This window comes from Solanum verrucosum, unplaced genomic scaffold (genome assembly GCF_900185275.1).
Source record: "Solanum verrucosum unplaced genomic scaffold, falcon-dt-bn FXZP01000088.1, whole genome shotgun sequence".
Classification (NCBI taxonomy): Eukaryota; Viridiplantae; Streptophyta; class Magnoliopsida; order Solanales; family Solanaceae; genus Solanum; species Solanum verrucosum.
This window is the reverse complement of record NW_026020077.1, coordinates 1,193,838-1,313,972: the sequence shown is the minus strand read 5'-3', so window position 1 is coordinate 1,313,972 and position 120,135 is coordinate 1,193,838. Positions and strand designations below refer to the sequence as shown.

Here is a 120,135-nt window from a genome sequence, read left to right as displayed (position 1 = left end):
CTGAGGGAATAATTTTTAATTGTTATTTTACCTGAAATATTCTTTAGGTATAAGAATAAACAATCGATAGTTAAATTGTATTTTGATAAATATTTTACATAATTGATAGTTAATAAATGAAATTCAAAAAAATAAGATATTTAGATTATTATTTTCTTAAACACTTCACTCTCTTTTTTTATACTTTCACACTGACTAACGGATTTTAGACGTAAAATTCCTCCCCAACTTTTTTTTTTTTAAAAAAAGAATAGTTAAGGGGAGAAAAACTATATATGGGGAGAGGTGATTAGGAAATCAAATTCGTACTAATAAAATGAAATTTAATATTTTATATTATAATTTTTTTATACACAGAAATTGTAAATTAATTGAAGATAAGCACGCGTCATGGTTGGGTCAACTTAAGTGTACCTATCAATGGGGTTGGCTGCTCCATATTTATATATCTTCATTCTTTAGACCCTACAAAACTATGCTTAGTCACTAAAACAATTATTTTGATTTGGCATTTTATCAGTTTTTTTCATAGTTAATATACTTAATAGAGGATAGGGAACAACTAAAAATAATAATTGAGCACAAACTAACAAATTTTAAACTCATTATTTCGAAGATTTAGGGTGTCTTTAGTACAAAGGACATCTATAAAAGAAAAAGAAATTACTTCTTTTTCAATATTTAGTACATGTGAAAAACATTATATTTTAAAAATATTAGCGGTAAATACAATTTAGATAAATATTATTGAAGGTAAAAGAGTGGTAATGGCCGATGGGTAAGGAAGAGCTAAAGGTGGGTGTGGGTGGTGGGGATTAGTGGTGTGGAGTGTGAGGATGGGCCTACAGAATATTGAAAATATGTTGCGTAGATGAGTTGTGTTGGAGAATAGAAAAAAAAATACAATCAATATAATATATTAGTTGTAGAATTTTTTATTTTTTTTGCTAACAATTAGTATTAACTTTCTTATTTTTAAGATACTTTTTTTATAGATGATATTTTTATATCAATCAAACGTAGAAAAAAATAAAAAGTATCTTCCTTGCTATCGAAAACACCCTTAATTATGACATCTTAACCAACTAAATTGTGTGTGCAATAATATGCTTCCACAACAAATGTGTGTGCAATAATATGCTTCCACAACAAAAGCTCTTCACTCAACAGTCAATACCGTCGTCTAAAATATAAATTCTAGACACTGAAGATATTTCTGATGAGCAGTTCAGCAAAATATACAGAGTATTTGTCTTAAAATTGATACGTGAGATAAGAATAATAATTTTAAAATATTTTAATTTTATATTTAATTTAAAATTTTATTAACTTCAAATTATTTTATTTCACAATAAAAAAATTAATGGATTAGAGTAATAGTTTAATTAGCACGAGTTTAATTACTTCTTCCCCTTTAATAGCCATGACTAAATATTAGTGTAGTATCTTAATATTAAAATGTATTCCAACATATGTTAACCCCACCTCTAGATGCACATGTTATTACTTTTAAAATTAAATTATGTCTATTAATCGATTAACCATTGGTCTATTACTTCTACTAATCATACCATTTTGCATATTGAAATTCTAAAATATTCAGACAAAGATGAAAGCTGAATAATATAAGACTATTTTTGTAATAAAAAAGAAGGAAAACTTACTAACATATCCAGTCGGTCAATTAATTTATCAAAATGAACGAATACAATATATATCAGCGTGTATATATATAATTTGTATTTTGTATATATTTATAAATTAGTTGATTGAAGTATTTAAAATTGTAATTATTCATAAGAAATATCGGATAATTCATTAAGAAATTCAACTTCTTGTCGAAACGGGCCAGCATTAGCTCCCGTTGGAAATTGCTCCAGTAATATCCAATGGGCTTTTGGATTTAAGCCCAATGTCCACCTAAAACTTCATGCTTTTAAAAAGGTGAAAATTTTATAGGGATAATTGTACAGAATGACAAACTTATAATCTAAAATAAATGGAGTACCTATTGTTTGATTTAATTACGCCCCGTAGCAAACGTTTGTCAGTCGCCACTCTCCCTTTCTCGCTCGCTCCCTCTGTGCTCGCCTCTCTCGCTTTATACAACAGAATTGTATAAATTGTGTTTCTGTTTGTATAAAGCGAGAGAAAATTGTATATACACATGCAAATACATATATATTCGTTCTATACACTTATAATTATACAATAAAAATATTCTCCTGCCCAGTTCTCTTTTGCCTTTCTCTCTTTCTCGTTTTATACAAACACAGATTATACAATATAATGTAAAATTTATGTTTGTATAATGTATAATTTATGTTTGTATAAAGCGAAAGAAAATTGTATATACACATGCAAATACATATATATTCATCTTATACACTTATAATTATACAATACAAATATTCCACTGCCCAGTTCTCTTTTGCCTTTCTCTCTTTCTTGTTTTATACAAACACAGATTATACAAATATAATGTATAATTTATGTTTGTATAAAGCGAAAGAGAGAGCGATTTTTGCTTTGCAAATATTTTTGTCAACGATTTATACAAACGAGAGGCTAACAACAATTTATACAAATGGCCTGCCTGCAAAATTATACAAATCTGAAGAGGAGCCAACGAATTATACAATTGCTTCTTTTTGTATATATGTATAGCGAAATAGACATAGCTTTCAATTGTATATGTATAGAGAATTATACATATATATGTTTGCTATGGAGCGCAATTATGCAAACTTTGCTATAACATACAAATATGATTTTTTTGTTTGCTATATATGTAAAGTTGCTCAATTTTATAATTGATATATATATATATAAAACTAAATTAATCGAAATCCCACTACTTTATGAGATAATTACTTAAATACATGCTAGTTTGCAATATATCAATCTTATCAGATTTTGGTGCGTCAAAATTAGGTGTAATTTGTTCTAGATATATTGTATCCAAGTGGATTCGCATGTGTCTAAGATACATAGATAAATCTCGCTCGTGTATCTGGTATCCCAAATACACGTGAATCACACTAGATAATATAATTCACATGTATATGAGATACATAGATAAATCTTTCTCGCCTCCCGGCAGTTCTCACTTGCCGCTCTCCCCTATTTCATTGTATTTGATAGTAAAAAACTTGTATCTAAAATGTATCGAACATGAAATCTGATATGAAAATATTAATTAACGAGATAAAATATAATTATTTCAAACTATAATAACATTAGTAAATACTAGTTTTTCCTTCTAAGAAAGAATCTTTCATTTTTATTTTTGTTAATCTAATAGTGCCAGAGATGAACCAATGGTTTCAAATTAATAGCTGGTCCAACAGTACTATTGTAGTGATAAATAATTAGACATGTGATAGATATATATAATGTGTTCCATCAGAAGAGACAATAATTTTCCGGTTTAAGTCGGTATCAAGATAATTCAGCGCTAGCTGTTCTCTTTTCTAAAGATCATATTCGATATTTAATACTCGTTTTGAAGTCCGATTAATTTAATAAATATCTTCGAAAAAGTTGGGGAAAATTACATATAACGAAAAACATGAGCAAATTGGATATGAGTGAAAAGAAAATTGGGTCGACATGATGAGCTTTGGAATTTTGATTCAATTAGTTGTGTCCACCGTCCAAATTCACATGATTTGGCTTACCTATGTTGCTTTCATCATAAAATCGGTGACTCAATTTTATGATAAGCTTTTCTACGAATTCTTTATTTAATTAATAGGTGGTCCTTTAAATAGCTCTTTAATTAATATTTTCTCAAGCATCATGACACTTCAGAGGTGACGTTTGTGAGATATTTTTGCCTAACTCAAAGTGAAAGTGAAAATTAAGAAAAAAATTCGTATGGCAGTGGACTTCATCAATTTCAACTAACTATTAATTGAAGCACGAAATGATGAGATTCATGAGTGTATATATATATATATATATATATATATATATATATTTAGACCAGAGAGAATGGAAAACACTACAAATTATTAGTTTCGTTTTCTAATTATTGACAGCTTTGAAAATATCCTCTAGCTACTCGACTAACTAAATTTGGTATACCCTCGATTTGTATTAGGAACATGTGTCTCTTAAATAGAGAGAATTGTTGAAAACATCCTAAACTTGACGATAATTTATGGGTGGTATATTTCACTCATGTTGTAAAATCGGGGGTATATTTAGGTTTAGTTAGCCAAATAAATAAGTATTTTTAAGGCTGTCAATAATTTAAGAATAAAACAAATAATTTGCGTTGAATTTAAGAGTATTTTAAATACTTCTTTAAGATTACAAAACTCATGTTTTAATCATGTGATCATATAGGGAAGGAAGCAAAATAATGTGATTTATAAACTACTTCTAAAAGTCTTCCAATCATATATACATACAAAATCGGGAGGATACAATGTAAAGAATTTTTTGACAAGGAGCACGAGCTTAGTTGATTGGATTGCGTTGCTTGATGTTCCGATGTATCGAGAAAATAGTGAATTCATATATTTATGATGGAATATTTATAAACGATGATATACAAAATTTAGAAATATAGAGATAAAGATCGTTCTGTTTCGCTCGCATTAGATACCATGATCAAATTAGACTTGTATGAAATGAGGACTTGCTCATTTTGTGACCCTTGTTGACCAAATAATGTCTCACTAAGATTGAGAATCTCAAGTCCTCAATGGATCTAAAACATTAGATTAGTTCAATATCTATTGCCTAAAGTCCTTAATTCAAAGTTGGAAACGATTTTTTTGTATTTAAGTTCAATGCATCAATATTTTTATTATTCCATCCATTCACATGCATTTTTTGTCACATTTCTACATCTCAAGAGTAAAATTGCTTGGACAACAACCAATATTTTAAAAAATATTTTCCAACATATTAATATAAAAAAGATTGTAATTTATAATTTCCAAAAATTTTAATTAAAAAATAAATTAAATTGACTCTCGTAAAATGAGTTGGGATACGTGTATCAGTGTAGAGCTCGTGGTTTTTGTCTGTCACTTGGTATTGAATATGAAAAGAGACCCTCTTAACTCATTGCATTATAAGTGATGAAACAGTACCCAACACCTTTCACTTTCTCTGATCGACCTACTTATCTTACTCATGAAATAAATTGGCCAGAATTTGTACTTAAATTGTCATTTTTCAAAACTCCGTAATTTAGTTAACCCTATTACTCTTCCTTCTATTCAATTTTATGACTTTGTTTGAATTGACACAAAAATTTAAAAGAAAATGTAATACTTCATAAATTTGTGGTCTAAAATAAATGATTGATATTTATATAACTATAAATCATCATTTCACTAAAAATAAAATGTATATTTTAAAGTTAAGTAATTACTAAAATATACTAACTAAAAAAATAAAAGTAAATCGTATAGATTTAAAGAGATGAAAGAGAAATTAGTTTGATCATTCCGTTATTACTTTAAACAAACTATACACAAGTTATCTTGAAGCTCGCTATACAGTCATATATACTCAATTTTTTATTCCACTCGCTCATAGATTCTCACATTGAATCCACCAACCATATGTGCAGTCAAAAGAGGCAGAAAAACCGGTATTTCAACATTTACCGGTTTAATCTCGAACCGCCTAAGAACCGAAGCCAATACATACTTCATCTGTGTGAATGCCATTTCTTTCCCCAAACACATCCTTGGACCGGCTTGAAATACTGGATACTTATACGGACAAACACTTTTCGATCCTCCGTTTTCATCGATCCAACGGTCCGGTTTAAATTCGAGTCGGTCTTTTCCCCAAATCTCCTCCATTCGACCCATTCCATACTGGAAATAAGTAACTCTATTGCCCTTTTGAACCCTTGTTCCGTCTGGTAATATGTCGTCTTTAGCCGCGTGCTTAGAATCCCAAGCTACTGGTGGATAAAGCCTCATTGATTCATTCAAGCACGCGGTTAAATACTTCATCTCTTTTAATTCGTCAAATTCAAGCGCCTTATCGCCATTGTTGATCGACGTTATTTCATTGATCATTTCGTTTTTGATGTTAGGGTGATTGGTAGTGAGCCAAAAAAGCCACGTCAATGCGGAAGAAGTGGTGTCTCTTCCAGCCATTAGGAAACTTATAACCATATCTCTCACCACTTCATCTTCGTGTCCAGCAATTAATAATCTAGACAGAAGATCCCCTCCATTTTCATTAATGAAGTTTTCTTTCTTTTCCTGTATGATCTCGTCGATACAACAGTGAACGCGTTTCACGTTTTCCTTCAGCTGCTTCTCCGATCCTAAATTGAGCGCTCTTTTACTTTTCCAAATCGCGTAAACTGGAGCCATACCACGCATGGCACACGCTCGAGAGGCGGTATCGAACGAATCAACGAGAACTGACACGTGCGAGAGATCATCCAAGCAGTGCGAGTCAGTACCTAGGGACACCTTGCAAATTGTATCAAAGGCAAAACGCCTAAGCACGTCTTGCAGGTCCAAAACTTTGCCAGATTTAGCTGCCTGAATTAACAACGGAATGAGCCTGTTTTCGACTACTTCTTCCAGAGTTTTAACAACAAACTCCCTCAACGAATTTGTGCTGAACTCATGGCTAGCCAATTTACGCTGCGCGTTCCACAGCTCCCCGTCCACGTTGAATATCCCACGCCCTAGAAAATCGCCTAGAATATCCGTAAACGGTTTACCCTTTGGATAATTAATAAAATTCGTTTTGAGCATGTACTCAACGTTATCCGGATTGGCTGTGATTATAGTCCGAGGAGCGCCGAATCGCTGAACTAGAATGGTTTGTGTTGGGGAGTCAGATAAAAGTTGAGTGTACCAATCCAGTAGTCGATGTCGATTTTTATAAAAGGAAATAAGGCATCCAAGGATTGGGTAAGAGGAAGGGCCATAGATTGGAGTGAATTTGAGATGAAGTTTTAGGGAATGGGTAAGAAACCCTAAAATGAAGAAAAGAAAGAGAGAAAGAAACATGTTGTTAATTAGGTGGTTATGAGTTAACTCTATAGTGCTGTTGCAGTGAGTTTAATTTATAGGGGAAGAGAGAATGAGATTTGATTGTTTTTGAGATAGATAAGTGGCTGTATTTATATTTGTGGAAAGAAAATGACAAAGAGGATTGGAAATTTTGCTCACTTTTTTATTATGCATTTAAATCACGTGTTTCTTGTGCGCGTAAAGTGAAACTTGCAAAAAAAGTTGGCTGCGGTGGAGAACTTTTCATAATCATGCGCAGAGAAAATTTTGTAACGATCGACATGTAACATTGTCTTATCTCTATATTAAAATAAAAAAGTTTCATGACTTCAACTTTTATTTTTTGAGATTGTTATCAAGCACTAGTGTAGTAGCCTCAATTCACATTACTCCTTCCGTTTCAAATTATCTATGGTGATTCAGTTGGCCGATTCGGAGGGAGAGCGGCGGGCAAAGATATAGTTATATATGAATTAAAGGGCAACATAACTTCTAGAAAAATATTACGGGTCTGTCATTAGCCATGATATCTTAATAATATATACATTCTCTCATTTAATCTGGAGCTTGTTTTCATGGTAATGCACCTCATATTATAAAGTATGTTACTATTTCAATACTTTTGACCATCTAATTTTATTTTCTTCCATGTATTATATAGTCAAACTTCAATACTTTTGACTATTCAACTTAATAATATACATGCATGTATTATAGTCAAATTAATCGATATTGAAATTAAGAAATATTACAAAGGTCGTTTTGTACGTCTATAGAATATATATAAATTCTGCATTGAATAATTCAATGTTTGGTTTAGGCCTATAGTTAAGAAACTGTATTTGCCAATTAATTAGGCTTATATATGTACACCATATTTGTATTATTTACTTATGGTACGGCATAAATACAAGGTGCCATTGTTCAAGGGACAATTAATTCTACGGTGCTTAGTGTCATGATCCGCTATTTTTCCATTAAAATAAAACATGAATATAAAGGATGAAGAAACTAGAGTTGTGTAGAGTTTTGTGGAAGACTCTAGAACTCCCTAGATATTTCCTTGGTAGGCTTACATTGGAAGAAGAATAGTCCTTAGTGGAATATTCTAGAGAAGTATATATGGATATTTCCCAAGGAAGGTTAGGGAATCACATGGAAAGTCCTTGAAATATTCTAGAGTTGTAGAGAATTCTAGAATAAGGACTATAGTGTAAATATGTAGGGACTTGTATAGTAATTTTTATTTACACTTTAGCCCCTTAGGAAGTAGTATAAATAAAGGGACTCTCATTTGTAAATCATCAACCAAGTTGTAAAGCATTTTTCAAGCAATACAAAAGTTTTCTTCCAAAATTCTCTAAGTCTTTCTTTACATTGTCTTAGCAATCTAGCTTCAAACGGATTACTTGAGCTTACAAGATCGTGAAAGATTCGTGAGTAAGTTGTCATGGCCGCACGAAACATTAGTTAGAACTCTAAGTCTGTGACATTAGGACTTCCAAAATTAACGGATGCAAAGATTGTCTAAGATAGGACGGATGGGAAAATGGTGAATTATATTAGTTAATTTGATTCTCGTATTTTAAATTTTTTATGATAGTTCGAATGCACACCAAATATTAGTTAGTTTGATTATTGTACTTCGAATCAAACAAAATAATTAAAACAAAAGGAATATTTCATTATTTCTTAAAAGATGTGCAAAATCTTTTTATGAATAAATAAAGTGAAAGGATCAAAATGGGTTGTTAAATAAGTACTTGAGAACAAAGTTGTCACGATCCAACTCACCGGGCGGTGCAGGCACCTACTCTAACCACCTAAGTAGGAGGACCCTCAATTCCCAAACCGTTAAAGACATGCGAAAGATTAAGAAACTGAAGACAAAAGGATATTCATGCAGTTTTTACAACATAAAGAGTTTTCAAACGATTCAAAGATAACTTGTAAAGTAATTTACTCCTCCAGGGATCTAGTCTAAACAGGTACAAGAGTTTCTACGATTACAAGGTATAAACATGATAACAAATGACCCAGCTCCCACCACATGGAAAGAAAAATAGAAGCTGTTGGATATTGTCTTCATCTTCACTTATGAAACATCACTGACCCTGCAACCAGACTATGCCAAAAAGACATATCAAGAGTAGTATCAATACAAACCACACGTATTGGTAGACATTATCGGTCAACCCGATACCCACTGCATAATATAAGAAATCGGCTAGTAGGAAACATGCAATAAGACCGTTCATTCCTCCACCTTTATATCCTCCTGCCCTTACCATTTCTGAATGCTTTAAATAAACTAGTACATTTGACTCTAACCCCTTATTTGCTCCGATCTTGATCATAACTTAACCATTCTACCATTTTACATGAGTTTCCGGATGTAACCACTATCAACCTGGCCCAACCACTCACGACATACCCTTAATTCTTCCACATCACCCTTAACCCTTGATCCCATAGTACATACTATCAAGGCTCGCTAACCGTTTCAATACGACTCACCTTCCCAAGTAAGACCTAACTACCTAACATTTACGACACAAACACCTCTCCACTTCTCAATTTTTAAAAACACAAACAACCTCTCTAAAGTAATACATAGTAACATTTTGAACCTCAGTCCCCACTTACCATACCACATCACAATTGGGCCTGACCATTCATCGTTTCTTCAGTAACGAGATATATAACAAGTAAACACGACATAGAAAACACACATATACCACATGCATAATTCAATTATCATTCAGGAGCACCATATTAATTCCCAACATCATCCATGACAGGTAGATACGAACATAGTAGTCACCAATGGTTCTCTCATGGAACCCAAACCCAAACCCAAACTGTTAGTGTGTCAGAACGTGACACTCGATCCAATATATATGTGTCAGAACGTGACATTCGATCCAATATATGTGTTGGAATGTGACACCTGATCTAATGTATGTGTCGAAACGTGACACTCGATTCAATATATGTGTTAGAACGTGATAGTCGATCCAGTCAGCACAACCACTATCACAATCACATCTATAATTAACAATATTCATAGTCATACAATCAAGTAATGGGTTCATGGGATGTAATAATTCATATATACTCATTTGCATTAGATTTGGTTTACATTCCTTGTTCTCATACATGCATGTATACAACGAAGCAACTACTGACATATATCACACAAACAGGAAATCAAACCATCACCTACCCCTAGTTCACAAAATGGGGATTCCCACTACGGTACACATCTTACGTATCCATTAGGAATATCGATACAACCATTCCTTTTTCGATGCACGAAGGCCTACGCATGAATTCTACCGCCAATTAACAATATACTACGCAGTGAACACGAATTTAAAACTACTCAATTAATAAACCTAACTTACCTGGGCGCCAAGTAGTTGCAGAGGGATTTTAGCTCCAATCCTGGTTTTCGGACCTCGAGACGGTTGATTTGACCGAGAATTCGCAAGCTATCGTCATCCTTGCGCTAAAAATCTCTTCCTCTTTCTTTCCCAAGCCTAGAGCAGCCTTTTGAGGGTTTCTGGGGTGATCCTCACCTCTTTTTGGTGTTTTGGGAAAAAAAGAAATAAGGTTTCACGTCATTTACGTTCTACCCCGACCATCCTGCTCTGGCGCTCCTGTCCCGCTGGAGCGCCGCCGTCCTAGCAATATATGTCCCGCTCTAGAGGGATGATGGGCCCAGTTCTCTCGACGTTTTTCCTTTCCTAAATACGACGGTGCAGATCGTTACAAAAGTTAAATAAATTTACTTTTATTTTTATTAAAATGAACAAATAAATAGAAATTAGGTCCGAACTGCATAACGTTAGTTTTTTTACGAGTCCGGAGCCAAAAGGGTAAGAAATTTTTTCGAAAATTTCAAAAGGGCAACAAAATTAATTATCAAACCAAAAGGGAAACTTTCTTTGACGTTGTTTAAATTAGGGCAGCCGCCGCAAGGCGCGAAACCCCATGCAACTGGTAAGGCGCGGCCGCCTTTTAGCCTTGTAAGGTTCAGTCATCATGCGCCTTATAAGGCGCATTGGTTTCAGCGCCTTGTGCCTCTTTTAAAAAAATAAAATAAATTGGTCTGATTATTATTTTTTGAAAAAAAATAGTTTTTGTTTAATCCAATTATTTGTATTGTTAATAAATTTAATTTATAATTTTGAAATAATTTCATAAATGATAGAAATTGATTGTTTTTTAAAAGTATACTATTTCTTTGGTCCGATTATTAAAAATAAATAAATTGTAAAGTTCCTAAGCCTAATCTTTTGTCATAATCAATAATAATATATAAAATTATCTAAACTATCCATTAATTTATTTTTTGAACTCCTCCGATTATTAAATTTTTTTTTGAAGTCCTCCAATAATTAAACTCTTCTTTTTTTGAAGTCCTCCAATAAAAAAAATATTTTTAAATAGTAAATCTGTAATAGGTCGTCATGATAGTTTAAGTGTGCAACTGACTTTTAGAGACAAATTCAAGGGTGAATTTATGCTTTTTCCTTAGGCAAATAGTGGTTTCTTAATAAGATGGTCTAGTTGGGAGAAAAAAAGAAAGAGACGTGTATCATAAAAATTATGCATATTATAATACAATAAAATTTAGCTAAATTAATATATGTGAGATCATAAAATTTTATTAATTAAAAGAGTGTTTTGATCAGATTCATGTTCAAAGATGGAGAGTTTAGAAGAAACTGTAGATATCAACGGAAAAAACAATGTTGATGATGAAGCTGAAGATAATACAATACCATTGGAATCATTTACGCGTAAGGAATCACTTATCACATTTGAACTTTTTTCATTTTAATGGTGCAGGTCGAAAAAATAATATCAGGACTTGCAGATGCAATAAGAAAAGTTAGAGATGAGCTTTAATTAGGTTGAAATTTTTACAAAAAACAAAAACAATAAAATCATATTTCAGTAAATTGTCTTAAATATATTTGTAATTTTAAAAATTATTAATTAATAATATTAATGAGACTATATATTTATATAGGGGTCTTCTCAAAATATAGATTATGTTATTATCTTATCGAAATGAGTGATTTTTTTCCATTAGCTCAAATCGAAATATGAGAAAAATATTGTTCTAAAGAGATTATTAATTTATCGAATATTAATTTAATAAAATTTTACGATAGTTTTTTTTTCTAAACCGAACCACCCTATGTGGTCCAGCTAGCAGTGTAGTAGTAATAAGAATTAGGCACGTGATATAATTTAGAGCACGTCCTCCTGTCTGTAGCCAAATTAAGAAAAGGATTTAAAATGTCCATACATAACCATATTTATTTATTATTATTTTTCATTGAAGGACCATTTTTTTCCTTTTTAGGTTTACGTCTGCATCAACCTCTCACACAATTATATCGTCCTATTATTTTTTTAGTAAGCAGTATTCATATTTAAAATTTTAATCATATTTATATATATAAAAAATAATTCAAAGATATTAGTTCCTCTATCCTAATTTATATACCTCACTTTCCTTTTTAATTAATTCTAAAAAAAAACGTATTTTATTCTTAATGAAATGATTTATAGTTACAAAAAGGCTATAAACAAAGTACCAAAGTGGTTGCGGGAACGATACGCTTTGGTTACCGGCGAAGGCTTCCAAAGGCGACCAGCTTTCCATACTAGTTGTTACCTTACGCTGCCATTTTTCCAATATTATTGAATAGCATGGCCTGGGGCTAAGATAACTCAAGTGGGAGAGCCGTGTTATGGGTGACCTAATTGCACGGTTCAGAGAGCACTTGTGTATGTGATGCAAGTGAACGTCTACGAAAAAGCTGTCGTAAAGTTTCGTTCTTCGTTCCGTCGTCGACCCTATCTATGTTTCTATGATGGCCCAATCATCTTTCACTTATTTTAGACCAAATATTTCAAAACTATTTCTTTCTTAACCTACGTGTCAAGTATTATATAATATAAAACGGAGAGTACTATAAAAGTTAAAACTGGATATTAAAGGACTTGACCAATAGCATAAAACATGCAAATTGTATATCTTTTTATTTTTTCATATATTTTATATATCTTTGAGATGATTTTTTTTTTATATAAAAAAATCTATAAGAGAAAATTCAAAAGTGTCGAAACTAATTATATTTTAAAAACTGAAGTCATGAATCACGATTAAATGGTCGTTTTAAATAACTACTGATAAAAGTATCATTAGAAAAATATATTTCCTTATCATGGTTTACATCATCAGTAACTCTCACCATAATATACTAATCCACCGCAAATTGAACCTCTAACTTTTGGCCATGCGTTGAGCCGCGTTAGTAGTATTCGTATTAGAATTTAATTAAATTTGAATTTATGCCTCCGTTTATTATGGAATTAATTTAAATTTAATATATCTGATTAAGAGTGAAGTAATTTCAACCATTCTATCATAACCCGTATTAATCATGTTTTGAGCCATTAACCATAACCTTAACCTAATTGGCTTCAAACTGATAATATCACACAATCTTTTGTCAAAAGTATTACTCAATTGGAAGGGAAGCAATTCAACTTGATCAATATTGCCAACTCCAAGCACATGTCCAACTGATCTATTAGCAAATCCACTGAAAACTCATTTAGTTTTTTATTTATAAGAGTTTAAGTTTTATATATTGTTAATTATATTTTTATAATTTTTTGAGATAATAAAGATTAATCAAGAGAAACGTGCATTATCCAATTAGAAGAGGAAATAATACTGCTCAAATTACGGCGCTCGTCACATCTCCGACTAATTAATTATTTGCTACTATATACTTGGTTGCTATCATATTGGCATGGGACTGGTTGTTATTAAAAGTTTGTGATATAATTTTTAAAACGAGTTCATATATTATATAGTTCGAAAATGATGCATCTTTCACACAGCCACAAGTCTAATTAAAAAGTGACTTGATGTTAATTTAGAGTGGAATTTCAACTTCCATTTTCCATTACTTTTAAGAAAAAGACTTGGTGTATATATATATATATATAAACAATCAAATTATTTTTTGAAATAATTGTAAGCGATCTTTGCTATAATCAATGACGTATTAATTATGTGGGGCGTGCGTTTATACCTACAATAAGAATATTTTTTATGAAAATAAATATGCATATTAACAAATGAAAATAAATATGCATATTAATAAAGAAAAAGTGATAAAGTCTTTATTAGTATTAATCAATTGTCATTAGATTTAATATCGCTATAAACTTTAGTGGCATTTACAAAAAGTGTTAAAATGTAATTGTCAATAGTAATTGTCGCTATATATTTTTGATGCAATGTTCTCATATTTGTCTCCCTAAACCATCTATAACAATACAATATGTATTTAGAAGTACTTAAATATATATCTATGTGTACAGCCAATTAAATTTAAAAGTCATATGATACAATAATTACTTGGTACTCCTCTATATATAATAGGTGAGGTTGGGAGTTGAAACCATTTGTTTATTTTTTCTTAATTATTTTTAATAAAGTTTAAGCCATCACGCACCTTTTAGGCAATGTGCGTTTTAGTGTGTTAGACTAGACCCCTATAGGCTATACAATATTTATTCAACATTATTTAAGAGATCAATAAAAGGAAGTAACCTATAATAATTCTACAATTTTCATACTACTAAGCAAAAGAAACTAACTAACAACAAAATAATACTCTAATATTAATTATATTTCTTCTTAATTATTGTAGTCAATTGTCATTTATTCAGTTGAAATAACGTCTTGATAATTGTTATAGAGAGTAGTTGAAGGTGCTATATTTAGTAATTAATGCCAATTTAATTATTTTATATGCCACTTTATTGGCTTCCCTAAAATAAAATATTAGAACCGTTTCATAATTGTCTTGTGTCCCTTCTAGTATTTATATTGTGTTTTTTCCTTTTTGGTTTATTTTTTCATAATTCTCAAGTCAGACATATTAAAACTTCTAATAGTAACGTATGGTTAATATGGTTCAACCAATTATCCTAACATTTTTAACCCAAAGTGTGACTTTAACATATAGTTAATAGTTCCATTTCTCATAAAAGTGTATTCTATCTTTTTAACATGTTGAATTTATCAATGTCTATTATAAAGATTGATTGATAACTTAAATACTAATAATAAATAACATGATATAACTAAATAAATTATCTATATATAGTACGTTTATTAACTATAGCAGACTACAACAAAATTCCAACCCGAATGATATAAACTGTAACAAAGATTATGAATTTTCCTGAAGGTTTTTAAAAATATAATAAAATAAAATAGCGGATCGTTTAAATCCAAACTCTGCAAACTTGCAAAAACAACCCTTAAAGATTTTTTCTAATCTGAATGCAATAGAGGGAACATCACTAAGTTAATTGAATGGTCAAAATTATTGAAAGTTGACTTCAACACATGAATGAATTATCATCATAAAATTGGATGGTCAAAGGTATTGAAATTGTTTGTTGTATTTTATATATATCATAAAAAAGAAACTTAAAAGGGAGATGTCATTGCCAGCGGTGGACACATACTTGTTTTTATTGGTGTCACCTAAATTTTTGTGGAAGACTAATTCAAAATGGTTTACAAATTGGTATTTTATTTTATTAATATGTTATACATTTAAAATTATATGAGGATAAAATTTTAAATTTCTAGATAAATTATATTTTATACTATTATTATTATTATATATAAAGGTGCTTCTATGTCTTCTCGCAATGGGAAATTATTGTGTTAAGTACAAGTAGTAATTACTTGTCTACTATGAAATTCTGACTGATATCATAATTCATGAGATTTTGAATTAAAAAAATTTACTCAAAAATTTGAGATGTGTACTTACTAAATGTGACGTAAGCTGACACCAGAAACTTCAAAATATGATTAAGTGCGAATATAATAGTAAAAATTTGTTGTAATTAAGTTTACAATATCTATTAATTTCAAACATTGAATTCGTTTTGATCTTGATGCTTTTTTTTTTGGTAATTTTTCATTCAGTTTCTAATACCTTCTTTGTGTGCTGACTAGTCCTAATAAAATTTTGCTACTATCATGGTTGAATTATCGAACTAATTAAGGTTTGATGTAGATGAATTTGAAAATATAGTCTAGATATGTACGGATAAAACTCATAATAGAGTGCAATGTTTTTTTTAAGGGGAAGGGGAAATGAGAGAGTAATACAACGTGGATAATTGAACTCATACTAACAAAAGCGAAATTCAAATACCCAATTAACTTAGTTACTAAGGAAGTGAAAATGTTACATGTCGACAGGAAGAAATTTTCTCGGGGATAGCCTACTTTTTAGTTTTCCGCACAAGAATAACGTGATGATATATTGTTTTAGTAGTAATGAAGAGTGAAGTGTGGCAGAGTTCCTCCCTCTTGTCATTTTCATTCTACACATATAAATACAGCCATTTATCCCTTAATAAATCACACCGGCCTCTCTTCTTCCTCTAAAGCCTAATATAAGAAACATGTTTCTCTCTCCTTTAATTTTCTTCATTTTAGGGTTCCTTACCCATTCCCTAAAACTTCATCTCAAATTCAGAAAATTTACTCCAATCTATGGCCCTTCCTCTTACCCAATCCTCGGTTGCCTTATTTCCTTCTATAAAAATCGACACCGACTATTAGATTGGTACACACAGCTTTTATCTGAATCCCCAACACAAACCATTCTAGTTCAGCGATTCGGTGCTCCTCGAACCATAATTACAGCAAATCCGAATAACGTTGAGTACATGCTCAAAACGAATTTCATAAATTATCCAAAGGGGAAGCCGTTTACGGATATTCTAGGCGATTTTCTAGGGCGTGGGATATTCAACGTGGACGGGGAGCTGTGGAGCGCCCAGCGTAAATTGGCTAGCCATGAATTCAGCACAAATTCATTGAGGGAGTTTGTTGTAAAAACTCTGGAAGAAGTAGTCGAAAACAGGCTCATTCCGTTGTTAATTCAGGCAGCTAAATCTGGTAAAGTGTTGGACTTGCAAGACGTGCTTAGGCGATTCGCCTTTGATACAATTTGCAAGGTGTCCCTAGGTACGGATCCACATTGCTTGGATGATCTCTCTCACGTGCCACTTCTTGTTGAGTCGTTCGATAACTCTTCTCTAGCGTGTGCAATGCGTGGGATGGCGCCTGTTTACGCGATTTGGAAAAGCAAAAGAGCGCTCAATTTAGGATCGGAGAAGAAGCTGAAGGAAAACGTGAAACGCGTTCACTGTTGTATCGATAAGATCATAGAGGAAAAGAAACAGAAGATCGTTACTGCTAATCACATGGATCTTCTGTCTAGATTATTACTTGCAGGACACGAAAATGAAGTGGTGAGAGATATGGTCATAAGTTTTCTAATAGCAGGAAGAGACACCACTTCTTCCGCATTGACGTGGCTTTTTTGGCTCACTACCAATCACCATGACATCAAAGACAAAATGATCAAAGAAATAACGTCGATCAACAATGGTGATCATAAGGCGCTTGAATTTGATGAATTAAAAGAGATGAAGTATTTAGCCGCGTGCTTGAATGAATCAATGAGGCTTTATCCGCCAGTGGCTTGGGATTCTAAGCACGCGGCTAAAGACGACATATTACCAGACGGAACAAGGGTTCAAAAGGGTAATAGAGTTACTTATTTCCAGTATGGAATGGGTCGGATGGAGGAGATTTGGGGAAAAGACCGACTCGAATTCAAACCGGAACGTTGGATGGATGAAAATGGAGAGTTGAAAATTGTTAGTCCGTATAAGTATCCAGTGTTTCAAGCAGGTCCAAGGGTGTGTTTGGGGAAAGAAATGGCATTTACGCAGATGAAGTATGTGTTGGCTTCGGTTCTTAGGCGGTTTGAGATTAAACCGGTAAAGGTAGAAAAACCGGTTTTTGTGCCTCTTTTAACCGCACACATGGTTGGAGGATTTAATGTAAGAATCCATCACCGTGATGGCTAGCTTGGCTAAAAGGTTAAATGAAAAAAACTTGCTGCTTGTTATATTTTTTTGCAAATGAAAAATATTATTAATGAAGATGTATATTCTATGAATATATTGATTGAAATTTACTTGTGTTGTTTTAAAATCTTAATGAAGCAAATTAGGAATGATAAACTAATTTCAAGAGGTAAAAATATTATATTATTTATATATTTATATTGATAAATCCATAGGCAAATTGAATTAGTGGAGCAAAAGAAGAAAAGTTCATTTTTAATGTTAGGGTAGGTAGGACTATTTGACTTACATATATATATATAATATATAATATAACCTACGCATTCAATTTGTTCACTTTTGAGTTAGCTGTTTCTATTGAACTTTATTTATTTTTAATTTGTGTTCTTGGACATCCATTATGAAATAAGTATTTAATTTTAAACAATTATTTATTACTTTTTTTGTCAATGTTATAACAGTGTTTCTAAATATAATATATAGATGGTCCAGATGTGTGTAGTTGTAGTAGTAGACTAACACTCTGTTTGGATCATTGTTACCCACTGTATTATATTGTATTGTATTGTTACTATACCTACAATGTTTGTTTTTGATTGTTATTTAAAACGTATTGTATTGTCTTGTTAAAATTTGTTGTTACGTAACAATGAAAACCCCCATTTTATAAAACAACCGATTTGGTGTGTTCCCATTATTACTTAATTTCTTTTTTCAATTATATCTTTACATAATATTTCGTAATACTATTTTACCCTTTACCTTATATTATTTAATTCTAGTCAAACCTCCTACCCTATAATAATTAAGGATATTTTAGTAAATTTATAAATTACAATGCGGTACGATACAGTCAAACCAAACAATAAAAATGTTATTAAACAGTAACAAACAATATAGTCTAGGCAAACATTGTATCTACCATACAGTAGATCAGTACAATAGAGTACAATACAATACAATACATTATGAAATAATGGGTAATAATGATCCAAACAGAGTGTAAGTAGTGATGAGAATTAGACACGTGATATAATTTAGAGCATGTTCCATTATTATTTGTATTCAAATTAAGACAGTCAATATGTCCATAACCATACTATATGGTCCAGTTCTCAAGGACAGCCAACATGTCCATAACCATATAAACTTTTATTTTTGTTTTTTGGGTTTATATGTCGGCATTATTAGCTCTATTAATTATCACACTATAATTTTCCCATACATTTGTTTGCTTGTTATCCGATCCGATCCAATAATATCATTGAAATGAAAACTTATACTATGAAGTATCTAAATTTGAAAAAAGAAATAATAAAATGGGAGAAATGAAGTAATAATGGATGAGAAGATTATAACCATGGTAACTGAAAAATTAAAATTAGAATATATATTAACTAATTGTGATTTATAAGTTAAGACATTTGTTAATTAAATTTATTTACTGATAATTATTTCAATAACCTCGTGAATAATCATTTGTTAAATTTATCTGCCAATTGTAATAAGTAGCACATTCCTTTCTTGTCAATTCAGTATATTACAAATATTAAAAATTATTGGTATATTTATAATGAATAATTAATCACATTACTCTTTTCAATACTTTCACATCACTGCAGTTCCAACTAATTAATTATGAATAATTAAAGAATAATTAGGCACGTGATTAGAGTTTCACTTATGATTTACATGAAAAATCCTTACCCCACACTTTTTTCGTCAGTGTAGTTCCAACTAATCTATTCTCAATCCCCTCTAATAAAAAAACAAACAACTCCCTCCGTCTATTTTACGTGGTACTCTTTCTTTTATAGTCTATCTCAAAAAAAGAATATTACCTTAATATAATTAGAAATTATTCAATTTCAAATTTTTTTTTAATCCATAATAAAATAATTTATAATCACACAAATATATAAAAATTATTGTAATCCATAAGTTTCTAACGATTTTTTTTTCTTAAACATTATGTTAAGTTAAATCGTACTCCCTCCGTCCCTTTTTAGTTGTCCACTTTAGAAATGGCACACAGATTAAAGCAACAATGATTAGCACAGTGAAGTTACAATTTTACCCTTATGACAACTTTTCACTTCAAAATTACAACCACTTATTTGAATTAAAGTGAAATAAATTGGAGGGAAACAACATACACTTTTACAATTTTCAAGAAGTGTAAATAAGGGTATAATAGGAAAAAATTTGTTGTCCTTTCTTGATTTATCAAAATGGACAACTAAATAGGGACAACTAAAAAAGGAAATATGGACAAGTAAATAGGGACGGAGGGAATATCAAGTAAATTAAAACGAAGAGAGTAGTAAAAAACTACAGTCACTTACTATACATGTAAATGTTACATTAAAATCACATGATACACATTTCCTTCTATTGTGACAAGATGTCGATGGAATAAGCAGCTGCTGCTCCGCCGCACAAATTTCGGCGCAGTTCTGTCCGGAAAATGAAACATGGAGCTTTTTTTTGTTAATTTAAGGATATACTTGATGTCCTGTCACGACAGTACTGAAACGCATGATTAATGGAAAATTATGAACAGAAAGCTCAGTGTAGTTTAACCTTTTTTTCTCGGGACTCCCACCGTCCAAGAAAAAAAACCCTGCTTAATTTACGACTTGATATTTTATTTGTCTGAATTTATGTGATGTAATATGATTGACCAAGAAAATTTTAAAGTATGAGAAGATTTTTTAATATTTTAAAATTATTTTTAAATAAAAGAGTATATATATCTATATATATATATATATTAATTATAAATTTCGTTAAATAAATGAGACTCAATATTAGTAAAATATTGCAATATTGTCAATAAATATTTATTAAATTAGGAAATATATTGTATTATCTTTAGTCAGATTAAAAAAATAAGTATGTATGCGTTATATAGGGGAGATAAGTTTCAAAAACACACTTAAACTATATCTTTTTTTTGAGTTTCATACCTAAACTATTGAGAGTGTGAGTTTCATACCTAAACTATCACTTGTTAGTTTGAGAAACACATCTCTCTCTTTTATACCACTCTCACCATGGTGTGTGTAATACACTCTCTCTTTTATTTTAAAAATTGTCACATCACACTCCACATGGACAAAATATTTCACTTTGACAAAAATTAAATAAATTATTAGTATTAGTTAAAATTAAAGATTAAAATTATTATCCAAAAAAAATAATATTTTTTTTGTAAAATAAAAAAGTAAAATATTTTTCTTACCCCACTCCATCACTTCCTCTCCCTCCACCCCACCCCCTCGACCCATTTTTTGTTTTGTTGTTTTTTGTTTAAATTTCTTTTATAAATATTTTTTTTTCAATTCATCCACCCTTCCAATTCTAATTTAGATATTATTTTATTTTTAAAAAAATAATTCTATTCACTAGTCACATAATCCTCCACTTCCAATTTCTTTTCTCGTTTTGTGTTATATATATATATATATATCAAAAATATCTCTTACTTGCCGCCGCAAGACTTTTTTAAAATAATTTTTTTATTTATGTTATATACGGTACACAAGTAAAAAAAAAATCCTAGAAATATATGTACATATATAACACAAAACGAAAAAAATGTAAAATAAATAAATAAATTAGAAGTGGAGGGTTAAATAGGATGGGTAGAATTTTTTTTAAAAATAAAATAATATAATTTTTTTGGGGGAATGAGTGAGTGGTTTTTTTCTTAAAAAAAGGACGGGGATTGTGGGGGTGGGGTGGGGGGGAGGGTACGGGAGGAGGTGGTGGAATGGGGTAAGATAAATAATTTAATTTAATTTTTTTTTATATATATATTTATTATTATTATTATTATTATTTATTTATTTATTTATTTATTTTGGGGATAGTAATACTTTAATTTTTTTATTAATAGTAATAATATTTTTTTTTTATTATTTGTCAAGGTGGAATATTTTATCTATGTGGAATGTCATGTGTCAAGGTTTTTTCAAATAAAAGAGAGTGCATTACACACACCTCATAGGTGTGTTTCTCAAACTAAAAAGTGATAATTTAGGTATGAAACTCACACTCTCAATAGTTTAGGTAGGAAACTCAAAAAAATGGGATAGTTTAGGTGTGTTTTTGACACTTATCTCTATATAGGGCGTCAAATAACAGAGAAGCCATTTTATTGGTGGGATAATAAATATATATTACAATTTATATATACATAAATTAAGTTTTTGAGTTAAAGCAATCTCCAAGAATTCTAACTAAAGTAAAATTTATCTTCTAGACTCTCGCAAAATTTTAGTGTCTAGCGTAAGAATGTGTGTGTTTTTTAAACGGATTGATAAGAAAATAATTACAAACAAAATGGAATGAAATAATTTAAAACTATATATTACAATTTTGAAACGCATGATTGAAGGGAAAATGTAGAGAAAGTTGAGTCGACAGATCACTTCCAGAATTTTGTTTGGATTAAGCTTTCATTTTCTTGGGACTCCCACCGTCCAATTTCAAGAGGAAAAATAACCTGCTCATTTTACAATTTGTACTTTTTATGTGATAAGTTAATGTGATGTAATTTGATTGAAAATGAAAATTTTAAAATATAAAATAAATTTTGCAATACTTTAAAATATATTTAAATAAATAGATTTTTAAATAGAAGAGTACAATTTAAAGGGTTTTCACCAAATAAGTGGGATTTAACATAAGTAAAATATTGATAGTGTCATTAAATATGTATTAAATAATAAAATGTTTATTATTTTAACCGATTAAAAAAATATATATATCAAATAAATTGGAATAAATGAAATATCATTTTTCAAAAGACTTAATATAAGGCATCCAATATCGACCTGGAGTTTAAATTCTATATATTTAATTAATAACTAGGGAAAAAATCTATTATAATCCGTTACTTCGCATTATCTTCATCTCATTTTAGTTGGAATCATTTAGTTTGATAACAGGAAGTTTGATAAAGAAAAATAAATTATGTTCATAAATATATCATATAATTATTTTTACAACCATGTGATATAAAGCTTCTCATTAGAAATATTGTAGGTGTATGCAATAAATTTTAAAGTAATAAAAAATAAATTGCAATCACAAATTAAATTAGAAGAAACACATATAGTTTTATTGAAAAAACAATGTGGATTCGTGGGTAGAAATATGTTTATCTTTTGATTCTTTTCTCCTAAGATTTCTCTGTGATTCGAGAGTCATTACTGACGTATTTCTCGAAATGGATGACGTGAACCTCCTTGTATTTGGCTGTCAAGAAGAGTTCAACCAAATCTTGATCTGATCTTTGTCAATATTTTATGAATTTATGAAATTTTCGAGATGCCTTGAAAGAAGGATTTGGAATAGAGTAGCTTCCAAGAACTCTAATTGTAATTGAAATTAAACTTATCTTTTAGAATCCCACAATTTTTTTTTATTTCAGCAATAAAAATGTGTTTATTTTTAAACGGATTATTAATAAGAAAATAATTTCAAACAAAATGGAATGAGGGACTAATAAAGTAAAATAATTCTTCGTCACTATCTGTATATAACTTTTAGTTGAAAAATAATTGCTCCAATTATAACGTGAAACAAATTATGCATTTAGTCTTGGTCCACTCATGGTGGGATCGGAAAAAAGTTTCATAATTATGGTGGCTTCTGTTTCTTCAATTCAATGGTAGTTTTAATTATTCTTTTGTTATACTTTCTCAACTATATCACTTTAAAATTACAATTAATAGTTGTAAGGTGTTTTGACTAATTAATAGCAAATGCAGTGGACTTTTATGGTCTTAAATTGTGAGCATCTAGAATGGGTTAAAAGGGTTTTAATTTGGTAAATAAATTAGGTTGAAGTCTTGATGATGTAATTTGAGCTGAAAGTGTGTTAGTCAAGCATAAATATAAATAAATATATATAAGCCAAAGAAAAACTTTATGCCCATCCAAACAGTCTTAACATAAATTTCCCTAATTTTTTGTATATAAATAGTCATAGTATAACTAAACAATATGCATTTGACCATATACGATGACCATCATCATAAAGTTGATTAATAATGAGTGGTCAAAATTATTGAAATTTGACTTTAATACATGAAATATAATAAAGTTGTATGGTCAAAGAAATTATTACCTAATATATGGTTTATTATAATGATAAGAAAGATAATTTTACAAGTGCTGCTAAGGTATTAGTCTTCGTCACATCAAGAAGAAGATTTAATAGCCAGTGGCGAATATATATATTACTCCTACTTTATTGACTGAACGCATAGTGTACAAGCGATAACTCTTTCATCGAAAAATTATATATTATGACAAAGATAAGTCAAATTTTAATTTTATAGAAATGTATATACATATTGATTGGTTTATGTAGTCTTTAAAGATACTGCGAAATTTTCTTAATGTTGCATTTTTAATTCTAGCTAGCGAAATTATTACAACACACTGCTCGAAAAATAATTCATAATAAATATTCGTTTGACATTATATAGTTACTAAAGCATTATTTAGATAGACTAGATTAAATTCTGTCGACAATTAAATAATACGTTACACTCTAGAAATAAAGAAAATCGTGATAGTAGCAGACAATGTTACACGTCGATTGGAGACATTTTCTCGGCGCTGTTATTTTCAATTTGCGCATAAAAATCACGTGATAATTAAGTGTGGCAAATTTCCACAAATATAAATAGAACCACTTATATCCCTCAATCTTACAAACCTCATTCACTCTAAAACCCACTTTGCTACAAACATGTTTCTTTCTCTCTTTATTTTCTTCATTTTAGGGTTTCTTACCCATTCCCTAAAACTTCATCTGATCAAATGCACTCCAATCTATGGCCCTTCCTCTTACCCAATCCTTGGATGCCTTATTTCCTTCTATAAAAATCGACATCAACTATTGGATTGGTACACTCAACTTTTATCTGAATCCCCAACACAAACCATTCTAGTTCAGCGATTCGGCGCTCCTCGGACTATAATCACAGCTAATCCGGATAACGTTGAGTACATGCTCAAAACGAATTTTATAAATTATCCAAAAGGGAAGCCGTTTACGGATATTCTAGGCGATTTTCTAGGGCGTGGGATATTCAACGTGGACGGGGAGCAGTGGAGCGCCCAGCGCAAATTAACTAGCCATGAGTTCAGCACAAATTCGTTGAGAGAGTTTGTCGTCAAAACTCTAGAAGAAGTAGTCGAAACCAGGCTTGTTCCGTTGTTAATTCAGGCAGCTAAATCTGGCAAAGTGTTGGACTTGCAAGACGTGCTTAGGCGTTTTGCCTTTGATACAATTTGCAAGGTGTCCCTAGGTACTGACCCGCACTGTTTGGATGATCTCTCGCACGTGCCAGTTCTTGTTGATTCATTCGACACCGCTTCTCAAGCGTGTGCAATGCGTGGGATGGCGCCTGTATACGCGATATGGAAAAGTAAAAGAGCGCTCAATTTAGGATCGGAGAAGAAGCTGAAGGAAAACGTGAAACGCGTTCACTGTTGTATTGACGAGATCATACAGGAAAAGAAACAGAAGATTGCTACTGAAAATGGAGGTGATCACATGAAAAACACGGATCTTCTGTCTAGATTGTTAATTGCTGGACACGAAAATGAAGTGGTGAGAGATATGGTTATAAGTTTCCTAATGGCGGGAAGAGACACCACTTCTTCCGCACTGACGTGGCTTTTTTGGCTCACTACCAATCACCGTGACGTTAAAGACGAAATGATCAAAGAAATAACGTCGATCAACAATGGTGATAAGTCGCTTGATTTCGATGAATTAAAAGAGATGAAGTATTTAGCCGCGTGCTTGAATGAATCAATGAGGCTTTATCCGCCAGTGGTTTGGGACTCTAAGCACGCGGCTAAGGACGACATATTACCAGACGGAACAAAGGTTCAAAAAGGCAATAGAGTTACTTATTTCCAATATGGAATGGGTCGAATGGAGGAGATTTGGGGAAAAGACCGACTCGAATTTAAACCGGACCGTTGGATCGATGAAAACGGAGCATTGAAAATTGTTAGTCCGTATAAGTTTCCAGTGTTTCAAGCAGGACCAAGGGTGTGTTTGGGGAAAGAAATGGCATTTACGCAGATGAAGTATGTGCTGGCTTCGGTTCTTAGGTGGTTCGAGATTAAACCGGTGGTTAATGTAGAAAACCGGTTTTTGTTCCTCTTTTGACTGCACATATGGCTGGTGGATTTAATGTGAGAATCTATCACCGTAATGGCTAGCTTGGCTAAAGGGTGAAACGACAAAACTCCAGTGCTCAATTAGCATTTGCTGCTTGTTATATTTTTTGCAAATGAATTATCTTAATGAAGGAGTATATTATATTGAAGTTTATTTGTGTTATCAACTAATTTTATTTTCTTACATGTTTTTGGACAATCTTCACAAATTCAAGAATTGAATTCGAATATTCTACTACAATTCTTTTAATTTCTTTTTTCATTATATTGGATCAGTTAAGCAAGAAGAAAAGTTCATTTTTAAGTGTTGGGATAGGACATACTGTTTTGACTTTCACATGAGTTAGAACCTGTTTGAATTGATTTAAAAGTTGATCTAAGTTATTTTGATTTTTGAAACTGTTTGACAAAATTAAAATAAACTTAAAATAACTTTAAAAAGATAAAACAAAAGTAAGTCTGCCTCTTATTTTTAATATTTAACTTGAAATTCATTTAATTTTTTTATTTTTATTTTTAACTTAAAAGTTATTTTTTTAAGTCAATCTAGACAGTTTGTCCACTTTGTAAGTTATCCTGTCCAAACAGGTTTTTCTATATATAGCTGGTCCAGCTGTGTATTAGACATGTGATCTATATAATTTAGAGCTTGTTCCACTACAGTCTGTTGCCAAACTAGCAAAGACTTTTACTACTCTACCTACTTATTAAAAAAATCATGTGACATCTTTTTAAATTTCGAGATTCTTAAATTATGAATTATGGTACTTTTTTACATATTTAATTTGAATATCTTGATTAGAAAATGGAGTAACAAAATGAGAGAAAACATCTCATTTGATATTTTAGTGTGCATCCGCAGCTATTACTAAAAATTAAATATCTAACTTTTTTGGATAAGGCGTTGAGCCGTGCTTCAACAAAGTGGTTTCTAATCAAATAATTGTACTATTTTTTGTTAAAAATATTATTCTTGGTGAATTTTTATTTCTTGAATAGCATTTTGAGTTGGTCAATAACCTAATGAATAATCAATCATTTGTTAAATATATTTGGGTGGGAGTTTAGATAGCAAATCACCTGAGCTATTAAGATTTATGTCTCAACTTCATCATTGTGATTATATTTGTGACGATATTCCTTCTGCACTCGTAATTAATTAACTCTTTGATTTTCTTTACCTCTTTTTCTTGCAAATTCAGTACTATATTATTGTAAATACTCATTAATATGGATACTTAATCAGTCCCCAATTTGAATACGTGGTACGATTTGCTTCACTAATTGGAGCATTATTATGATATCATAATTAATTAGTAATATTAGTAGTATTATTTATGAATTATAGGAAAAGTCATTACCCCACTTTCAAAACACTTCTTTCACATCACTCATCAAATCAGTGTAATGCCAAGTGCCAATTAATTAGTACTTTTCCATCCCTATAATCACAAATCCATTATTTCCTCCGTCCAAAATCTTTTTGGCGATATTTGATTGAACATTAATTGAAAGCAGAGGGTTATGTGGAGTAGCGTAGAATTATTTTTGTGTGCATGTTGGGGGTAGTGGGGGATATGAAGTAAGAATAGGATTATTTTTTTAAAATAAAAAACTAAAAGTTTGGAATGGGGGAGTACGGTGGTCGGTGAGAGACGGAGAGGGGTAAGAAAAATATTTTATAATTTTTTTTGGGAAATAGTAATACTTTAATTTTTGGGAGTGCTAATAATTTATTTAATTTTTATCAAGATGAAATATTTTGTCCATGTGAAATGTGATGTGACATTTTTTAAAATAAAATAGAGAGTATATTACACACACCATTAAACAGTTCTCAATTTGAATAAACAACTACTAAAACTTTACTTTGACAGTTGACACAAGAGAAGATCATCTACATGTTACAGTAGATTTCGAATATCAAACAATGAATAGAAATCTACAATATAATTACTTTCTTTGTTAACGTTTATTTGCCCATTATTTACTATAAATAAATGTCCAATTTTTACTTGTTTTATTTTAAAAATGAAAAAAATAATTTATCATATTATTTCTAGATTTCCCTTACTATTAATTTAACTATAGTTATTTATCAAATTTTTGATGATAAAATTATCATTTTATTTCTTATTGTGTGTCAAATCAATATGAGTAAATTTTTTAAAAAATTATATCAAATAAACTAAAAATAAAATAAAATACTTAAAAAAAAACACATGATTCATGTTATCACGATGGATGGAATAATGACAAAACTCCATTTCGGCGCAGTTTTTTTCGATCGAAAAATAACGAGAAACATGTAAACTCTCTTTAGTAGTTTAATTAAGGTATATTATACACTTTAATTTACTTATGTCCTGTCAACAGTACTAAAACACATGATATTAAACTTTTTTCTGTAGGTATTCCACCATCCGATTTCAATAGGAAAAAAATCTGCTCAATTTTCTAAAGAAGATTTAATATAAAGCATCAAATTACAAAGAGTTTAAATTATATACGTTATGTATCCAAAATACTATTTGATGTAGATACCTTACAATTTCAAATAATTGTTGCAATTATAATGTCCACCCGTTGTGGGATGGTAAAAAAGTATTATACATTATGGTGGATTCTGATGCTTCAATTAAATTGCCCTTTTAATTATTCTTTTATTAGTTAAAATAATTTCTTAAGTATGATACTTTAAAATTAATTGTTGTGAGTTGCTTTGACCAATTGAATGCACGGTTTATAAGCTTAATTAAAGTCAACAAAACTACTAATGGACTAACATTTTAAGGTATTAAATTGTGAGCATTCAGAAAAGGGTTATTAAAAGAGCTTTTTAAATAAAATAATTAAGTCAAAGGCTTGATGAAATAATTTGGTATACATAGTTACATACCATTAGTACAATCTTGAATAATGAATACTTGTTAATTAGCCAAGTCAAATATCTTACTAATAATTATATATTTGTTGGCCATGATATCTTACTAATAATTATATATTTGTTGGCCATGTATATATGATAATAAAATAATGACCACAATAATATATTTTGAAGTCCAATACTCTTAGTACGGAAAAAAGGGTCAGTTGCACTTTTGTCCCAGGGTTTTTACTTTTAAGGAAAAATTACCTAAATGAGTATACAATTTATTTTTTCATATTTTTTAATTTTTTTTATTATTTAAAAAAATTATAATTTTTTTTACTCTCTTCTATTCTCAGATACATTACTTTACGCAATATATGGGTCTATTGAGTGATATATTCGAAGTCGAGGTGCGATATTTCAAGCCATTGACGGATGTATCCGAAATCAGAACGCGATGTTCGAGTCGTTTTGGGATGTATACGAATTCCATCAAATTTAAGGATTTTTTGTAATTTAGAAAAGAGCAAAAATAAAATATAATTAACTCTTAACACTATAAGATTTGTGTAAAATTTCTATAATTTTAATCTCCCCAGAATAATTTTTTCTATGAGATGTAAGATTTTTGTATTATAATATTGTATAAGTTATATCTTACTTTTGTAAAGACATTATATTCTGTTAGGTATAAATTCAATTTTTAAGAAGAAAATTAAAAAACATCTCACTTGAAAGATCAAATATATTTAAAAGATAAATCATATTATTATAATAAAATAAATATTACATTGTCAACAAAAATAAAAAAAGGAAAAAAAATGTTGTGTGACTTTATAAACAAAAAAGGAAGAAAAGATGTGACATTTAAGTCGCTCCTTTTACACAATTAGTACTAGTAGTAGCTTTCAAACACGTTTTCTTTTCTTTTGAAGAGAAAAGTGATTACAAGTCGACTGAAATAATAATTGATTTAATAGTTATCTATAGAAAATTTATTCTTATTTTATGAACGAGAAATTTGAAAATGACACATAATAATTTTAGAATCATTTTCTAAACAATCTTTTTCATATGCTAATAAGATTTCAAAGCATTTGCTAATAATTAGTACTTCCTCAGTCTCAAATTATTTGTCCTGATTTTTAAGAATATTTATTGTATAAATTTAAATTTAAGTTATCTGCTTTGTTTACCATTAATAGTTATTAGTATTTTTCTTTAAAACCATACATACCTCAATTATGAATAATGTTATAATCATTCAAGTACTGATAAAGAGTGAAATAGTTAAAAATCTCTTTTTATTAATATTTTTAAATAACTATATAAAAAATATTACGATAGATACTTTGAAATGAAACAAATAAATTACTATTGAAAAAGTGGTTACAACATCAACAAGTAGAAGTTATTGCCATTAATATTGGTATCACCTTTTAGGATATTATTATTACTGTACTTTTTATTAAATGTCGAATCTTTAATTGTATAATGACCAAAAAATTCTTGATAATATCATTTCATGTCGACATCCACACATTTATTGTAATTAAAACTTTTTCCACTTAAAGTCAAATCGATGTTGATTTATATGAATTGATAAAGTTCAAATCATAGTTTTTCTTAAAAATAAATAAATAAATTATAATCCCTTAATTATAATAATCTGATATTTAATATTCACGGTTATCGATTAATTTAGATATGATGATGAGTATTACAGTAAGATATTTGACTAGGCCACAAAAATATATTTCGTGGACCATAATGACCTCAATAATATATTTTGAAGTCCAATACAGCAATACTCTTGTACGGAAAAAGGGTCAGTTGCACTTTGGCCGGCCTAGTTCTTAAATTTTTGTCTCTTCGAATAAATAATTTTTTCACTAATATAAATTTATATTTTTATTCATAATATTTTATAAATTATGTTTTTATTTTCTTAAAGAACTTATATCTTGTTAGATATAAATTCAATTTCCAAGGACAATATAAGGTCATCTAATTTAAAGAACAAGAATTAAAATATAATAATTTTTTTTTGGAATTCCAGAATAATCCGCCGTTGATGTGGGAAATCACAAACTCTGCCTTCGGGTGAGCACTTTGTGCATATTGAGTAAACCCCTCATTGTATAGTAGCCTGTAAATCACACATGAAATGTAAACCGCATTAGGCAAACCCCAGGTGATAGAGTAGACTCAGAAGGCATTGAGGGGATCTATCATGAACCCTCCAAATTAGCTGAGTCATCTCGAAGGACCAACACATTTAAAAAGTAAAATTGAAGATAAATACATTTAAAAGACAAATTGTATAATAAAATATAAAATTTAAGAAAATTCAGTACTCTTTTATGACTTGTCAACAATAACAAACAAGGAAAAAAAAAATGATGTGTTACTTAGTCAATTAAAAAGGGAAGAAAAGATATCACATTTAAGTCACACTTTTTCCAGAAGTAGTAGCTTTCATACACGTTTTTTTTTTTCTGGAAGAAAAAAAGTGACTACAAGTCGACTTATAAATAATCAATTCATTTTATATATACAATTTTTTTTTATTATAGAAAATCTATGTTATTTTATTTTACTTAGAAATCTAAAAATGACATACAAAAATTTTATAATCATTTTCTTCTAATTCACATTATATAGGGCTTAATAGATCTATTTCCACACTTTAAAAAACCTTTCCATTTGCTAATAATTAGTACTCCATCCGTCTCAATTACCTACCTAATTTCTAAGAATCATTATCTCATTCTCCTATATACTCCCTTTGTCCAACAATAGTTGTTCACTATTAACTTGACACACTACTTAAAAATAAAATAAAGATAATATTACTATTGTGCCTTTATTAAATTTAATAGTTTGAAAAATGTGTTAGATGATAAATAATATTTAATAGCAAGGGTAAAATAGACACAAAAGATAAATTATCTCTTATTTTTTAAATTGGACGAGTATTGTTGGACCACTATTTTTAGTATAATGGATAACTATTTTTAATATAGTGGACAACTATTGTTGGACGAATGAGTAATAAATGTCTTTTGAAATTAAATAGTATTTAGAAGATAAAGTATAAAAGTATATAAAATTACTACTCCCTCCGTTCCTTTTACTTGTCACTTATTCTTTAAATAGATTTTCATTTTTATTTGTCACTTTTGACATATCAAGAAAAGACTGATTTTTTCTCATGTTTTACCCTCAACATTAAATACTTATTTTTAAAAAGGAAAAAGAACAAATATACCCCCGAACTATCGTAAATGATAAACAAATACCCTCTGTCATACTTATGGGACATCGATGCCCTTGCCGTCCAAAAACTAAAGCATGTATACCCTTTATACTATCTTGAGATTATTTTTTTGGGGGCTAAGATGACTTACATTTTGGGATGGAGGAAGTATTATTTTACATTTGGGAAAAAGGATAAATATACCTCAGAACTATCGTAAATGGTATGTAGATACCCTCCGTCATACTTTACGGACATTGGTGCCCCTGCCGTCCAAAAACTAGAGCATATATACCCTTTATACTAACGGAAATACAGGTGTCATAATCTTATCCACTGATCCGATATCGGATCGATGGATAAGATTGCGCCATGTGTCCCTATTTAGTTTTCCGTTAGAGTGAAGGGCATATACGCTCAAGTCTTTGGACGGCAGGGGCACCAATGTCCCAAAAATATAATAGAGGATATCTGCATACTATTTACGATAGTTCAGAAATATATTTGTCCTTTTTCCCAATATTACAAGTTTGAGATAAAATTATGTATAAATTATAGGAACCACATATTATAAGTACTAAATAACATTCTATCCCTTCTAGTTTTCTATTTACCAAAATCCCTTAAAAATGATGTTTGCGGGATACATAGCGTTGTGCACGGGATACATTAGGTTTGATACATTCCACATAGCGGGATACATAGTGTTATGCACGGGATACATGCGGGATACATAGCATTGTGCACGGGATACATAGCGTTTGATACATTCCACATAGCGGGATACATAGCGTTGTGCACGGGATACATAGGTAAAATAAGAGATTTTTGAAAAATTTGAAATAAGTAGGGATAATGGATATTAAGGTAAGTAAAGGAGTGTAGTTAAGTAATTTGTCCTAAAATTATCTCATTTTACTCTAGAAGATTGTAAACACCTTAATTGTGGGTGATGTTATGAGTAATTTTGAAATGCCAATAAAGTGTAAAATAATTAAAAATCTCTTTTAATCAATATTTTTAATAAACGTGTAAAATAAATCACAATAAATAATTTGACACGAATGAATGAAGTAGGTTACTGCTGAAAAGGTGGCTACAGCAACAGCAAGCAGAAGTTTTTGCCATCGTACTGTATTTTTGGTCGAACGTCGATTTTTATTAGTGTCGTAAATTGTGGGTAGGGAAAGGGGAAATGTGAGAGGGAATTATAATGTGGGGAATCGAACCCTCACTAATGAGATGGAAATTCAGATAACCAATTTTAAAATTCTCGAAATGTCTAAATCTTTAATCATATCATGACAAAAAGAAAAGAAAAAAAACTTCCTTTGTATCATTTCATGTCGACAAGCAGACATTATGCCACACATTTATCGTAATAACTTTTCCCACTTAAAGTCAAGTCTGTGTTGATCAATATGAATTGCGTAAAATTCGGGTCATGGTTTTTCTTTTTAAAAATAAAATTTGTGATTCTCCATTTATAGTCATTCGATATTTATAGTGCCCGGTTAATCTGAATTTGATATTCAATATATTCACTAGGAGTTAAAGCGCCTCATATGAACATGTTCTTCAATCTTATGATCTTTAAGTAACGACAAAAAAATAAAATTCCAACTATTTCATCACACGCAAAAACAGTGGGTGGTTCCCAAGTTTCTATTTATGATGCATATAAAGTGTATTAAGTATTACTCACACCAATCTGTTTCATTTTACTTTGTCCTATATCAAAAATAGATATTTTATTTTATTCATCATTTTAACAAATCAAAAGAGTTCTACTCCCTCCGTCAACTTTTAATTATCATGTTACACTTTTCGAAAAAAGAAAATCATGACAATTAAAAGTGAACGGAGAAATTACTATTTCTATATCATATTAACTGTAGTTTAAATAACTACGTAAAATAGTAATAGTAGTCAAATTTAGAATTTCAAAACATCAGAAAAGATAATTTAGTAATATATATATATACTTCTAATAAAACTTTGTTCCACCTCACCTGCTTCTTTTCGAAGATAAATAAAATTTAGAAATTTATGATGTCGTTTATCAAATGATTGCTTTCAGTTACTTCTATGAAGAACACAAATTCATTATTAATTATTAATATTATTATTAGGCAAGCTAGTCAGATAGAAATTCAGTCGAACAACATTCATGCTTTGAGCAATCAGAATTTAAAATGAGCAAAAATGTTATTAGCAGCTCAAGAAAATGAAGAGGCAGAATGAGGGCAATCTAAGTAGTGAGCTTTCACCTTGTAGTGAGGTTCGATTTCCCACCTTGTAATCCCCTCCCCGACCCACCGGCCAAAAAAGGAGGTAAAATGACCAAGTCCATCGGACAATGAAGCCAAAATTAGATTCAAAACTGACCAGAGTAGATTTTGAAAGACCAGTTTCATTGCGAATTTGCAAAGACTAGCAAAAATTTGACATGCAGTTTCACATATTATGTAACTAGTCAGGCACAAGTCTAGCGCACCCTCACAATTTAACAAAATTCTATAGCATACAACAAGAACACAGAAACACGCAGAGAGCACACAAGAGTTGTAAGTCCATAAGTTGACTCTTTAACTGGTTGTAAAGCACCCATAATAGAGAAGTAAAAGCCTACTTTGGCCCAGCTGCTAGGGTGTACAAAATGGAATTTGGAATCAGCTACCTCAAACTCTTGGAATATGCTTTAGTCATGTGTCCCCCCTTAACCGAGCAATTAGTTCATCCTGCCAACACAATTACATAGTGAGAACGTGTATTGAAAGAGAATGATATGCTACAGAATAGGCCAAATATTCAACAAAACACATCATTCAAGTAGAAAATCAACAACTACACCTCAATTCCAAACGCGTTGGGGAAAACACATCATACAAGTACTACTTATTATAATGTCTTTAAGGAGGATAAGTTACCGGGTAAAAGTATAACAGTGGACCACAATGAAAAATTCAAAACCTATATAAAATAAAAAGGTTATGCAAATACTTGCCTTCCTTCCTCTCAGTGAAAGACCTTTCTCCTTTAACAAAGCCCGTAGCTTCTCAACAGTCATATTTTGTATTTCAGGTGCACGAGTTTTTGAAGTTTCTGCAGGAGTTGAGACCAAGTTTAATACATCACTAACTGTAAATGATAATGCACATGAATTCATTCTACAAAAAATAAGTAGTTCCAACAAAGACATTAAAAACAAGAAAATTTGGACAAAGAGTAGGGAATATTTACAATGACATGAAAAAACATGATGGTGTCTAACTGAGAATATACTATTTCTTGTGCCGTTAAATTTACTTTTCATGCATGACATGGTAAAGCAAATCAATAAACCTCCTTGTAAGTGGCTTCCACATTCCCAAAGATTTGGAAAGATGACATTCAATGTCCCCGAAGGAATATTTACAGAAGTTAGAGCGAAGGCATGTTAATCGCCTTATTTCATGTCACTCAATGTCCCGAAGATAGATTTCTGGAAGAAGCTGTTATTCACCATCTAGTCTCATAAGATATAGTTATACATGTACTTGATGCTTGACAGTAATCCACACAACTTATTATTGGTAGTAAATGATAGGAGTATGATCTTTACCTTCTCATCCAAAATAAATTGGTAGTAAATGTTAAGATCTTATAATCTGTCCAAACAAGATTTCAGCGAATTTCTAGAGTAATTGTGAAGCCCTATGAATTTTTATAATTAATTCAGACTACTTTCCAGTTTAAGGATGCAATTCAATTAATTCCGAGTCAGGTGGGACCCGCTCGATAATAACAAAGTCATTGAAACACCAGTAGTTAATATTGGTATAGCTTGAAATAGCTAAGAAAGGATGATAAGAATTAAGGAAAAGACAAAATGAGAAGGAGAAATTGAAAACAAGGATTTTAATTCCCAGGACAATGGAATAGATGGTGCAATTAAAAGCAGCTGAAGGAATTAAATTAGCTCTTAATAATAGAGACAAAGTAAGAAGCAAACTTTGGAACCAAAATAGCCACTACTGGCAGTGCCGTCCAGAAGTTAGCATCAAACTCGGCATCATTTTGCAAGCTGGACAGGTCGAACGCGATGGTTGAGCGTTGTGCCTGTCCTAGCGTGATCCAACTGAAGAAGCCATTCAGAGGCATTTCGGGAGACAGAAGAATTATTTGTTTGGAACAAGTTCTTGGGAGTTAGAGAGTTCTACTCCATAAATTCTACTTTGAGGTGAGTATTACATGCATTTCGAGAGAGAGAAGAATTATTTGTTTGGAACAAGTTCTTGGGAGTTAGAGAGAAGGGAGAGCTTCTACTCCATAAATTCTACTTTGAGGTGAGTATTAAATGCATTTCCTAGTAGATTTGGTTCGCTAAATGGCAAATGCATTCCCTAACTCCTCAATATCATGGAAATTATAGATTTTTGACGAAAAACTCAAGAACTCACGTCTTGAAAATTCTAGGGTTTGACAAAGAGGTAATCCTTTCACTCCAATCTTGTATATTATGTTACATGTACATCGTAAACTATACCTTTGAAGGGAGATTCAAATTTAAACACCAATTACGAAACAATAGAAAGCTAGACTTGAAATTGAAAAGTTTGTTGGTAAGGGAGATGAATAGTGTTGTGTTTGCTTGAACGATATCGTTTTGAGTTTCTAAAGGAGCAACTAGGTTCCATAACACGTGTAATGGAAAAATTGGAGTTAAAACTCAAGGATTTGACTTTCAAATTGGAAAATAGAGATTTTTTGCTAAACTAGTGAAGTTGGGTTTCCCCATTTGTGGGATTACACTGAGTTTGTTGTTGTTGTTGTTGTGAAGTTGGACTTAAGTGTTGGCCACATACTTGGTTGGTATTGTTGTGAAGCATTATTGATTTACCAGAGCTCCTATATGTAGATTGTGAATCGTTGGCATCTTTGGATCTTTCAAGGGAAGATTTGCAGTTCTTAAAATTACATCCCCCTCTCTTCCACTGCAAGCCTAGCCTTCTTAACTTTGTAACATATACTAGCCCTCCTGCCCACCTATTTTTCCTTCAATTACAAACCTAGCCTTCCCTCATTGTTCTGCAAATAATATTTTAGGTTAAGATTTAGTTCATGACATTACCTTAAAATATCAAGATACTTTTAAAATGAACCGAGACTGTTTAAATAAAAAAATCAACGATTGGAAGTCATTAGACATTTAAATACTAGGGCCTCTATACCCTTCGGGGTGGCCCAGTGGTTTGGACTTGGGACTTCCATGTTTTTGGTCTCAAGTTCGAAACCCCTTGCCAGCGAAAGTAAGGGGTTTGCCTTCTGTGTAGAGCTCATCGCACCGGGCTTGCCTAGTGCGGGTTATCTCTCCTATGTGGTTTGCGAGCTATTGCATACATAGGAAAAAAAAATAATACTAGGGCCTCTATGCCAACCTATACGAGACTTTCCATTTTAGGATGTCCTACAATATTCCAAGGCAATATAACTAATAAGTTAATACATCCATAAGAACTTCTAGAATGACAATTTAAATTTAAAACTTGATGTGATGTTCTCCAATCAAGATAAATTTTCAATATATATGTAATATATCCTTCTATTGCTCCTACTAATGTATAATAATCAAGTAACATCTTAAATTCCTTTTTGAAACTTAATCAGTCAGTAGTATTCATTGAATCATAGCAAATTTTAGAAGTTCTGAAACCAGACTTCACCAAAACCCGACTTACAAAAGAACCGGCAATACTAGTTACACCAAAACAGAACCACCAACCCCAACAAAAAAGCAAAGCAGAACCCCATATCTCTTAACAACCATTATGATAATTGTTCTTTTCATCAAATGGAAGGGAAGGAGCAGTCTTTTTGCAACAATACTACTGTTCTCTTTTTTGTGGACCCAAAAGTATTAGAGCTGGTATGTAAACTATGCATTACAATTTGAGCTAGAATTTAAGAGTCAAAATGGACAATTTAAGCAAATGAAGTAATGGAGAGCTTAGGGATACTCATTTGCTTCTTTCTTTTTCAATTTAGTAATAGGATACATGAACAACCACAATAATTCAAGTATCTTTTCAGTGAAAGACCACTGCTTTTTAAAAAAACACATTTGAATGTACCAACTACAAAGACCGCAGGTGATGGTCAATAACGGGCACACCTTGGGCAGAGGCAGCATGGTTACTGGTGGTAGCCTTCTTGGCTGATGCCCTACTGTCCAATGCTTTTTCAGCAGCTCTGAAAATTAGATTGTGGCAGGAGATACAAACATGTTAACTGTCCAAAGGTACACTAGCTAGTAAAGGATAGCAATAATACTGAACTAAGAAAATATGGATAATTACCTTTTTCTACCATTGTCATTTGAGGAAATCCCCTTGCCGTCTTTTGAACTATATTCACCTCTCTGCTTCTTAAGCATGAGAGACCTAATCAATATGTTTTGCTGGTTGGTCTTAATAAGCTGGTCCTCTGCATATACAACATTTTGTAAAATATAACTAGCAATTCAGATTGATGAAAAAAGCAATCTAGCCTTGAGGAAGATGCTAAATGAGGAAAAGAAAAAAAATTGAACTCTTAAAAACAGAGAAAGAAAGAAAAAAGAGACATTCGAATTGCATCAAGACACGAGATAGAAGAGATATTTCTATGATTTAACCAACCATGTACTAAATGAGACACAATGAGTGGATATCAATGACTTAGAATACAAGTGTAAACCAAAAACTAAGCAATAAAATAACCATATGCGAGTAAATCCGTTCAAAGAACAAGAATAACAGGAGAATTAGAGACTAAATCAATTTTCACCATAAATAATTTAAAAGACATCAATATACAAAAACAGACCCGGAGGTGACGTTTCGTGATCGCAAACATATACTCGCATTCCACCCTGCATAAAGTTTCTAAATTAGTGGAGCTCAAAAGAACATGGAAGAAGCATTATTAAACATTTCCTGATAGCATCACTTTTTTTTTATAGTCAAATTATTTTCCAGCTAATGCTGGTCAGCAGATATGATGGTAAGTAAACACGCAAGAGGCTAAGGCACATGGATAATATAATCTTAAAGTGAAGATAAAAGAACGAAATACAAAGCTGATTGTTACTCTAAAAGGTGCAAGGAGGACGTTGAACTCAGATAAGAGGTACCAGTACCACCTATTATTTATCTTCCGAAAACCTTTCTGATCCTATACTGATTCATGCAGTGTTTAGAATCACCAACTAGTCATTTCTTTTGGACGTAAAACCTTATTACTGTCTAGGCTGGGGTTTAACAGTATTCCAGCCAAAAAGCAAGAAGGGCCAGAGCAGTTTCTCAATCTAAATTAACCCTTTTTAAGGTAAAATTACTACTGTGTGCATAGCTATGTGTTTGTATCACCATTTTTTTTTAAAATTAAGTGTGTTTGTAAAAACACCATGTTGATTATAATACCACATTCGGGGAGTTCTGTCAGCATGTAAATCCCTAGAATTGAAGGAAGACAGAATTCCACAATAAGAATACTGAAGACCAAGTCCTGTGCAGTTGATAACAAGAACTTCTTTTAGATGTACTAGTATGCTTGGTACAGGTACAAACAGAAGTAGAGAAATCAAATGAACAAAATTTTACACTCCTACCATCTCCCTCTCTACGGATTTAATCTTAAAGATTATTAGCACCAATTTGTTAGTATATTTCAAAAATTATACGTTCAGACCTATTATTGCAACCTTAATAATTTTGTACACAACCTTATACTCCTGTGTTATAAGTATATAAGGTTGTATCCGCCTCTGATCTCCCTGAATTCTATATCTCCAGAATTTATTCTACCATAGATGAAAATAGATAAGTTTGGGACAATTATACAACAGTTATATCTACTCCAAAACATTAAAGAAAACAGTTTTATCAACTCAATTATACTATACGGTTCAGCACTACTATTAAGAAGTATTAATACCACATAAAAGACGTCAGTAAAGAAAAGGGGAAGAGGGGATGGTGCAAAAGTAAATTAGGGTTTTGGGAGGGAGAAAGAGGAAGTTACCGGAGTAGAGGAGAGGACGTTGGAGGAGAAAAGGCCGCGAGAAGGGAGGCCGGCTAGGTATTTGGCCGCACCGGGAGTTGTGGCATTGTTCGGAGGAATGGATGATGAGGTATCCTCCATAGTTGCCGCACTGCAAAACTGATTCAAGTTTAGACAGAAAAGAGAAAATACATTTCCCCCCCTTAATAGTGTTTCGTGGGGGCGGTAAAATAGAATTTGCTCTCATCTACATTAATTAGATTACTATAATATCATTTTTGAAAAAATAAAAATTGTAAAAGTGGGCATAAAACATAATTTCTTCTTAAAACCTTAATCAAATGAAATTTTACGAAATTACATTAGTCTTAGGGATTGTTTGATTTGTCGAAACTATAATTTGAATAACTTATTCTATTATTTATGGATCGCTTGATTTGTTGAGATGGTGAGTTGAATAACTTATTCTATTATTTATATAGGATAATGCAGGAAGTTTATGTTATATGCGGAATTTGAAAAAGAATCAAACCACAAAAATCTCTTGTATATAGTCTCATTTTCCACAACTCAAACTTGTGACATTTTGATCGTATGACATCAACTTTATTGGTTACATCGAAACGCCTCTTCTTTGAGATAGAAAGTATTAACCCAACTAAGGACTTAATGCTATGCATGTTTACTCATCTAATTCATTAGTATTTATTTTGAACAGTTATATTGCAAGAATAAAATTCATCTGAATGTCAACTTCTTTTTAATGCGGGAACCAAATAACTCTTTCTATAAACTAACTAATAATTTTACAAAAAAATGATTTTTTTAGCTGAGCATTGTTAAGGATAAATATGACTCAGAGTGATGAATATGATTGATGGAGTTGTTCTTTTAGTCCAAAACAACAATAAAAAAAACTATTAACTGTCAGATGCAAGGAAACCTTAGGAGTAAGATAATATATTACTGTAGCAAGAAATAATTAAAGGTAATTTGGAGGAATATTTCTATAAAATAATAATCGTCTTTAACCCTTTACTTGATGAAGCAATATTCCTACATCCATTATCAAGGCATTCAATGCTATAGTTGGTACAACATGCAATACATAATCAATATGCCAACTCTTACCATCAAAATCTCAGACAACTTTTAGAACCACTTTCAACTGTATGTATCCACTTGGAAAAATTTACCAGCATGACAAACCTTCCAATCTCTAAAATCACTAAAAAAAACCATTGCGAATTTACCCGTCCTTCCCTGGGCTTATAAGGACCCCTAATAAATCAAACCCCTTCCCTGCCTTTGGCTTCATCTGAAGAGCTTGCGCAACAGCTAATCGACCAGAACAAATGGTGAAGTTTTGATCTGGCTTCTTGAATTTTAAGGGCACGTTAGTATTGTTGGATAAATATCAGTATCCAAACTCATGTATCCCCCCCAATGAAGAATTGCTTCCACAAACACTACCCGCAAGTACACATGTCCAATCATTTCTGGGCCGTTGCCTCCAAATCAGACAAGATTTTACTCATCTCCTCATAGTAAGGCCATTTATCCTGGCTTTTCTCGTCACTCTTGTTTTCCTGTTACAGAAAGCAAAGACGTTGATAAAAGTAGGCCTTCCAAACAGAAAATGTCTGCACAAGAATTTCAACAGGATGCAGGTGAAAGGGGCGAATCTTCATCTAAAAGGAAATATATAAATATTTCATGTATAGAAATTTGTATTAGCCATCTCCGTGTACCTACAATTCAAGATATGGATAAATCTTATTTCTCTCTCTTTTTCCCCTTGAGAGGTCACAACACACCATACAAAAGGGTACATCTATCCCCCTATTTTCATTTCTATGTCCTCAGACAGAAATAATGTGATATCCTAAAAACAAGTTCTAAAAAGGATAATCAAAATGCATTGTTTATTGTAAATATTGTTTCTATGCTAATCAGCACAACCAAGTAAATGCACATATGCTCAAGGAGGAAACAAGAATCAGAAACACTCACCTCATACTTTTGAACCAAAGAAGCCCAGAGAGATTTACACTGTCCAGGACTTCGATCAACTCCAATAGAAAGTAAATTTGAAGATATCTCTTCCCATAGTGCCATTCGTCCACGAACAACTTGGAACTTGCTGTGGAGTTCCCCGCGCAACGTAATCAATTTCTTTATCTCATCATGTTTCCATCTGTTTCTCTTCAAAGGCTTGGAAGATTTCATCATAGACTGTGGAAAGCCAGAATCAATTTGAATGCTCTCTTTTCTGGACGATTCTGATTCCTCCTGTGTTGAAGCACCAAATCTACCTTTTTTAATTGATCAAGTAGTGATGATGATACAAAAGACTTTGAAGAATCATCTGATTTTACCTCAGTGGTAGAATATTCATCCAGTGAGTTTGCACTTGAAGTAGTTGCTCCATCATGCGTAAGTCTCTCAATATCCATATCATCACCTGCACGTAAAAGTTAGGGATGAAATGACAGCAAAATTTAAGCATGCATTGGATGCTTAAGATCAAATCATATCAGAAGACAAAATCAACAAGCAATTTCCGATTGAATATCTATCCACCGACTAATGAAATCGTCTTCTCCAGCAAAGAAATATAAAAGATGCTACTTTCATGATGCACAAGCATACTTTAAGCCAGCAATGGCATGCAATTTAGACAAAGAAAACATGTGAATTTTTTTCTTTGTTGGTGCTACACATGGCCTGAGAATTCCAATGTAGAGAGCAGATATCAAGCAATTGGAATTTTTATTTGGGGGACGGGGAGGGGGTCTCTTGAAGACCAAAAAGGTCAAAGTAGTAAAAACGTGTGAGGGATAGAACCAAATCTCCTACTTTTCACCCACTAAAGGGCTTCTAAATATTGGATCAACCCCTTTCAGCATTTGGCATGCACATGACAAATATTAACCAAATTCTAACACAACAAACTATATGTGACCCCTAAATATAATTCAGTTCAAATAATGTTCCAGTTCTACTCAAAATTCCTATATACCAACGGGCAACCACCCTACCCTCTAGGCTTATTGGTCCATTTTGTGAATGTCAAAAGCAATTATAGCAAGAAGATCACAACATACCAACCCGAAGATAATTACTTTGCCTAGCATCTAATCAGATTAGAAAACCACAGAATGCATTGGAAAGAATTACTGAACTATTTCATTGGAAAGAAGCATGAGAGGAACAAACCTTTCACTTGCTCAGCTGCATCATCAATTGGATAGCCATGGCCATTACCTTCTTCTGCACGTGCCCCACTTGCCTGTCTTCTTTTCTGATCTTCATCCAATACATTTCTCAGTGCTGAAATTCCAAAACCTACATGTGATTTTCCAGAAAGTTTTCCATTGATTTCATCAGCCAGGACTCCTGCAGGATTTTCAAAGGCAATGGCAATAACCTCAGGTCTTTTACTACTGTATTTCCTGACCAATTTCCTAAGAACTTCAGACACAGTTCTTTCCATGTGGGACAATGGGCAATTCAATGGACAGCTTGAAAGTGAAGCATGTGCAGCTTTATGGAGCGCATCCAGAAGTTTCCCTTTGTCAAGCCACAAGCAGCGTGTGGTTATTCTTATTTTTCCCTTCAAAGCTTTCTCTGTCATACCATCCGTAGATTGAGGACGTAGTATTTCCATACTGCATTCCAGATATCTTACACATATCAGTATCACAAGGTGGAAAAATATGTGATGCATCACAAGCTAGAGAAAATTACCTGACCACTATAATACCATCCGAAGCAATTCTAAGTCTCTCATCAATACAAAGTTCAGCAGCTGTACCAAATGCTTTGTCACCATCACTATACATCAACTGCAAAAAAAAAAAAAAAAAAACTAGTTCAGTCTAGAAAACAAGATGAAATAGTGCAGTCTTTATGTACACAATGAGAAAGTAAGAAACCTGCAACTTCTCCTTTCCTAAGGAAATGAAACCACTGGATAGAACTTTTCTGTTCCTCAAATGGGAGATTCCAAGCATCTCTCCGTTCTTGATAACCTATTCACACACAGTTACAATAACAGAGGTCACTTTAAATCAGCATCGAGAATGAACTGAAAATGCTTGACAACAATGCTTATGATACAAGACTGAATCATTCTCTCACTGCAGATAATTCCCAATGCTTGGAGCCCACTCATCCCCTTAATCATTCTTCAAGTCTATATATTCATGTATTTTTGAAAAATCATCAAAATAAATAGGATTTCACTCTTGCATCCCATAGGGGGAGGCTGGAAATTGAACCATGTGTAATAAAAGCACTCTTTGGTTGGTCAGCTTCAATCTAATTCAGGTAAATAGAATATCAGTTGAAATAGTTGAATCCTTCAATTAGAATCTTTAGACATTAGGACCATAGGTCACAGAAAAGCTAATGAAGCAGAGAATATATCTAGCTTTCCTCAAAGACTACATTTATTTTTTTGAGATAATTATCATGAGAGATTTTAACTTAGCTTTCCTCAAAGACCATATCTAGCAACAGTCTTTGTATGCAACACATTGCATATTCGACAAACTTTCCTCAAAGACTATATCTAGCTTTGGCAAAAATAGTGTTCACTGACGAGGTATAGTCTAATGGAAAGGGTCATCAATCTCTAACCATGAGGTTGGGCTTCAATTCACCAAGGAAGCAAAGTGAGAAAATCCATTATTTGACTCCTGAGGGGCTTGGTGGGGGTGACGTTTACCGATACTCAAAGAATAAGAACATATATGGGGGGAAAAACAAAAAAAGGACAATCAGCCACATTCTGGGCCTAGACCAATGAGATATCTACATCTGACCATAAAGACATGCTTTCATCATGATACAGTTCCCTAAAACTACAAGAATAGAAGAATGCCATTATGGATAAATTCAAGTATTCAAAAAGATATGCCCGCAACACACCTTAGTTCCAATGGCTACATGTCTATATAATTTGAAGGTACTTGAAGCAATAAGCATTATTAATCAAACATCCAAATAAAACCATACAACTTACAGCTGTATGCCGAATTCCAGTTGATTTCCCCAATAATTCATGCTCTTTAAGGAATAAGAGCTCGCCATGGACAGGAAGAAAATGTTGCGGCTTCACAATCCTTAGAACTTCTTCCTTCAGAACGGGATATCCATCATCAATATTGCAGCTTAGAACATTGAGCATGAAATTGAAAAAAATGGATAAATCTTTTTTTAGGAAAAACAAATATACGGAATGAGAACTGTGTCATGCTCTGGGATATAATCTGAGAAACTGGAATTCTTGAATTTTGACACAATTTCTTCTCCCTTTCTTTGTTTCTCTAAAGCAAAAAAGATGCATAAAAATAAAAGTCATTTTTCCCCTGCCCTTCCGCTTCTCTCTTCAATATGTCTTTCATCCACGGGCAACCATTTGGAACTAACAAATTTAAGTCAGCTTAGGAAAAGTTCCCACAGAACGATTCACTTACCCGTTCCTCAAAATATCCCTTTTCTTGTTACAATATGAACCAAACCTTCTTCATTTTCTTGTCACAATATACTACAACAACTACATACATAGCTTAGTACCCCAAGTGGGGTCTGCTCCAACCTGGCAGGTAGAGAAATTGTTTTTGATAGACCCCAGCTCAAGGAAAGCAAAAATGCAACATTTATGGAGACACAAGCAGTAACAATAGGAACAATCATAGGATAGTAATGAATCGATGCATAAAAAACAACAAGTAGTAAACTAAGCATGAGAAATACGGAAATAGTAAAATAATAAAAATACCAATACTAATACTACTAGCAAGAGAGACAAGACGTGAAACTATATACTACTAGCCTTCTACCCGAAACCTCGACCTCCACACCTCCTATCAAGGGTCATGTCCTAGGTAAGCTGAAGACTTGTCATATCTTGTCTGATCACCTCCCCCAAATACGTTTTTGGCCTAACTCTACCTCTCCAAATACGTTTTTGGCCTAACTCTACCTCTCCAAATACGTTTTTGGCCTAACTCTACCTATCAAGGGTCATGTCCTAGGTAAGCTGAAGATTTGTCATATCTTGTCTGACCCTCCAGTGTCAACCTCTCACACCTCCTCACTAGAGTGTCTATGCATCTCTTCTTGACATGTCTGAACCACCTCAGCCTCACCTCCCGCATTTTGTGCGCCACGGAGGCCACTTATATCTTGGCCCGAATATCTTCATTTCTGATCATATCTCTCCTAGTAAGCCTACACAGCCATCTCAACATCCTCATTTCCACAAATTTCATCTTCATGACATAAGAGTTCTTAACTAGCCAACACTTTACCTCATACAACAAAATCAATCTAACTACTACTTTGTAGAACATACTTTTACATCTTAGTGGCACCTTCTTATCACATAAGACACCAGATGCTAGCCTCCATTTCAACCACCCCGTACATATGTGATGTGTGATATCCCCGCTAATTTCCCGATTACCTAGGATAATAGGACCTAAGTACTTGAAGCTCCCTTTATTGGAGATGACTTGAGAATCCAACCTCACTTCCTCGTCAGGTACACAAGGCACATCACTAAATTTGCACTCCACGTACTATGTCTTAGTCATGCTCAACCTGAAACCTTTAGACACCAAGGTCTATCTCCATACCTCTAGCTTGTCGTTAACTCCGCTATGCATCTTATCAATCATTACAATGTCATCAACAAATAGCATGCAGCAAGGCACCTTCCCTTGAATGTGTCGTGTCAATTCATCCATTGCCAAAATAAATAAAAAGGGCTAACTTTTTTTCTTGTCACAATGTGATGAAAGAAAATGCACATGATCTGATAACCAACTTTTTTATTTTGCTTCTATTAAGTGGAAGCAAGAATGATACCCAGATCACCCTTAAGTTAGTGAATGAGAGTCAGCCAATGAAGATCTAACAGGTACAACTAGCTTCTACCAGCAAAAGGAAAAACTCAAGATAAAGTTCTCATGACTAAATGGGACTCGAGAGGTCAACAAATGAACCATTTCAATAACAGCCATTGTGATTCAGTAAGCTTGAGATTAGAGATTCACACACACACACCAAAAAAAAAGCCTTACTCCTTGCAATATAATTTTTCACTTAAAAGAAGATTTTACCAGCTCGTCACGATGAGCATGGCCGGATGTATGGAGCAGCTCATTCTTTCCCATCACTATAGTTGATCCAATATCTGATATACGGTTCAACATTTGCATCACCCGGGTATCATTACCAGGAATCACCTATAAAAAAGATTGTGTAGCTGATTATGGCAGTTCAACAATGCTATCAATTATCTTTCTGCAAACTTAAGACTTACAAAGAACACCTCAAGGAATCTTTCTCTTAAATAGTTTCAAAAGAGACAAAAAGCATTAACAAAAATCAAGAAGATATGTTCTCTTTACTATACCTGATCCCAAAAAAAAAATATTCAAGAAGATATGTTCCTAAGTATTCATCATATAAATAGGAAAGAGAAATTAAAGAAAAAAGATATTCAAAGTAACCAAATATTGACTATCCTAACTAGTTCATCATGAAAGCAAAGCAAACAGTGCAAGGATACAAATCAAGACGACATTTGCTGTCAACCTTCCTTCTATGGAAATTTATCCCAATACAACCTTATTTTGCATCTCTTCCTTGTGTTTATTTCACTTTTACTATTTTTGTTTGGTGTTGGAAGGAGTCTCAGCAGCATGATACTATTCAGCTCACAAAGTGGGAAATTTATAGTTCACATCATATAGAGTAGATGTTCTTTGCAAAGCTACTAATCAACAAAAACCACCTAATTTCATATGGCAGAGATGTTGTAAAGCAAATAATCTCTATTAGAAGTAAAGCATACAAACTCTTTACACTAAACATGCCGATCATGAGGTAGTGACAGGAAGCATGAAATGGCAACAACAAAGCACAAGAAGAGTTATCTAGGGAGAAGCTACAAACACCAAGACTAAAATTCATAGACCATCAGTACATTGGCTGAAAGGAGATGAAAAGGTTGGTAGAAGAAGACCGAGAATAAGACTCTTCACTTTGGCTGGGTATGCATGTATCAAATAGTCTCTCAATGGAATCAGAACTAAGGCATTAAAAGATTAAAGTTAATATGACAAAGTCAAGACATGGATGATGTTAATTAATTAGATACATCAGCGGATAATAGGAGTCCTGAGAATGAATTTGTCATGAACGAAAAAATTCACATTGCCAGGAGTTAAACAATACAATTTATACAGTACCTTGGCTGAATATAAAACTAGATCTTCTTTGTTTAATTTGAGTGAGTGACTACTTCCATATGAAGCAAGATTCAACGCAGCACGTGGTTCTGCCTGACACAACAGAGACTAGGTTACATATTCTGTAATTGAAGCTTGTAAAGCTGGCAGACACATCAACAATACTTACTTGAGAACCTGTTGTCACAATCAGCAAATCTTTTGGGGCATAAGCGTCAATATCTTCCACCTTTACCTGAATTAGATATGTGTACTTATGAGTGGGGAAGAATTAGAATATGAAGAGTAGATTTATAAGGAAGAAATTTAGGAAATAGGCACTGTTACAAATTGAAAATATCCTTTCCATATTTCACTAGTTGCTCTACACAGATTAGACGATGATATCATTCAAATATTTGAGTGATAATCCTCACTCAATGAATGATCAAGGTGTTTAGCTCCCTCTATCCTCAGATTGAGCAAGACATTTGACCTGGATTCTTCAACTTTAACAGAGTAGCAGATCCAAAGAGAAGACAAAATGTAATGAAGTTGTATGACAAGGAAAGGAAGGAAACTCCACCTCCCTTTCTTATCCTCCCTCCCCACCCACATCCCTGGTCCAGAAGATCAGAAAAGAAGAAAAAAGAAACAAACAAGGCTTGTTTAGCCCCCCCTTTTTTTAATAACCGTGGTAGCTGAGCCAGCTTGCGCGCATCTCGACTAATTCCACGGGATGTCTCCCACCTCCCACCAACAGGTACCAAGGCTTTTCAGCCCAACACATTTCAATTCAAGTAACTTTTGGACAGGCCAATAACCCGCCAATTTATTAACTCGGTCCATTTTGACCCACCCAAATTCAACACAACCCGTCCATTTGACACCTCTAGTGTAATCACAAAATCTCATGCAATCTATTAAGTCACACCATTGAGGAAGTGACCCCTCCACTAGAACTACTCTTTAAGGCATTAAGATGACCAAAGTGTCCTTTGCATATGATGTCAATGAATACAATTCAGGGGTGATGGTGGAAACAAAGTTAATTTCACTGCATGATAAATATTAGGTAAAATTCTGAATATCTCATCTTAATACAATTGAAATAAGAGTTTTTTTAAAATCCTCGCCTTATCTTGTATCGATTTTACACAACCCTCTACCATTTATAGTTTTTCTTATGGTTTACACATAACTATGGCATAGAAAAATATGAAAGTCGAGACTGTAAGCTTAACAGTCTTGTACAATTGTGCATGTTAAATAGCATATCAGGTTCTTTGCAAGAAGATAAGGTATGTCCTCCAGTCATAGGAGACCTTGACAACTTAGGCCATTACCAGAGTTGATGGGTCGATTGGTGCCTTCCCATCTTTCCATGCAGCGTCAAGATACGTCCTCAAAGACATGCCAACAAATACCTATTAAACAATCATGTTATAATCTGAATCTGGGAAACAGAAAAGATAGTCTAAACAACACTAAAAGATCATGAGAACATGTGGAGAAGATTTAATTAACAGAGATGAGAGACTGTATACCAGCTTTCTGCCGGTCAAGTCAGCTGCAGCTTTCACACTGCCAAGACGATGAATGTTAGATGCAAACTGGGTAGTGATAACCCTTCCTTTGGCAGCTGAAATGCGCCTCAGCAACGAATCTGCAACTACAGTTTCACTGAGTGTCCTTCCAGGGGAAAGGACATTTGTTGAATCACTCATCATCTGGAAAAAAAAATACTCATCAATAATTTCTTTTAGGTTTGCTTCAATGAGAAACATATCCTCCATTTTTTCGTCCATGAAGTTAAACTTAATAGAATGATGAAAAAATAAATAGAGGTGTATGCACATAAAGCAAATCCATATAGGATTAAAGATAAATTGGATATCCACTGCTGTCCCTGGAAAAAAAGATCCAACAACATATGCAAAAAAATGTACATGTACGCAAACTTGAGAATAAGAGATTTATAAACTCAAACATTATCATAGTTAAGAACGACATAACAAATTATGCATGAGAGACAGGAGAGATGATTGCAACTCAAGAATGTAACAAGGGGTGAAAGTAACACTATATTTGAGGCAAGCTATGAAATAATTTCCAGTTATGAAGCAAAGAACAAGTACAATCAAGAGACATAGAGTGCTATATGCATCACATGTTCAAAGTATATATACCAAAATATAAAATAAAAGACCCTTTTTTCTACATAAGACGTATTGTTTATAGCACAGGAAAGTTACAATTACGAAACTGTGGTGTTAATCTTATTCAAGAGGATTCTTCAACATTTTTAGGCAAATCTGCATGTAAAGAGAGAGAGAGAGAGAGAGAGAGAGAGAGAGAGAGACTGAGCTCAGAGCACGGTGGGAGAATATACATCATAGATATGCATGTATACACTCAATAAAAGAACCTAATTAAATCATCCAAAAATAACACATAATATACAGCTGAATATTAAAAGGAAAAATGAAGGAGTTCACAGAAGATGTATCTAAGGATGTACATTTCATCTAACTGAATAGCAGTTGCAGTTTACTACTACATAAAGCAAATAGTAATTCATTTGCCGACCATACACTCTTCAAGCCCCTCAATATGTATAACTTCACACATTATTTCAACAGGTTGAACTGAGTCATTCTAAAAGTAATACGTCTAATTGAAAAAAAGTAAATTCCTTAATAAGATACTATCCGTACCAAAGTAACACCTTCTTTTGAAAGTTCCTCAAGGGCCTCGCGGTCAAAAACCTTTCCATCGAGTGGTGACTCATCTATCTGTAAAATACAGAATACTCATAATGCTACCAATTAAAAAAGAATACTCATAGGGTAAGATACAGATCATAAATCTAAACATTTTTATGGATGACTTATAAGGACACAGTGTAATACCTTCCAGTCACCTGTATGGAGGATGGTACCATCAGAACAACGTAATACTATTCCACTACAATCTGGAATAGAATGGGTAACCGTTATAGGTTCTACCTCAAAGGGCCCAGCCGTAAATTTCCTTCTTGTTTTAAATACCTTAAGCCTAGATGGAACAAATATCCCAAACTCCTTCAGTCGCTTCTTAATTAGCTGATTACAAAACAATAGAGATACTTAGTTCAATATAAATTGACATGTAACACTGTTGAAAAGTTAACAGCAAAGAATATGATGTTCCAATAAATAAGTATGCAACAGTAGCCAGTAGGTATTGGTGTCTCAATTTGTGTGTATGGGTTTTGGATCATGCTCCAACAAAATTGAATAAGCTTTGCAGGCAGAGCCTATGAGATAGTATACCAACGACTAGACTTTGTTTATTTTTAGAAACGGACCACTTCACCTTGTCCATTTTAATAACAATAAGAAATCCATCCAACCACTTATAGGAAGGAGAAAGGAAAAGAAGAAAAGAGAAAAGAACAGAAAGGAAATTAAAGAAGAAGATCAGACGGCTGAAGAAAGATGAAACAAAGCCAAAGGTAGAGAGAGAGAGACCAAGGATAACAAATATAATAGTCAATAGATGAAGGAATTTCACTTTTTCTATTCGATGAGGATAAAAATGGAAGACAAATGAATGCAAGACTGAAAAGACGAAAATTCAAGTAATTTCAGATTTGCCTTTGCTTGGTAGGAGAGAGAAGACGAAAATTTTAGTTCTGTTACTGTATCTCAAGGATAAGCAGATACAGTGTGCTTTCAACCATTTCTCAAAGAACAGGTTTCCACTTCAATTTTAGATCTTCTCCTTTCTTCTTTTGAGATAGAAGGCAGATTATGGTTTTATGAATTTAGGCTTCAAAATACCACATATCCTTGTGAACATAGGATTACTATATAACCAAAAGCAGTCAAAAAAAAACTCATAGGATCTTAACAAACCTCCATTGTAAACGACGATGCAAAAATCGGTGTATGAGAATCCAGAGCAGGAATTACCTGTTAGGATAACAGATGTCAAGGCAACATAAACTGAGAAAAACACACAAGCATATTTGGCAATTAAACAAGAGGAACTGGAACACCAAGAAATACACTCCATGCATCAGAAAAGGCTAACACCAAACAATCCATAAAGGGGCATGGTATGGTAAGGATGAGAAAATTCTTACTGAACCTATCAAATAAAGGACCTCAGAAACATGACCTATAGACAGCAGGATAAGTTCTGTATGACATACATTAGTTGCTTAGAAAATGTTAGAAGTATGATTCTCTAAATCGATTGTGAGTACATTGTCCCTGAACCGAATTTGCAAATATATTTCCATCAGTACACATAAAAATATGAATAGATTAGAATAGAAACTTTACCCACGGCAGCGCACCAATGTGGTCTTCATGTCCATGGGTTATAATAACTGCTTCAATTTTGTGGCTCCATTTCTTAATAAATGTTGTATCAGGAATAATCTTCTGGACACCAGGCTCGTCATAGCTGGAGAGGGCATCCAATAAGATCCCAAGTCAGTCAATGACAAAGAAATACGGACAATGTAACTAAATTCAAAGCCTAACACAGCTAGTACCATCTAAGGAAAGAAATTCTTTAGATAACTTATCATCCTTAGTAGGAACTTTTAACTTATAAATAAAAGTTTAGAGGAGCTTTCAGTAGGAAAAGATGACAGGACCCCTGGACCTCCACCATTAGATTAATGCCTAAAACAGAAAGAGTAATCAAAGAATATTCATTAAAGGCAGATTCTGCAAAAGTTTCTACACAGCAATATCATTGTTAAAAAGTTGCACGAATGGCCAGTTTGTAACACCTACCCTGGGAACATTATTCCAGCATCAATAAGAATATAACGATCATAATTTCCAACAAGCATGCAATTCATCCCAATTTCTCCCAGACCACCAATAGGAAGAACACGTAAAGGTGGGCCATCAGACCCTTCATAGAATTGTTCCATCCTTCGTTGGACAGAATCATCGATGCTTCTTCCAGCGCCCTCCAATTTATCAGGTCTTTTACGAGGACCTTTTGATCCGCGTACACCTGAAATGACACCAACTTTCAGCAATAAATAGAATAACCAACTTTCAACAAAGTTCTTCCCAACAGCAGCTTCAAGAAAGCAATGGGATGTAACAACTAAGAAGCAAGGAACATCTCCGAGCTAAATTATTTTACATTAATACTGCTCATAGTGTGTATGTGTGACTCTTACATACACGTAAGCATACAATTTACTCACAGGTAATGCAAGAAAAGATACAATATATGTTTGTAAGTGTATTCATAAACTTTAACAACAAAACCAACTATAGCAGTAAGGGACTTCATGGCATACTGTGAAAATCAAGGATAACATTACAGTGTAATATTAAGTCAATCTCAAACACGATACGAACTGCAACCAGTAACTGGAACCAATTCAATAATGTTTATTATATACGAGGCAACAATTTACCCACTAAAAATAGCTAAGCATTTAAATTGCGATTACTTCATTTCCTTTGTAGTAGTTTTATTCACTCGGGAAATCATTGTTTCATCAAAGTGAACAGATTACTTTCCCATACTCCAAAACTTCTCATTGCATTACTTCACTCTTATCATTATTCATTGCTTCAATTCGAAAACAAACCAAAAAAAAAAAAAGGAAGGCAAAGTAAAAACGCCACGTACCTATAGAAGAAGTAGATGGAGTATAGCAAGAAATAAAGTGTTTTCTAGGGTTTAGCTGGTGGCATAGTTTGTACGGACAGAGTGAAATAGCACTGAAAGCGGCGGCCATTTGGATGAATGCTCCGGCACTGGTTACTCCTAACTACTGTTGAAGGTATAGGAATGGCTGTTTATAGGTAACAGAGAAAGATATGGAGGAATTCGAGAGCTTATTGCTCCGGCAACTGCTGAGGGTTTAAGGAGGAGGAGCGGGAAATGGAGAGTTTGGTTAGCAGAGAGAGATAAAGGGGAAGATGATTTTGTTTGCTGAAAGATAGAATGTGACCGTAAAAATATCTTTCTTATCGGTTTGGCTTTCGCTTAATAGGAAAATTGAAAAGATTAGAGGGATGATGGAAGGCACGTGACTACGCAAATTTTATTTGAGAAAAATAAACAAGTAAATGCATAAGTAATTGATCAATGTTGGTTTACTTGGAGCATGTGTGTGGCTTGAAGGTTCAAATAGAGGAAATACTATTGATAATCTTGACGAGTTGGGTTTGCAAGGGGGCAATATAAATTAAAAAAAATGTACTATATATATTGTTTGTAATTACAATTTAACTAGTTTCACATTTTTTAACATATAAATGCGGAAGTAAACGATTAATTACGAATTCACCAAAACTAAGTTGTTTTTAGTTCAAATTGTATTTATATGAAGAAATTCACAACATATGTATAGAAGTTTCAAAATTCAATATTAACATCTGTAATTTTTATTCATATAGTTCAAATTATGACTTCGCTCTAGTATTGAGATTCAGTCACATTCATACTAACATACATCTAAATGGTACAAGTACGATGTCTATAGATTATTGAAGTTGCACATGGTAAATATCACTCTAGTGTAATAGCCTACAAACAATACATAAGAGGTAAACCGCACTAGACAAGTCTTGTGTGATTATTTCAACTGAAAAAGCATGCAATAGATTTCGAACCTAAGAACCCCAAGATCCCTACTCAACCAACTCAATCACCCACTTTGGCTTAGTAAAAAACTTCTTCTGTTACAAAAGAAAAGCATTTATGTGCCTACAGAGCTTGTCTTGGTATGAGCTGTTATAAGAAATTTCCTATTTCAGCATACATCTAATAAATCACCATAAAGTCAATAATGGCTAACTAGAAAATGTTGAGTAGCTGTGAATTCTACTCCAGCCATTAACAACCAAAGCATTTGGCCATTTCCAACATAATTACAACGACGCCAGATACTAACCCTAGTAGGAATTTTACCAGTTTTGAAAAAGAAAAAGAAAAAGTAACCATTTGCATCGCAATAGTTAATTCCTCTTTATCCTTTTCTTAGGGTGCAATTGACAAATCCCAAACATTCAAGCCCTGCTCAAATACAATACAATAAGCTCTTTCACTATCAGCAGAAGTAGATTATTAGAATGCTTCTACATAAGATACCCTAGTTTATGTCGGACATCCTTTGTCTAAAAAATGGCCCGACAAGTCCTATTTTCTTGCAGAATGGTCAGCACCAGAAGCATGATTGCGGTTCAAGTAGCGGACGACCGCGTCTTCAGTCCTATAAGGTTCACAGAAAGTAGATTAGATGATCTGAAAAGCTTATGAGGTACAAATACATATAGATTATCTTAGACAGATCAAACAAGACACTTTCGAACATAAATTATAATGATTGTGAACAGATGGAGATCATGTTTTTAGCTGGCTGCATTCTGATTAAAAAATCTTCATCTGTTAGATCAGAGATGTTCCCAGCATTAAGATAACATGATAACATTATATTTTTTTGAGAAAAGACATAAAGTGACACCTGAAGTTGTCTCGAATTTTCAAAAAGGCACCTTAACCATGCCGGCATCCTATTACCCCACAAAAGTATTCAAGACCGTTTAAAATAGACCATTTTGACTCGTTTACTCCCAATGTTTGTTTTCACGCAGATGAAGCGCGTGAATGAAACTTTGCTTCCAAAAACAAATTAAAAAGCGCCACATGTCAGTTCTTTCTCTATTATTTAATTACTTCCTCTTTTGATCCTAAGTCAAACGCGCTAATCCACTGCGCTATGCTGTCTTAAAAAAATCATCTCTTTTGAACGAAATCACCCCAAAAAGGTAAGAACTTTCTAACAACTTGTTAATTTTCAGTCGTTCAGGGAATACTCCCCACGTCCTAACATACCTAATACTGAAAGCCCATTCAAAATGGACAGGAGAATCATAATCGGGGTCTGGCAACGGAGCTCCGGCGAAATTTTCAAGCAACGAGCAATGTCAAAATGAGCACCAGAATGAACTTAACACAACACAACAAAAAGGCCCAATTGGTAAGCTTCCTAACAATTTGAATTTGCAAATTAGGGAAGTCTCAGGTGAAGGAATTCAAGTTCAATTTGCAAGCTCAACGTTTTGGGTCGGGTTAACCCCGCGTTTTGTTAATAGTTAAATTAAATTAATTAATTAAAAGGAGGTGTGCATCACACACATTCAAATTCTAGGATTGATGAGAAAACGGGTCAAAATGGTCTATTTACAAAGGTATTTAATACTTTTGTGGGGTAACAGGCCGCCCGCATAGTTAAGGTGTTTTTTTAAAAATTCGAGACAACTTCAGGTGTTACTTTATGTCTTTACTCTATTTTTTTTTTCCTTCTGGCGGATATAGTGACCATAATATTGAACAAAAAGAATATCATTATACAGCATTGTGAACACAGGGAAGTTAAAGGCCAACTAATAAATAATTAGGATACTTAGGAAAGAAGCTTACCAAGTCTGATTGTAGAATTCAGAACGTCTCTCCATTTCTGAATCACGGGTCGAATCATCAGAAATAAGCTTAAGATCCCTAGCTTGAGATGCAACTAATGCATTAACAAAATCGGTAGGTGACTGACTAAATCCCAGGAAGAAAGCTCGCCTTCTTTGATGTTCATGGATTTTCTTTATAGCGGTGGAAATAGTTTCATCATATGCATCAATATCCTTGTTCTTCTCTAAATCAGATAAGAATGTGGACAATTCCTTCTGCAATGTGAAGGGAACATCAACCAGTACATCATAACAAGTGTTCCCAGCTGGGTTACTTCCAGATAGCTTAATCCTGTGCTCCAGGTGAATAGGTTGAGGGGCAGTCAGATGCGGATTAATCTTTTGGGGAACCAGGGAAAATTTCAACTTTTCATCTCCAAAAATCTTCCTTAGAGAAGGATCACAAGTGAATGAGGAGGTGTCATGGGATATCTGTAGCTTCTTAGTTTTTATGTAGTACCACAGAGCAGCTAAAACTCTAGCTCGTGTCTCAACCTCAATACCAAGAACTTCCTGCAAAGCTGGCGATAGTTTAAATTTCTCAGGCATATAATTCATCTCCAGTCTGATGATTGCAGTAAGCTCCTTATCCCCTTTTCTCTTAATCTCAAAACCCTCATGAAGGGCTGGTGATCGAGAACTATCCCACAAAATTACATGGTTATCAGGATATAGACTCTGATCCAAGTAAACAGTAACTTTCTTGAAGAAAGATGAAAACTTGGGGCAAGCAACACTAAATTTCTGCTCCTTTTCAGATGCTAGAGGACCCGGCCCACCTCCCAAGATCCTTCCAATAATCTTAAGAGACCATGAAGCTGGCTCATCAGAATCGCTGTTCGGATTAGCTGGTGTCTGATTAGCGAAAGTATTGAATACATAAATTCTGAGAGTTTTCTGGAAACGCGGAGGACTCTTAAGGGATTCCAACATGTCAATCTTCTTTCTAGAAAGAACAGCATCTACACGACCCTCGATTTCAAGCAACTGAGAGTAAAGTGCTGACTCGGGCAAACTCGCAGCCACCTTATCGGGTATAAACCTGTCAGAAACTTTTCGCTTTTTCCTACGCACAGCAGGGGTTAATTCCATTGTCTTTAAAGGAGAAGCAGTTGCTTGACCATGGTTAGATGAACCACCAGTCCGAGAAGGTGGTCTATGGAGCACTTTTCTTGCACCCCCAGAAGCTGTATTGGGTGTAGAAGCAGCAGGGGATGAGACACCAGCATTGGTATTAACCCCTGAAGTGATGAAATGGCTAAAGGCCTGAGCTTGACCTTGAAATGGGGCATGAGATCGTGATTCAGATAACTGAAAATGGCCAGGGAAATGTGAACCACGTTGTGCTGGTGACTGGGAAAAGTGACGAGCAGCTGGTTGATTATGGTTTATCGGCATAGATTGAGGAATTTGCATTGGAACTGAGGTTCCTAAACTAACATTCTTGACTGGATTATTGTTATTCATAGCGAATTTCTACTTAACAAAAGCTGCAAACCAGAATGCGAGATCCTAGCAAAATTAGGGTTCCTTTTCAAGTATTACAAGAGAGGTCTTCATAAAAATTACACAAAACACAAAAGGAGGAAGAGGAGAACCTGAAATAGAACTATACCGGAAAAAGAAGAAACCGGGAGGAGTTCGCCGGAGAAAGAGACGGAAGAAGCAAGTTCGCGGCGGAGGGAGAGCGGTAACCGGTGGTCGTTCACTGAACTTGGCCCAAGTACTGCAAGAGCAGCTAAAATAAATAAACTCACTTTTTGGCCCACAACACGGCCCCAAGTTTGTATAATTACATTTCGTAGTTATTGACATATATAATTTCCATTTATTATATACTCATATTGTTTAACTAGATAATGTTGTCCGTGCTATGCACGGACCCAATAATATAAATGGTATGTTTTGAGGCTAATAATTGAATTTTTGAAGTGATTGTTTGCGTGGATAAAGAAATAAGTTTTTTTATCACAAACTTGTACTTTCTTTTACGGTATTTAAGGCATAATAAGACTACCCACATACAACATTTTTGAAATATTTTATGTTGTCAATTATCATGATTTATAGTATTTTTACGATAGATTCACTTCAAGAATCAGTGGATTTTTTTGTATTTTTTTCAAAACATATTTTATATTGTCAATTATCATGATTTATAGTATTTTTACGCAATTTTTAAATAAAATAATAATAAAGAATAAGACAAATAAATTAAAATGAACTCAATATATGTTATTTTTGTTGTCTCAATTTATGTGACACAAATGAAATTTGGAGAGTCATCCAAATTTTCATATTTTTTTTAAAAATGTTTTAAGTTATTAATTATTGTGATTTATAATATTTTTATGTAACTTTCAAATAACGTACATTACTAGTCACTTTGTCCTAATTTATGTGATATGGATAAAATTACAAAATTAACCTTTTTAAAATGTCTTTCAGATATTTTAAGTTGTTAATTATTATTATTTATAATACTTTTTTGGTAATTTTAAAATGATATGTGTTATTTTTCTGTCCCAATATATGTGAGTCTGATAGAATTCTGAGAGTCAACGTATTTTATTATATAGCTTTTAAATATTTTAAATTGATAATTACTGTAATTTTTAATGTTTTTTAAGTCATTTGTAAATGATATATGTTGCTTCCTTGATTGGGACTTTTCCATTTGTGACACACACACACACATATATATATATATATATATATATATTTGGTGCCCGTGCCAGCACTGGCCCAATAATTTATTTTATTTTTTAAAATTTATGTGATATAAATGGAATTTGAAGATCAGTCGATTTTTTATATGTTTTCTTAAAAATATATTTGAAGTTATTAAATTGTTGTGATTTATAGTATTTTTGCGTTAGTTTTGAATAATATAGGTTACTCATGTTTCAATTCACGTGAATAATCATAAATATTTTCAGTTGTTAATTTATTGTGAATTCTAGAAATTTTGACGTTATTTTCAAATAGTACATGTTACTTATTCTATTCCAATTAGTCAACCAAATTTCTTATATGATTTAAAAATATTTTTAATTGCTAATTATTGTGATTTATAGCATCTTTTATGTAACTTTTAATAATATATAATTTGTTCAAATTCATATGACAATGATAAGATTTTAAGAGTCAACGCAATAAAAATTTTAATTTTTTAAAAAGTTGTACCTCTAATATATTTTGTAGCTAAAATATACTCTCTCCATCCACTTGTATTTGTCATGTTGCGCTTTTTGAAAGTCCATTTGACTAATTTTCAAAGTTAAATCAGATTGTATTAATTTGATATTTTAAAAAAAATTAAATATGCAAAATCTATACAAAAAGTACTATAAATTGTAATTTTTTGCCTATGAATATGATGAAAAAACACATTGTAAAATATTAGTTAAAATTCTTATAGTTTGACTCTAAAAAGGAAATCATAACAATTAAAAGTGCATAGAGAGAGTAATAAATAGGTAATTAAATTTCAAGAAGTTTAAAATAAAAGGTTGAAAAAAAGAATAAGATAGACAACATATATTGAAAATTGAAAACATATAAATAATAAATGGGCTCAAATGAGGTCAAACTTTTCGGCTAATAAAGTAGTAGGTAATTAATGGTGTTAAATTGTCCAATAATATAAATTTTAAAGGTACAACCATAAAAGAAGAATGTACAACACTATTAAGCACATATCATCCAACACTTGTCATATGCTAAGTAGTAGATATTCCCACTTATTATATATAGTAATATATTAACGTTACAATTTAAAATAAAGAATACGATATTTAATGTAGGACTTGGAATGGTCAAATTTAAAACACTCAGAATGGGGATCCAGTAAGGTAAACATTGGTAAAATAGAAAAGACTCAACCAATGTAATGCAAGTGAAAGCATAAACGATAATATTTATACAGGCATATATTCAGAGATATTAAAAAAAAAAAAACTTAATACTAATAAGTTGAGTTTCTGCACTAACAATATTTTTAACAACTACACTACAAATTCAATAAGACGTGACTTAATTGGGGTACTTCAGATTTACATGCAGCACGAGCTATTTACATAGTATTAACATATATACATCACACTTAATACACTTTACAAACACCCCTACCCCCACCCCCACCCCCCAAAAGAAAATATCGCACATACAATTGATATGCATATGTAATAAATTTGAATTTTTAAATGTATGCATCATGTATGTACGAGAAATGAACTTCTGATACATGTTACTGGAATATACTTCTTTTTTTTTTGTTTTAAATTGTATTTCAATGAATGCATCATTGTTGATTGTTCATATAGGGATATAATTGAACTCATATGAATATTTTTTTGAGTATATACAATCGCGATAGATATATGAACAAGTTGATTGTTGTTACAATTATGTAGCATGGTTTTGATTTTTCATTTTTAAACTTGCGCATTTCTTTGAAAAAATCACTTCAAACCTGCACCAATCTAATTCGAGATATGAACTCCTGATGATATATCCTCATTCAAAACGACACCCCTTAAAAACCATTAATAAAATGAAATTTCATAACTTGAATTTAAACTTCAAAGCTCTCCCATAAATATTAATAAAGTTTCTTTTGGAACTCTTGCGAAGGAAAAAAAAAAAAAAAGAGAAGAAGAGACCATTAAATAGAAAAAATAGTCATCAAGGGTTTAAATATGAAATTTTTTTGTGAATTTCTTCAGATTCAGATTTTTTGAATCTCTTCAGATCAAATCTTGAGGATTTCTTCGTTTCCAAATGGAACGAGAGCAAAGAAAGAAAGAAATGCAAGAGGTTTTTACTACAAAATATACATAGTGGATACAAATTGTATTTATTTTTAAAATGTATTTATATATAATAAATAGAGTGTACAAAATATGTATTTATATATAATAAATAGAGTGTACAAGTTAGTTATACCATCTGAACTTTTATTTTATATAAAAAACAAAAACAAATAAGAGTATTTCTTTTTACGCATCCATTAAGGTCTTGGAGAAAAAGTAATTCTAGCTTATTCATGCAAATATTCCTTTATACACCACCATTCAGATCTTATTCTTATTTATATAAAAAAAAACTGTATAAATATAACGTCATATTTAAATTAAATATTTGACAACTTATATGTTTTAGATCAAATTCTAACGTTTTCTATTCATAAATAAATTGCAACATAAATTTTAAAAAGAACCATATACTAAACATATGTACCAAAAAGAACTTGTTAAGAAATGCATAAATAGAAAGGGAGATGGTTCAATCTTAAGGTTTTTTAGTTCTTACCCTCTTAAAACTATGAGTTCATAATATATTACTAGTAACTTTTCACATTTTTCTAAGATTTGTATCGAAAACGTTGGATGCAGCCTAATATTTACTTTCTTCATCCGGTACATAAAAGTGTAGTTTTCTTTAACAAAATGTATCTTGTAAAATTAAATATATATGATATCAGATGGGAGGTAATACATCTAAAAATTGTAGTCAAATAATATTCTTTAACTACGCAAATGCATATACTTAACCTCAGTACGTAAATAACTTTTCCTTCAGACCCAACCATGGACCTTGCAGATAAAATGATCCATATAATGTACAACAAGAAATTACGAATATTAGGATATCTTTTCTCTTCGAACAAGATCAAAACTTGACTTGCTATATATTTGATAATCATCGGAACCCCCTCCAACCCCAACCCCATGACGAAAATTGCATCAAGACCACTTGTACCTCAACCAACACAAACAATATGCATAGAAAATGAAAGACATTGTGATCCGATGAAAATATTCCAGAAGTCTAAGCCACCAAAATAAGGTAAACATTCAACTCAAATATAGAAATAGTAAGAGTATGCAGAACAATGCGACAAATGAAAGGAGAAAAATGGTTCAAGCTGCCAAAATTGTTTCATAACAGAGACTAAGGACATTTAAACTTAAAACAGCATTGGCATTGCAGAAGATTCAATGCTCACGCCTTTGCCTTCCTAGGAGCCAACTGAGTCTCCGGCTGCATCACAAACAAAATGGTTAGGCACATTTCAGAAAGATGTGATTGGAGAAGGCAAGCTATATGCAAGTGTCATATTACACTGCATATGCAAGTCATAATAAAATAGACAGGGACAAGGAATAGTTTACCTCTTTCTTGACAGACTCTTCCTTCTCGGATAAAATCAACTCAATATGGCAGGGGTGAGACATATAGGCTGCAAAAGGGTCAAGAGGTTAGGATTTGAGGTATCAATGACAAGATACAACAAGATGCAGTGAGAAAATTAGCACTTACGGTTAATTCTTCCGTGTGCACGGTAGGTACGACGCCTCTGTTTTTTGAGCTTCATTCACTTGGATGTGAGATATATAAAGTGAATCCACATCCAAACCTTTCACCTAAATAGATTCAAACAACAAAATCAGCTCAAGGGAACATAGAGCAGTCTAGAAACCTGTGCATAGTCTTTCTAGGAAAAAAATAACATAATCTGATAGTACCTCAGCGTTGCTCTCAGCATTTTTGAGCAAATCTAGAATAAACCCTGCTGATTTGACAGGCCAACGTCCTTGACCATTTGAATGGCGATTCTTTGCCTGAGCAGTGCGACCAACTCCACGACAAAAGCGAGTGAAGGGAATGGCTTGTTTGTGGGCAAGAACATCCTCTAGATATCTCTTGGCCTTGTCCAATGGCATCTTCCTAAGAGCATGGGCAGTCTCTCGTGTATTCTGTGAGTAGATAATGCATAAATATTTAGTAAGAATAGGTAAGGACAGAAAACCATGAGAAATCCCAGCACTGTTAAATCTGACTCAGGGTGAAAAAAAGGTTGTGTTTGTAAACAGTATTACACCAATTCATTTTTGAAAAAGTTGTTCTACACAGGAACGTGTTTGAATCATTGTCAGATCTTGACATGGGGTTTAGCACCAAATATTTCAGTAATTTTATTGTGATAAAATGTCACTATAATTACAATTGTTTATTACCAGTCAGTCTTATTTACAAAGAAATACATTTAAAGTAACAATGATATAAAGGATATAGGAAGGAAACTTATGTTAAATACATCAGAAGAACCAAACTAGTAAAATGTCAATCAGAAAGAAAGATTCAGAAACACATAGATGAAGCAAAAACAGACTGTAGATAAGATTAAAAGTTCTAGCTAATAATATATGATCAAACCCAAAGGGTAACTGCTACCTCTCGTAGTAGGGGTACCGGGTTAACTGTAACCACCAAGACTTGAACAAATGAGAATGACACACCTAGTGTTTTGAGTCAGTAACATGAGACATAATATTCTTATCCTAATTCATTGACCACAAAAACCACAACGTTGGGCAAGCTTTGTTTCTAAGTTCAAACAAATAAGAACCCCTCCAAATTCGATAATCTAGAATCACACTTGTTTGGCCCTCACTAGTTAGAGTAAATTAAGATTAGTGCAGTTTAACATCAACAGCAGACTGTAGGCTTGCTTCTACAATGAAGGAGAAGTATTCTAGTAAACCTTTGAATCACTATTTACAATCAAGCTGAGACAAATTTCAAACTTGTAAGTACTTTATTCCTAACATCAGTGATCACCCAACACTCATTTTGACATACACAAGGGTAAAAATAAAACTCACACACACTAGCAACAGCACATAACTTATCGCATAGAATAACAAGAAAACAACAGAAACATTACCAAAAATAATATATGATTATGCACAAGTCAAGGATAATTAATGTTAATGATTATAAACTAATTTTGAGAAGGCACCAATTCTTACAACCGATTAATGTAAGCAATTCATAATGAAAAGAGAAATTACGCACCTTGAAATGAACTCGGAGACTTGAACCCCTGGATTTGCAAGCTATAGCAAAAACAAGAAATACACTCAAAATATATACTAAAACCAAACAAAATTTATAACGCAACGTTCGATAACTCGGATCTACACATATGAATAGATCATAGCTCAAAATTTATATGCAAAGCAAATTAAATACTCACATTTGGTGGGGTTATCGGGTTCCCTTGAATACTTCACCTACATTAACCAAAAGATTCACACGTAAGTAAAAACTTATAATGTTGTTCGCCATAATGATTCGACGACGAATTTGTCGGCTTACCATGGCTTCCGGCGATAGCTGTTGCTGTTGCTGCTGCTGCTTCCTTCTTCGTTAACCCAACAAGAAAGGAGAAGAAAAATAGGGTTTACGACTTATATTGGGAGATGATACATTATAGGGTTTTTACATGTCAATTGGGCTAGGATAGTGGGCCTTGTAGAATTATGGGCCTCCCAGATATATGTAGTACACTTGGTCCAATATCTAAATCATGGTTAAAGTTAATTCTAAACCATGATTAAAGTTAATTGATTTTAAATTTTATACTTTATCCTTATGAGAAACATATTTTTCTTATTCTCTGCTATATGAGTTCTTTATTTTTGTTTTTATAATTGACACTTTTTTTTGTTTACTGGATAAAGTTTATTTACATTTCAAATTTTGAATTAAAAATATTTTTATTCTTTTTCATATGTCAATTGTTTTTTAAATGCCTATTTTACTTTGATGTTATTAACCTTTATTTTATTTTTAGCTTTTTTAAAATTACGATCTCTTAAAAATTTATGTTACGAAAAATTATGATATTTTTATAAGTTTGATAATAATTTTTTTTATATTATTTAGAGGTGTCTTTAAAACTAATTAGTTAAGCACAAAGTGTTCTTTTATCAAAAATATTTTTTAGAGTATTTTGATGTTAAAAAAATTGATCAAACAAGCTATAAAGTATCCCAATATGCCGGCAAATTACGATTAGTGAATCATTGTGGGTGTTTGGTATGTCAATTCGGCTTAGGTTGGTCGGTCATTTAGAATAAGGGAAAATACACAAATTAGACTCATTGGGTAAAGTATTTACTCAAGTTAGATCCAATCCAAACTATTTATCCTGATTGTACTCAAGACTCAAGCTATTTACGCAAGTTTCCCCTTATTCTATTCACTAAACAATGTTTTTTCAACCTTGATACCATCGGAGTATATATATACTCTGATGGTATCTATATCACTGGTATAAAACAATAATTGAATAGTCTTTTATTGAAACAATGCCTCTTCCCCCTTGATGTCATTAGAGTATGTATATACTCTAATGGTATCAAGGAGTAGCTGAGTATTGTTTTCACTAAAGCACTACATCTTTTTTATGCCAACAAAGTATATATACTTCGGAGAAGGGCCTAAAATGCCCCTCAAGTATTTGAATTGGTACAAAATTACCCTTCATCCACCTATCGGTCCTAAAATACCCCTGACGTTCACCTTTCGGCTTAAAAATACCCTTATGTCTAACAGATCACACTCATTAGGTGGATGGAGGGTAATATTGTACTGAATCTCGTAGTTTAAGGGCATTTTAGGCCCTTTTCATTTAAAATAATTTGAAATTACTTAATAAATAAGCTCACATAGTTTACTTGATTTTGAATTTCATAGTAAATTTAAAATGATAAAAAGGTTAGACATCTACTCCCTAAACTACTCCATCCTGACCCTTCACTTCCTATCTCTTCCATTATTTTTTTCTATTTGGATCTTGTCCACAATTTTTTTTTATTACAAACAAGAGAGAAAAAAAGGAGGAAAATAACGATGCATTCATATAGAAATAATTAGTTCAATAAAAGATGACTTAATCAAGCAAATATATATAAAAATTACATTTTTTTGTGTGTACCCAAAATTAAAAATAATCATTTCTTTTATCCCCGCCCTCATCCCATCATGACAATAATACTAATTAAAATAATTTAAATATGTGAGTTCATTTCAATTTTTAGTTTCGGATATCTTAATTAGGAATAAGAGATTAAAATAAGGAATAAAAGAGAAAATGAACAAGACATTTGGATAATTGAGAGAAAATTTTATATTTATGAAAATAATAATATTTTTAGATGGACAATCGGTCGGGATAAATATGCAATTTAGTTGGGTCCCCATTTATGAGTTGGGTTACGTTATAATAAATTGGGGTTGATTTAAAATTGGTCAATAGGAAGATATCATGAAATTATTTTTTTCAATATTATTTTCAAGTGTATCGGGTCAAAATATGAATCATAAGTGGTTTTATAAAAAAATAGAATTTTTAAAAATACAATTTTTATTATCTATTTGAGAAGGGTTTCAATTTGGACCAATCACATTAAGCAATATAATAAATAAATATTTAATAATTTTACTTTAAGGGAGCTATTAAAAATAAGGGCAAATATGAGTCGAAGAATTAACATCGAGGGTATTTTTGAGCCGAAAGGTTGACATCGGAGGTATTTTAGAGCCAATAGGTGGATGGAGGGTAGTTTTGTACCAATTCAAATACTTGAGGGGCATTTTAGACCCTTTTCCATATATACTTTGATAGTATCAAGTAGTAAATTAGTAGTTAAAAACAAGAGGTATGAAGGTAGAGGGATGGCCACTTGTAAATAGTTTCTCTTTTTGCGGCACAAACATTTTTTTAGAATAATGGGTCTCCCGATTATTTGTTTTGCGTATCATTTTTAATGTTATAACGAAACAAAATACAGTCGGTAAATCACAAATTTTAGCATCACAATTCAAACTAGTGTGTGTTTATATTGTATTGATTGAAATTTGATAATTTATTCATACGATTAAATAGTAATAAAACAACATGAAGTAAGGCTTAATTATACTCGATGTGCTAGTCTTATTTGGCTTATCATGTTGTGATGTTAGTGTTGATACTCATCCTTTGAAATTAGTCTTAGTGGTAAACGATTTTCGAAAGTGTTCCTGATTGATCTTTGAGGCATTTCAGTTGATGGTGATACTGGTTTTGAAATTAACTTAGAGTCAGGCACTCAATCTATTTCTTTCCCTCCATTTGGAATGACTCAGAAACTGAAGGAACAATTGCATTATCAATTGGTAAAGATTTTATTAGGTCAAGTGTTTTGTCTTAAGGTGCTCTCATCCTCCTTGGGTAGAGGAAGGATAGCACCATGAAATTGTGTATCGACTACAAACAAATGAGCAAGATGATCATTAAGAATAAATATCCCATTTTGAGTATTAACGACTTGTTTGATTAGCTTTGAGAGTCTCGTTATTCTTTAAGATCAATCAATTTTGAGTATTGACGACTTGTTTATCAGCTCGGAGAGTCTTAGTATTTCCTAAGGTCCATTTGAAGTTTGGTTATCATCAATTGAGGATTGAGGAAATTAGATAAAATGTCCATTAGGTTAAATTTCTTACACAAAATCACTTAAAAAAAGTATACTTCTTCTTATTCTCGCGGACTATATATCGAAAGACTGATAACATCGAGAGAATTTCAAATCTAAAATTTATGAATGTTTAGGGGAGATTTTTGTGTTGGTGGATTGAATAGTCAGTGTATATTTCATGTATCGTTAAAATTATATTCAGTTTTTTAAGTTTATCATAATGTATAATTCTTAGTGTATACTTTCTATGATTTTTGACTATTTTTATGTAAATAAAACATGTTTATATTTGTTGTAAACTAATTACTTTATTGTATATATTTGAAACTATTCCTTGAGAATTTAAGCTGATGATACCACTAAGACAACCTTCAAGACGCATTATGACCACCGTGAGTTTTTGCTTATGTCTTCTAGGTTGACCCAAAAAAAATATTATATTTTTGGGCAGTAAATATAAAATAAAATTATTTTTATTACAATGCAAGATTTAAGCTAAGAAAAATAGTAGTTGTATCATCTTAAAAGTAATTAATTAATGTACAGAAATAATTCACAAGCCTATTTTGTTTTTATTAATTTCTTGTTTTTTAAAAAAAAATTCAAACCAAATTTTACAAAATTCAAATATCATTTTTATAGGGAAAAATGATTTGGTAGACCCTTATACTTGTATCAGTTTATATTGTGAACCCTTCTACTTATTCATTTGTCAACTAAATCCCTATACTCAGTAAAATATAATATACCAAACCCTCTGACCATTGACTAGCCTTATGTGACATTAATATGATTGAGTTGGCACAAAAACGTGGCTACACGCGTTAAAAGGGCAAGTGAAGATCATACTTACATAAAAAAAATATTAAAATTATAAAATAATTGATTTTGTAAAAGAAAAATAATAATAAAAAAAATACTTTACTTCTTCTTCCCCCACCACACTTCTTTTCTAGCAATCATCCTCTTTTCCCATCAACCCCACACCCCATCCACTCTCCAACCTCCATTTTCCTTCTTCATACTTAGTAGGCGTTTGGCCATGCGATACCATATCACGATATGGTGTCGTGAGATGGAATCAGCGTTTGGACATGCGATTTTACGCTAATTCCATCTCATGATTCCATATCATGAGAGGTGATACCATATTCTCCAAAAAACCATGATATGGAATCACCATGTGATTCCATATCATGATTTGAAATATTTTAATACAATAATTGATCCATGAGTTTATATTTTGTTAAAACAACCCCACATTTATATCTACTAACCATTTGTTTCATATGTAAAAAAAAATTATAATCACATCATTACTTTTTAAAATTTATTATTCTCACCAATATAAAATTTATTATCACTTTAAATTTGGTGAATATAAATGATAAAGTAGAAATTCATTTGGTGAATATAAATAAGAACGAAGGGAGTAATACTTTTTTGATTTTTCATAATAAAAAAAAACGTCTTAATCTTATGACTAAGCATAATATTGATAAAAGACAATTTTCATTGGCGGTGCCGCACTTTCTTAATCTTAGTATTTGCAAAATGTTCGTTCACATGATTGAAGGATATCAAGTCCAATTGATTGAGGACTTGGGAAAACTTGATCAATTAATTATTAATATTTAGTCAAGTGGACTAGTTATAATTTTTTTGATTAAATTTTATTAGAAGTGTTTTTGACTCAAACTTGTGGTAACTTTTTAAAATTTCGTTATTTAATAATATTTAACTATTGATTTTTCTTGTAAATAGTTAGAAGTTAGTGATGTTTGTTAATTTTTATCTTAGTGCATTTAACTTCTAAGTTAATATTTACTCACTAATGTATGTTTTTTTCCTACTTTATAGGTTATTTGTAAGAATAGTTGAGAGATATGAGCATATCAAGTACAATTTATGTTCAATTTTTTTAATTAAATTAAAGTTAGATGAAACAATTATTTAACTGAAGTACAAATAACTTTGTAATAATTTATTATGCGATTTTATAATTTTGGTTTATTTGATAAGATTGAATAAACAATTGGAACTATTTTAATAGTTTTACAACTTATGAGATTTTTATGTTTATGAGAAAATATACAACACAATAATTCCCTATCGCATGTCCAAACAAACCTTCAATTTCATCTCATGATACCATATCATGATACCATATCATGATTCCATATCATGATACCATATCGCATGGCCAAACGGGCCCTTAATGTTATTGTTTTCAGCAAATTCATTCCCCTTTTTTTTTTTTTCAGTAAAAAAAATTAATTTTTTTTCGCTGCAAATACCTAATAAGCTACTTCTTTGCTTCTCTCTAAATTTTCTCTTTGACATAAGAGGCTTACATGGAAAGAAAAGGAAACAAAGAAAGATGACAATGTAGATCTTATATTTTTGCTACAAACTAGAATTTCAACGACCCATTTTTGATTTCTTCTCAGTCCCCGCTTTCTTTCCCACAAATCGAAATCAAATTTTACATTCTAATCGATCTTCAATTTGTCCAATTTATTCTCTCCTCTATCTATAGCTAGTGATTTCAATGACTATTACAACTAGTTTCTAGGGGTTTTTGGGCATTATTTTGTTGTTAGTTGTTATTTTTGAGATTTAAGATTTTATTTTTTAGACTTCCATTCTCAATGTCCCTTTTCGTAGGTTGTTGTTTTAGTGGAGGTTGGAGGAGGAAAGAAAAATAGCGATAGTGTGCGGCGGAGATGAAGATGGGTGAGGGAGAAAGTATATGTGGTTTTGCCGGTAAAAATGGCAGCGATGGCTTTCTCCGGTGGATTTTGGTCGTGAAACAGTGATAATAGGGAGAATTGAATGTATGAAATTTCACTTTAAAAAATGCCAAAATAAATTAAAATGTTATTATTTTATTTTATTAAATAATTTTAAAAAATAGTTATGAAATAATTATGATATGACATTGATATATCTGATGTGGATATGACATGTCAATTATATAAAGGAGAATGAGCTACACACATGATTGGAGGGGCTTAAAAGTTTTCATTTTAATTGAGTTTAAGGGTCCAAATGACAAATTGATAAATAGAACGATTCAGAATATAAACTGATACAAGTACAAAGATTTACCAGACCATTTTGCCTTTTTATAGTGAACATTAACCATGTTTCTCGTGAACACATATGTTGATTTTTTGCAGCAAGGAGTTGACAGAAGTTGTTTTCCCTCAAACACCAGCCTCGTTTCGGATAATTAGTTCCTTCATGATAGTCGCCGCCGTCGCCGCCGTCGCCGCGGCGTCACCACCTATTTCCCCGCCATATTTGAACTCGAATCCTGGCAGTTTCCGAGATCGAAAGCAACTTCTCTTCAAGTTACAGAAATGCAAAAGCATTCAACACGCCTCTCCAATTCATGCCCACATAATAAAAAACGGCAACCCCAATGACCCCTTTATTCTATTCGAGCTTCTTCGCATTTGTTCTAGATGCTGCTCCATTGAATATGCTTCCACGATTTTCCGGCAAACCCCCGACCCAAATGTATTTCTCTATACTGCTTTTATTGAAGTGCTCGTGTCTTCAGGGGCTTACTCTGATGGAATTAGAACTTATTTTCAAATGATTAAGGATTTCATTTTACCTGATCATTATATAATACCTTTGGTTCTTAAGGCATGTGGGTCTGCGTTAGATTTAAAGAGCGGTGAGCAAATCCATTGCCAGGTTATGAAATTCGGAATGAGTTCAGACAGGTTCGTGAGGGTAAAGCTAATGGAACTTTATGGAAAATGCGGAGAGTTTAATGATGCAAAGAAGGTGTTTGATGAAATGCCTCAAAGAGATGTTGTTGCCTCCACGGTTATGATATCGTGTTATCTTGATCATGGACTAGTGAGTAAGGCAATTGATGAATTTCGGCTGGTTTCTACCAAGGATAATGTCTGCTGGACAGCTGTGATTGATGGGTTGGTTAGAAATGGTGAAATGAATTATGCATTGGAGTTGTTCAGGGAAATGCAGATGGCGGGTGTAAAGCCTAATGAAGTTACGATTGTTTGCCTTCTATCTGCTTGTGCGCAGTTGGGAGCACTAAAGCTCGGTAAATGGGTTCATTCGTATGTGGAAAAGTACAACATTGAAGTTAATCATATAGTTGGTTCAGCTTTGGTGAACATGTATTCAAGGTGTGGAGATATCGATGAGGCAGCTAGTCTTTTTGAAGACTTGAAAGCTAGAGATGTAACCACTTATAATTCTATGATTGTGGGGTATGCATTGAATGGGAAGAGTATCGAAGCTATCAAAATATTCCAGAGAATGAAACATGAAGGAGTTAAACCGACAAGTATTACCTTTTCTGGTGTTCTGAATGCCTGCAGTCATGGCGGGTTAGTGGATATTGGGTTCGACATCTTTGAGAGTATGGAAACTGAATATGGAATAGAACGACGAATTGAACATTACGGATGTATGGTTGATCTTCTTGGTCGTATAGGACGTCTTCAGGAGGCATATGATTTTATACAAAAAGGCAATATTGCTCCAGACAATATAATTTGGGGATCATTGTTAAGTGCTTGTAGAATCCATAAAAAATTCGAACTAGGTGAAAGGGTTGCTAAGATTCTACTGGAGTATGGTGCTGCTGATTCTGGAACATATATTCTTCTGTCTAATGTCTATGCTTCGAGGGGTAAATTTAAGGAAGCAGCACAAGTGAGAGCGAAGTTGAGAGAAGAAGGTGTCCAGAAAGAACCAGGTTGCAGTTCGATAGAAGTGAATAATGAGATCCATGAGTTCCTTTTGGGAGACATTAGACATCCCGAAAGGGAAGCAATATACAGTAAACTGAAGGAGCTGAATGATATGCTGGAATCCGAAGATTATGCTCCAGCAACCGATGTCATCTCACAAGATATTGAAGAACACGAGAAAAGATGGGCGTTGAGCATACATAGCGAAAGACTTGCAATATGCTATGGCTTGATCTCAACCAAACCATGTACCACAATAAGAGTTGTAAAAAATCTTAGAGTTTGCAATGACTGTCATTCAGTTATTAAGCTTATATCTAAGATCACACAGAGAAAAATTGTTGTAAGAGATCGGAATAGGTTTCACCATTTTGAAAATGGTGTTTGTTCTTGTGGTGACTACTGGTAAACCTACCATATTTTTATCAATGAACTTCTATGAAATGGTTTCACGGGATTCAACCAATTGTCTTGATCCTGGAATATCATTGAGAAATAGGAATCCGGGTTATCAAAGGATTTCCTGTGATTATTTCTAGTATGGAAGGATTCAATCATCCACTTTGGTATCTTTTTGAACAAAAATGGTGATATTTCTAGTATGGAAGGATTCAATCATCCACTTTGGTATCTTTTTGAACAAAAATGGTGATATTGTTCCTCCATTGATCAATAATATCTATTATTGGGAAGTATCATGATCGTCCAATTAAAAAAAATGAACAATTTGAAGACCTATTAATTCTAACAACTAATTGGAGAGTTGATCATTCAAACCTTTCTCTCTAAATTTAGTGAATCCGAACCCGAGCCGAGCGGCAATGATAGCACTCTTTTAACTCTTTAAAAAAGGCAATATGTTCTTTTTATATATAAGTACAGTAATCTTTCTATCCCTATCCAATGAAGGACAAAATTCCTTTGTAAAAAGAACTTTATTCAAATATAATTTCTCTCCATTTTTCAATTCACAGTTTCACACTACCCCTCAACTTCATAACACGACCAACAAGGATCATGAAAAGTGATAAGTACTCTTTCATCTTTAATTATAAATTTTGAGTTTCGAATTCTCTTGGATATAGAATCACATGTTTACCCGCTAATGTGAGATGTCTATGCCAAAATAGTGTCCACTCTTTTTTTAAAAAGAAAGAATCTTAATAAGCATATAATACTCACAAAAGTTTAAGATACGAGACGACCTTTATGCTTCTCTATCTCAACTTTTTCTGCATTTTCTACGCTTCAACGATTAACATCAAATATGACCCCACATATTTTCTCAATTTTGAAATTTCCAATTATTAGACTTGCTAAATTAAAATTACTCGATATATTACAAATAGAAAGAATGATATAAAATTACTCGATATATTACAAATAGAGAGAATGATATATTGTGCCAAACAAAACATTGAATTTATCTTTGAGGTTCAAAATATATTTTTATTTTTTATTCAATACATGACAAGAATTAAAGATTTGATATTGGAGAATTTCAAAATTTACATATCACATATCACATATACAATACTTACAAAGACATATTGTATTATATTACAACATTGTAAAGTAGAGAAAGTATCGTACATATCTAGTAGTAGTAAATTTAGATGAAGCACATTAATTTTTAAAAGTTCAATTCCTAAAGATATTCGCTAATTACATTTTTCCTTCAATTTTTAAGGTTCGAACCAGATACTCGTACAGTAATGTATATGTAGCTCTACGTAATTAAAGTTAGAAACAAGGGCATAATGGTCATTATAAAAAAACCTTACTTTGGTTCGCTGCCATTTTCAAGCGTTGGAATCTCCGAAATCCAACACTCGGAAGTGTCTCATCTCTCTGCAAAATAAGAACACTAAAAAAAAAAAGGCAGTGCAGAGAATTCGTCGAGGAGTTCGCCGGAGAGAAAAATGTCGACATCGTCAGTGAACTTAGAAGATGTCCCCTCCGAGAGCCTCATGTCGGAGCTTCTCCGCCGCATGAGGTGTTCCTCCAAGCCGGACAAACGTCTTATTCTCATTGGTAATAATAATAATAATAATACTCGCAGTTGGTTTTGCTATCTTTTTTCTTCAAATCTGCTCTCTTTGTTATGATTTGTTTGTGGGTATGTGGTGTGCACTGTCAACATTCTTTCTTTTGGTTGTTTTTATGGTTTTTGCATCTAAATGGCTATCAGATCCGCATTTTTGCTATTTTATCGGAGTGGGATTAGCTTACTGCTTTGTTGGGTTTTGCTTTTTTCCCCTAAATTGCCATCAGATCTACAGTTTTTACAGTTTAATGGAGGGGGATTTTGAAATTCGGTAGTTTATTTTGCTGTTGGGTTTTGCTTCTTGGGGTTATGAGAGTGGGGGGAGTTTGTGTGTACTTGGAAACAAGATGAAAGTTCTCGAATTTAGGGGGATTTTGTGGTTTAAAGGATGAGGCAGGATCTTTGCTTAGAGCAGGTTTGCTTTTGTTAATTTTGTTAAGTGAAGAAGTGATCGACGAGTAAAATTGCTCGCCTTTTATGGTTTCAAATCTAAAAAAATAATATGCACATTCAATCTACGATAGTATTCCTTAAAAGGAGTTACGAGTGAACCATGCTTTCAAGTTAAAATAGGGAATATGTCAGAGCATCTGGTTTCTTGACTATTTATGGGTTATTTGGTAACAAGAAAATCCTAGCTTTCAGGATACAAGACAATGAGAGTTCAAATCAAGTATGCATAAATCTGAAGGTGATTTCGTAGTGTCTTGTTTGGTTTTTGCTAATGTTGGGAGGAAGTAGCAGTAGTGCTGTACCCTTCTCAAGTAAAGCTCTCTCTCTATATGGTTATATTCCATGATGATTTTCCTTTTGGAAATCTGTTTGTAATTCAAATTACTACCTGCTCAACCCTTGCAATGGTAAACCAAGGTTTCATCCTTTGGTTTGGAGTGCATAAACTTGATTTGCTCTTCAATAATGTATGTACAACAACAACAACAACATATCTAGCGTAGTCCCACAAATGGGGTCTAGGGAGGGTAGGATATACACATATTTTACCCCTACCTTTGTGGGGTAGTGAGGCTGTTTCTAATAGACCCTCGGCTCAAAAGAAGTTTAATCAAAGCAGAGATGTTTCTAATAATCTAGTGTTTCCGTAAGTTGTAATTGTTGCTCAACCAGCCTCAAAAGACATATGAGGAAAAAGGACTTCAAGAAAAAATTAGCTGTTATATTTTTGCATTTCAATGATTAATGACTTTGAACGCTTGTCTTCTATGCCCCTCATCACCAGCATAACAGAAAAAGTAGTTACCTGGTTGGTAGCATATGACCTTCTAGGAGCATTGTTATCAATATTGTATGTAGAAAGGCCATTATCAAAAAAAAAATATTGTATGTAGAAAGGCAAAAAACTTTACTATGGATTCCCCATGCTTCAGAAAGGAGACTAGACAATAATTGGCCTCCTATCTCATGTTGGGTCTTTTGGTCTGTTTTTCTTCTCTAAGCTTTTTGCATGCTCGTAGGGGGGTGATGTGTAGCTGGTCGAAAGTTTTAGCCAAGGATCTATATTTGGATTTGGGTTTGGAGCTGGGTTTTCTTAATGAGTTATAACAATTTTCCTTTTTCCAATTGCCTAGTATTTACTTCGTGGCAATAGTGTTTTAACATTATTGTTGTTGTTTATATGGACAAATAATGTCATCCATGTGCTCAATCTGAATTCATTTTGGGTGTTGACATGTCATCATATGGACTTATACATCAAATTATGAATAGTTCTGTCATGCTTTGCCAGATTTTTGTGATAGATAAATCTGTTGATTTTCCTTCTTTCCAACTATTATAGTGTTAAGATCTCTAAAAACTTAAAAAAAAATTCTGCAGGCCCACCTGGATCAGGGAAAGGAACGCAATCTCCTATCCTTAAAGATGAATATTGCTTGTGTCATTTAGCCACGGGGGATATGCTGAGAGCTGCTGTTGCTGCCAAAACACCTTTGGGCATTAAGGCGAAGGAGGCCATGGATAAGGTCTTATTGAGTGTTCTTTAAATTATTATTATTATATGTTTCTGACTTCTTTCAAGTTCCAACAGGAGAGTATAAGGGAGAACAACAATTGGTTTTCCTTTTCTCAGTAAAATTGTTTTTGTACTACTATCTTTTCAGGGAGAACTTGTTTCTGATGACTTGGTTGTTGGGATCATAGACGAAGCATTAAAGAAGCCATCATGTCAAAAAGGATTCATTCTTGATGGGTTCCCTAGAACTGTGGTGCAAGCAGAAAAGGTTATTTTCCTGTTAATCCTTACTTATTTATGTTTATGTGGACTTAATGTGCAATTCCTGTCAGCTTTGATTGAATCCTTGTAGTAGGATTATCACGTCTCGCTCTACTTATTGCAGCTTGATGTGATGCTTCAAAATCGAGGGACTAAAGTTGATAAGGTTCTTAATTTTGCGATTGATGATGCCATCTTGGAAGAGAGAATTACCGGACGTTGGATCCACCCAGCTAGTGGTCGGTCATACCATACAAAATTTGCACCTCCTAAAGCACCTGGGATAGATGATGTAAGATAATAGAATCAAAGTTTTTAGTTTTATTTGTTCTGATAATACCATCTCTTCCCCTCTAGCTCGTCAAAAATAAAAAAGTACTGTAGTTTTTTTTGCTGAAGGTAGTTCATTGTAGTATGTCTTCATACGCTTAGCAATTGATTATTTTACAATTTTAATATCTTTTTTGTCTGCTGTGCAACTTAAATTCTGTCAGACAAACTTACCTTCATAACTTTCTCTATTAAGGACTGTCAACAAAAAAAAAGAAGGAACATTCTATATTAAGGATAGTTCTCTGACATCTGAATCTAATTCAATTTTATTTTTCTACGTGAAGGTCACTGGAGAGCCTTTGATACAACGAAAAGATGATACTGCTGCTGTTCTCAAGTCAAGGCTAGAAGCCTTCCACAGGCAAACTGAGCCGGTAAACATCTGTTTATCTCTGACTTATTGAGGGGAAAGGGAAAGAAAAAAAGAACAAAACACATCTGTGTATCTAGTCGCTTTGGTAGAGAGTTAGGAAAACTAGGAATTGCATTTGGGAATCCGACATAATAATCTATAAGATGTTTCGCAACATTTTGCCAAATATTTTATACACGGTATAGCTTTCATTTGACCTAATAATGTTTGTTTGATTTGGTCCAAAGACGTAAAGCCAATAATCATTTTTGTAGTCTGTTTGGACTCTTCGTTAGTTTCTGTCCTCCATGCTAAAGCTGTATTGGATTAATGTACAGGTCATTGACTACTATGCCAAGAAGGGTAATGTAGTGAATCTCCCTGCTGAGAAACCACCACAGGCGGTCACAGCTGAAGTCAAGAAAGTTCTCTCCTAATGGAAGGATGCCAACTTTTTTTGGTTTAAGGATTGAAAATTGAACTATGAATTTTGGTTAACCAGCTATATTTTCTATTTTCCCTTTTATGGCACTAGCTGGTTCAACCCTTTATGAACATCACAAAGTGTTGGCGAATTTATTTTACTTTTGACATTGCTCTTTAGTGAGCTTTTGCAGAGTGCAATAGGAATTGACACAAAATTATTACTCGTACCAAGTCAGAATGAATTCGAAGGAGTGTAACAGAAGATACACCATTTTGAGTTATGTGGGAGGGTAATAGAAGCGGCTTCTAGGTTCTGGAAATGCTATTTTCATGTCGGAAACATTAGTATTATCTTTCTGCAACAAATTGTTAGCAATTGCAGGTTGCTCCACAAGAACATATCTCTTGCGTTCTTCTTTTTAGAAGAAAATTGTCTGTTTACATTCTGAAATAACGTTTCAAGAGGTTTAAGTCCGAACCCCTATATGAATAATCTATGTTATGAGAAGAAATAGAAGATACTTTCTCATTTTGTACTAATCGATGTGTTTTTTTTTAGCCTTCTTTAGTGATCAAATATTGCAAGTTCAACTTGAGCATTCGAAGATAATAATTGGAGAAAGAAACAGAAATGGAGTGTATGTTAAATGACCTAGTAATACTACTATTTCATACACAACACAAAAACATACAAAATTTATTACATGTTGGAGACTGAACGGGAATAGTTTAGTTTATGTAGGGTATTCGGGCCCACTGCGCGATTTGAATTTAGTCGGGTTCAATATGAGTTTTTTTTTGGGGAACTTTCACATATAGCCATTTAAAAATAGCCTAATTACTCTCCATAGCTATAGTTTGATAATTACAATTCGTAGCTACATGTTATATGGAGGAGAGAGGCGAGCGAGACTGGGAGAGAGGCGAGAGAGAGGGGGCAAACAGTGGGAGAAATGTGAATTGTATATGTATATAGGTTAGATAATTGTATATTATACATATGCATTTGTATATATGGCAAGCGAGATTGGGAGAGGGAGGAGAGAGGCGAGCGAGAGAGGGCAGAGAGTGGGAGAGAGGTGAATTGTATAGGGTAAATCACATAAATATGCTATATTCAAAAAATATTTACCATTTATGTCAATATAATTTTTCTAACTAAATATAACAATTTTTTGAAATCAAGAAAAATGTACCGTTGCTTGCCTCTTTCTCGGCCCTTTTTCCTCTTCCTCTTTATTTTTTAATTCTTTTTCTTCATCTTTCTTTCTCTATAATTATTATCTTCCGACTCTTCTTTTCTCTTTTTTTTTTTAAATTTCTTCTTCTTTCAATTTTTCATTTAAATAACAAATCAATTTTTCATATTTCATTATTTTTACCCAAAAAATACAACGAAAAAAGAAATGGAAAGATGAAAATTTGTACAAAATCACGTTTTCAAGCAGAAATTTCAAATCTCTAAAACTACAACAACAAGAGTTCAATATGAGTTTTTTTTTTTCCTGATGTGCCCGAAAATTGATAAACCCCACCATGAGTTTACCAGCAATCAGGCAAGTCAGTTGACACTCTTTTGCCTTTGCAAATATCTAAATAAAAATCCTAGCTTCGTCACTATCTCTGCGAGCCGAGTGAAAGGTCTACAATGTTCAATAAGTAGAACTGTGAGGGATCTCTCTGCAATTTGCGAAAGCAATAGAAATTTGCTTAAGTTCTGGCGGGAAAGGAAGAAAAGAATCTTGTAACCAACTTAACTGTATATTATATCTTTTACCAAAATCTCCTCCTTCATCACTTCTCTGAAAATTTTCTGTTATTTCACAGTTTTCTCTCTAGAAAACCAAATCTTCCATTGAATACTCACAGAGAAAGCTCTGGATCTTCAATGGCGCGAACAAGAAATTCCAAGAGTTCATCATTCATCTCTCTGAACCCATCATTTTTCATTCATTTGTTCTCACTACCTCCATTCAATTCCCTCCATAACTACTCACCCCGAAAGAACTCAAGAATCGCCCAAACATCCCCATTTCTCTCTTTCTGTTTCATCTCTCTGCTCATTACCCTAACTTTCTTTGCGATTTTGTTGATCACATTCACAACCTTTTTCCAAAATCCACTCTCGTGCACCGGCACTTCTTCTTCTTCATCTCCTCTGTTTTTAGCCTCTGTTTTTGCTGCGGCATCATCAAGATCTGGCTCTGTTCAAGATGAGCAAATTACTCTGTCTACCGGAGCAATGGTGCCCTTACCGGCTCATGGGGTGGTCGGAAACTTTTCTGAGGAGGAGGAAGAGTTCTGGAAGCAACCTGATAATCAGGGGTACATGCCTTGTTTGGATTTCAGTCTAAAGTACCGAAAAGCCTCTGCAAAGATTTCGAAAGAGAAGAGGAAATTTTTGGTTGTTGTGGCTTCTGGAGGATTGAACCAACAAAGAAACCAGATTGTTGATGCAGTTGTTATAGCAAGAATTCTTGAAGCTACTCTTGTTGTTCCTGTTCTTCAAGTCAATCACATTTGGGGAGATGATAGGTAACTTTTGAATTTCACTTCAAGATTTGTTAGTTCATTGATCTAACTTTTAGCTGTCTGCAGTGAATTTTCGGATATTTTCGATGTTGAGCATTTCAAGAAGACTCTGATAGCTGATGTTAGAATCGTGGCGTCTTTGCCATCGACACATTTTGTTTCTAAGCAGACCATCAACCGTGATCTTCCTTTTCACGTATCGCCACTTTGGCTTAGAGCCAGATTTCTCAAGCAAGTAAGCCATTCTAAACTGCACCTTTTGCTGTACTACTTGAGTTAACTGCCTAGAGAATTGGTTTAACTTTGTGTTGCATTTTTTTTCGGTATAGCTAAACCAAGAAGGTCTACTTATATTGAAAGGATTAGATTCTAAGCTCTCCAAGAATCTTCCACCTGACTTGCAGAAGCTCAAATGCAAGGTAATACAAAAAACTGCAGCTTGTTTTTTGTAACTGAGGTAACTGTTTGATAGGATGTTGGGAATGGGAAGTGACGTAAAATTGCTGTTTTGTTTTTGTTGTTGTAACTTGAACAGGTTGCATTCCATGCCCTAAGATTTGCAACTCCAATTAGGGAGCTAGGTTATCAGATAGCTAGAAGAATGTGGATTGAGGGTCCTTATGTCACGATCCATCTCAGGTTGGAGAAGGATGTGTGGATCAGAACCGGATGTCTTACCGGTTTAGGCAGGCAATATGACAGTATTATAAGTAGAGAAAGGGACTCTCACCCTGAATATCTCACTGGCAAGTTGAACATGACTCATGCACAACGGCGACTTGCTGGAATGTGTCCCTTAAATGCATCAGAAATGGCAAGGTAAAACGTTAAAGTCGTTGAACAACATATCTTTTGTTTTATGAAAATCTCAAATGGGGCATTGTGTTATAGATTTCTGAAGGGGTTAGGAGCACCAATCAGCGCTCGTATATATGTTGCTGGAGGAGAACCCTTTGGAGGCACACAAGCTATGCAGCCTCTGAAAAATGAATTCCCAAATTTATTGACAAAGCATACATTGGCGCGAAATGGAGAGCTCACTCCATACTTGGAAAAGTCTTCTACGTTAGCAGTCATCGACTACATTGTGTCTCTGAGCAGTGATGTTTTCATCAATTCCCATGGAGGTAACATGGGCCGAGCTCTCGAGGTATATATCAGTCAGTCATACCTACTTACAGCAATGAATGAACTTGTTGTTAACATTGTACAATTCTTCTGATTGTTGTCCAGGGACATAGAGCATATGTAGGACACAGAAAGTACATAAAGCCAAACAAGAGAATGATGCTTCCATTCTTTGAAGATTCATCTGTATCTGAGCAAGAATTCAAAAGGATAATGAAGAAACTGCATAGGAAAAGTCAGGGGCAGCCCGAGTCAAGGGCTAAAAAGATTGATAGAGATGTAATTGCATATCCTGTACCTGAGTGCATGTGTAAGCAATAATAGACACTGTTCCAACAAGTTAAAACAGTTTTTGTATGCAAATATTCATACCATAATGAGTTTGTTTCATACTTGTATCTTTCCACTTTACTACACTTAGCAAAAAAAAAGATCATTTGCTAATCAGGGAACCAACACAGAATATTGCAGAATCATAGAGTAAAAACAGAAATATATGAGGATTATTTTTTTAAGCATAGCCTATCAACTTCTAAGAGCATATATGCCTAAAGCTTGAAAATACCTAGTGGCACATATGCTTAATATGAAGTGTATTACCTTCCATTTTAATATTTTACCACAATCACATTGCATACTTACTATAGCAAAATGCATATATTCTGAATTATGATCTTTTCATTCAAAATAGTAAAATTTGGACAGCTCGGTCTACTAAAATTCCCTATATCCGGGTTCAAAACAAATAGTTAGACTATAAGGAACTGAAAGTTGAATATGTATTCCTTGCATCAAGTATTTCCGATTTTTATTTTTGAACACAATCTCAATTAACGGCTTTTCTTATATTATTGTAACTAATCGAGATATCAATAAAGTTGAAACATCGGTAAATCCCATCCAAAATTAATGTATATATCTAGATGTGATTTGATCATTAAATAACAATTGACTTCGTGTTGTAACCTACATAGATCATTAGTTTTGTTTACTTACTAAAAATTTCAGCTTCATGTATTGAAAGCAAGAAAGTGAATTTAAGGTCACTGGAGCTATGTGTAATCATGATTGGCATTATTTTCAAAACACTAAATTAATATAAAAAACCAGTGATATGTTCAATTTTCCAAGACCATGTGGAAACCAATTAATAAGAAATTGATATTGAGTTTTCGAACTATGATTAGGAAAAATAAAATGGTTGTGCAATTAGATAATTTTTCAAGAAAATAATTTAATATATTTATGTAGAAATTTAAGTGATAGCGCCAAAATAAAAATGAAAATAAAAACCAATTCTTCTAGTATTTCTTTTTCCTCCTCCATTATCTATCATAACTCTCCAAAGTTTAACAAACAAATAAATAAATAAATAAATAATTCTCCAAAGTAACAAGTGAAATTAAAAAAATACATAAATAGAAAGATTAAAGAAGAAAACAATTTAACCCTATGTAGTCTAGATGTGATAAATCCAGATTACATAAATTTTGAGTGGGAGTATAGGGAGAGTGTGTAACAAAAAAAAATAAAAAATCAGAGAAGAAGAAGAAGATAAGAATGGAGAGTTCAGCAGTAGCAGCCGATCTGGTGGATTTCTTGAACGCTTCTCCTACAGCTTTTCATGCAGTTGGTATTCTACTTTTCTCCCTAATTTGTGAAATCAATCTTCATTTTGTTCAATAGATTTATGTTATTTGATTCATTTTTCTTTGTGGGGTTTCTCTAGATGAAGCAAAGAAGAGACTTAAAAGTGCAGGGTATGTACAAATAGATGAGAAACAAGACTGGGATTTGAAAGCTGGGAACAAGTATTTCTTCACTAGGAACTACTCTACTATTGTTGCTTTCGCTATCGGTAAAAAGTATGCCCCCAAAATTTTGTTCTTTTTTGTTTTACTTTTTTTTTTTTTTTGCGTGTGTTTCTTAATTTGCTGTGTTTATTCTTAATAATGGGGATTAATTCTTTCTAGATATGTTGCTGGAAATGGATTTCACATAGTTGGTGCTCATACAGATAGTCCTTGTCTGAAGCTGAAGCCAGTTTCGAAGGTAATTATGATTCTTTTCTGGGGGGTAGGGGGAATAAAATCAGATTTTGAAGCTTGTGGCTTGTTGAATCTTGGTCTATGCATTTTATTGATTGGGATTGTTTATAGGTAATTAAAAGTGGATTTTTGGAAGTGGGTGTACAAACATATGGTGGTGGGCTGTGGCATACTTGGTTTGATCGTGATCTAACAGTTGCCGGAAGGATGATCATAAGAAATAAGAAAGATGGTTCTGAATCCTACTTGCACAAGCTTGTGAGAATTGAGGAGCCCATAATGCGAATTCCAACTTTGGCAATTCACTTAGAAAGGTAAAAGCTTTAGAAGATGAACACTTCTTCAGATGGTTGCGCGTTTGAAAATTCATCTTGGGTGTCAGAGGTGCTTGGGGTTTCAATTTCTATTCAACCTGCCTTTCTTGTGCCTAATAGTTTGAACCTATTCGGAAATAAATAGAGTTTTGAGCATCTCTTTAATGTGTGTTATTGTCATGGTAGTTATGAATTGCAGTTCGTACTACTGATGTATTTCATAAGATATAAGGTACTTCTTTTTGTATCAGTTAATAGTTTCATCAAATTTAGAAATACTTGTGATGGCTCATGGTTTCGGTGTTTGAGTAAACTTGTAGAGAAAAGATCTTAGCTTAGCTATTGAGTTTCATGTAGCATGGTTCTGCCTTTGTATTGAAGTGACATACAATTGGGATCATAAGAATAATTTCTGTAGGTGATAATTGTTTTTTCATGTTGTTCAAATCTTCTAAATCAACAAGAGGGATTTGCATCACTGTATTATGTGCTAACCATATTCATCAAAACGCATTTTCTGGTCATTATGTGCTTTGTACCTTCAATGAGTCGGAACATCGTTTCTTCTCTAAAGTAACTTCACCAATGGTTTACATGAGCATTATTATAGTCTTCTTTTCCTATATTTACAGAGGTGTGAATGATGGATTTAAGGTGAACACACAGACCCATCTTTTACCAGTATTGGCTACATCAATTAAGGTAATGGTACATTGCATATGTTTGATGCTTGTATATTTTTTGTAGTGTAATTCTCTGTTTCAAGATTGAGCGTGACTGGAAATTTTGTGATAATAGTTTATTTTGTCTACCTTGACAATACCTTGTCCTTTTCTCTGTATTACTTTCCTTATCAATTAGAATCCTTTTCTTTCCGAAAAAGCATTTAATGCAGGAAGACTTGTTTGTGATATGAACTAATTCTTTTTCTCTTCGCTTTACATTAGTAATTTGTTAAGATCTTCTAGGAAATTCTAGTTCTTGCCTGAATGCATATGTACAGTTATAATTCACACACATTTTTTTGTCGGTGGTGTCCGAGACAGCTGGCACACACCTCGACTTTTCCACCATTTGCCTGCTATCTCCCAACAACACTGGTACTGGGTAACACTGCCCACCAAACTTTGGGTAGATGTGCAGAAATCACATAGTTTTTTTTTGCTTTTGTTGGAATGTGAACTTTGAGATCTTATAGTTCTCCTCCCACTTCATTGACCATCAGGTTAGACCCTTGAGTGCTTCATGCATTCTTCTAACAACCCTTATTCCGGAAATTCTTAGCTTGATAATCTTTTGGTGTTGGTGGGTTTTCCCATTTACATGCATTTCAGAAGAACTTCTTAATTGAATTGTACTGTTTTATTGGGCATAATGCATCCACAGATATATCCTTTTAATATGCTAGCTTGAAATTAGTTGAAAACCCACTTTGGTCATTACACATTAAGCGAATTGAACTCACCACAAGAAAATAGAAAAATAGAAGAAGAAAAAAGCGACTCCCTTGTTGCAATTTATTTGATGGTATTTAACTTGATATGGAGTTGAGATGGGGTGAAAAGTTAGTTTGATAGACAAACATTGGACCAAAGTTTAGAAGTTGAATAGTTAACTGAATTTGTAATCTTCTTTAAAAGTTCAATTGTGCTAATCCAATAAAATAATGTGAAAGTTCTCTAGAATAACATTATTAGTGCAATGGAGTCACATTTCTGGACGTCTCAAATGGAAAGAGTGTCATGTAAATGGGGATAGACGGATTATTATGAAACAGTAAAATTATTTATAACTTCGTCTGATTCCTTATTTGGAATAAACTTGTGTCCTGTTAAGATATATGCATACATTATCTATCTGACACCGTTTTGCAGGCTGAACTTAATAAACCAGCTTCCATTGATGATTCCATTGGAAATGGAGCTCCAAATGATGGAAGTAAGTCCAGTAAAAGGATAAATCCTGGTGGTGAGCAACATCATTCCCTTCTTCTGCAGGTACCATAAATTGCAAAATTGCTATCCTTATCAATGTTAATTTTCATGATCTGAGTTCCTAGATGATTTCTTTCATTGTGTGAAGCATATTTCAAGATCTTTGTCGTGCTACGGTTTTGTGCTCATGCTATTTTCTTTTTTCTTTCAGCTTCTAGCTGCTCAGGCAGGATGTGAACCAGGCGACATATGTGACTTTGAGTTGCAAGCATGCGATACTCAGCCAAGTATTATTGCTGGTGCCATGAAGGAATTTGTTTTTTCTGGAAGACTGGACAATTTATGCATGTCATTTTGCTCTCTAAAGGTAAAGGATGCATGGATACAGAAAGCTTCGTTGTAGTTATACATTTTATTAGAAGAACACAACTTATTTATATTAATAGAGGCCTGTATATGGTGGACTCTATGGAAAGAAAGGAATGCTAGGTGTTTTGAAGGACAAAATGATAGTTTCCAGAAGACAAAAATGAAATGCCCAAAGTCTTTTATTTTTTGGGTGTAAGCAAGAGTTGGTAGGGGAAAGCATAGAGAAGGTCGGTTTTATAGGAAACTTGTAATTCTGTGTGTCTTTTTGAGGGTGTGCCCACAACCCTTGGGATGTAAGTTTCCAATTCATCATCCCTTGGATGATGAATTTTTTGTGAATACAAAGTTACCCTTATCTCAAAAAAATGATTAAATACAATGTGCATAAATTACATATAGAAATTGGTTATGATATTTATTGGAGGTTGCAAAGTGTCTTTGCTTCATTGCTTTTAGTTCACATTTTTGTTGCTTTAGCAGAATATTTAGTTCAGGTATTAGTCCATGACTATGCTTTCTGGCTCACCTTTGAGGTAAAACTTATGATGCCATTTGTAGTCTTTTGCTCGTCATGTCTCTGTGTTTATAGAAGCAAGGTTATGGGTGATTGAGATAAGTCACTGTGTTTGATTGTTTTAATTCTGTTTATGAGTCTCATCAGGATGTGAACAAGAAAGCTACGCAGTGTATATATCTGAACATCAGTTTTGGCATTATAAAACTGATGGTGGATATTTATTTACAGAGGTTCACTTACCCTAGAGTGTCACCTTCTCTTGCCCCTTTAAGGGTTTTCAAAGTTTGTCATGTCAATGGCAATTATCTTCTATCTTAGTCACATGGATGCTAAGGTGCAGTGCTGCTGTGAAGAGCAACTTTCCAGTTCTAAATAATTTCAGAAGAAGACGTTGGATTGGAAAACATAGTTACTTTTCTTGTGTGGATTCATTAGAAACCTAGTAACAGTACCACAAATAGAGTGTTGGTCAATAGGTAGATGCAGAGCACAAACACAAATCTGAGGAACTGCACTTGTAGAATAAGATCAGTATGTTAAAGAGATGCAAATTGAAAAAATTGAAGGAAGAAAGAAAAGCTGTTCAATGTAGTCACTTTTTGTAATTGGCAAGGCTTCTCGTCCTTAGCTTATTGTCAAACATATAACTACTATTTGGAAAATTGAAAATTTCCTTTTGAAGTTCTCCACTACTTCTCATTTGTAAGAAATAGGCTAAATACATAGATTGCCCCTTAACTATCTAATAGGTAATTACCTTAGTAACGTATATTCACTTTCTGCCTATTGGACACCTTACTCTAACATGGCACATGGGGTGCTCTTCACCTGAAGGAAAGCACACGATGAAGCCGTGAATAATTTCTTTTCTTCTTCTTCTTTCTCCTCCCTATTCTCTCTACTTTCATTTAGCTTTTCTTGTCCTTGCTGCTGTTCATTCTTTTCCATTTCAGTTTTTCTTTTTGTTAATTCTTTCTCTTCGATTTTATTGGATACCAATCATCTCTTATTGACAAATCCAAGTGAAAAAAAGAAGAAGTTGACAAATCCAAGAAAAGGAGGCAGCAACACTTGTTCGAGTTACCCTTCTTTACAGCTCCATTGAGCTGAAAATTGAACACACATTTTAACAATAATTTAAGTGTATAATACGCATAGCTTTAATTGAAGTGTCTAAATGGGAAAAACGTGACAACTTTAGGGGGGCCACCTATGTATTTGGCCTTAAAAATACTTCCTGGAAAAGAGAGGAGGCAGGTCATGCTATGTCTTTTCTAGTTGTAGAAAAAATTGAAAAAGGTGAAGTGGAGACTGGAGAGGACATTAAAACAGAACAAAGCCTTAGGTTTCATTTTTTGGGGTTTATTCAACTTCATGATGGTGTATATTGACAAAACAGCAGGTCAACCGGAAGTTTTACTTCAAATCATGTTTAATCTTAATGTATCAAAGGAAAATGTAGAGAAAAGCCTATGAAGGGGATAATTTAGCGAACTTAGAAGTGTTTAAAGAGAATATGAAAGTGAAAAGGCAAAATATCATTAAATCAGAAAAGTTGAGGACTTCGCCAGTTGTCTATTGTATCATGACGACTATCACATTTTACAGTAATACGTTTGGCCCTCTGTTCCTGCATCAAATATTATGTAAATTTGCATAATTTGAATGGATCAACATGGAATGCAATAATGGTGCTTCTTGTTTTAATATACATGCAATGAAACTACTTTGGTGCTGATGATGTCAGGCACTGATAGATGCTACTTCTCCCGAAAATAGTCTTGAGGACGAGGTTGGTGTAAGAATGGTGGCTCTGTTTGATCATGAAGAGGTTGGGTCTAATTCAGCACAAGGAGCTGGATCGCCGGTCATGTTTGATGCTCTCTCACGAATTACAAGTACATTCGGTCCAGATTCAAAGGTAGTCGAATAGATCTATCTCACTACTACTGTACTACATATTGCTGCAATATGTTCAGTTGTCTATTGTTGTTTCATGGACACATAATATGTTTGGTACCTGGAAACCAGAAGCAGTAGTGCTCTTCCTAATGCATTTTCATGCAGGCGTGAATCATCACTTTAGATAACTCTATCCTGCTGAGACAAAATGTAGAAATTTCTGAAAATATATTAAAATTGGACTTGCTTTTTTATTCCCAATCGTACTGAAAACAGGTGCTTTAATTATATTCTGTCTGAAGATATTTGTATTTAGTTGAGATTAACACGTCTCTTTATTGTCATGTCTGCAGTGTTCCAATTTGTCCACTTATTTGTAAAAAGTGAGATAGCAATTTTTATTTTAACATCTACAATGGTTTCCCATTTGTCCACTTACCTAAAAAGTATGGGATTCAAAATCCAAGTTGATTCCACAACTAGATTGCCATATTGGACAAAAGGCCCCCTAATTTAGCCATTGTCCCTAATAGAATTCTTTATAAAATGATAAACTAATTTAGTATAAAATCCTAAACCTAAACTGTCTGTCATAGAATTTCCTTTGATAAACTCTACCCTCCCAATACCCCACTTATGGGACTACATGACGTTTGTTGTTGTTATTTTAGTGAGTGCATGTAAATGTTGTGTTTCATGGTTAATTGACAAAGTCTTATTGGTAGTTGTACCTTCATTACATTCTGGTAGCTTGAATGAAGTTCATTCCTGGATTTCACTGATATTATTGTACATTGTACTTCAGTTAATACAGAAAGCAATCCAGAAGAGCTTCCTGGTCTCTGCTGATATGGCGCATGCCTTGCATCCTAATTACCCGGTAAGTTATTTCATGTGGTGCTCTACAATCTAATTTCTTTTGGCTTTGATCATAATTTAAATTCTTTTTTCAGGACAAGCACGAAGAGAATCATCAACCCAAATTTCATGGTGGGCTTGTTATTAAACACAATGCTAATCAACGTTATGCAACCAATGCAATCACTTCCTTTGTGTTCAGAGAAATAGCTGCTAAGCACAACATTCCTCTTCAGGTCAGTGAAAAATGTTGGGTCCTTAAACATCCCAGAAACTGGCGAATATTAAGATATCAATGGTTGACGTTTTCCAAAGGTCAATCTGTCTATTTCTGAACCTTTGTGTTTTGTCAAATCTTTGAGTTCTGTTATCATGGATGTACAGTTGCTACGGGGCCATCTGTTAGGTTTTATGTCATCACATATAATTAGCGTAACTTTTAGAAGTTGAGACACTTTTTTGTGCAGGATTTTGTGATTCGTAATGATATGCCATGTGGCTCAACCATTGGCCCTATATTGGCAAGCGGGGTAGGTATTCGAACAGTTGATGTAGGAGCACCACAGTGGTCAATGCACAGCATAAGAGAAATGTGCGCGGTGGATGATGTGAAGCATTCGTACGAGCACTTTAAGGCCTTCTTCCAAGATTTCTCACAACTTGATGGGAAGATTGCTGTTGACATCTAGGCCATATATGATTGGTAATGCCTTGTACTGTTGACTTACATAGGAAAAATCAAACTTATTCTACAGTTTTAATTCCCTCAGCTAGAATTCAACAATCAAAAGATTTGACAATGGACAGTGTTGTGAAACTGGTGCTTGTTATTCACCTTATGGGAACTAATACATCTGTTTTGAAAACTAGTTGTGTGTTCCTTTTTTGGAACGGGCTAGCAGCATACAGAGTTCTGATTGTTAGGTTGACTATTGTCTTAACAAATATAACATATCTAGCGTAATTTCACAAGTTGGGTGTGGTAGGATATACGCAAAACTTACTCCTACTTCATGGATATGAAGAGGCTATTTCCGATTGATTCTCAACACAAAAGAAGTATTTCGAAGCAGTGTTTCTATTATTAGTGTTTTTGACAAGGCTTTTTCCCGAAGACGTTTGATCTTTTTACAACTCTATTACTTCTCTTTTAAAAAATCTATCCTTACCACTCAAATTAGTGGAGTGTTAATACCGAAATAAGTGTCATTATAGTAAAAAATATTTTGTTCCAAAATTTTCAACTACGTCCTTACACTTTATCTTTTAATAGAGTTTAATTCTCAAGAAACATTTATTACATAAGGATAATTTAGTAAGTTACACATTGTAGACGGAGGAAATAAAAAATTGAATAGATACTCTTAGGGGTCGCTTGATTAGGAGCAAGTTATACTGGGATACTTATTCCATCACTAAAGTATAAATAATTTTAGAATTGCCTGACACTTCCAATCAAATGCAAAATAAAATAGTTTTACATTATTATATTTTATACCTCACATCAAACAACTCTTTACCAAAAGGTTATCAAATATCTTTCATAAATGTGCGTGCAATTTTTAATTTATTTTAAGGAGGTGGATATAGTTTCGTATCTCATTAATCACGTCTTTGGATCATTAGTAAGGAATAGGGATAAAGGCTAATCAATCAGTTCCCATAACTGCAATCACGTTAACTATTAATTATATTTGCTTTATTTAATTTCCTTTTTGGATGTTGACTAGCTGATGTAGTGAAGAAGAAAAATTGCAAAAGTTGAGTAATAATTGTGCAAACAAGTTTTGATTTTTTAATCATACTTTTTGTTAAAAAGTTAATTAAAAGCCTTGAAACTTTTAGATTTTTAACTATTCAAGATTAAAATTGACAATAGTTTTTAACTGTATTCTTAATATGAAAGAGATAGTCTTTTTTTTAACATCTCAATTTTTTTTAATAAAAAAGATATCTAATAACTAAAATAAACTTAATAAACTATATGTTGGACTCGAAAGAATCAGAGTGTCATGCGGAAGCTTACCATTGCAAATCAAGATGGTTATAAATTAGACGATACATAAAACTATACTAAAAAACATATATTGTTATATGGTTTGACCAATTGGCCTACATAATTAAAAGCTAATACTAAGAAGATATCTCCCGCTAAACAAAATTCTTAAATGTCTATGGATGCTCTTGTTTTCTTGGTAGGAAATAATAAACCAATTATCGAAAAGAATCTTTTTTTTGAAAAAGTAAAACCAATTATGTTAATGTTTTGATTTTCCTTTTAGAAAAGAGTAAAACTCAAATATGATAATAAGATCAGGGCAAAACCCTAATACTATATTCTATATTTATTTATTTTCTTAATTGACATGAAAAAAAAAACTAAAACACAATTAAAATTGAATGTATTTTTGACAATTCAATGTGGGAACGCATTGTAAAAGTTGGTCCTTATTGTTTAATTGTTAAAATGAGACTTACACCACCTACTAGTCTACTACTACTATTATTATAAAAAAGATTAAAAGATTAGGTTGGGGAGTGGCATGGAAAGTTAGTTTATATTATAGAAGTAGTTTTTAAGTTTTAAAATACTCTTTTTAATTTTTTGTTTTTGACAAAAATATTTTTTTAAATGAAAATTAGTGTAAAAAAATCAATTTCATAACTTTTCTACAATAATATTATAAGTTCAATAACCTCTAAAATTAACTCAGAAGTTTTAAATTGTTTTTCCAATCTAAAGAAAAATGAAAGTATTAAGATCTGTTCATCTATTTAATCAAGTCTTGTCTTGTCGTCTTCAATTATTGGCATAATCCACGTGGTCAAAAATAGTGAAACAGTTTTTAAAAATCTAAAATACGTGAATTTTAACCCACATAATTATTACCACAGACTCTTTTGATCCGCTTGACACCCCTCAATTGACAACTCAAGTGGAACGAAAAGAGTAATAATGCCCCACAATATTCAATATTCAATGACAATGAAAGTTGAAACTTTAGGCACAGACCAACAAGAGTCGGGATGGAGTTCAAAGTTCTTGAATTTGAATTATTCTAAATATGAAATCGTTTTTGTTAGAAAATGTTTTACCATTAATATGAATTTTTTTGATGCAAATTTAAATTTAATCAAACTTTAAAGTAAGTAACAAATATCGAGTAAGAAATCAAAATAAAACTAAAAAGTTTAGGTACACAAATAGAGAAAGTGTCGGCACAGTTGAAGGTAAAAAAGTCTGGAATTTAGAGAAACGTGTGTTGGTTTTCATTTGTCACTCACAGTAACGTACAAACAACACAGCAGAAATCACGAGTATGACTGCACTATAGTATTATTTTCGACACTTCTTTCTTCTTGCGAGAAATTTCAAATTCGAATTCTATTAATTTTGAAATTATAATATCCACATTAATTAACATATAACCTTAAGACTTGATAAAGAGATAATTAATGTCAAAAATAATATTTTTTAAAATACTAAAACAAGTAAATAAAATTGAACAGAGAGATAGTAACAATTGAATGAAAAGGGGATAAATTTAAAAAGAGGAATTTTTTTTAGAAAGCCATTTATTATATCTATAAAGAGAAAAAAATTAAAGAAAAAAACATGAATTTTTTATGTGTATTATAAGGATCCACTATTTTATTAGAAACACTGCCACCACCAACCAAGCCAAGTCATACTTCTTCTCAAATTTAATACGTAAACCTCAGCATACTCTTGTTCAATATCGTCGGCTTCTCACTTCTTTTCTTACTTCAATTCAACTTGCCCAAAATAACTATTATCCTCATTTCCATTTGTTTATCCTACGTTCATACGAATTACTATAATAATCGATATCCTATCGATGTTAGTATTGAACTTCTATATATAGATCCTCTTTCTTCTTCTTCATTTTTGAAAACAAAGTTTACACAGTATTAAAAATATCCATGGATCCAAAAAATGGCTATTGCCCAGATACCAAAATTTTCAAGAGCTTAAGACCATCTGTGTCATTACCGCCATTAACGGAGCCTCTTTCTATCGTCCAATACGCCCTCTCTCTCCTCAACTCTCCGACCACCGGAATCAATCTTAGTGCCACTACTTTCCTCGTTGACGCCGATACCGGTCACCGCTTATCTTACGCCGATTTTCTTAGCCAGACTCAAAATCTCGCTGCTTCTATACAAGCTCGTTACCCTTCACTTTCACAAAACGATGTCGCTTTTGTTCTCTCTCCTACTTCAATCCATGTTCCAGTTGTATTCTTCGCACTCCTCTCCCTAGGCGTTGTCGTTTCTCCGGCTAATCCGCTCTCCTCTTCTTCCGAGTTAACTCATATGGTTCAGCTATGTAAACCCCTCATTGCTTTTGCTACTTCCTCTACTGTTGGTAAACTTCCTTCTGCGCTATTTCCTCTCGGTACCATTCTACTCGATTCGCCTGAATTTCGGAAAATGATTCAAATCCCTGTTTCTAATCCCATCTCTTACCCAATCATTCACCAGTCCGATTCGGCAGCGATTCTCTACTCGTCAGGAACTACTGGGAAAGTAAAAGGCGTAGAATTAACTCACCGGAATTTAATCGCGTTAATCGCTAGTTTGTTCCATAACAGATTCAATGATAATGCCGCTGATGAAGGTGAAATCACGGAGCAAGCGGTCGCTTTTATGACGTTGCCGTTGTTTCACGTGTTTGGATTTTTTATGCTGATTAGGCTAGCGAGTATGGGTGAAACGATGGTGATGACGGCGAGATTTGATTTCGAGAAGATGTTAGCAGCGGTGGAGAAGTACAGAGTTACGTACATACCGGTGTCGCCGCCGCTAGTGGTGGCAATGGCGAAGTCGGATTTGGCATTGAAGTATGATCTCAGCTCACTGCAACTGCTAGCCTGCGGCGGAGCGCCGCTAGGGAAGGAGGTGGCAGAGCGGTTCAAGAGCAGGTTTCCTAACGTGGAGATTTTGCAGGTATGTGTTTGGTTATCACGCGCTAGAGTTGGATAGTGTGTGTGTGAACGGAAAATGTTAATCTCATGGCATGTTTTTCTTTTCGCGGAAATATTTTGTCATGAATTAAAATTGTCCTTACTCAAAATACATAAACAAATAATAAACGTCAGGATATTATATTTTATTGAAGCACTGATTAAAAAGAAAAAAAATTAGGAAGTTGTTGGATTTAGGCTTATATAATAAAATACTAACTATATTATAAAATGCTGCTTATGTTGTCTCGACCATGTGAAAGCTTTTGAAAAGCTTACAATAATCAAGTATCTTAAATTATTTTGTTCCAATTGTATGATATTTTTGTGTTTAAAAATGTCTCATTTGGTTAAGAATTTGAAGTGGATTTTAATTTTAAATGAAGAATCTCTATTAAATTTTAATCTAATGATTGCTTAAAAAGGTAAATCAATATTTTCAATTATGTGCATGAAGCGTTTCTCTTTTTAAATTTCAATTTGGCCATGATTTTTTTTTTTTTTAATTTGGAGCAACTCTGGAAAACATTTTGACCATAAATTTTCAAAATTCAACTTTAAGTTATATTTATAATCAAAACACAATTTTTTTTTTCACTTTGATTTTTAATTATTTTTTTTCATAATCAAATACTGTCAAATGGTTACTTACAAAGTTTGAGGTCTTCACTGCATAAAGCTTTTGGTGCCCAGTGCCAGCTCTATCTATGGCTAGGGCCAATAAGACATATGCCCAATTTTAAGGGGCTCAAATTTTATCAAAAATAAAAAATTGTTTAAAGTATAGAAATCCTAACAATTTGGATAGTAATTACATTTTATTTCGAAAGTTTTCTAAATTATAATAATTTTAAATTTTTAAAAATTTGTGGATGCATTGCTCCTTCTTCGATACGTTTATACATAAGTTATATATCAAATATATAAGTTATGTATTAGATACATGACAATAAACCAGATTCATACTGATTTAAGTTTGAAATAATTGGGGTTATGTTCAACAATAATATTTGTATCAGATACATTGTACACAAACAAACAAAGATGTATGTTATAAAAGTGGAGTGATGTATCCGAATGTTAAGATAGAAGGAAAAAGAAGATTTTTCTAATTAATTCAAATGGTAGGGATTTTTAGTGATTATGTTATTTTAAGTCATGTAATTACATAATTTTTTCCCTATATTTGTGTATTATAATTTTTTCTTTAAAATTTCAATCATTTACTATAAAAAGTACTGAGTAATATATTTTTTTTATTATATAAATCTGTATTATTTTATTCTCTATAACCTTTTTCAATTAAAAGAAATCAAGAATTCTTATTTTGTCTTTTTACTTCTGTCCGCTAACACTAGCACTATTTTATCCTCTTTCAACTCTTTTTGTACTCCCTTTCCTCAAATATGTGTTTGAAAAGTGTAGAACATAATGAATTGCAAATTTTTATTTTGTTTCTATTTTTTTATAAAGCACGGTAGCAAACATGTTAAAGTGGGATATATCAAGTTATCAACTTCTTGGACGATAGTCTATTATTCTTACTCTATTTTTTATCTAAAATTTGTCGAACTTATTGCTTATAAAGTTATGTTAGATGCCACGATTATACATATTGTGCCTGTGTGTAATGATTTGACACTGTTTTTTCATGTTTAATGTGTTCAATTGTGATGCATCATAGGGATATGGTCTGACTGAGACTACTGGAGGAGCAACAGGGATGAATGGCCCTGAGGAATCAAACCAGTATGGATCTGCTGGTCGCCTTGGTGTGAATGTGGAAGCTAAGATTGTTGATCCTGAAAGTGGAAAGACCTTGCCTCCTGGACAGCGTGGAGAGCTCTGGTTACGTGCTCCAACAATCATGAAAGGTGATGCCTGTTTATACTCAATAATTTACAACTCACAGCATTGAGTTAGTAAGTAAAATCACTAGCATAGTTTACTACTATACCACAGATGAGGATTTTCCTTCTGATACTTCGGATTGATATTCCATATGAGTCAGTCTTATTGATTTCATTCAAGGAGCTAAATAATACTTATAAGAGATTGCAATATTTAGAATCTGAAACCTACTGTTATATGATTACTGGTAATTTTATGTCCAATTTGGCCTTTAGAATACTCTTCAGTCACACTTGAATTTTGAAAGAGAATATTGGTGAATGGCAGGCTATGTTGGAGATAAACAAGCTACCTCAGCAACACTTGATCCAGAAGGTTGGCTGAAAACTGGTGATCTCTGCTATTTTGATGCGGATGGGTTTCTATATGTTGTTGATAGGTTAAAAGAACTGATAAAGTACAAGGCATATCAGGTAAATTATAGCGGTCCCTAAATATATTGTTACCACTAGTATGCAAACTTCTCATCTCACTCTTACTATGTTACTGCATCATTATCTTACGAATGGATGAACTTTCAGGTCCCCCTGCCGAGCTTGAACATTTACTTCAGTCAATTCCTGATGTTGCTGATGCAGCAGTTATTCCGTATGTGATCTTCTCTGTCTTCCTCAATCGTCTTTGTCTCCCTATTCTTATCATGTTATCATATATCATTATGATGGAAAAATCATACTACTAATATTTTTTTGTACAATTAACATTTGATATCATACTGCATTTCCTGCAAAGCAACTTAACCAATGGGCATTAGTGTACAAAAACTTGCAAACCAGTCTTCCTCTACAAAGAGGCTACTTCTTTGTCATATTCCCTCACTAATATTTAACTAGCATGCCATGTGTACTGAAATTTTCTTAATACTTGCATTGTCTTTTACAAAATTTACGTCATATGCATGCTTTAAACTTCTATTTGTCATAGCATGCCTTTTAACTTTGTGACCCTGATACTTAGAAAGGCTTTTGGAACATCACGTGAATCCTCAGTCCACTATGCAATTGCATCTGTTCTCGTAGAAGCCTGTGTTATACTTATCTTACCGTTATTTCTACATTTTTCATACTTATTAATGATAAAATAGAAGTGTAAGATTTACATTTTAGATTCAAATTCAAGACTAGTATTTCAATATGATTTGTTGCCTGGCATAGGAATACTGTGAACTAAGCAAATGGCATAAGCAATATCAACAAATCGTTCTGCCTTTTAAATGATCTTTTTCTTTCTAGCTCTGAAGGTGACAGTAAAATATAATTGAGACACTGATGTATATTATTTGAGCATTTGGCGAGCCGTGGAAATTATAAACTGCCCAAGCAAATCTTGAGTTTCAATTTCTGATGATTTTTTGACATTCCAAATCTTAATACGCTCTTTTCTCACCTGAATCCAGATATCCTGATGAAGAAGCAGGGGAGATTCCTATGGCTTACATAGTCAGAAGACCTGGGAGCACTATTAGCGAGTCACAAATTATAGATATCATTGCAAAACAGGTAAACCTCCAAGTGAATATAACCAAAACCATTTTGCTTGATCATTGCATTAGTGTAAGTAGAAGAAATGCATAAATTCTCTGATTGTTTCACATTCAAATAAACAACAGATGCATATTGTAACCAGAAAATACCTTGCAGGTCTCACCATACAAAAAGATACGTCGCGTTGCATTCATCAACGCAATACCAAAATCTCCAGCTGGAAAGATCTTGAGAAGAGAACTCGTTAATCATGCGACTAATGGTGCTTCTGCAAGATTATGACGGAACAATTACAGATATCTGCATATTCTAAACTACCAGTTGAATATGAACGTACAGTATGTTGTTTTAAGTCTTCTACATCACCTTATTTGCAGTATATTTTGCTATGAAAATCATGGAGTTAATATCTTAAAAGGTCACTCAACTTTGAGAATTTATCTTCACTCAACTTTAACATTTGTATCAATAAAATCATTTAACTAAATTTAGCCTTAATTATTAATTTAATAGGATTAACACACTAAACCAACATTTTACCCGTGATATATCCCACCCAGGACCCCTTATTTGTTGGTTATAATTTAAAGTCTTAAACCTAACCTAGCAGAGAATATTGAGAAGTTTTGATAAACAAATTAGTTAGCGCTTTACACAGGAATATTTTTTCCTTTTCGTAGTTATTTTTATGCTATGTATACATTTATTAATGAAGTTTAATTACAAAATTTCCACTGCAAATGAGACGTGACAGCCATAATTATTAATGTATTCGCTTAATTTAATAGGATTACCACACTAAATCAAGAATTTACCCGTGATATATATTCAACCCAAGAGACCTTTATTTGTTGCTTAATTAAATGCATAATAATTAAACTCCATTAATGTATACTTGGCATAAAAAATACTATTTTGTGATATAAAAAAAAACTCAATGATAAATTTAGTTAAGTGATTTTATTTATACAAAAGTTTAAGTTGAATGATTATTTTGATACAAAAGTGTAAGTTAAGTGATTTTATTGATACAAAACAAAGTTCAATGACTTTGCTAAATAAATTCTCAAAATTGAGTGACCTTTTGAGATATTAACTCGAAAATCATAAGTGGGTTGAACGAATTATGTTTTTTTGGTCTAATTTTATCGCCTCGCGGCTATGCATTTCATTTCTCCCGCTGGGTTGGGGTGTGCGTTCTTCTAAAAACAAATTAAGAACATTACCATGAACTTGGAATAGCCTCCTTCGTCTTAATTGTGACACTTGTCGTGCGGTAGTAGTACTCGTCTATTCTTAATCAAATGTCTCCTTGTAAAGGAGTGTTTTACACCCCCAAAGAAAGACATGAAGAAGAAGAAGAAGGAGCTTGTTACTTCACTACAACATTTCATTCCTTGTAAACGTATCATACAACTCTTATTGATACTACAAACAACTACATCCTAATTACACTGCATGAGTTATAGCAGATTATTGGCTTTGTTTACAATTATACACTTATAATTGTAAGTAATAAGTATGCTGTGCGTTCACTTCCTTCATTCTACATCTGCATAAGCTTCGAGAAATTGTCCGATTATGAGCCCTTCGTATGAATTAAGATCAGGGTCATCACCGGAGAGCCTCTTCCGTATTGCTGCACTAGCGATTTTGTCTGGAGTTTCATCAAGAACCTGATGGAACGTCCAAGTTGAACATTAGAGGTAAGAGATGATTTTTGTGAAGCCAAAGAATCGCAACTCTAGATTGAACGGTAAGTGTAAAAATTAGACATAAAGACTAAACACCTTCACTGTAGCACAATGAGATGTCCAGTGATAAGTATGGATAACACTTCCATCTAGTTTTTAGTCGCTGATCTGCGTTTATGTCTTGTTCCTCGGAAAAAGACATTTTGACAGGAGTATGAAAGTAAATTCCAATGAATGAAACAACAACAACCCAATATAGTCCCACAAGTGGGATCTGGGGAGGATGGAGTGTACGTAGACCTTATCCCTACCTTGTCAGTTAGAGATGTTGTTACATGAGAAAGACCTTCGTTGGAATAACTAAGGGCATAAGTAAGACGAAACGACAGGAGAAAGGCATGAGACCTCTCTCTCCACAATCAAGTGAAATTAGTTCCTTACCTCTACATAGTTGTTGACATATCCATCTTTGTTGGGAGAAGTGATCGGCTCAAACTCATTGCATATCCATTCACCGTCAACAATGTACTTGTATTCATAGTGTCCTTCCTGTAAATATAGAACAGTGGCGGCTTTAGGATTTGAATCTTATGGATTCCCAATGATCAAAAGGAATCGAACACCTCATCAAAGAGGGTAGCAAAAATTCAACAAGTTCCATTTCTATCACTAGACCAAGAGACTACTTGTTAACGAGGTTCCAATGAATATTTCTTATAGATTTAATAGATTTTTTAACATAAATACAAAATATGCATGAAAGTTATTGGGTTCCCGGGAACCCACTCCCACCACTCTAGATCCGCCTCTGATGGAGAAGACACTAGGATTGACAATCTTTACGAAACATTTGTTGTATGTTCTCCCATTAATTTATAGCAATTTCTTTAGATTGTTAATCCTTTGTAATATAAGGGAATGAAGCATATCTGAAACACAATGTGGATTCCAAGATATATATTAAGATCATAAAACCGATATTACTTTCCAATTATATTTCTACATAATTTTGCATCTTGAAAGAGAAAGGAAGAAACACTGGAAGCCTAAAACAACATACTTACTGGCAACTCCCTCTGGAGAGTCCACAAACCTCGTTCCTTGTCAAATTTTAACGGTATTCTCTGAAAACATTTAAGAGTTAAATCAGCTCTAATATTAAGCATGAAATAAAGCAGAGTTGCATCAAATTGAGAAGAATAGTTTATGAAATTTCTTTACGAACATGTAAAAGGCAATAAAACACTACAACAAAGGAAACTCGTAGTTCATATTCCTGGATGCTCTTTCCCAAAGTAGTAAGAGCTCTTACCAAAATGCCGACAGGGAGTGTGGTTGTTATAAAATAGCTCTACCTGTATCCAATGCATTGATCTTTGGTAATTTAAAAGACTAACATTATTGAGACAATTTTCTCAAAAATAAACAGTAACACTCATCTGACAATTTATGTTTTCTAATTATTGTTTTTAAAACAGTAATAGTATATCATAGTGCCTCCACTGAAATTTATTAATCAGGTTATGGGCAATCGACGGTTGAAATTTGAAAATGATGAACTTCAGTATATTATGGGCAGCTGAAAAAACCATAAAACATTCTGAAGAACTTGACTATTACCTGCCACCAGCCAATATCAAGTCCAGATAATTCCACTGTAGTACAATTATCACCACGCCATGTCAACGTGACAGGCGTCTTTTTAAGGCCTGTAAGCTTTAAACAGGAAGAAACTCAGTCATGAACAGAAAAGCATATATGAGAATAACCGTCTATCATAATTAGAAAGCATAATGAAAACAAGTACAGGGATAAACCACCACAATCTTCCAATATTTCCCAATTCGACTACAATCACAAGACATGCATCCCTTTATAGAAAACAAATGTACAAGTGAGCACGGCAAAGAATACGTCGGAAAGCATGGATTGCATCTCTTCTTCAATTTCCAAAAGTTGTTAAAGGGAGAAAAGCTTGTTTTTTTTGTTCATTTTCGTACCCTATTAAAATTTTACTATCAACCAACAAGGTGAAATAGACTCATATGTAGAATAGTCAATTAATTACAATGTAGCAACTCAAGAGTCTTGTACACAGTTACACAAAATATTGACATATTTGAGAGGACAAATAGAAAATTTATATGTATTTGGTATTTGGAGTAGGTAATGACATTGAAGATAATCTGCTAAAAAAAGAATACCTTTCAGGTTTAGAGGTACACTAGGATTCTTAGTAGAGATACAGTATCTACTGGTATTGGTTTTTATTAAAATATTGACCTTTCAACAAAGTATGTTGTGGTCAGCTATAAGTAATAATATCGATCCTAACTAACAATATAAATTTCCAATTCACTTTATTAAGTGACAAACTGCAATACATATACCATGCACCCCACATCAACTCCAAAAGTCACAAGGGAATTATGGAATGATAATTTGTTAAAACGATAATAGAACTCACAATGTCTGCTGTGGCACTTTTGATGGCATCTAGTTTCGGAAAGCAGGGACGTTTGCTCTGCAACAAGATGCAAAAAGACATGGTCAAGATACACAAAAAGATATAAACCATGGATTACTATATCTTCAACTGGCAATAATCAGCTTTAAAACTTTGCTACAGATGCGACCACATAAACTCTTTAAGGTGATGGCTTAAAATTTTAAAAAAACCATGAACTCTTTATCCAGGTCACCACCATAAAGATTTTTGGTGCAAAGACCAAAAGAACATCATCTTTAACAGATGATATCAACTTCAAAAAGATGAGATCTTCTTCCTCACGGATCACAAGTCATGGTAAATATTCTCAAAGAGCACTTGGTGTAATAGCAAGCCAGAAAGAAATAATAATATTTTCAAAAAGTGAAACTACATAACCAAAATAGAGGGAAAATTACCATGAGTAAACTGAAAGCGTCAGTAAGCTTATAGCATTGAACCCAGAACATATATGTCAACTGCAGTTCAAAGTTCCAAAAAGAATACAAGTTCAGTCACAATGTAGCTTAAATTAATAGAAAAACAATTCCAACTAATCGTGACTGCATTTCAAGTCCAAGACACTTTTTCAAATTAGAAATTACAAGATAAATTTGATAAATAAAACAACATAGTGTTCCAGGAAGGTGCATATCTGTAGAAATCTGACAGATTGCAATAACTTATCAAAGATCGCTTTCTCCTTAAGTACTACAATCACACATTGTTTTGTTTACAACTTGCAAGCAAACCCAAAAAGTACCATGCCAGCTAAGAATTGTTACGAGTCGTAAGCAAGGTGAAAGTAAATAAATGTGTCCTCTCTAACTGCTTAAACATTTGAATGAGGTGTCACACGGTTCAACACATACAATTGACCAATGTTCTAATTTGGAGTATGACCAACAATTGAATGGTCTGTTCTCCTACTTGCTTTTCACTTCCCCTTGCTTAATTGTACCTGCAGCCAGCAAACACCAGAGATGCCATTGACCAAGGCAACAAATCATTACCCTACATCTTTGAAGCCTAGAAGAATCCAGAACATGAACCAATGCACACAGAAGGGATCCAGACATTGATGAAATTATGGTGATTTTCTCCACTGCACTACTACTCCATTACCAACACGACAAAGTGGCAAAAAACACAAGAACAAATGCAAGTAACAATCACCACATCATTATAATAGAGCGGCCACAATGGACTTCTAAGCACAAAGCGGAGGGACTGGACTGCTAATTGAGAATCAAAGAAAACACACAATCTGCTCAAATTCACAATTTGGATCAGGTGATTTTTTAAATTGAAGCTGAAAGTTAGAGATGGGTACGGAAAATGTTAGCTGTTAGGACTGGGATTTGGAGATGAGAGGAGAGTAGAGTGCAGAAGGAGACTATTTACCATGGATTTGATTCTGTTATTGCAAGCAGGGGCGGAGCCAACATATTGTTAGGGGTTTCATCCGAACCCCATTTTATGTGGCACCCTTTCCTTTTTAGTCCGTTCCAAAAAGAATGTCACCTTACTATAATTAGAAACAATTTAACTTTAAAATTCCCTTTTTACCCTTAATGAAATGAATCTTAACCACACAAATATCTAAGGATTGTTTTACACCACAAGTTTCAAAAGTCTTTCTTTTTTCTTAAACACTATGCCAAGTCAAATGGTGCCACATAAAATGAGACGGAGGAAGTACTATTTATACATGGTTAAAATTATATTTTATGTATATATATAGATGTTAAACCCCTTCGGTTAGTTCGTGTGGTTACTTCTTTAGATTTTGAACCCCCTTATTAAAAATTCTAGCTCCGCCACTGAATTTGCAAGGACTTCATGTTTAGTTCTGCAATTCTCAAAGACAGCAATGAGTGGTAAATTTGGAAAGGAATGGTCGGCAGTAATTCAGGCACAAAGATTGAGAGGAGGTTAGAGAGGAAGAGGCAGGGAATGAAGTGAGAGAAACAGAGACTATCAACAGGAAAAGACTGCTAATCTATTGATAATTATATTATGAAGCTTAATTATTCAAACAAAGGAAATTGACTGTATTTTTCATATTGAAGAGGATGTAGGCCACTATAGTTATTTAGGGTCTTGCATTTAAGTACAAAAAAACATATATTAGTGCATCAACAACACTCTTAAAGGATTACCAACGAACAAGCTCAAGTAAATCTTATTAGAGGTACAAGTAATAAGAACATACTATGTTTCCCTAGGAAGAAAAAGTTGCACATGATTAGTCGAAATCATTTTGAAGAAAGCACATTATTGTTGATAGAAGTGTTATACAATAATAATAGCAAAAAAGCAAGGACTACACTATAGTTATAGCAACCTTCTTCTATTCGACAACACAAATTAAGATCTTCCCAGAAGACAGACAAATAAGTACTTCAATGCAATTGCATCCATCACATGACACAAAGAAACTTAAAGCACATACCGCAACTGCAGGAGCTCTGCCAAGTCCAGCTGTGCAGTGTATGTAAGTCACACCCCCATTTCTATTGATGGCATTGTTCAGTTTTCTTATTACAGCTGGAAGCCTCAATCTCAAATCAAATGCATCAAAATCCCTGCTTCATCAAGTATCAACACACTTACGAGAACAAAATAATCTCACACGGTATAATATTATGTTGTAAGTCTAGTAGACATAATGTACTTATCACGAAAAGTGCATACACCCTTGCAGGTATATTTAGCAGTCATAATAAGAAGTTTAACAAGTTTGGTATCTGTAAAAGTTTTCCGCAACTTCCCACCCAGCGACAAGGAAACAAAGAAGTGTGTTTACCTTTAGTAATTACATTTCTTGTAATTGAAGGAAGAAAAGGAATTGATTCATGGGCTATATATTCCATAATAATTTTTTTAACATGAATGCAAAACTTAGCCCATTCTTGTCCTTTAAATGTGCATACTCATGTCCCTAGGTTCATATAACCTGTTATTTCATGTTCAAACCAACTCTAATCTTTGATTTATTTCCTTTTAGAACTTAAAAGTAACAGAATGAAAACCATTGTCTTTCTCAATTGCATAAACTCCTGCACTATTTGTAACATCAAAGAAGTGATTTTTTTTTTTAAAACAAGAAGTTCTAATGCTACATTAACTGAAAGGTAGAGATAGAAATATAGAGAGAAAGAGAGAGTTACAACCACAAAACAAGGCCCTGCTGAATTTTTTCAGTTAAACTAACCTTATTTCGGCACGCAAGTGTTCAATATCACCACATTTGTTGGCATATTCACGAATTGCATCAATATCAACCCCAAAATATCTAGAAAACACTAATTAAGGACTTGTAAAAAATGTCTTAGATTGAGGGTGAAACAGATTTGTTGATCCGACATGAAATAAATAATCATGACATATTTCATGGATACTCGAGATCTGGATTTTGTTGCAAGCAAAAAATAGTTTTAACTCCAATACTGCGAAGCTTGTCCACATCCTCAGGAGTCTGCCATTTTTTGGGAGGTTAAAAAAAAAAAGGAAGTGAAAAGAATGATATGTTTAAAGAAAAGGAATTACTCATTACCTGTAGACATGAACCAACAATCAAATCTGGACGGATGAAGTTGTAGTTCATTCCTAACTCATGCCTATAGGTTAAGACTGCATTAAGAAGGTCAGGGACGATATGAGTGCCACACATATTAGTTAGTTAATAGGACTGCAAACTTTTCTTGATTAGTTACTCACTGTAAGTGTATGTCACTAAGTTTGATAATCTGAAAGTTATGCTAATACAACTGAATCATGTTTTTACATAGAGCAAACTTGGATTTGCAGTTTGCACAAAGAAAGGATGTTTTCCCGAATATATTTTCACTTTATTTGAAAATCAGTGTTTGGCCAGGAAAATTCTAAATTCAACTTAAGTTGTATTTCAATTTGGGAAACAACTTATAACATGTTTTCCAGCTCACTTTTCACTTTTGAAGTTGTATTTAAGTACATTCAAGCATGAACATTATTCCAAATCTTCATTGCAAAAAGTATAACCAAACACAACTCCACCTTCAATTCCAATTCCATAAATTCCAAATGAAGTGAAAAATATTTGGAATTCATGCCCAAACACCTACTTAAGTTTTCTTTGATATGTCAAAGAAACTAATAAGTTTAATAGCTTTCCAGTTCAGATCGGAAAAGTCTGCAGCAGAAAACTCCTCACTGTAAAAGAACAAAAGTTCACAAAACTAAAAAATGCATAGGAAGATAGACTAACCAGCTCCCATAGCTGCAGTCATGTCATGACTGTATGTATCAGATTTTCCCGCATCCTTGTCCTTCGCTGTACTAGATTCAGGACCAGATACTACCTAGAAAGAGAGAAAGTAAGCTAATGGCAATTCAGAAATGGATTTCATAGATTAGAGATGGGAAAAAAGGAGACACAAAAGAAGGCACATCTTTCGCAATTTAAACTATTAAACCAATTGATACTGAGAGTACCGTGTAGAATTCAAAAACATAAACCCAGAGAAAAGCAAAAGGAAATACTAATGAATGATCATCAATCGTTGTTTCAAATATTACCTGTGCCACAATACTTAGACGCTGATCAGCAAATTTTGTCATCCCCTGTATACAAAAAAACAATGAGCATGATAAGGTTCAATATTGATCACAACCAGTAGAAAGCACAGATTACTGCTCCTGCCATTTCAATTTGTATGCTGTGCACCATTCAATTTATATACCACTTTCTCAACTTTGAAAACATGTTTTCTCTATCCAACTAACTTTACAATTGTAAAGATATGGCACCTGGCCTACTTCAATCCCAAAAGCTAGCTCAAGAGGGTAGGATTGTCCAAGATCATATAAGTAGACCGTCAGTCCATTCTCCAACTAATGTGAGTCTCTAAACAACTCTAACACCCCTTCACGTCCAGGCCCAACTGGAGCATAAAACGGGTGTCCAAACGAGGATGGACCCGACTCTGATACCATGTAAAGATATGACATCTGAGCCCAATTCAACCCCAAAAGGTAACTCTTGCGGGGGATTGTATAAGTTCATATAAGCAAACCCAACCAATGTGGGTCTCTAACCCACTCTAACAACAACCATTACTTCAATATATTATTGTGAATGATATCACACAAAAAATAATACTCACAGTACTAATAGCAAAATGAACAGATCACCTTGCCACACCAAGATTTTTAACGTGGAAAGCGCGGGTCAAGAGGAGCAAAGTATAAGATCTTAGGTTCAAGCAAAAACGCTAGGTGATTTCCTCCATCTATCCAACAATTGGTGTACAGAGTTACATGATACTTGCGCTTGTGGGAGGTATCAGTTAACCAATAGATTAGTCGAGGTGCGTCGGGATGCCACAGTTATAAAGAAAATAGCCTCTTTTTGATTCACACAACTTAATATATTACCCCTCACACTCTTCATTTTTCCTCACACTCACACACTATTTTCTCTCTTTCTCACTGTCTGTGTGACTTGTTTTTCTGCTTCTTTTGCTTCTGTGCAGTGAAATGAGAAAAAGAGCTACCCCTATTATAGGGGCAAGACCATGAGCTCCCAAGTAGCGGAAAAACAAAAAGGAAAAATTTCCAAGACTTTCTCGACAACACCAACCAAACTTGGTCCCCAAAAATAATTCCTTTTTCCTATAACTATAATGTTTGGATCAACTTACATGCATCACGACTAATTCCACAGATATCTACTAGCTCTCACCAACACAAACACTGAGTAACTTTGTCCAATCTTTAAGAAAGTAATTTGATTTGGTATGGTCAATTTCTACCAAATGTGGTATCACGACCAGCTTACAGGCAACTCGACTAATTCCACTACCCTGCTACCTCTCACCAGCACAGGCACCGAGTAACACTGTCCAATCTTCAAGAAAGCAATTTGATTTGGTATAGCCAAATTCTACCAAACGCGTTATCCGGGCCAGCTTGCACGCTCCTCAACTAATTCCACATGTACATGCTACCTTCCACCAACACAAATACCAAGTAACTCTGTCTAATCTTCAAGCAAAGTAATTTGATTTGATATAGCCAGTTTCCACCAAATGTGGTATCCGGACCAGATCATACCCACCTCGACTAATTCCACATGTACTTGTTACTTTCCCCCTGCACAGTATTTGTACATATATAGTGTATCTCAGCTAACAATATACTTAACTGACTAACAACCTTCTAAACGACCGATTAGCCTTTCTAACTAACTATTAACAACATATGTATATCGGTGTATACACCCAGTATATTCATACTCTTTCCTGGACACACCCCACATAATTTTTCTTCCATATATCACTAATACAACAACAATAACAACAACAGTTTTATATCACACGTTGGGTGAAGGATAGAATGCAAGATAGAGAGTTTGTTTTCGACAGACACTCAATCTAAAGGATCACTAATATAATCAAATCAAATCTAATGACAAAATACTCATAAGTGAAAATGATCATTACCAGTGAAACAACACTGGGAGAAGGCTTTCTTGAATTGCCTGTGAAGCTTCTCAGTGGTAAACCAGAGGATCTGACAACCAAAATTAATGGGAAAAAATGAAAAACAAACAAAATTATAAAAAAAAAACAAATTGATAGAATAAAAACCTGGGAAGATTCTGAAGGCAATTCATTTTGGGAAAATGAATGGATTTGTAGGATAATATGAATCTGATCAAGTGTGATGCAGAAATGAGATGAACAATTTTTTAATTCCTGTTTGTTTTTTTTAATCAGTTCAGTCTATTGCATTATTTTGATTTTTTTGGCGTTTTATATATGATGGAGTAATTTATGTATATAATATATAGTAATAATTGTTATTAGTAATAGGGAAAAAGTGGAGCTAATATGCCCTCAGTTTAAAAAGTGGCTCATATATCCGTTATAGAAATGACTCATATATGCCATTTTACTTAGCATATTAATATTTAATAAATTAAAAATTCATTTTTTTGGCTTTACTTTAAGAAAATGCCATGTGGCATTTAAAATACCCCACCTTCCACCATACCCAACCAATCCAATTGGAAACAAAAATTCCACCCACTCAAATTAACCTAACTCATTTCATTTCGTTATTTCCACTTTCCACGCTCAAATGAAACAAAGTTCAAAAATTTTGTGAGGGTTCCGGTGAGCTCTAAACTAGAGCCAATCGGTCTCAAAATTGTTAACTTACAAGGGAAATTAGCATTTTTCACAAACTTCTTTGAAGTAGTAGATAGCTTAGATGATGTCGTAGATTTATTTGGAGTCAATCTCGGAGATGAAATATTAGTGGTTTTATCCCCGAGCTCTTGATAAATGAAAAGCATTTCTGCAGTTCGAGTGATTCTTGAAATATGATTTTAGCTCAGACGTGAAATGTCAATGAGTCATTGATGATTCTGTCACATTTTTGAATGTTTCAAACATGTTCATTTCATTACTAAATGATACAGAAGTTGATAAATCCATTACATAATTAGGCCTAATATTATTCATCAAAAGTTGTCATAAACCATTACAATTAACCAAAAGTTACGTACACACAAACCACAAATCTGCAACAGAGTCTTGGAATCTAATATTTAGTTTGCAAATTCAGAAATATAGTAGTATACACGGGCCATTTTCCCTTCATTGTCATTTGCTTCACTCTTTTCTTCTTTACTTCAACTTGTAACTGATCGGTAGTGAATGCTTCATTGCCCTTCCAAGTAGTCTTCTTTGGAGAATATGACAGATCCGAAGGGTCAAGATTCCTCTCGCATCCCCTTTAAAAACAATATTCCTGTTTCTTATTCCTTCAAATAATCGAGACCTCTTTTCCATCCTTGTTTCTGTCTCATAAATTACCATTGGCTTCAATGGTGGATCTTCTTCATTCCCGATCTCAGGATCGTAGAGCACACCGGATCCTAATAAAACTTTTGATTTTTGTTTCTGTTGAGGTGGAAACGATGAAATGAAATGAGTGAAGTTAATTTGAGTGGGTGGGTTTATTTTGTTTCCAATTGGGTCGGGTGGGTATGGTGGATGGTGAGGTATTTTAAAAGTCACATGACATTTTCTTAAATTAAAGCTAAAAAAATGAAATTTTAATTTATTAAATATTAATCTGTTAGTTAATACAAATAATATTAATTTAATTTTCTCAAATAAAATAGTTAATGACTTGGTATAATTATTTTTTTAAAAATATAACAAGTAAATAAAGAATGTTAGTAGTTAGTTTTAATTTAGAAGTTTATTATCTTTTAAATTATCCGCGCAATGCGCGGGTACGAATACTAGTTTCTATAACGACAAGAACATATATGAGCTATTTTTTAAACGGAGGGTATATCAGCTCCAAATCATAAAGTTTAGGGGTAAATCAGGACCTTTAACCTTAGTAATATATACTCCCTCCGTTTCAATATATATAAATTAGTTTGATTTGACACATAGCTTAACCAAAAAAAGAGAAACTATTGAAACTTATGTCTAAAACAAGTGTTAAATATTTGTGACTATAAATCATTTTATTAGAAATAAAATAAATACTTTAAAGTCAAATTATTACTAAATTTAAAAATGCTTCATTTTTGGGACTAACTAAAAAATAAAGGGGAAAAAGGACAAATATATCCCCGAACTATCGTAAATGGTACGTAGATACTCTTCGTCATACTTTTGGTACGTTGGTGCCCCTGCTGTCCAAAAACTAGAGCATATATGCCCTTCACTCTAACGGAAGACTAAATAGGGACACATGGCACAATCTTATCCGTCGATCCGATATTTAATAAATGTTGGGACGGTGGATAAGATTATGACACGTGTATGTCTGTTAGTATAAAGGGTATATATGCTCTAGTTTTTGGATGGCAAAGCACCAATGTCCCAAAAATATAACAGAGGGTATATGCATATCATTTACAATAATTCGGGATATATTTGTCTTTTTTCCCAAAATAAAGTGACTCGTAATCAGAACTCGAAAGACATTTTTTCTCGATTCTCTTTATTACCCTTCAGATTATTATTTTTATTTGTTGGAAGCCAGCACGAATTATTTTTATTTTAAAAAGAGAGAATTCAAAATATTCACGTTTAAAGTGGAAAATGAAAAAGCTAAAGTAATCACTAGTATCATACATGTGATATCCAAATATTAAAAAGTTAAATATTGAACCATCAACACTTTATGGCAGGAGAAAAGGCTGTGCATTTTTAAAAAAAAATTATATATACAAGATGGATTTGATAATTCAAATATAGAAATTATAACATAAGAAGATGTTATTTCAAATGTAGAAATTATAATATAAGAAGACGTTATTAAGAAATTGGAATTGCTATTAATTTCATCGCTAAAATTTTATTATTTAATATATTGTTTAATTAGGAGATATTATGTGTTCTTGCGTTAATTGAGGTGTGATGTATCAATCATTCTTCTACGTGTTACGATTTGTTTTATCCAAATATTCAAGTTATTGTTTTTTAATCCAAATGAATGATTTGATTGAACAAGTATAATTGCATAATTAAATCTTTTAAATTCTAAAGAAAAAAAAGGACAAGGAACTTACAGATATTTACATCGTTAGTTGAGGTGTAATGTATCAATCATTCTTCCACGTGTTACGATTTGTTTTATCCAAATATTCAAGTTGTTGTTTTTTTAATCTAAATGAATTATTTGATTGAACAAGTATAATTGCATAATTAAATCTTTTAAATTCTAAAGAAAAAAAAAGGACAAGGAACTTACAGATATTTACATAATCTAAAGGAAAAATCACCCCATATACACATTCAGGGGCGGCTCAAACTCGTTGGTGGCCTAAGGCCAAAATCAAACTAGAGGCCTTAAAAAAAAATTATAAATGTTTTTATTTTAAATCTATTTTTCTAGCTTTTTGAGATGCAAAGTTGTTAATAATTTTTGTGTAGTCAATCTCTTCTAATAATTCTTTTTCAATCGATAATATAGCCAAACCACAATCTTTCTTGAGACATTATCGATCTTAAATAATATTTTATTATTTTTAATTTTGAAAAACTTCTTTCGGCTGAGGCGACTGTTACGGGAATTGTTAACATTATAGCAATGTAAGCATTTGGAAAAGAATCAAGTCTTTTTATTTGATTGAGTATCTCAATTAGAGTATTGTCTTCTACTTTTATGATTTCCCTTAACACTTTTAATTCAGAAAATAAGTCTAAATCGTCAATATCGGAGTGAGTATTATGTTTTAAGGAACATTCAAGTTTAAGACAATATTTTTTCAAATTCTCATCATCTAATGATCTCAATTTTTTCCCACTAAATAGAAAACCAAAAATATTTTCATATACTTCAAATTGTTCAAATCTATTTTGAAGTGAAAAGATGGCTTGGTCTACTATGTATAATAAGTAATCAACTCTAAATGATTCTTCAAGAGATCTTGTGATTTCATTATCAACATTCTCATCAAATTGTTTTTTTCTATAAATTACACGTTTCTTACGAAATACAGGTTCTATATTCATCTCTAATGCAATTTCCTTAGCCGAAATCATAGTACTTGTAAATCCTTCTTCTCTATATGTTTTAAAAAAAGAAACTAAACCTCTTAATTGATCTATAGCGACATCAAAATCTAACAAATATTTTAAAACACTATTTACAATATCAAATAAAAAATATAATAAATATAAGACACAAAACAAAAATAATATTAGAAATTAGAATGATATTACCGAATTCAAAAGCTATGAAGACTTGATTTCAAAAAACGAATCGGGCTGCTGCAATATGGTTTTCTCCAAATTTAAAATATAAACTATCAACAGAACGAGTAAAATTTTAAACTTTGAATAAGAGAGATGTAGGATTAGAAAAAAAGAAAGTGAGAAGAAATAGAAGGGAGGAGGATAGAATATATAAAAATAAAATTAGAAAAAAAATAAGGTAAAAAAAAAAGATAACTTGTACATTAAAATAAAAAGTACACAACTTTTTATTGAGAAGTCAAAAAGTCATAGTCATATCTATCATACTATCACTTCATTGAGCCGTTTTGCATTTATTGTCTTGGTTCTAACAATTTAAAAAAAAAATTTAATCCTTCCTAATTAACTAAAAAATGGGGTCTTTGCATTTATTGTCTTAGTTCTAATATTATTTTTTAAAATTTAATCCTACCTAATTAACTAAAAAATGGGGCCCTAAGGCAAAAAACTTTTTTTTAAGCCTTACCAGCCGCCCCTGTACGCATTTAAGAGTCAATATTACATGTTTTAAATTTACTTTTAAAAAATTATTGCTTATAACAGTTTAATTACGGGTTATAACATATCACTAATTATTTATAAATTAATTAAATTTTACTTTATTAAATAAGTAATTTTTTATAATTTTATATTATTATTAAATTATTTAAATAAAGAATACCCTATAATTATCTCTTACACAATTATAGGGATTTTACATTGATTACACTTCATTATTTAATGTTACACTCATAACCTCCCATTAGTCAATCCCACCACCCTTCCCCCACAACTATCCAACTATACACGCTATCACCCCACTTTTACCTTCTTCTCTCCTATTTTTCTCACCAGCCAATTACATCAACATTCAATCTTTCGTCCAATTTTTTTTCCTAACAAAATTATGTCTAAGAAACCCATTGAAACGCCTCGAAAGAGTCCCAGATTGGGTGAAGGAACCTCTAATGATGATGTTCATGTTTCAAATTTTAATATATTAACTCAATCCCCCCCCCCCCCCCCCCCTAAAATTGTTGAAAATCCGACAAATATTCAAAATCCGGCGACGGATGGTTCATCTAAGAAGGAGCGACAAAGAGAGGAAAAATGAAGAAAAAAGAAGATCACCCCTGCAAATCAAAAGGGGAAGAAGAGGAAGGGGAAAATTGTTGAAACCCCTTCTGATTCCGATTTTGATTTGCTTACTGAAATCAAAAAGAAAAAAAACAAAAAAAAGACAAATATAGATTTGGAGCATCTTCAAAACCATCAACAAGAAGAACAACAAAAAATTATTTTTTTTGACTTTTTGACAATTTTTTTGTGTTTAAGTATTTGATGATATATAATATCATATATTTTCTTTCAAGCAGATACCGTTTACATATGAATTACTAATTGCCTATTGCAATTTCAAGATACTATTTTGAAAATATCAGTGTGTTTTCAAACTGTACATTTATTTGATGAAATATGTATGAAATCTGATTAATATGTGTATGACTACGCTTTAATGTTTTGATTTTGAAAATTTTATGAATTGTGATATAATAATGGTATACACAAATGGTATGAATTGTGTCTTAACATTGGTGTGATTGTCTATTAACTGTGTTTATGGTATAAATTATTAAATTGATATGAAATTGTATGATTTGTCAAACTATTGATTTTTTCTAAAAAAATCACATTATGCTTACTTTCTATTCTAAACATGTTTTTGGATGAAACATGTATGAAGTCTGATTAATACGTGTATGCCTATGAGTTAAATATTTTATTGTTGGATATTGTATGAATTGTGATATAATATTGATATACAAATGGTATAAATTGTGTGATTATATGAATTTATCAATTTTTATACATGTTGTTTGAATAAAACGTGTATGAAATTTTGATTAATATGTGTATGACACTAACTGAAGTTAGTGTGGGAATGAAACACTAACTGCAATTTGTTTTAAATTTATTTATAGTAGGACACCAGTTGAAAATCAAATTAATATTCATATAAACTTACATTAAATTAAATACTCAGGATACCATAATTACCTTTTTATAATTATCACTAATATTTACACTATCTTATGTATTAAGCTGGAATAAATTTTATTTTTAACAGTATGCAATCTGTATGATTAATGAATGAACGGTATATTAAACACTAAGTTTATAATACACTTCAAATCAATTATGTTTCATATCAAAACAAAACATTAATCTAAATGACAAAATAAAATAAAAATTATATATAGTCTAAACAAATAAACAATCATTAGTTTTGCATAGGATAAATTGAACATGCTTCATGTTGTGGCCAACTTGACAACATCTACTGCAAGTAGCTTTGAACCTTTTGAATTTCACATCAACAATTCTCTTTCATATATAATTCATTTCATTTGAAAATCAACATAATTCTCTGTTTCATTAAAAAAAAATAACAATTAGTCTAACATTATACAAATCAATTAGAAATATGTTAAATAATATTAACTTTTCATTCCAAAGACAATACAAATTTATCCATAAAAATCATTATAATAACAACAAAAGTATACACACTCGTCATTATTTTTTCATACAAATATCATTCAGACAGTACATTACAAAACAAATTTCATACAAAACATAATATTTCACATTTAATACCCACTTAATTACACATTTCATACAACAATCATCATTCATACCAAATTTTTACACTTTCATACTCATTTAATACACATTTCATACAAAACGATTATTCATTCAAACTATATACATTTCTCGTCCCAAATAATTAATTATTGTCACCCAACTTTATACAGAAATAACAAAACTAATATAAACTCAACAATTTCACATTTAATGCCAATTTAAAACACTTGTAATACACTTCGTCAAGAATTCCATTTTTTTTTTACATATTTCTTAACACACTTTTCATACATAATTCATTCGACTTATACTATCAAATTCATCATCAAATAAAATAAATTTTCATAAATTCGTCAGCATTATAATTAAATTATTTTTACAGAATAATTAGCACACTTTCATACAAATTTCATTTAATTTATTCTATCAAATTTATTCATAAAATCACATTAAATTTATAATTTCACAAAACAACAACCGTATACAAAATAAACAAATAAACAAAAAAAATACTAAATGTTTTACATTTCACAACAGTAAACATAATACGATATCAACAGTTAACAAAATATGACTCCACCTTCAATTAATCGACAGTTTGATCATTTTTGTTTCATTTCGCTATCATTCTAAAACAAACGTTAAACAGTAATAAATACTAACTCGAAGGATCCCATCTTTCACCATGTTTGATTAAAATTGATACATAGTTGTCCATCACAACAAAATCAAGAATTTTCAAAGATGAAAAAAACTTCAATTACTCGAATGTGGAATTTTTTTTGTTGAAAATTGAAGAGAGAAACGTTGAATTTTTTTTGTTTCAAATTGAAGAGAGAGAAACGTTGAAGAAAAAGAAGATAAAATCTGAAATTTTATTTGATTTTAATTGATTTGAGTGAATTAAGGATACTAAATAATCTTAATTAGTTTAAATCCCTTAATTCGTGCTATTTATTAATTATCTACAATAAATTCAAATTAAATTAACACCACAATTTCAGTTTACTACCTGTTTTCATTAAAAAATGTTTTTTTTTTCATTTTTCTTTTATCTCTTTATTTTATTTAAACAACTTTTTTCAATTATTGAAAACAGTTTTAAAAAAAATAATTATTTATTAGAACCTGTTTAATGTTATAACTTGAAAGTTTAAATCTACTGCTATAGCTTTAAAATATTACTATAATATATGACATATATAAAATTTACACTAATTTAAACTATTAGTTGAATACAAATACAAACATACAATTTATTACTTTTAAGTTTTCCACATCACCTTATTGCTTCAATATATTTTGCTTATGAAGCTTATTTAGAGGTATGATGATCGTAATTTTTCTTATTTTAAATGTTTTTCTATAGTTTAATACAGCTTTTTTTTATGTGCAATTTTAGATATTTTTATTTTTCTATAGTCTAATGCAGTTTTTTTGTGTTGTATTTTAAAAGATTTTGATGACTTTTGTTGATGTTGAAAGTTAATTTTTTAAAGTTTTTTCGTCAAATTTAATGAACATAAACTATTAAATATTTAAAGAAAATTAAAATTATTAATTTTTTTTGACAAACTTAAAAAATAAAATTGTTCAATATATATTTAACTAAAAAGGGTCAAAAATACCCATAAAGTATGTAAAATAGACCACTATAAACTCCTAGGGATGGCAATGGGACGAGGCGGATGCGGGGCGAGGTGGGTTTAAGGCTATGTGGGGCGGGGCGGGTTTAAGGTTGTGTGGGGCGAGTTGAAATGGATTTTTTAAAAATTAATGTGGGGTGGGGTGGGTTGCAGGTATATGTGATTTTATGTGGATTCAAACTTAATTTTGACTTTTTACATGTTATAAGAGTGATAGAACATTATTTATTAATATAATTTCATTAAAGCTACTTAAATATTCTAGATAATAAATGAAAATGGTTCAATAAAAAATAATACAATTTCTTACATGTTTCTAATTGACCTCTAAAAAATAAAATTTTAAGTCACTATCCTATTAAATTAATACAACTTAATGAAAAAATGAATTTATTTTTACGAATTTTATTTTTAGTATCAAACATAACTAGAAAAAGAAAATATTAAAAAAATTATGCGGGGCGGGGTGGGCGGGTTGAAAATGAAAAGAGTTGTTTTGCGGGGCGGGACGGATTAAAATTTTTTGCAGGTTAAGCTCAATCCGCACCACCCCCGCCCTACACCGCCCCATTGCCATCCCTATACCCTCCATTACATTTTGGGATAAAAAATACTCCCGCCGATATTCTAAGAGACCACAAATACCCTCAAGAGTTAACTACCTAAATTTTTAGTGATGTTGCAAGCCACATGAGACTAATCCCTCCACCTAAGTGTTGCAAATTAGGATTCACTGCAAAAGAACTTGACATTTAGTGGCGACAAATTCACTACAAAATCCTAAAATAAACCACTATGAGTGATTTTTTAGTGGCGACTAAGGCTGCAATAACCATTCGCTAGTAAAACCTATTTTTTCAACTAAAAATATGATAATTAATTTTCGGTTGCAACCTAATTTTCTATAATAAATAACTTGCACTATCAATATTAAAAACATCCAATATTATTACGAAAATCATCAAAATTACTTCTCGATTCAAATCTCCTACTACATAATGCATCATTGTACATTTTATGCATTTACATATGACATAAAAATAAAACATATAGTGTCTTCAAACTCCTCCTTAATCGATATTATTTTTGGTTTTTTAAAAATAATGAAAAAAAAACACAAAATCAGAATTTAATGTTGAAAAACCTTTAGTGATGATATTATGGGCTTTTGTGGCGATTGTTGTCGTCGCTAAATGTCTAGTTCTTTTTTAGTGAATCCTAGTTGACAATGCTTAGGTGGAATGATTAGTACCACGTGGATTGCCACATCACTAAAAATTTTGAGTGTTAACTTTTGAGGGTATTTGTGGTCTATTAGGATAACGACAGACATTTTTAATCTTAAAATGTAACGAAGGGTATAAATGATCTATTTCACATAGCTCAGGACAATTTTGACCCTTTTCCGTATATAGTACAGTAAAAATTGATTATTTGAACTTACTCAGGACAATAAATTAAGGGTGATAGAAAAGTTTCAAAATTAAATGTAGGTGACTCATGTCTTAATTTATTGAGTAGGGGTAACAACTTTTAAATTAAGGATTAAGGGGATGAATCAAGTTTTTTATTTTACACTTTGACCCATCTTATATAAAACATTAATAATAAAAAATGGAGGGAAAAATGACACCAACGACTCACAACTCCTTTTTTCCTCTTTCTCTCTTACCTATTCTTCCATTGTTGTTGCTCTTCGTCTTCTTCTTTTTCATCATCATTTTTCTTCTTCTTCTTGCTCATCATCATCATCTTCTTCTTCTTCTTTCTTGTTCACCATCTTTTTCTAATTTTATTGTTTGTCGTAACATTCACATTGTTGGTAATGCAGCTATCGAATCAAATTTCATTCCTATATCACTGGGCATTATTTCATAATTGATTTTGGTAAGTAAATTAATGATTTTTAATCTAATTTTTCATTTGGGTATTTAGAGTATTTCTTCAATAATTTACAATCGTGTAACAGAACCAGAAGCTTGTCCCAACAGATAAGTCATTTATTGCAACAAATGAGTCATTTGTAACAGATGACTCATCTATTGCAATAGATGACTTATCTGTTGGATACATATTACAGTACCAGATCAAGTTGGGACAGAACCAGAAGTTTGTCCCAACTAATTAGTCATTTATTGCAACAGATGAATCATTTGATGCACCAAATGACTTATCTATTGCAACAAATGACTTACTTTTTGGATACATGTTATAGTACCAGGCCAAACTGGGACGAAATCAAAAATTTGTCTAAACATGTAAGTTATATATTACAACATATGAGTTACTTGTTGTAATAGATAACTCATCTGTTACAACAATTGACTTATATGTTGAATAGACTTC

General features: G+C 32.6%; 13 protein-coding genes across 14 annotated transcripts; 7 read left to right on the top strand and 6 right to left on the bottom strand.

Annotated features, from left to right (window-relative positions):
* Window positions 1-5,406: 5,406 nt before the first annotated feature.
* Window positions 5,407-7,035, bottom strand: LOC125824070 (cytochrome P450 94B3-like). The gene has a single exon (XM_049503421.1). It carries the CDS (start codon window positions 7,005-7,007, stop codon window positions 5,541-5,543), a length of 1,467 nt encoding a protein of 488 aa, XP_049359378.1. The 5' UTR covers window positions 7,008-7,035; the 3' UTR covers window positions 5,407-5,540.
* Window positions 7,036-16,530: 9,495 nt separating this feature from the next.
* On the top strand, window positions 16,531-18,032 carry LOC125824100 (cytochrome P450 94B3-like). Its single transcript, XM_049503455.1, has one exon. It carries the CDS (start codon window positions 16,545-16,547, stop codon window positions 18,021-18,023), a length of 1,479 nt encoding a protein of 492 aa, XP_049359412.1. The 5' UTR covers window positions 16,531-16,544; the 3' UTR covers window positions 18,024-18,032.
* A 6,743-nt stretch (window positions 18,033-24,775) lies between these two features.
* On the top strand, window positions 24,776-26,394 carry LOC125824101 (cytochrome P450 94B3-like). The gene has a single exon (XM_049503456.1). It carries the CDS (start codon window positions 24,793-24,795, stop codon window positions 26,227-26,229), a length of 1,437 nt encoding a protein of 478 aa, XP_049359413.1. The 5' UTR covers window positions 24,776-24,792; the 3' UTR covers window positions 26,230-26,394.
* Window positions 26,395-34,768: 8,374 nt separating this feature from the next.
* LOC125824094 (uncharacterized) lies at window positions 34,769-40,635 on the bottom strand. Its single transcript, XM_049503449.1, has 6 exons — window positions 40,415-40,635; window positions 39,218-39,263; window positions 38,710-38,836; window positions 38,526-38,602; window positions 35,379-35,476; window positions 34,769-35,112 (listed from the first exon to the last, which is right to left on the bottom strand). Exons 1-6 carry the CDS (start codon window positions 40,532-40,534, stop codon window positions 35,077-35,079), a joined length of 504 nt encoding a protein of 167 aa, XP_049359406.1. The 5' UTR covers window positions 40,535-40,635; the 3' UTR covers window positions 34,769-35,076.
* Window positions 40,636-41,422: 787 nt separating this feature from the next.
* Window positions 41,423-54,606, bottom strand: LOC125824002 (ribonuclease J). 2 transcript variants are annotated; one of them, XM_049503362.1, is made up of 18 exons: window positions 54,295-54,606; window positions 53,433-53,661; window positions 52,971-53,094; window positions 52,539-52,595; window positions 51,552-51,743; window positions 51,357-51,434; window positions 50,187-50,369; window positions 49,986-50,066; window positions 48,830-48,895; window positions 48,661-48,753; window positions 47,527-47,652; window positions 45,423-45,536; window positions 44,332-44,427; window positions 44,144-44,241; window positions 43,613-44,064; window positions 42,772-42,857; window positions 42,407-42,685; window positions 41,423-41,982 (listed from the first exon to the last, which is right to left on the bottom strand). In XM_049503362.1, exons 1-18 carry the CDS (start codon window positions 54,401-54,403, stop codon window positions 41,887-41,889), a joined length of 2,559 nt encoding a protein of 852 aa, XP_049359319.1. In that variant the 5' UTR covers window positions 54,404-54,606; the 3' UTR covers window positions 41,423-41,886. The 2 variants fall into 2 exon arrangements, 1 of the variants encoding a protein (XP_049359319.1); XR_007442749.1 differs by having other exon boundaries at window positions 41,675-41,982; window positions 42,407-42,704; window positions 54,295-54,553.
* Window positions 54,607-55,450: 844 nt separating this feature from the next.
* LOC125824081 (SWI/SNF complex component SNF12 homolog) lies at window positions 55,451-58,692 on the bottom strand. Its single transcript, XM_049503430.1, has 2 exons — window positions 57,094-58,692; window positions 55,451-55,882 (listed from the first exon to the last, which is right to left on the bottom strand). Exons 1-2 carry the CDS (start codon window positions 58,599-58,601, stop codon window positions 55,810-55,812), a joined length of 1,581 nt encoding a protein of 526 aa, XP_049359387.1. The 5' UTR covers window positions 58,602-58,692; the 3' UTR covers window positions 55,451-55,809.
* Window positions 58,693-63,014: 4,322 nt separating this feature from the next.
* Window positions 63,015-65,421, bottom strand: LOC125824039 (60S ribosomal protein L17-2-like). Its single transcript, XM_049503391.1, is given in 8 exon segments — window positions 63,015-63,179; window positions 63,311-63,378; window positions 63,459-63,504; window positions 63,506-63,562; window positions 63,665-63,895; window positions 64,998-65,038; window positions 65,179-65,215; window positions 65,301-65,421. Coding segments are annotated over 8 exon segments (522 nt in total). The 5' UTR covers window positions 65,304-65,421; the 3' UTR covers window positions 63,015-63,140.
* Window positions 65,422-71,619: 6,198 nt separating this feature from the next.
* On the top strand, window positions 71,620-73,609 carry LOC125824097 (putative pentatricopeptide repeat-containing protein At5g59200, chloroplastic). Its single transcript, XM_049503452.1, has one exon. It carries the CDS (start codon window positions 71,693-71,695, stop codon window positions 73,592-73,594), a length of 1,902 nt encoding a protein of 633 aa, XP_049359409.1. The 5' UTR covers window positions 71,620-71,692; the 3' UTR covers window positions 73,595-73,609.
* Window positions 73,610-75,001: 1,392 nt separating this feature from the next.
* Window positions 75,002-78,800, top strand: LOC125824092 (adenylate kinase 4). Its single transcript, XM_049503446.1, has 6 exons — window positions 75,002-75,219; window positions 77,066-77,211; window positions 77,350-77,469; window positions 77,587-77,754; window positions 78,080-78,169; window positions 78,486-78,800. The coding sequence occupies exons 1-6, from the start codon at window positions 75,108-75,110 to the stop codon at window positions 78,582-78,584; spliced, it is 735 nt and encodes a 244-aa protein (XP_049359403.1). The 5' UTR covers window positions 75,002-75,107; the 3' UTR covers window positions 78,585-78,800.
* Window positions 78,801-80,440: 1,640 nt separating this feature from the next.
* Window positions 80,441-82,629, top strand: LOC125824170 (O-fucosyltransferase 37). Its single transcript, XM_049503531.1, has 6 exons — window positions 80,441-81,108; window positions 81,172-81,340; window positions 81,435-81,524; window positions 81,641-81,924; window positions 81,997-82,255; window positions 82,339-82,629. The coding sequence occupies exons 1-6, from the start codon at window positions 80,462-80,464 to the stop codon at window positions 82,552-82,554; spliced, it is 1,665 nt and encodes a 554-aa protein (XP_049359488.1). The 5' UTR covers window positions 80,441-80,461; the 3' UTR covers window positions 82,555-82,629.
* A 1,078-nt stretch (window positions 82,630-83,707) lies between these two features.
* Window positions 83,708-91,066, top strand: LOC125824175 (probable aspartyl aminopeptidase). Its single transcript, XM_049503535.1, has 11 exons — window positions 83,708-83,866; window positions 83,963-84,098; window positions 84,207-84,285; window positions 84,393-84,595; window positions 85,228-85,297; window positions 86,470-86,592; window positions 86,741-86,896; window positions 89,163-89,336; window positions 90,123-90,197; window positions 90,271-90,411; window positions 90,643-91,066. The coding sequence occupies exons 1-11, from the start codon at window positions 83,794-83,796 to the stop codon at window positions 90,862-90,864; spliced, it is 1,452 nt and encodes a 483-aa protein (XP_049359492.1). The 5' UTR covers window positions 83,708-83,793; the 3' UTR covers window positions 90,865-91,066.
* Window positions 91,067-94,116: 3,050 nt separating this feature from the next.
* Window positions 94,117-99,049, top strand: LOC125824198 (4-coumarate--CoA ligase-like 9). Its single transcript, XM_049503559.1, has 6 exons — window positions 94,117-95,146; window positions 96,848-97,037; window positions 97,342-97,500; window positions 97,596-97,662; window positions 98,471-98,573; window positions 98,715-99,049. The coding sequence occupies exons 1-6, from the start codon at window positions 94,121-94,123 to the stop codon at window positions 98,838-98,840; spliced, it is 1,671 nt and encodes a 556-aa protein (XP_049359516.1). The 5' UTR covers window positions 94,117-94,120; the 3' UTR covers window positions 98,841-99,049.
* An 862-nt stretch (window positions 99,050-99,911) lies between these two features.
* LOC125824180 (phosphoglucan phosphatase DSP4, amyloplastic-like) lies at window positions 99,912-109,483 on the bottom strand. The gene is made up of 14 exons (XM_049503542.1): window positions 109,376-109,483; window positions 109,229-109,298; window positions 107,304-107,348; window positions 106,993-107,086; window positions 106,300-106,376; window positions 106,145-106,221; window positions 105,958-106,038; window positions 105,196-105,328; window positions 103,160-103,219; window positions 102,720-102,776; window positions 101,873-101,968; window positions 101,317-101,376; window positions 100,694-100,801; window positions 99,912-100,234 (listed from the first exon to the last, which is right to left on the bottom strand). Exons 1-14 carry the CDS (start codon window positions 109,399-109,401, stop codon window positions 100,100-100,102), a joined length of 1,119 nt encoding a protein of 372 aa, XP_049359499.1. The 5' UTR covers window positions 109,402-109,483; the 3' UTR covers window positions 99,912-100,099.
* Between the last annotated feature and the right edge of the window lie 10,652 nt (window positions 109,484-120,135).

Bases quoted from the DNA above. Each gene is read 5' to 3' on its own strand.
- LOC125824070 (XM_049503421.1), bottom strand. From the start codon at position 7,007: ATGTTTCTTTCTCTCTTTCTTTTCTTCATTTTAGGGTTTCTTACCCAT.
- LOC125824100 (XM_049503455.1), top strand. From the start codon at position 16,545: ATGTTTCTCTCTCCTTTAATTTTCTTCATTTTAGGGTTCCTTACCCAT.
- LOC125824101 (XM_049503456.1), top strand. From the start codon at position 24,793: ATGTTTCTTTCTCTCTTTATTTTCTTCATTTTAGGGTTTCTTACCCAT.
- LOC125824094 (XM_049503449.1), bottom strand. From the start codon at position 40,534: ATGGAGGATACCTCATCATCCATTCCTCCGAACAATGCCACAACTCCC. The intron at 38,603-38,709 runs GTAATTATCCAT...TCTAATTTTCAG, and splicing joins AATGACAATGGTAGAAAAAG to AGCTGCTGAAAAAGCATTGG. The intron at 35,113-35,378 runs GCAAGTATTTGC...TTGTGTTGGCAG, and splicing joins TTTCACTGAGAGGAAGGAAG to GATGAACTAATTGCTCGGTT.
- LOC125824002 (XM_049503362.1), bottom strand. From the start codon at position 54,403: ATGGCCGCCGCTTTCAGTGCTATTTCACTCTGTCCGTACAAACTATGC. The intron at 48,896-49,985 runs GTAATGGCCTAA...TATCTAATTCAG, and splicing joins CAATCGACCCATCAACTCTG to GTAAAGGTGGAAGATATTGA. The intron at 44,242-44,331 runs GTTTCTTACTTT...TTTTTTTTGCAG, and splicing joins TAGGAAAGGAGAAGTTGCAG to TTGATGTATAGTGATGGTGA.
- LOC125824081 (XM_049503430.1), bottom strand. From the start codon at position 58,601: ATGAATAACAATAATCCAGTCAAGAATGTTAGTTTAGGAACCTCAGTT. The intron at 55,883-57,093 runs GTAAGCTTCTTT...TGAACCTTATAG, and splicing joins GAATTCTACAATCAGACTTG to GACTGAAGACGCGGTCGTCC.
- LOC125824097 (XM_049503452.1), top strand. From the start codon at position 71,693: ATGATAGTCGCCGCCGTCGCCGCCGTCGCCGCGGCGTCACCACCTATT.
- LOC125824092 (XM_049503446.1), top strand. From the start codon at position 75,108: ATGTCGACATCGTCAGTGAACTTAGAAGATGTCCCCTCCGAGAGCCTC. The intron at 77,755-78,079 runs GTAAGATAATAG...TTCTACGTGAAG, and splicing joins AAGCACCTGGGATAGATGAT to GTCACTGGAGAGCCTTTGAT. The intron at 78,170-78,485 runs GTAAACATCTGT...ATTAATGTACAG, and splicing joins TCCACAGGCAAACTGAGCCG to GTCATTGACTACTATGCCAA.
- LOC125824170 (XM_049503531.1), top strand. From the start codon at position 80,462: ATGGCGCGAACAAGAAATTCCAAGAGTTCATCATTCATCTCTCTGAAC. The intron at 81,341-81,434 runs GTAAGCCATTCT...TTTTCGGTATAG, and splicing joins GAGCCAGATTTCTCAAGCAA to CTAAACCAAGAAGGTCTACT. The intron at 81,525-81,640 runs GTAATACAAAAA...TAACTTGAACAG, and splicing joins TGCAGAAGCTCAAATGCAAG to GTTGCATTCCATGCCCTAAG.
- LOC125824175 (XM_049503535.1), top strand. From the start codon at position 83,794: ATGGAGAGTTCAGCAGTAGCAGCCGATCTGGTGGATTTCTTGAACGCT. The intron at 85,298-86,469 runs GTAATGGTACAT...ACCGTTTTGCAG, and splicing joins TATTGGCTACATCAATTAAG to GCTGAACTTAATAAACCAGC. The intron at 86,593-86,740 runs GTACCATAAATT...TTTTTCTTTCAG, and splicing joins ATCATTCCCTTCTTCTGCAG to CTTCTAGCTGCTCAGGCAGG.
- LOC125824198 (XM_049503559.1), top strand. From the start codon at position 94,121: ATGGATCCAAAAAATGGCTATTGCCCAGATACCAAAATTTTCAAGAGC. The intron at 95,147-96,847 runs GTATGTGTTTGG...GATGCATCATAG, and splicing joins CTAACGTGGAGATTTTGCAG to GGATATGGTCTGACTGAGAC. The intron at 97,663-98,470 runs GTATGTGATCTT...ACCTGAATCCAG, and splicing joins GCTGATGCAGCAGTTATTCC to ATATCCTGATGAAGAAGCAG.
- LOC125824180 (XM_049503542.1), bottom strand. From the start codon at position 109,401: ATGAATTGCCTTCAGAATCTTCCCAG. The intron at 101,969-102,719 runs GTGAGTTCTATT...TCCTGTTTAAAG, and splicing joins AAAGTGCCACAGCAGACATT to CTTACAGGCCTTAAAAAGAC. The intron at 100,235-100,693 runs GTAAGGAACTAA...ACGTTCCATCAG, and splicing joins ATGTCAACAACTATGTAGAG to GTTCTTGATGAAACTCCAGA.